Source organism: Vigna umbellata, chromosome 9, assembly GCF_029865625.1.
Source record: "Vigna umbellata cultivar VRB3 chromosome 9, Vumbellata_1.0, whole genome shotgun sequence".
NCBI classification, from domain to species: domain Eukaryota; kingdom Viridiplantae; phylum Streptophyta; class Magnoliopsida; order Fabales; family Fabaceae; genus Vigna; species Vigna umbellata.
Genome location: NC_142173.1, coordinates 19,549,660 through 19,660,444, shown reverse-complemented (window position 1 = coordinate 19,660,444; position 110,785 = coordinate 19,549,660). Strand labels below are relative to the sequence as shown.

The window sequence follows — 110,785 nt, the reverse complement described above, 5'->3', positions numbered from 1 at the left end:
TTTTTACTAATAGGAAAACTTATTTCTGATCTCATTGATAGTTTTAGTGGATAAATTTTTCTTTACTAGTTTGCAAAATTTACTTAAAATAAAGCTACATAAAACCCTTGTTTTTAAGACTTTTATGTTTATCCATTTTTAAAAAAAAAAAAAACTACTTGTTCTTTTGTTCCTAATATTAGGGTTTTATGTAAGATAAATTATTAAGTTTCACGTTTAATCCATAAAAACACATATCATATAAATATATATATATATATATATATATATATATATATATATATATATATATATATATATATATATATATCAACTCACGTAAAATATTCATTATGATACACAATAATTAGTTTTTATTTACCAAAATAATTAATTTTTTATATTTTTAACTAATATTATATTTGGCATGTTTATTAATTTACCGGACCATGTCCACTTTGTATAATTCTTTAGGAATTTATCATAAAGAAACATGGTTTCGAATAATTTCAATTTTTGATAGTTTTCGTTCATTCAAACAATTAACACACGGAAAATAGAATATTCGATTATTCTGGAACATTCATTTTTGCAAATTCATAAATTGTTCTATTTCACTCTTATATTCATTTGTTATGTGTGTTAAATTTATCCAACTCTGATCCATTATTATCGGTAAAAATCAACACCTTTGCTTTTAGGTGAAGCTAAGAAACAATTAAACATGCAGTCCAATTTGTGAACTTAACCCTACTACCAGACCACAACATAAACAATTAATCAATGGATTTAGTTCAATACGCTCACTTCAAAGTATTTAAGAGACTAATATCTCATTCCTAAACAATCCTATTAATTAAGACTCATACCGATGTCCATTTTTCTTTTGCCTATAATTTATTTGGTGATTTTGATCACCACTAAAAATCCACCACCTCACTGTTTTGTCATTCTAACATAGAATGGTAACCACATTAATTGAATGCAATAACATAAACACATAAAACTCCAACAAATGGAGAATCTCACAATATCGAATTTTCCTTGCAAAAAATGTAATGTAACAGTAAATACCAACAAACTCAACATCCTCAACAATAAAACAGGTAAGTATTGATCGAAATTTATCTATCATGATAGCAAAACCCAAAAAACCATGATAAAAAAACACCACGAGCAATAGGACAGCCTAAGCGCAACGGAAGGAGTGCAACCCACCATACAACGGGAGCTTCAACGCGTAAGATTGTGACCCACCACACTGCGACAACCCTACAATCGTAAGCTACAACGACACACTATAGCACCGCCAACGATGGAGGAAGGATGGAGTGCACGACCCATCCCACAACAAAAGCTTCAACGTGTAGAAGAAGCGTGACCCACCACATCACGACACCCCTGCAACCATAAGCTCCAACGACGCACTTCAACACCACTAATGACGAAGGAAGGAAGGAATGGCGAGAACAACTACGAGCACTAGAACACTACTACAGAAACCAACGACCAGTGTAGAGAAAGCTCCGAGAAGCAGTGAAGCAACAAAGCAACAAAGCAACAAAGGAAACACAATGAAGCAACTAAACAGGCAATGAAGGAAACACAAACTATAGGAAGAAACTAACAAGAATAAGAAGCATAGAGAAAACTCAAAGATTTCACAAACGTGAAACACAAAAGGAAGAAAGATATGAATATTAAACATTATACACCAGTTATAGTGACTAACGAGTATAGAAAATGTTCTCCAATATTACATTTTTTCCATTACGTCACTTTCTATATTGATTCTAGGTCTAACTGGTATAAAAAAATAATTTTCTATATCAATTATGAGTGCAATTGATATAGAAAGTTTTGTAATTTATTACAATTTTACTATTATGCCACTTTCTATATCGATTCTATGTCTAACCGATATAGAAAAAATATCTCTTATTTACTATACTGCCACCATATAATTTTCTATACCTAGTAGATTTCAATGTCGTTATAAAAAACCTATTTTGCACTAATAATAGGTTAAAATTGGATGAAAAAACTTCTAGTTAGATTTTTTTCATCTAACGGTAATCTATTTATGTTAAAAAAAATATTTTTTTAAGCCTATACGCTATGCATAGTAGCATATTATGTACTATTGTAGTCTATTTCCCACATTTTTGTTACTATGACTTGATATACTATGATTCATTAATCGTAGTTTAATATTAATATATTAAAAAAATAAAGTAAATTCTAAAATTAATTTAACCATATTTGTAGATAATAATAGATATTTATACATGTAAAAGTAATTTAATTATCTCAATTTGAAGTATTATTATTTATTTTAATTAGTATTTTGAACTTTCAATACTAACTAACTCTAATTAAGGAGTTAAAAACGAAAACTAAAATGACGTAGTGTGACCGAACTAATACGTTTCTTTACGACAATGAAAACGGAATATAGCTAATTTTACCAAGTCTTTTATTATTTGTAAGTTCCTTTCATAAGGAAGAAACACAAGACCTAATTTATTTATATGCAATATTTAAAGTTTGCATTTTGTAATTTTACGGGGCATTTATACATACAATTCTCGTGTTTAACTTTAAAAACAAAAACAAAAAACAAATGAAGTGGGTCAGTGAAAATCACAAAAAACAGAAATTATATTAGAAATTTTCTGTACTTACATCAGAACAAAAATTTAAAATTTAATTAAAAGTTTGTCTATTATTAATTGCAACATTAATGATGATGAAAGACGACTGTTAGAGGAGGAGTTTAGGTTGGTTAGTTATGCATAATACAATAAATTATTATAAAAACTTCTTAGTTTCAAACTTGGGGAGCAATCAGAGGTGAATAGCCTCCTTTAATTAGAAGTTAAATAGAAGAAGATAGTGACATAAACAAAAAAATATAAAAGAATATTATAAAGAAAATGACATAAGTTTTCAGAAAATTTGATTTTCATATGCTATATCTATCATATCTTTTTTTGCCTTTGTCTTCATGTAAATTTATATTTTGTCAAATCTTTGACAACAATAATGACTACCTATGATCTTGATGGATCGATCACCATAAATCCACAAAAATTGTTCAGGTGGGAAATTGTTTTATTTTTTATTCTCATAAGTGTTATTGAGTATAATTTGTGGATTTATTGAGTTTGGTGTTGAATTGAGAGGTTTTTTAGTGCATTTTTACTAGTTAATTATTTTTGTAATATAAATTATCTTTTCTTTATCTACATTTAGTTTTAAACTTTATCTTTTAAATAATTATTTTTTTCGAGTGATTTTTTTTAAATTTAATTCTTTTTCTTTGATTTTACCTCATTTTTCAATTTATAATAAGCTCTATGTTTTTCAATCTTATATAAATCCATTCATTGTTTTGTATTTTCTTCTAGTTTTTGAGTAAAAAGTAAGTTAAAACATATATTCATTGTTCCTATTAATTTACCATATGTTTTTTTATTTGTAAAGAAAAAAATTTAAATATGTCTTGCCTCATTTATATGATAATGACTTTTTACTATTTGTTGTGTAATTTGTTTTTCATTTGTTTTCTTATTTGTCACAAATTTATTTTCTTTTGACATATTTCTCCTTTGATAATTATGTTTCTTAGAAATAGGCAAGACTAGTTACAATGATAATATATATAAAATTTGAATCATAATATATATAAAATTTGAATATATTATTTTGACTCTTCTCCAAGGCCATTTGTGAGGGTAATGTTTTTTGTTGTATATCTTGATATTTCATCCCTTTTTTTTCCTATGAATAAATACATTCCTGTAATTTTGATTAAATATTCCAACAAATGTTTAATGAATAACATAAAAAAATGTCATTGAAAATATTATTTAATATAAACAAATAGTTGTCATGTCGTGTTGTCTACATCAGTTTTCACATGGAAACTTAACTTAGTATATGCCATAAATATAATAAAACAATATAAATTTAATAGATTCTAAATAATTAACATTAAATGACATTTCACAAATACATTACTTGAATAAACAACATACTATAATGTCATACTAAATCAAAATTTGTCTATTTCTATCTCATGGTTATAATTATTAAACTAAAACTAAAAACTTTTGGTCACGTTAAGACATCCAAATATCTAACAAATTGAACAATTAGGATCTAATGTTTCTTTAAATTTCTAATTTATAATCAGAGTTGAACATATGAAATTAAATTATTACCGAAATTTCTTAGTTTCAAACTCTCAAAGCAATCAATAGAAGAATATTACATCCGTTGAACTTAAATACAATGAGACAAAGACAGAAATAAGAAAATAAAACCAAAATGACATATGTTCTCTAAATATCACACTATAGAATATCATATCTAATCCTTTGCATGATTTGGTTTCGTGCAAATTTACAAATTGTAGAATCTTTAGAATAGTTCCATTCCACTTAAAGGATTGTTCTAATGAGACTTCACAATAACACCACGTGATCAAGTTTGATGGATTGACCAACGTAAATTATTCTATATAAAAATACTATGTTATGCCTCATTGTTAATATTGACATTTTAAGCAAGTTGGCATTCAAATATTTATCAGCAATATTGGGATAATAGATAGATTAGGTTTAGCATACCACTAATTTAGTATCATGAGTTGGCATTTTGAGTTTATTTGTCTCGATTAGTACATTGGTTGTTTTTTTTAATTGAAATAAAAAAGATTAATTTTTTATTTTATTTTATTATATGTAAAATGCAAATATATAATTATATTATAACTTAGATCATTAATATTTATATTAAATTCTAATTATTATTTATAATAAAATAATTTAACATAGATATGATTATCTTTTTAATTTATTACATTAGAAACATTAATTATTAAAGACTTACAAAATATTTAATGATTAAGTGCCCATTCACTTTGGTAGTAGTAAATATTTGTAGATTTTTTTGGACCTCTAGAAAGGAAATTAATAATAAAAAAAACTGAAGAAGAAAGAGACACCATTGAAATAAAGCATAAAGGATAAAATGGGTATTTTAAAACAATTAGGTGCAGGAAGTAATAATGGGTGGAAACATGAGCCCAAGCACGAAGCCCAACTAAATAAAGCAGTATTATTTCTCCCTCCATGATCTGGCTTCTTTGTTGGCTTCAATTTCAAGTTCCAGTTGCGGCGTCTCTCCGAGAACTACAGTTCCAAGGTTCGATTTTCGCTTCTTCTAATCAGAACTCACTTTTATGTGGCACCATTAATATGATTACCAACAGTGTTAATATTGAAATGCATACATGAATTAGCGACGAAAGCCAATAATTTAGTGACAGATAATTCAAAAATCGTGTTTTCATGGTGGAAATAATGTATACTGTGCATATGATCTCGTATGAATGGCTAGAAAAGGGTTTGATTTTGTTTTTGGAAATTTCGAATGGATGCGTGAAATAATGTAATGTTCATAGGTTAGGGCCTTCTTCACATAAATTTCTCCATAAACTATTGTAGGAAACGAAAAATAATGTGAAATAAATTGAACTCTCTTTGTTAGGTTAAGTCAGTTTGTGCATCAGAGTTTTTAGAGAAGTTAAAGTCAAGGGCATAACTTGATTTTAGTTTAGGGGACAAGCTCGATTCATTTTTATTTTCTTATTTTCTTCTACTGCTGGTGGAGAAGTTTGTGGAGTTTCTAAGAGTAAGATTAAGGGTCTTCATAAATGTTTATGGAAGAAAATAAAAAGATGAAGTGAAAATAAACTTCTCTCTAATTTAATGTTATATTATTATCCAATTTGAAATGATGAATGGATAAGTTTATAAGGTGGTGTAATGGTAAAGTTAGAAGGAAAGGGGAGATAGGTTGTGGTCCTTCATTAACAAAACATTAACAACTAATATTTGTTGAAAAAAAAAAAAAACTTTTCAATCTCGTTTTTGTTATTATTGTCCTCATAACTATGTGATTTGTATAGCTTATTCAATTTGCTTCTGGCGTTACAAGTTCATTACCTGTGTTGATCATTTTTTTTATCTTTGGCAGAACCTTTCCAGCCTAGAAAACTCCATGTTGCATTGAAAGCACATTTTGTTCTGAGTAGTTCTGTCTCTTTCATCGAGTCAAAGATGGCTCTTTTGTTCCAGAAATTTCAAGAGGTATATTATTATATTTGTAACGCAATAATTTTGGTGTATCAGATTGATTTACTTTCTTTTAGAAGGAAACTGTTTCTCTTACTATTTACTTAGATTATTGCAGAATATGTGCAAATTAATGTTTATTTATGGAACAAAACAAGAAATGGAGAAAAGACACAAAAATAAATAATATGGCTTTGTCTCTCAATTGACCCGATGAAGAACAATACTGTCTAACTCATTTAGAGCATAATATTCTTTGCTTTCTAGCCAGTAGATAATGATCCATTACACAAGAATACACCCATGCTCATGACGAGTTTTTCCATAACCCTAGAAAGAATGAAGTAGAACTGTAGAAGGAAAGTTCAACTCTTTATATTATTCATCTTCTGTAGTTTTCCTCCTATTTTGTGTTGTTTCATATTTGTTTACTAAATTACTATAACTTTTATGTCAACATTATATGGATTCTGATTAAACCAATGATCAAAAGGAGGAGCTCCATGATTGATGGAAGTATGATATCCTAATTCTTTCAGAGATTAGTGTTTTACAATTCTTCAGAGTTTTGGGCTATTCAAAGCTGTAGCTAGCTGTTACCTATTGTGGGTCATCAATCATATGAAACTTATGACAATAATGAATAACCAATCTCGGACTGAATTTGTTTTCAGGGTGTGAGAAGCCTGGTAAAGCGCCCTGCTTTTTCTAGGGATCCTAGACAACTACAATTTGAAGCTGACATTAACCGGTTGTTCCTTTATTTAAGGTCAGTGTACAATTCCTTGAGACTTCAAGATATTTAGATCTTTGATTTATGCCAGATGAGTCGTTGTGTATGTGATACTTCTTCTTAACATATCGGCATATTTTGCTCATGCAAAGACTTAAATATCCAGCTATAATCGTCTAGGAAAGAATGCTGATGAAGCACGTGCGGAAGAGATTATTGAAATGGCTGGTAAAGCCTCGTTTACTGATCAACAAATGCAAGTACAAGAAAATGTTCACTCACAAATTAAAACATTTTGCACCTTCATGGATGAAATTCTACTTCCAAAAGAAAAGATGGTAAATGAACATGAACCAGAAAGCACGGTGCTTCACCGAAGTGGCCTTAGTTTTGCTGTGGGTAGGAGTAATCCAGCCCAGAATAAACTCGGTGAGTTTGACCCGCACCTCCTTTCCTTTCTGCATACTTATGCAATCTTGGTGAGCATTAGGAAAAGAAATTAACACTTCAGCACTAAAGTGTCATCATATTTCCATGTTTTACTGATCAGAATGTCCGCATCCTTGATGTGATTTGTGTTTTAAGATCCATCATAGCATGACAGAGCATACTCGTTTACTCTCTTTTTTGTGGGTCACAGTTTCTTGTAGGCTCTATGAATACGAAGCCATGGATGTGTGCAGCTGAGATTTGTTTCTACCTAATAATTAAATGTATGTAAATGTAGATATCATTGATCTGTATGAGAAATGCTCATATTTTTTGTTCATGAACCTGACATGTAAAGTAATTTAAAGTTTCAACACTGACCTCTAAATTGTTGCATAACCGTTTTATGCTGTTTGTCTTCCTTCAGACAAAAAAGGGTACAAAAAATATCCTATTTTAGTGATAATTTACCTTTAGTTATTCATTTATACTTTCGTATATTATTGGGATATTTTCTCCTTTTTACTTGTTCACTGTAGCCACTTGCTTTTGGAGCAGCTGCCCCCAAGACAATACCATTAAGCCGAGCTGAAGTTTCTCAAAATTTAAAAAATCAACTTGGCTACACTGTTAATGTCAAACCTTCTCAGATACCTCACAAGGATGCTGGCCAAGGTCTTTTCTTAGATGGCACAGTAGATGTTGGTGCTGTGGTGGCCTTTTATCCGGGCATAGTCTACTCTCCAGCTTATTACCGTTATATTCCAGGGTACCCGAAGGTTGATGCACTGAACCCTTATTTGATTACAAGATATGATGGGAATGTCATCAATGGTCAACCTTGGGGTTGTGGAGGTGACAACCGAGAACTATGGAATGGTTGGAAATCTGGAGAAATCAAACCTGATGTGAAAGGAGCTGAGCCTGAGAGAGGTTCAGAAAGGTTTTGGAAACTACTTAGTAAGCCTTTGGAAGGCTACAAAGGAGATAACGCTGAAGTGATTGAGCGTAGAAACCCATTAGCCTTAGCTCATTTTGCCAATCACCCTCCAAAAGGGGTGCAACCAAATGTCATGATTTGCCCCTATGACTTTCCATTGACTGAAAGCGACATGAGAGTCTACGTTCCAAATTTGTTGTTTGGAAATGCAGAGGTAAATATGAGGAGATTTGGCAGCTTTTGGTTCAAGGGAGGGTCAAAAATTAGTGGATCACATGTTCCATTACTGAAAACTCTTGTTCTGGTTGCTACTAGGCCTCTTCAAGATGAGGAACTCCTTCTCAATTACAGGCTGAGCAACACCAAGCGGAGACCAGAATGGTATATTCCAGTGGATGAAGAAGAGGACAGGAGAAGATGGAGTTAGTCAATCATCCAAACATCCGAACAACTTCGTAATTCAGAATTCCCTTGTTTCTGTCTCGGCAAGGATGCTGAGCAACACTTATACAAACTTGTTCTTGTAATCCTTATTCGGATGTTATTTGTGTTGACTCAGCAAGGATGGTGAAATTTTTTCGAGATTGATTTTGTTGCTATGTTTTCTAGAAGACAAAATTGAATTGAAGGTGATGTCCAAAATTTCAGGTTCAATTAAACTGAATAATGAATAAATGACTCATCACATCATCCATCATCCTCTTACAACCTGGTACGGGAAACCCCAAAGTCTAGCATGTTTCTATGGCTTCTGATTTCTCTCACTTGTGCTGCCTGTTACATCTTTAGTGAACCTTGGCATAGTTTTTCTGAACATCTTTCTCTCTTACATCCAACACCTTTTTATTTTTATTGAGGGGTTGTTTATTTGAAGAACTAGCATACATGTATATTTCCTTCATCAATTATGACTAACTTTAGCAAAACTGAACAGTTACATTAATATTAGTTGGATGTTGAAAATTTAGCTTCAAAATTACGAAGTTAGTTTACTAAAGTATAAGTGTTTCATAAAATTATTAGCTGTGTCGTAATAAATACACAAAATCTTAGCATAATGTTTCATATAAACTTTAATTTTATTTTGAGGATAAACATGTATGTTTAGAGTATTTATAATTGTATTTTTAATTAGTGTTAAACTTTTTGTAATTTTTATTTATAGATAAATCATTTTAGGGGAACCTTTAGTGTTAAATATTCTTTTTTCCATTATTCATTAGTGTCTTCAAATATTTCTAATCAAATTTAAAATAAAGTAAAATATCACTATTTTATGAAGGTATCATGTGTCCATTATGTTAATTAATATGTATTGGTTAAAAAATTAATATAATATAAAAAGGTTTAGTTAGTTATTTGGTTTTTGTTTTCATTAAAAAAATGTCAAATTGATTTTCTAGTTTTTTAAAGTCTTAATTTGGTTTTAATTTATAAAAGTTGATGCAGTTTGATCTTTTCTGTTCAATTTCTTGAAAAAGATTAAGGATTTTTTTTATCAATATTGACATTAGGATTATGTTAATTATACTAACAATATAGATTATAATGTTAAGAGTTTCATTCATTGCATCATTTTTTCATAAACTAAGACCAAATTTAAAGAAAAGACCGCGTCAATATTTTACAATCGGAACCAAATTGGTACTAAAAGAAACTGGAGAACCAACTTAACATTTTTAAGCGAAAACAAACCAAATAACTAATTAAACCTATAAAAAACATATGATAGTGATTTGAGATGGGTAAGTATACTTGTTCATATTAACAAATTCTCCTGCTCTTCTAATTTTTTTAATACAATTTTTCCCTTTGTCCTTTTTGTGTTTTTCTTAGTTGGTAACTAGTTTTAAACCCATGCCTACACATGGGTTGATGTTTGCTCGTGTGTTTAAAACTAAAAGAGGTTCATAGATTAAGAAAAGAGATAATAAAAATTTCTAAGTTTATAATTAAGTTTTTAATACAATTAACTTGAAAAATGATTTATAGGTCTAGAAAATCAATATGTCTAAATAATAGATTTTGCAAAAGTACAAAAGATAAAACATGTGCAAAATTAGAGTAGATTCTCTAAAAATATAAAGGATATACAAAAATATGTAGAGTAGATTAACTAAAAATATAAATCAATGTATGAAAAAACTGATATAATGTGTATTGTTAAACTCATTTAATTTGTGTATTGATAAATTGGTCTAATATGTATTGTAAAACTTGTCTGACTAGTATATAAACAAATTTGTCTAATGTGTATTGCAAGACTCATCTAATCAGAGAACTAATAGAGTTGTGTAATGTGTATTAATAAACTCATATAATATGTGTCTTAACAAACTCATTTATGGTATATTCTTGGACTCATCTAATTAATTTATGGAATAACTCATCTAATGTTTCTCTTATACTTATCTAATCAATATATGGACATATTTGTCTAATGTATATTGCTAAACTCGTCTAGTGTGTATCACTATATTTATCTAATCAATGTATGAATAAACTCGTCTAATTTGTATTACAAGATTAATCTAATCAGTTAATAAATAAACTTGTCTAATGTGTATTAATAGGCTCGTCTAATTTTTGTGTTGAAAGACTTGTCGATTTAATTATGAATAAGTCTTTAGATAATATATTATATTTTAATATTTTTACTCTAATTAATTATGATAAATCTATCAACAATATATATTATTATTATTATCTAACCATAATATCTAATTATATATAATATCTCAATGTATCTTTTAATTAACTATATAATAATATTTAAAAATATCTTTTAGAATATCTAACAATATCTAATAATATCATTTTATATCTCTTTTAATCTTAAGATTATATCTTCTATTTTCTTTCAACTACTTTTTAAAATAACAATAACTAAATCTTCAAAAGGATTTATATAATAATATCTTTTTATTAAATTTCAAGATTATTTAATTTACATATTTTTCCTTTCTACACCTCCTTATTTTAATATCTTCCACCTAATTACTAAAGGTAAAAGTTTATTATTTTTTCTGAGCCAAAATATAAATAAAATAATATAACAATTATGTTCTAACAAGGGTGTACACTCAATAACACTAATTTCCAAACAAAAATACCAAAATTAAAAGACTATCTTATTTCTAAGACACTTATTTTTTCCGAATCTTACAAAACTAAATAGTTAATATAAAATGAATCAAGTCTATATTAATAGAACTAATTTAAGCATACAATTTAATTAAAACTAAATCCAATTATATAAATTTCAAAATTTAATTCAAACAAACAACAATTTTTAACAAATGAACTCACAATACTATGTCTCTCAACTAGGAATTAACTTCAAGTATTAGAATGTGAAAGCCAATTATAAATATTTGTTCTCAATTTGTGAAATAATTGTTGGATTTTTTGAGAAGAGATTTTATATCACGGAGTAATAAACCAAACAAGAGACCACAATATTATTTTCAACTCAAAATTTTAAAATAATAAATTTATGAATTTTTTACTTATATATGGTTTATCTTACTATTTTTACTAAATATATAATTTTCAATTTAGCTTGAATTCTAACTGTACATACTATAATTAAAAAGTTAATATATATATATATATATATTATTGATTAAATTTCTGATGAATAGTTGTATTTATTACTTTTTTTTTCTCAAGTGAATCTCTCTTGTTTATAAAAAAGACAAATTGATGAATTATGTGTATTGTAGTTTTATGTATTACAACCTGGCATGATGATAGGAGGCTTAATGCAAGAAGAGTTTGATTTGATAGTAAGTTGTGTGAAGATCCACATAATAAAGGAAAATGCAAAGATGTTTGAAAATCATGGATCTTTCATAACTTATCATGAATGCTAACATGAGACAGACCATTTCATATCTTATCTCACAAACCAATTGTAAGATCATTTGTGTCCATACGATGTCTTTGTGGATTGCTGGTTTCTTCTTTAACTTTCTCTTTTCTCTTTTCTCTCCCCATGGAAATGACAACTCAGATTTTAACATCTTAGGTTCATTTTTGTCTCCCTTTTTCCACTTGCAACAAATCCTTTACAACATTCTAATTTCGCCACGCACCCCTTTTTCTTCTTGCTCAAACACCACCCAATTATACTAAATATCATCACCAATAATCTCTATAGCATAAATCCATACAAAAAAATTACACTCACTTATATATTATAAATTAATACACAAAATGAAAAATTACAATCACTTATATATTATATAAATTAATATACGAAAAACAAAAACATATACAATACGAATCCAATTATATATAATCAGCATTCACATATTTCCAATTTTGAACAGTTCATTTACTTGTACATATTCTTTTTTCCGCACAAACAAATTGATCATGCACAGTGAATTTTAATGCGAGATTCAATTAAGAATCTTTATATCTCTACAACAAAATGAAAGATGGAAAAAGATAAAATAAAAAATAAATATTCATTATTTTGACTGGGGACAAATTGCTTTGGCCCCACTTTCTTAACATGTTGTGAATTGATGATTCTCCATAAGTCTAAGTTTGCAACTTCACGTAAATATCTTTCTCCTTGGGATTATCTTCACTGGTAATCCATGTTTTGGCACAGGAAATGGACCGTATTGTATTCCATCCTCTTTCCCCACAACTTCCCACCTATATCAACCATCAAAATAACAACAAAATCTCTTTCACAACTTCACAGTTTTCCCATTAAAAAACTATCTTTATAACTTCAACATATACTGATATAATATGAGTGTTAACATCTGCATTGTCCAATACCAAAATATTGAATAATTATAATGTTTGGGTAGGACTGAGATCCCTTCCTCAAAACACTTAAAAGTTATTTGAAGACCGGATGAGTTTCTTAATAATTCTTTATTATCCAAGTTACGTTGATCGTTTGCTCTCTTTTTTGTTTAAGTTGAGTAAATCATTGATTTGAGTGTTAGAAGTTGTATCCACCCCATGCCAAGACAAGGAGAAGAGAAAACAAACCGCACAACTTGGATAACAGAGGATCGTTAGAAAGCTTATCCGGTCTTCAGAATAATTTTGAATGTTTTGAGTGAGGAATTTCAATCCTTACCCGAAACAAATAACATAAATGATCCGAAACAAATAACATAAACAAATAACATAAATCGACAATGCAACTTAGATAACAGAGGATCCTTAGAAAGCTTATCCGGTCTTCAGAATAACTTTGAATGTTTTGAGTAAGGGATTTCAATCCCTACCCGAAACAAATAACATAAATGATGGAAATCATGAAATTGACAAAGGCATGATGTGAAAAATTAATGTGCAGGCATATATAGTCCAGAGTGTAACATTCTCTAAATGGTTAGTATTTAGATATAGAATTTTTGGAAGGAAAGAGCAAAATGGTGAAGTGGGTGAGGGTCACATTCAAATGAATGAAAGAGGGTGATGAGGAGAAGATATGTGTAGGTGAAATATTAGATATGATGTGGTGTGTAATTGTGCAGAGACATGTGTGGTGTGAAGTAAAACTTGTTCCATTGAAATTTGACTGCATGCTAACATTATGGACTTTGTCTTTGTTTGTCAGACCTGCCACCAATAATATTCCACATGTGTTGTTCTCATTTCATCAACCCTAGCTAATTGCGTGGACTAATTTTATTTCCATTCATGCACATAATATATATATATATATCATTCACTGTGTGCTATGACTGTGAAGTTTTTAGTATATATCTATATCTATATATATATATATATATATATATATATATATATATATATATATATATATATATACACGAGTAATTCTGGACCAAGCTTGCTTCAGAAACTAAAGGACAATTAATCCTGATTGGTCCAGATAAATAAAGATCAATGTGAAGTCACGTTCATTGATTAAGTGGATATGAAAAAGGGGCTTTTCCTTTTTGAATAATTTTTTTATTCCTTTCATATTATAGTAGTTATTTTCATTCTTTAAAATATTTCAAAAAATCTAGTTTTTTTATAATATTAAATAGCATAAAAATCACCTATTTTGAAAGACTAAATTAATTTCATTTTAGATATACATATATATATATATATATATATATATATATATATATATATATATATATATGATGATGATATTTTAATATGATGATGATATATGTGATGTTAATTTACGATTCATGTTTGGTTGTGATTACCTTTTAGAGAAATAACTGTTTATTTGAAAAAAATCTCAAAAAAATAAAAAATAATTGATTATTTCTTCAAGAACATAATTAATATATATATATATATATATATATATATATATATATATATATATATATATTAAACTTATTTTGAATAAAGTATTACCTTTTATCATCTCTCCGAAAACATGAATTTTTGTCCTTTATTATTCCCTCAACATTTTTTGAGGGTATTATATGTATGCGAGATTTGTTCATAAATATGTGATGATTATCTTAATTTAAAAAATAAAAGGCGATCACAATACATAAATAAAACAATTTGTAATAGAAAAATAAGTATAATGCATAGCAATTTTTGTAGCTATACTTAGGAAGACCTTTCTTCAATATTCTGAATCTAGAAGATGACTCTGAGTTACATGTGCAAGAGTCTTACGAATACGTTTGGCAAGAATACCATGCATGTGTGCCACGTATACGTATGAAATACATGGCTACTGATGAGATCCCTAAGAATATATAAAATATTGATATCCTAAAAGAAACCCTTTTTTCTTTAAGAGGACCACTTCCACATATTAAGGAACATGCAGAAGCACTACATAATTAATTATAGGACCACCTTCCTCTATCAATCTTCCATGTAATGGTCGATCTCTATCATTGCTGACGAACTTGCTTAGCAAAAAGTTCGTTCAAAACTTGCTTCTAAAGAGTCTAGATTTTAAATTAAATAAAAAGTTAAACACTTTATAAAAAATTCCTTATTCCTTAATATATATTGGAGGAAACATTGAACCAACATGTCTTATATAAGTGAATAGGAATTTTGCTTTATAAATTAATTTTGTAAAATTAAACATAATTTTAAAATTTATTTTTTAACATAGTATTAAAATGGTGTAATAACGTGAAAATAGGGTGATAAGGTGAGTTTAGTACAATTATTTGTTAAGTTTATTATTTCTTTTGTTATGAAGTTTTTATTAAATCATTTTATTAATATTTAGGCACATGATAAATATATATCTCGATTAAAAAAATGTCTTAGACGTTTTACATTAATTAAAAATAAAACTTTTTTACAACACATAAATATATAAATGAATAAAAATCTGATTTTAAAAACTAATTTTGTAATAATAAGTTAGACACATTCTCTTTAAAGTTGAGTTAGGTTTAATTTGAGTTGTTAACAACAAATGTAAATATGGAAACATATTTGAAGGAGATAACCTAAAATTTGAGATGTTTAAGGTTGATGAGATGATGATGATGAATGTGCATATGATATTTATGGTTAGGAGGGAGAAACCTGTAAGAAAGTGTGAGATGATGGAGAAGGACAAGAAGTTCTAGCTTGGCCAGCTCACTGCCTGGACAAGAATGGACACCATTTCCAAAAGGCATGTATGTGTTTGGTCTCGGTGGTACCTGCATAAACTCAAACACCTCATCATCTTTCACCTACATATACATACATCCATGTATATATGTATATATACATACATCTGTCTCTCCTAGTACCATTTATGAATATATACATATGCATGCATGGATGTCTGGTGTTGAGCAAACAATGAAATTAATTATTGTGTTGAGCTATCCTACAAACTGATATCACGTGCCTCTGATACTCGCCAGATTGTCAAAACACAGAATCATTCACCTTAGAAGAGAGGAAGATTCAAATAGGTAATGAAAGGGACTTCACACCAGGATAATCTAACCATTCATAACCTTATGTTTCTCACATAAAGATAAAATATAAAGTTTACTGGAGAGACACATAATATTATATTATATGATAACGGATCAATTCGAATACGAAGAACAATCCAATCCGGAAAATAAAATTCACATTCGATCCACTATTCCTACGGATATCCGCTATCCGCTAAAAAATATCTGTATATATTTTAAAATTTACCGATATTCGTGATACTCACAAATATCTACAAATATTTAAAAATATATTTTTATAAATTATTAAAATAAAATTACAAAAAATATATTAAATATAATATAATACAAATTAAATATAAATTAAAATTTAATTTAAATTAAATCTAACTTAATAAAATATAAATTAATGTTAATTTAAATTAAATCTAACTTAATAAAATATAAATTAATGTTAATTTAAATTAAATCTAACTTAATAAAATATAAATTAATGTTAATTTAAATTAAATCTAACTTAATAAAATATAAATTAATGTTAATTTAAATTAAATCTAACTTAATAAAATATAAATTAATGTTAATTTAAATTAAATCTAACTTAATAAAATATAAATTAATGTTAATTTAAATTAAATCTAACTTAATAAAATATAAATTAATGTTAATTTAAATTAAATCTAACTTAATAAAATATAAATTAATGTTAATTTAAATTAAATCTAACTTAATAAAATATAAATTAATGTTAATTTAAATTAAATCTAACTTAATAAAATATAAATTAATGTTAATTTAAATTAAATCTTACGAGATCTTACGACTAGTATACGACTAGTATATATATATATATATATATATATATATATATATATATATATATATATATATATATATATATATATATATATATATATATATATATATATATATATATATATATATATATCCACATGTGATCTGTATATAAATAGATATTAAAATATCCGTTATCCACAAAAATATCATTGATATCCCTACATAATACCAATAAGACTTGAGTCTTTAATATCTGTTATCCACAAGAATATCATCGACATCCCTACATAATACCAATAAGACTTGAGTCTAATTACAGAAGAAATTGACACTACTTTTTATCAAAAACAAAAAAGTCTTTACTTTCTATCAAAAATCAGAAAGCCTTAAAATAATTTATTAATGAATTTTTCACTTTTATATAATATTTTACTATATCATATTTCTATCCATCAGATTTGAACTATTGAATTCTCAACGTATTCTTACATATATAGATATTTTGTTCTACTTCTTCGATGCATCTTCTTAAAAAAGACAGAACACTAATATTATTCTTAAAATCAAACAACAACAAACATGTTTACAAATAATAAGAAATTTTGTGCATATATATTACCTCGAATCTTGAAGGGTCGAACTTCTCTGGGTGAGGGAAGAAGTGAGCAGAATGATGAATGCTTCTGAAGAGTGGAAGGACCTTCCAACCTTTCGGAATTGTGTAACCTTCCAACTCCACATCTGTCACTGCTTCTCTGAATGTGAATGACAAAATGCTTGCACTTCTCAATGTTTCTTGAATTACCTGAATTTTTCACTTGCTTCAATGCATCTTATAACTATTTAACACCCTTTATGATGTTTTAATTACAAAATTAATCATGCATGACTCAGATTTAAATTTTCCCATTTTACCACAAAAAAAAATACTTCTACTTGTGTTAATTAAATGTAATTATTCAAAATATATCCACTATACATTGTTTTTCTTTCATTTATAGCAAATATATAGAGTGTTACACTTTTAAATGAAAATACTAGTTATAAGTATGTATAGAAGTATAAAGGAAAAAGACCTTTTAAAAAATTATTGAAGTGAAAAAATGGAATCAATGTCATATCTAATATTTTCTACTTATGGTAACATTAAATTACTTATAAAAAAAATTATAAAGAAAACAGTAACATCAACTTTGTCAATGTCAATTAATGTCTTCCAAGTGATTTTAAGTGGACAAAATCGATGACATTTTTTTTTCATTTAAAAAATAATTTGATGCTGACCAAACCAACTCATTTTTTTTCCAGAAAAGAAAGGAAAATTATATTACTGATTAATAAAAAAAAAGAAACAATCATAGATACCCGATTTGTGAATGGCATTTGCCTGGTATCATCCCACGAAAGTCCACGATTTTCCATAGCTAGTTTGCTTCTTATTCCTTCTTGTTCTCTCTGCAAAGTTAAAATTTACAGAGAAAATAATGGAAATCAGCCACTCTAATCAGTAAATTGTGTATCCAAAAATATTAATAATGCAAAGAATCTTCTTTCGGTCATAAGTAATTATTAAAATAAATTTATTGGTTCTTATAATATTATATTTAGCAGTTTTTTCTCTCAAATTACCTTTAAACTTTTAAAATATTTACTTTTTCCTTGACAAACATATTTTATTTCTGTAATTTCTGAAAAAAAGACAGTTTTTAGTGTACCCAAATGAAAATAATTATCTGAAAATTGGTTTTTTAAGTAAGCTTATCTGAATGAAAATAAAAGTGATTGATTATATATTAACACTTGAAAAATCATTTTTTGTTACTTTAAAAAATAACTATGTTATCGTGATAGTTTTGTCTGTTTGCATTCATCATGTACGAAATACCAAAACACACATGTTCTAAAGACATCAATTTTAACACCGATTAATTTTTAATGTATCAAAAACTTATTTAATCTAAATTTTCGCAATTTACACTCAAAGGTTATGGAAATTAAAATACTATAGAAGATTCAACAAAAGGGTTGACTGAAAATATTCTTTTCGTACACAATTATACAGCTAATAAATAAAAAAAAATTGTGTTTCGTTATAAAAGTTATGTAATTTTTTTTTTAATAAGAAGTATGCGAAGATTATATATATTAGAGTAAATAATGGAATTATCACGTAATTATTAAAAACAATAATTTTAGACGACATTTATAAAATAAAAAAGTTAAATTCTTTATAATTTAGTTTAAAAATGAAATAGTTTAATATATATATATATATATATATATATATATATATATATATATATATATATATATTGAGATATTACAAGTGTATGACATGTGTGAGATTGAAAAAAATTATAAAAGAAAAAAGAATAGAATAGTAATGTGACCGTCACAGCTTCCAACAGATTGGAGTTGTCATGAAGGTACTTGAGGACCCATGTTAGGGCACTTGCTGTGGTGTCATGTGCAGCAAATAGCACACCAATCAGATTATCTGCTACTTGAGAATCACTCAGTTCCATGAACACCTTCTTCTCCTCACCACATGATGAAGATCTCGAAGATGTTGATCTTGATCTCGATGGTGAAGATCTTGCTTGCAATAGAACTCCCAATAGTCCTCCTCCATACTTTGAACTCTCCACTTTTCTTCTCTCGATTATTCTTCTTATGCTCTCATTCAAATGCTTCCTTGCCTTCAAACACACACACATAGATTTTCTCTTTTCAATATTATGAACAAACATCATGGTAATTACGTATAAAAGATGGAACTTTAAGATAATAGAAATGTTTTACTAAAGGTTTTAATGATGAAGATGAAGATGGTGGGTTTTGTTTTGTCCCACTTTTAACTTATTCCTTAACTACATAAAATACTCCCACGTTGTCTCATAATGATTCGTACGGAAAATATCTCTCGTAATCAATTCGTATCAAAATTATTCGTACTATATATCTAACAATCTTAAATAATAATAATAATAATTATTATTATTATTACAATAATGATTATTATTATTATAATAATGATTATTATTATTATTATAATGATTATTATTATTATTATAATTGACTTTGATACCTTCATTGCTTTCCAATAGGAAGTTCCAGGAAGATGTAATGGATAAGAATTGTAGCCTTTCTCCAAGCAACGATATAACTCTCTGATTTCTTCCATTTCCAACTCCTTTATCTCACCGAAGGCTGAGATTGCTGCTACTTCAAAAGCATACTAATTCAAAAAAAAAATAATAATAATAATTTAGATTCTTGGTCCACGTGATCAAGTAAGTAATTCTTTTTCAAATATTTTTTTTATCGCATTTTTTTTCCTTATTTTTTCCCATCCGACCAAAATCAAACGAAGAAAATGTTTATCATGATTCCCTGCTCTTCAGAAATGATAATGTTTGTGTCCTCAAAACAAAAAGTCTTCTTTTTTTTTCTCTCAAATATACTCCTGTATAATTAAAAGTATGCAGGACCACTTATTTTGACAAAAAAAAAAATGTAAAATGTATGCAGAACCACTTATATTGTTAAAGAAAGACAAAAAAGTGGTTAACCAACTAAAGATATTTTTAACTATCTATTTGTATTAACTACTATTATTGATTTACATAAATAATAATAATAATAATTGTTATTATTATTATTTGTGTAACCATAAACAATGTTGGTGTCAATACTAGAGTTAGAGAAACCTATATTTGTATTAATTGAAAATGTCACCAATTTTAAAGAAAATAAATAATCCTAGTCATCTTAACGAAAATATCGATAGGAGATGTTGTTGTCAGTTCGTGTATTATAAAAATAGTAAATTTAAATCTAATTTAATTCCAGAAAATTAATTAAATAAGTAAAATTTTATAAAATTAGATTAATAAAATGAATATTCATTAATATGAAGAATAGAATAGATACCTTTTTCATCTCTTGCAAGGTGTTGATGGTTTTGTTAGTCCAAGAAGGAACCATTTTGATAACAATTTGTTCAACATGAGAGACAGAGTGTTTGATTGTGGAGGGCAGAAAGGAGGCCTGAACGAGCTTCTTGAGCATGGAATGATAGGCACCTTGCTGAAAGAAGACAGCCTCTGGTCCTATGAGCTTCTCTTTGCTGGGAGGGTATGTTGGTTTGAAGAGATGTGCCTGAGTCACAAGGACTGTCCTAGCTGCCTCAGGGCTCGATATCATCACACATGGACATCCTAATATGTTTGTCTTGAATATATCGCCATACCTTCACCACACAAAATCATCATAAATGCACTTTCACACGTTCTATAAATAGTATATGTTGTTAAAGACATAAGGACATACATGTTTTGACATGCACCGCCCAACTCACACAAACATTCTCGTATATTTACAAAAACATTAACACACAGATGTTTATATGTATATAGATGTACCTATTTTGGCGGTTAGAGAAGAAGGAATTTGGGTTTTGAGTGTAGAGTTTGAGGGTTTCTCCGAGGTAGGGCCAACCCATGGAGCCAGGGGGGAGTTTTTTGTGGTTATGGTGGTGCCACCATTGGAGGAAGGGGAGGAGGAGGAGGAAGAAGAAGAAGGAGGTGAAAAGGAGGAAGGTGTAATCTTGGAAAAAGTTGGTGAGAGGTTGCATGGTGGAGGAAGAGATTTTGGAGAGAGAGAAAGAGTTTGGAGGCATAGATAGATAGATAGATAGGTGAAGAAGAGAAGATAGTGATATGTATAGTTTTTGTGAAACTGAAAAGAGTTGTGTGAAGGGGTGTCGGTTGGGAGGAAAAGGTTTTATAGAGTGGCAGGTTGGGGTTGGGACATGCGTCACAACCATAATGGCAACACTTCAACTTCATTCACCCTTCACAAATTCCACACTATAACTATTCAAAATAAATTCATCTAGAATTTCCTCATCTCATCTCTTCTCTTCTTCAACCAATGCACACATATATGGTATAGCTAGAACAAATATTCATTTTATTTCTACATAAATCTATGTATATTTGGTTTTTAAATTAGGTAATTTTCTTTCAAGTTTACTTTAGATAGATAATTAAAATAATAATACGGATCTCGTCTGAATCTATTTTAGTATAAAATTTTATATTTGGTCACAGATTGAAACAGATTAATTCGGATAAGATGTATGACCGAATATATAGTATTATCTTGTATAATTATAGGTTTATAAGTACAAAAATTAGTATATTGACTGAGTCTTTAGGTTAACTTACTTATTTTGCTCCGATTCTAACAATAATGTTAAAATAGATTTTCTTCATTAATAATAGTAAAAATATAAATGTAATTACACTTTTTTATGTCAGTAAACATCATTAATATCAACAACCTTTAACACATTATCATTACCATATAATCACCATAAGTGTAAGATGTGAAAAACTTCTTCATAGTGTAACATGCATTATATCACCAATATTATCCACATGCTTTTATTTGATACAAGACTATCATATTCATAATAACAAAGAAGAACAAGATCACCATAAGTAGTAGTAGTGGTATTATAATTATCATCATGATCATTCTCTTTTTGCTTGCTCTTGCCTTTGTTCCTTTTTTTCCGCTTAAAACAATATATTGGTTGCAACAATAATGACACTTTGTATTTTGACTTGGACTTACTCTTATTCTTTTCTCAACCACTTTTGAGTTCTTTTCTCTAACATCTCTTCCTTCTTTTTTTTGTGACAAATACCTAAAATTAAGATGGAGAACCATGTGTCTTCCTTCTCGTATATTCTTTAAGAGTATCACTCTTTGTTATTTAGAAAGAAGCAATGCCATTAAGGATTGAGTTTGTAATTGAAACTTGAAATATCTTCCAAGACTCTAGTGAAATTAGCCATAGTTCCAAAAATTCATCTTCAAAATTTACACCCATTTTTTACAGTTGATCTAAGACCAATTAATAAATGTCATTCAAGTTATTTGACATGGAAGAACTCTTTATGTACCTTAAATTCTACAAGAAATTCAACAAATGCAATTTAGTATTGCTAGACTTAAAATCATACAAGGATTTAATATTCTCTCACACTTCTAGCATGTGTCTCGTTAACGATTTTATTATAAACATTGTATTCTACATATTATTTAATAAAACCACACATGTTGGTGCTCAAAGTTTCACTCTTCATCAAACATTGAATCCAACTTTTATACATCACCTAAATGGTTCATACTCTTTCAATGAATCCTAAATTAATATACAAATCCTCACACAAGTATTTGAAGATACAAAATGACAACATTGGTACAAACACTTTGCAATTTTAGAAATAAATTGCAGCTTGTACAAAACTCATAAAATTATTTTCTTATATTGAAATTAAATATAATTGAATCTAGAACATAATGCAAAAAGGAATCAACCAAATTGAGTAAGTATAGAAAAAGGTATGCACCAAACAAGTAGCAAAGGTCAAAGTTGTCAACAACCTAATCTACGGAAACCTTACTAGAAAAATTTCTCAAACTACAAACCTCTAATTCAATATTTGACTGGTTAAAGAGAATACTCATATATTTAGGACCTGCTGTAAAAATTTCAGCTCATTTCGACGCTTAGTGAAGCAAAAATCTCAAGTTTCCCAACATTACTTCGGTCTATAAACAGGATCCTGGTGATACAAAAGTGACACTGATCGCCAATGGGTCAGTGAGTTCACTATCTTGGTTGTGTTCAGTGGTACTAAGTATTGTTCAATTTTGGCTAAGTTAGTGCCTTTTATCCAACTTGCACCCAACGACACTACAATGACACCCAGTGTTGTACTAGAACACCAAATTCTCTCTTTTGAGTTTTAAATTGAGTAGTTTGAAGCTTCATTAATGTAAAAAGCTCATTTAACTTCGCCCAATATGCATTAATTTTCATTGTACGTCAATTGGAATTGAAGTTGGGCAATAAGTAGCACATGTTCATACTTAAAATGGACTTGCACAATCATTAATAAAACTTCTAGAACTTGTTAGAAGACCATTACTTATGAAAGCTAATCTTCCAATGGCTACTTGGGGATATGCAATTTTGCATGCTATAGTATTGATTCGCATTAAGCCAACAAGCTAACTACTGTGAGAATCCTCCTAACTCTTGTAGTTTCAGAAAATTGGCACTTACATCAACTTGACATGGATAATGCATTTTTAATGGGGAACTTGATGTAGAAGTCTACATGAATCCTCCACTGAACCTTCCTAAGCAAGGGCAAGTTTTTCACCTAACTAAATCTTTATACGGGATCAAACAAGCAAATCGTCAGTGGTTTGCAAAGTTGTCTTGCTTTCTTATAAACCTTGGCTTTGTCTTCCTAGCACATTTGGTATTTTACTCATGTATATAGATGATGTGATATTGACTAGAGATTCTATGGGTGTCATTACCAAAACTAAGAGTATGCTACTCTAGACTTTCAGAATTAAGGACCTTGGGAGACTGAAGTACTTTATGGGCTTTGAAGTGGCTATGACTAAAAAGGGTATTAAATTGTGTCAAAGAAAATGTGTTGGATATCTTGAATGAGAGTGAAATTCTTAACAACAAACCATGTCAAACTCCTCTCATGAACAACATAAAGGCACTTTTTTATGTCAACGAACCTACACACAACACATACTCTTACCGGTATTTAATAAGAAAGCTTCTTTATCTTACTAATCTAGACTTGACATCAAATTTTCTATTCACTTAGCCAATTTGTTCAAGGTCCAACTATACATCATCATAAAGCCATTCAACATATTCTCAAATACATAAAGGTTAATTTTGGGCATGGTCTTTTCTTTCCAACTAACATCGATCGACATCCAAATTAAGGGTTTTAGTGACTCGGACTAAACTATCTGCCTTGAAACTAGACATAGTGTTATTAGGTACTACATTTTCCTTAGTTTCATGGAAATCCTAGAAATAGAATATAGTCTAAGTCCTCCTTAGAAGTTGAGTACATGAACTAGTTACCCTCTTCACAATCTACAAGTTCAAGACCTTCCATATGTTCTCTATTACATCAAGTGCTAAAAGTTTTTCTTGTGTTGGTTCTATTTCTATTATTTATAGATAGATTTATATATGTTTATTTTAAAAGATAAATAATTAAAATAAAATTAATTAATTTAAATTTTGATAATTTATTTTAATATACTTATTACAAAATATTTTTTATTAAAGTTTTATAATATTTTAATTTTAATTTTAAATTTATTTTAACTTTAATTTAAAATTTATTTTAACTTTAATTTAATTTCAAGAAAAATTATTCTTTTTAATTCAAATTTTTAAAATTATTTCATAAATTATTTTTTTATATATTAATATTACAATCAAATTATTTTCATAATATGAAGGTTTAATCATACATATGGTCTATATTTCTGGTGACTTTTTTTAAATAGGTCCTTCACTTTTTTTTTTGTCAATTAAGTCCCTATTTTTGAAAAATTGAAGCAATTAGGTTTTATCAGTTTCGTACTAACACCATTAAATAGGGTGTCATGTGTCAGTTTGTGATTTTTTTTTTAAATTTTTTTTTAAAAATTTAAAAAAAGAAGTTGTCATATGTCAAGTTGACACTATGCCACATGGCAAGATTGTGTAACGTGACACTAATTAATAGTGTCACGTGTCATTGTGAGGCCATATGTAATTGCATTAGTCTCAATTTTGTCCCTCACTTTTTATTGTCTCTAGTTCTAATTTTTTTAAAAATTAAACAATTTTATCCTTTTTCAAATTCAAACAAAATCTAATTTTTATAAAAATATTATAAAAATATTTTTATTAAAATTGATATTTTTATTAAATATTTTTAACAAGATTAAATTTATTTATATTTATATTTAATTAATGATACAAATATTAATTATGTTATTTAAAGTGAATAAATTAATCACATGAATAAATCAAATGTATTATCAATCAAAAGTCACCAAATTAAATCTAATATCAATCAAATGTATTATGGAATTTCTTCTAACTTTTTACCTTTTTTCTTTATATAAACAAGGCTTAATACCCTATTTTGTCCCCAGTTTTGATCGAAAATGTCAAATTAGTCCATCCTTTAAAAAATGCCTCTATTACGTCCTCACTTAATAAAATTTGCATCAATGAAATCCCTTCCGTTAAATCCGTACAAACGGTGTTAATTATTTTTCTCTCTTATTAAGTAACGCCGTTTGTACGGATTTAACGGAAGGGATTTCATTGATGCAAATTTTATTAAGTGAGGACGTAATTGACTCATTTTTTAAAGGATGAACTAATTTGACATTTTCGAGCGAAACTGGGGACAAAATAGGGTATTAAGCCTATAAACAATTTTACTTTTCACTTTCCTCTCTTTTCTTTTGCTTATTATTCTCTTGTTTCCTTTTCTTTTCTTTTTTTCCTCTTATCTTTCTCAACCTCCCCTTAATATTGAATTTCCCCTTATAATTTAGAATAAAATCAAGAGTTTTATGGCATAATAAAACATATATAAGAATTGAATGCATTGCTTTTATTCTTAGTACAAACTGCACAAGAATTGCCAGTCTTCAACTATATTGCAGATTCAGAATTTGTTATTTGAAGATAAGTGAAAGAATAGGTGTGAAAAATCTAATTAAGTAATTGAAAGAATGTGTCTAACTAAAGGGTTGAAAAAACTAAGTTTCCTATTTGGTAAGAATGTTAAGCAGCAAGACCCTTGTGTGGATCAAACGTCTGAACATGCACTCAAGCTCCACCTCAAGATCTTCTATGGCCATCCTAACACCTGCTAATCTTTTGTTTGCACTTTGAATCACCATGGCATCATAGCTCATCTCATCATCTGAACAATGAACATTCACACGCACAAACCTTGATGTGAAGGACCTTTTCCCTGACTTTGAATCCAACCAGGGTGAAGAAACAAGGGACAAGAGTGATTCAACAATGGAAATGCTTGTCACCCTTACTTCTCTCAGCACATCAACCACCAACACCAGTTTTTGTTCATTCATTGGACTCACTTCTCTCTCACTCTTCATGCCCTTCTTCAACCACTTCAAACACTTCAACGTTTCCTTCTTCACCTTCTTCCTGTACCTGTTGCATGCTGAGATTTTTTCCTCAATTCCTTCATCACCAATGCTTGCTCTGCGCAGGGTGAACTGAAGTTCTTGGAGGTGTTCCTTCACTAGCAAGAGAAGATCTTTTGAGATGCCACACACCTCCAACATCCTCAGTGATGACTCTGACACATCATCGACCCATTTTTCTTCTCTTTCACGCACAAAAGCTTCTCGAACCAATGGAGAGTGAAGAAGGCTATTTGCTGAATTGTGCAAGTCCTTTAGGGCAACAAAATCAAGGGCTGCCATAACTAGAGAGGAAGAGATAAAGGGTGTGTCAGAAAATCAAAAGCTGCAGAAAACTTGTTCTTTTTCTTATCGAGTCAAGGCTATGGTATATAGGTTCTCATAGGGTGCTTCAAGAGGTATTATATATATACACAGTTGAAAACCTTAAAAGTTTGACTCTAATTTCATCTAAGATTCAGACGAGGAAGCAAAAGTGAAGGTACGGAATTGGGATGGTGGAAACAGCTGAGGTACTAGTTTGTCGAAAGGAAGGTTCCATTTGTGTGGATATGTCAGAGGTTATAGGATAGTGTTGTTGTTGAATATTGAAGCAAAATGATGAACTCGTGCATGCGTGAAGCATGGGATGCTGACAACTGTGTTTTGTCTTTGTTTTGTAAATGAAGGACATGGGATCTGAATGCTATCATCCACTTTTGCTCTCAGATTCTGAGAAACTTCCCTGGTTTTAGAAAGGACAAAAAAGTTGCCTTGTCTCATTCAGTCTGAAGGATTAATATCATATATTGTTGTGGGAAAACATAGCATCCATTTCTCGTGTAAAGTTGGTCTTATTTTTTAAATTCTCATACAGAAATAAGATGAATTTATATTATATAGATAAATGTAAATTATAAATCGATTTTATAGAATTAAGTTAAGTTTAAATTTAATTATTAACATGGATGAAAGCAAATTTAATCAAGGTAAATATAGAATTAATATAAATGAGAAAAAAATTAAGCACAATTATCGTGGAGTCTTATAGTATGATTAAATTAAATTCCACCTTGGATCATATTGTGAGGGCAGCTTCTTTCTACATATCAGTACATTTCAAATATGAAGTGCATGAAGAATCATGCCTATAGTGAGTAATTGTGCCACTAGATTTGAGCCCAGACAATAGCCCATTGAGCCTAATATGTACAAATATAATTGAAAAAAAAAAGCTAGACGGGCTGTTTGCGTACTGGGCCAGATATCAACAAAAGTTAAAAAGCTAACGCCCACCGTGGGGCTCGAACCCACGACCACAAGGTTAAGAGCCTTGCGCTCTACCAACTGAGCTAGACGGGCTTTCGCTATTAAGTCTAGACATTAAAATATTCACTAATATAACCAAAAAATAAATTTTCACCGAAATTCAATAACCTTGTATGTCTCATTCAGAAAATAAATTCAGTAATCTTATGACATATTTTAATAATTTTAAAAAATTGAAAATTAAAATACATAACATTTAAATTACTTGTAATTAAATTATTTTTGTGTTTTTTAAAAATAGGTTTAATAGCTTATTTTGTCCTTAGTTTCAGTTACGTACGTCAAATTAGTTAATCATTTATAAAATGTGTCAATTACGTCCTCACTTGATAAAATTTCTTTCAATGAAATCTCTTCCGTTAAATACATACAAACGACGTTAAACTTTTTTTTCTTTATACTATTTTTTTTGTGTAACGCATGTTTTTGCATGCTTTTTTAGGTTTTTCTCTATCTTATACTTTAAGAAAATATTTTTTATTTAGTTATTGAAGCACTGTCATTGGGGCGTGCGCCACACGATGTTCCAAATTGCAAGCACTGAAATTAAAAGTTTCAGTTCTTTCTCGTCTACGTCTAGAACGACCACCCGTCGCTCCGATATCTAGAGGTATCTGTCAAAGACCTCCCGAAGCATCAGTTCATGCGGTGGGAGAAGAAGATGGACCTTCTGGACTGGCTCCGCTTGCTGTTCGAGTTCCAAATAGACAACTCGAAACCAGAGGAAGCACCTAGTTCTCTGTAACACTTCTACCCAACACAACCCTACCCTTCAACACAACACACATAACCTTAAGAATAATCTTCTCTTTCCTATCTTCTGTACACTTTACTCAACCCAAACTCCTCTTCTAGTTCAAAACACAATCCATATCACACCACCCAAGGCTCTCCTCATAACCACAACCAACATCTATTGCCTCTCCAAAGGCAAACACATATAAAGAATCAAAGTTGTGTTTCCAAGTTTTAAACATGTTTTCCAAACAATTACAAGTATTAGGATACCAATTTAGTCATTTGGAAATGACTTGATACACATATATCAAGAATTAAAGTTGTTGATTTTCTGGTACGGTGCTGAAGGGCTTGGAGTGGCGTTGAGAAGGCCATTGGACTACAAAATGTTGAGTGTTGCAAAAATAGTGAGCTCTTTGTGTTATGAACGCTGGGGTACTCTGAGTTGTTGAGCATTGTGTTGTTTGTTTGGGGACGTTGAGTGGTAAGAAGTAGTGTTGAGCGTCACTTCTGTGTTGCAGGTCTGGGCTTTTGTTTCTCTTATTTCGCTGGGCGGGTGACTTGCTCGCTAGGCCTGAGTCTAGTATAGGGAAGTTTTGGGTTTTTCTTTAAGTTTTATGTATGTTTGTTTAGAATGTTTTATATAGATTAATCATATTGTTGTGGATATTGTATATGTTAATGGTTGATGAATATGGTGATGTGTATGATGATATTTCAAGTATGATATAAAATAATAATGAAATATGGTTGTTGGTATGGTATCAATGTTTGGCTTAATTCCTTGGACCTCATGGTGAGACTCTATGGTGGTGTTTAGTAGTGTGTTGTATTGAAGTAAAGACTCAGTCTTGAAAGTTATCCTGAGACTCCATTAATCATCCTATCTCAAGTAAAGAATGAGGGTTATGTGGTAAGGAGTAGTAGAAGGTCCTAGTCTATGGTTTGATTCTTTGCCATAAGTGGTAAACAGACTAACCTTGTGTGGTAACTTTGGGAAGCCGACTATTCCACAACTACAAGTGTATAACTTACCATAGTTTGACTTTAGTATACACATCTAGATGGTTAGGTCTAAATGTTATGAATTTGGTTAAGTTTTGTTTTGGATTAAGAATGAAATTATTATGTATGGTTGAATTAAATTGTGATTGTTTCCTTATAAAAGTTAGTTTACCCATCTATTTTTTTTATGTTCACTTGTAGTTCTTTTTTGTAATAACTACCTGATTGATGTGAGCAAATGATGATGTTTCAATGGAGCACGTACTAGGTGGCGTTATAAATAATAAGATTAGTTCTTATGTATATTTGAAGTTTTGAAAAAATAATTCGAAAAGTTTATTTTATTTATAGGTATTTTTGGTTTTCAAAACTCGTTATATATAAAAATTGGTTTTGTGGTTATGTTTGAATAATTGTAATGTTCTTGTTTATTAAATATGTGATTATTTTATAATAGGAAAATGACACTTGAACAACCATTTTTGACAACATTTAGACACGCGCACACGTGTCAAAATCTGAGTGGTCCATTTTCATTTAATTTTTCCAACTGGACCACTCAGATTTTGACACGTGTGCGCGTGTCTAAATGTTGTCAAAAATGGTTGTTCAAGTATTATTTTCCTTTATAATAATGTTAAAATTATTAAAATATTCAGAGAATTTTCTTTTTTAAATTAAATTTTTAATTTAAAAATATGTATTTTAAAATTTAAATTTACTAAAAGAAATAGTAGTCAAATTTAAGTATTCAAATAATATTTAGATGTATATAATATGTATGAAGAAAAATAATTAATTTTTTTATTTGTTTAAATAAATTTTAAATGTTTTTACTTTAATTATTTAAAATACCTTTTAAAATTTTTTAAATTTTAATTTATTCATTCAAATAACTCCTTTTATCTCAAAAAAAAGAAAAATTAAATTTACTAAATAAATAAATTACTTTCATGAAAATGATTATAATAGGATTTGATTATTTTTAGAATAATTTAATCAGTGCAGCGGGAAATTCAGAAGAACCCTTGCGTGAAATCCAAATTCAGAGTGAAATTCGGAAGAAACCTTGGTGAATTCAGAAGAAATCCCAATCTAATGACTCCTCGCGTCGACGATTTCGGCAATCTCTCCTCCACCGATGATGACGACGATGACGACGGCTTCAAGGACGATATGGCCGCGCTCTCCCGAGCCTGCAGGATTGTTGTCCCAGGCGCCAAAGATAATTCTGCCGCCGAAGACGGAGTTTCGTCGGAGGACCCGCCCATTGACGCCAGCACCGCCACTGTTTCGGTTGCCACCGACTCGGACTCAGACGGCCAGGACGACCTTGAATGTCTCAAGAGAGTGCAGAGCCTCTACCAGCCTCTATCCGTTCTTCCGCCGCTTGCGCCGTTGGCCTTGTCTGACGATGACGACGACTTGGATGACCTCGAGACGGTGCGCGCCATCATGAGAAGGTTTGGCGACTACAACGAAGGTATTTGAGCTTCCTATGTGCGTTCTCGCTGTTGAATTTTGATTCCGAATACGGTAGTAGTTCTTGTGGGATTCCAGTATGAGAGAGATCCCAAATTCAATCCATCCATGTTTCCCTCTGTTGCAATGCAAACTTTATAATAACTAATTCATCATATAAAATCTCTCATCATTGAATTCGGTTTTGTTACATAGTTTAGATGACTTAGGATTAAACTTTCTGAGATTATGGGCCTAACTTAACTCATTGTTCAAAACCCTTGTATTTAGCGTTATAAGCACTTATCAGGCACTATTTCTAGTTTCTAATCAATGCCGGACCTCAGTTTTCCCTAATAAGGACATACTACTTCTAGTCAACTGGGACTTGGTGTTTTACCTTATAATGTTTGTATATTCTCTTAATTGTCTTGTTACCAGTTCTACTTTAGCTTTTGTAACAAACTTGGCATGGTAACAATATCAGGTTTGCATGAAGATGGAAAGAAAGTGTTGGTTGAGGAGGATCAGACCTCCAGCATGGGCTGTGAGGGTGACGTTGCTAATGGCTCAACACATAACGAATCAGATGGTGGTAAATTATATCCTATTTCTCAAGATCCTAAAGAGGCTGCCACAGAGGAGTTGATTGAAAACATTGAAATGCAGCTTAGTGAATTTGTTGAGAGTTCTGAACCCGATGCAGGGGAGTCATCTAGATTACCACAGAAAAGATTGAGCTTTCCTCCTGTTGTTCAGTGCTTTATTGATGCCATTAAGAAAAATAGGGATTTGCAGAGATTTCTTAGAGGTAAGTTAATTGAGCTTGAGGCTAAAATTGAGGAAAACAAAAAGATAAGGAATAGAATCAAAATTCTTAAGGACTTCCAGGCTTCGTGCAATAGAAGAACAGGGAATGTGTTATCACTGAAAAAAGATCCACGTGTTCAATTAATATCTGCAAAAAAGTCTTCTGTTCCAAAGAAATATAAGGTTAGTTGTGTGATGCTTTTACAGTTTACTGAAGTCTGAATTATTATTTATACTATTTCATTATGAAATAATGGTACCAGTCATTTATAAGTGGATACTGTTCAAGATTCTCTTTCACCTGAAACTTAATTTTTTAATTACGAGAACTATAGATGTTATCTGTTTCATACAGTTTAATGAGTTTGAATGGTAATATGAAGTAGGTATGGAGACATAGGGTTCTCTCCTGTGAAAACCTAGATACTTGAAAACATGGGTAATATAAAAATGGAATGGAGAGGAAAGGTTCTTAAAAGTTCAAGATATGGTACAGCTTATAAATGCTAACATGAATTAAAAGAAAAAAAAAACTACATCATGGTTACCAATCTCAAGTAGTAGCATGTGGCAGTCATTTTTGAAGATACTATAGTGGGAAACAGGGATAACACAGACTAAATAATTTATAGTACACATATACTAAAGAAATACACAAATAAAGGAATTCATGGTAAAAAAAACATTGGTGGCCTTCAAAAAATGAAAACTGGTGGTGAAATTTGTTGAAAAAAACATTGAAAATTAGAGAAAAAAATAGCAAAATTTGAACTGGAAAGTCCAATAGAAGAATGGAGTACAGGAAAAAAAAGATAATCCTGTAACATTTGAAGGAACATAGGTTAAAACAGAGGTAGTTCTTTTGTGGAATGGTTAAAAATCCTTGTGTTTCTGGAGAAAAAAATGCTTTAGAAAATTAGCGAGAAATCACAATTTTACTCCCAAAACCCTAAACAAAAGTTTCAGTGTAAAGCTTGGTTTCAAAAGCATGTAGGTAGTTTAGTTGTAATCTATTTAGTGGCTGGTATCATAGCATTTGTGAGCTTAGTATGTCAGAGTGTCAATTGTCACTGATTAATTTTAATATCGGCAATCCTTGATTTAACTCTTTCCTGGCAGAAGCAAAAAAGGGTACCTGCAATGTGTTATGGCCCAGAAGAAAATTCTCATGCCGCTAATTATAGAATGGTATTGGAAAGATTTCCACTTTCATTAGATCGGAAAAAATGGTCCAAGGTAGAAAGGGACAATCTTTTGAAGGGAATTAAGCAACAGTTCCAAGAAATGGTGCTTCAACTCTCACTTTCAATTGATAGAACTAGGTAATATCAATTCTATTTTGTCCTATGTTACTGAATCACTAACTGCTGCTGGACCAATGTGACCCTTCCCCTGTTGTGTTTTGAATTTTCCCTTGATGCACCTCCTCCTTTACAGTTCAGAGGAATTGCTTCGGGAGGCAGATGACATGGATAATATAATTGCATCTGTTAAAGATCTTGAAGTCACACCAGAGAGGATTAGAAAATTTTTACCTAAAGTTAATTGGGATATGATAGCTTCCATGTATGTTGGTGGCCGTACTGGTGCTGAATGTGAATCAAGGTATATAATTTGTAATTCGTGACCTTTTCATTTATGTTTTCGTGTGCATGAAAAGTTTGATCTTTTCTATGATAAAGTATTTTATGTTTCTGATATTGGTGAACTGGTGCTGAATTTTAATCAAAGTATAATTTTACTAATTGGTGAAGTTTTCTTGTGTGTTTGTATGCATGAAAAGGTGGTTCTTGCTTATTATAAAGTGTTTTATTTTACTGTTATTGTGCTATACTCGTGCTTCATATTTGTTCTAGCTATCTACATTGGTACTGCTTTATTGATACATTGTGGATTGAACGTTTTCAAATTATTTCTATGAACATATATAAGAGCTGCTAACATTGATCTTTAATGAAGTAGGTGAAAGAATAGATTAAGGTAGTATTATGATTTAGTAGAATCATGTTTTGGTGGGTTTGGGGACAACAAATTGACAAAGCGCAATCCCTTTAAATAGGGTCAGCTTGTGATGAAATTATGTAGCTTCCGTATACAACTTGTTTCTTCGGGTTGGGTATTAAAATGCTCTATCAATAATAATTTATCACTGGGGGGATGATCAACTTCTCTCTTAGTTGCATTGTAGATTTGATTAGCTGCTTAATTATAACCTGTGCTGTATCCTTAGTCTTGTCCATACAGTTCTTTGACTACTGTTTCACGTTTATTGCCTTTCCATGAAGAATATTTTTCCACTACATTGCAGACACCTATGACTATCACCATCAGAGTCAGTTTGACATTTTTGGCTTTCAGTAGGAGTTCAAGATCAACACATCATGTAGGTGGGGTTGTACATGGAATGATGTTAACATGGTTGTTCTTAATATGTCTGTGATGGTTGTCACTATCACAGATGTCTGTTATGTAGACCATAGAATAATTTCTATATGTATGAATGGTTGGATTCCATACTTTTGATTCACTGTATTTTAATGGTTTGCAACCACAGGTGGTTGAATTATGAAGATCCTTTGATCAACCAAGGTGCGTGGACTAAGGAAGAGGACAAGTCCCTTTTACTTATTGTACAAGATACAGGTATCAGGAATTGGTTCGAAATTGCTGCATCATTGGGCACAAGCAGGACTCCATTTCAATGCTTGTCACGATTCCAAAGGAGCTTAAATCCTTCCATGCTAAATAGTGAATGGACTGAGGAAGAAGATGCTCAACTCTATTCTGCTGTGACGTATTTTGGTGATGGCAATTGGCAGTATGTGGCTTCTGTTTTAGAACGGCGGACAGGAACCCAATGCTCAAATAGGTTGGTTAGCTATTTAAATTTTGTTCTATATTTGTAATTTAATTTGTGTATGGTTGCAAGACCATTATCGAAATCAAATAATCTTTGACGGTAGGCTTTCACCCTACTTAAGAAAATAAGGTACATTTTATGTGTAGTTCACAGTTTGCTTTGGAATCATCTTTTAAGCTGTTATCATGTGGCCTTGATGATCTGTGGTGATTGTCAAATTCAATTATTTTATTTCAGTTCAGTATAGTTCGAACCATTATAGCTAATTTGTTTATGCAGTATTGTTGAAAAGTGGAAGGTTGAGAAAGGAAGTATTTATTCTTCTGTAGGGTGAGGTAAGATTGGGCATTTGTTTAGTGACATAAAACAATAATACCCTACCCTGTTGTTTTAGTCAGTACTAGGTAATTTACAACAACCCTATTTCAACTGGGAGAGAATTCCCAGTTACATCTTTAGGATTGTGATATTTTATGTATGTCTGGAGGTTGAATTATATAGAAATGCAAATGATGGCATCCTCATATTTAACCTTTGAAGAAGTGCGTTACTTTCGTACCTTGTTTCTCACAATTCATCATAGGTCCCCATCTAAATTTGCTAAGTGATTTGCTTTGATATCTTCATCACAGGAAAACAAGAATATATCTATTCAGAATAGTTCGAGACTCTGTTTATTTATTTCCTTTGTTTCTCTTACCGGTTGCTTTATGTTAAAAACAAAAAGAAACATAATATTGAAAATGAAATGACACTGTTTCAAGAAAATATGGTCATTGATATTAAAAGGTTAAATATGTGCAATTGTGTCTGGTCAATAAATTAACATCAAGTTAAGTTTATTGGAGAACTAGAGTTTATTGGTGGCTGCATTTTGTATGTGATGCAGATGGAAAAAATCCCTTTGTCCTGAAAAGAAAGGGAGCTTTACACAAGAGGAGGATATGCGCTTAACAGTAGCAGTCATGCTTTTTGGACGGAAATGGAATCAAATAGCTAAATATGTTCCTGGCCGGATCCAATCTCAGTGTAGGGACAGGTAATATGCATTTTGTTTAACAATTTTGGGGACGTAGTTTTTTATGGTCTTAGTTTGTTGAAGTTCTTGAACTTTCTTATGACAGATACCTCAATAGTCTGGATCCTTCTTTGAAATGGGGTGGATGGACTGAGGAGGAGGATTTAAGACTAGAAGCTGCAATTGCCAAGCATGGATATTGTTGGTCTAAGATTGCTGAAGAAGTGCCTCCCCGTACTGATTCACAGTGCCGAAAGTATGAGTTGAAATTAAGTTCAATGATTAAAATCTAAAAATCTCAATTTCTATAGTCTTACACCTATTCTTTTCATTGAACAGGAGATGGAAGGTGTTATGTCCTGAACAAGTTCCTTTGCTTCAAGAAGCAAGAAAGAAGCAAAGGTCTATCATTAGTTGTAACTTCGTTGATCGAGAATCTGAACGGCCAACCATTACACTTGATGACTTTATGCCTTTAATTGCGTTAGCTCCAAAATCCGATATTGGTGCTTCAAAACTTCCCAAGAAGCGCAAGTCAAGGTACTCCCCTCTATCCTTTCATTTTCCCCTTGTTTCTTTACATTTTACACCTGTGATGCCACCATTCTTGGGATTACTATTTCAGTATAATATGCTGGTCGTATAATTTGAAATTTAATATTGATTCTGGTATACCTTTGTTTTCTAATTCTTGATCATTGCATGCAGCAATGTTTCCAAGAAAACAAGCTCTAAGAAACGTGCAAAAAGAACTCGACGTTGTGCCAAAGAAGTACAAGATACAGAAGTATACAACGATGATGAGTTCTACGCAGAATCTGCATGCAGCGATCTTCCCAAGAAGAACACGAGATCCAAAAGGCACGCAAAAAGAAGTAAAATTTGTCCCCAGGAATTAGTGGATATATCTTGTAGTGACAAGGTCGAGACTTGCATTGAGGGTTCAGAAAACCAATCTACCTGTATTGCGAATTCGGAAAATCAAGATTGGGACAGCATGACCCTTTCGTCTTTTATACGCAACAAATCAAATGAGATATTATCTAGATTTACCAAAAAATTGAGTCAGACTTCCTTCTCCTCTAGGATTACAGATGTTCCTGAGCAGGTTGAAAGTCAAAATCCATCTCATGACCAAAGCGGCTCGTCCGAGTCATGTGATACTGTTGGAACTATAAATTTGTTTGTGCCGCCGAATATTGTTTCTGATGGACGAGTTAGAAACCGAGAGGATACAAATGCTTTGACTGGTGATGATAACGACGACCATATGACCCTTGCATCCTTTCTAGGAAACAAACCAAAGAAAAAGTGTCAACCTAAAGGACATCACGTATGCTCTTCCAAATTGAAAACAGGATCTGCATTACTAAATGAAGAACATTGTGCAAGCAAGCCAACCATCATATCTGATGACAGTGGGTCAATGTCATATCATGTTGAAGCGATGGAGACTGTTTTACATGTTTGTGTTGATAAACCAATGGATACCATTGTGGAAGAAAAGGATGATGAGCTTTTTACTTCCCACGTGCAAAACCGGCCAAGGAGGGAACGAAAACGTCCCAGTAGATTTTTGTAGGCAGGTAAACTTTATTGTTTCCCAATACTAGATATGAATAGAAGACATTTGACAAAATGTTGTACCAAATGATATTAGGTAGTGGCTAATCTATATACAAAAGTTGGAGTAAATGAAAGCCCACTTTATCATGATCATAAGTAGTGAGTTTCGTTTTTGCTTAGTTTTGGGCCTATATACAGATTTTCCGCCTGGAGCATTTTTGTAAATTGATCTCTTCCCATTTTGTATTTTGGTTCTATTCTCTCTAGCATCAACTGTAAAACGGTCGATTCTTTTATTGATTTTGATCCGTTGTAAAAGTCAATGGTATGGAAAACACAGTGAATTGGATTAAGCAATCTGCTGTCTAGTTTGTTTAAAATCGATACCGGTATGAACTTTTACTTTTTCAATTTTAAAATTTGTGTAGCTAATTTTCTATTTCTTTTTAAGGTTTATTTGTAAATACTGGTAATAAGGTTTTTATATTACAAATCAAATGAAAGGTTTTACTTCCTTGAAATTAAAAGTCAATCATTATAAAAGAAAAAATAAATAAAAATATTAAAAATGAGTAAAAATAATTAAATATGAGATATAAAGATTGTTTTGTTTATTATAATTAATGCGGTCACGATTAGAACTTAAGGTATAATAAGTAATTAGTTTAATGAATAACTGTTTCAAATAACTTTTGATTATAATCAGAAATTGAGTTTATGATTCGTTTCGAATTTTAATTATTTTGAAAGTCTATAACAACAAGCATATAAAGAAAAAAAAAAGTTGTTATTTAATAAAGTAAAACCTTAAATAAACAAGTCCTAAATTTTATGAACATTAAAAGTTTTTGTCAGCTAAACGAAATTGGATGACCTTGCAATGATAGTTGGGCTCATCAATTTGCTTTCTGCACCTATCAGTTCAAGCCCAACGTACCCACCTACTATGAAGGAATAAAAATTACAGTCCCAACCAAAACCAACCACTGTTGCATTTGAGTCGAAAGCTGAGAGTGATTCTCAAATTAGGGTTCCAAGAAATCAAGAAGAAGAAGAAGATGTCGTATCTGTTGCCTCACTTGCACTCCGGCTGGGCCGTCGATCAAGCAATCCTCGCCGAAGAAGAGCGTCTCGTCATTATCCGATTCGGTCACGATTGGGACGAAACTTGCATGCAGGTAATTCTCAATTTCAATTTCAATTTCATGTCGTGAGTTTGAGTTTCGTGCTTTAAATAATGAATTTCATGTTTTGAATTGTGAATTTCAAACTGATTAAACTGCATATTGTGAACTGTGCTGGTTTCGATTTGAATTGCAATTATTTGTGATAAAATTGGGAGAATAGATGGATGAGGTGTTGGCGTCGGTGGCGGAGACGATAAAGAACTTCGCGGTGATATACCTGGTGGACATAACGGAGGTGCCGGATTTCAACACCATGTACGAGCTCTACGATCCTTCAACGGTCATGTTCTTCTTCAGGAACAAGCACATCATGATCGATCTTGGCACTGGCAACAACAACAAGATCAATTGGGCTCTCAAGGACAAGCAGGAGTTCATCGACATCGTCGAGACCGTTTACCGCGGCGCGAGGAAGGGTCGTGGTCTTGTCATCGCTCCCAAAGATTACTCCACCAAATACCGCTACTGATTCACGCGGATCTGTAAAGTAAACAAACGAATTACTCTGCCATGTTACTTATATGTGGTGGTTGTGTGATTGATCGTTCTGATATGCACTCTAAACCCTGTTAAACAAATATTTCTAATTTAAAGTAAAAGTAAATTTGTCTGCTTTAAATCTGTTTTTTTAATTAAGTAAATCACCCACTACCACTCTCTTTCATTTACATTTTGTTTCTATAACAATGTCATGTACATTTTAGTATTTTTTTTTTCTTGTGGCTGCTATGTACTTATAAATGATCGTTGCAGAAAACCAAAATACACAATATAGTTCACAATTTGCATTTATCTTATAAAAAATATTATGTTCCTAAAATATTGGAGCATTGGTGTTCATGGGTATGGAAATCTGTCTCTGCACAAGATTGTTTCAGCAAAAAGAACATTATGTTGTTTTAAAGCGCATTATAAAGAAAGTTCATTGCGCCCTTCATCCTAGGCTACTATAAACTCTTTCCTTCCATTATATTTATTTTTATGTTGGTAATTATAAACATTGTTTGTGTTTTAATTCTAATGAAAAATATCACTGTTCAGAGTTACTAGTCTCTACTTTTCTATTATTAGACTTTTATCTAACAAACCCAATTCTTTTGTCTGGCTTGGCTAACATGTCATTTGATTGAACTTCCACCTTAATGATGTGAGATTACTCTTGTCATTTTCTAAATAGTGTTGTTTCAATAGTTATTTGGTTTTGCATTAGTGAGTGTTTGTTTTCACATTGAATTATCTAGAATAACGTTTTTTAGGTGCTTAGTTTTCTGTAGAGGAATTGATTCTGAATTTAGATTGGATATAGTTTTTGCATTCTATAGTTTAATCAGGGTTGTTGATATGTTGAATTCAACTTTTGGGCTTATAATAGGCACACGAGGAAGTGTGCAGAAAGCCTACAATTATAGCAACTAGAAGTCAAGTGGTATTTGGTTTACATCCCTGGATTTTGAAAACCAATTGAAACACAATCCAATTATAAGCAAAACTACAGGCTTGGATCTGGAAAAATGGGAACTTTAGCTTGCAAACTGTAACAATAAACTTTTCATCGAGTAATAATTGACTTTTTCCCCCAAACACAATATACTTTTATATGTCAGTGTTAAGGGTAGATGACACCAGAAGTTGATAAATGTCTGTCCAATGTCACTCACAGTGTTTAGTTATGTACTCGCCTCTGCCCCTACTTGAAAAATAGTGAAGGACCTGTAATGAAATTCATCTCCCAATCGCATTTGTCAATATTGGGACCCTGTGAATGCAATTTCTATAGCAGCTTTATCTTTAGTCTTGAGGGTCTGTGAATTGTATGCAACAGCAATTGCAGTTTTGTCCTAGGTTTTCCACAATATCAATTATTTCCATGGGCTTTTTGTCAAGAATGAAATCTTAGTAGAATTATCCGTGGGAACTAACAAGGATGAATTCAGATGGTATTCCCAAATCATATCAATTGATAGTACACAATTTGATCTGGAATAAAATACTATTTTATTTCTCTTGTCGTCTTTTTATCACATTCTATTCATTTCGGCTTATTTGTGAACACCATGTTAAACTTTAAACACTGGGAAATCGTATTCGTCTTTTGTCTTTCGCCAAACACTAGTGTCGTTTGAATAACTCATTTTCAATTTTCATACATGCCATTTGGTTAACACTCAAACAATGATTTTTAAGCAGGCCGAAAGGGTTTAATTCTTCTAATTATGATTCTTTAACAATTTAAATTTTGAACTGGCTGTCTATTATAAATATGTATTGACAATTTAATTCTTTTTGATATTTTTTTCTACTATATACAATTGAATGAAGAACAGTTCAATTGTTTCAAAATTTTAATAAATAATTTTAATATGCGAGACAGTTATTAATTTTAATTTAAACAAAAAGTACACCATTGCATTGACTTTGAACTAATGAAAACACAGTATTTACATTTTTTATTCTATTACAATAATATATGTACTTAAATCTTTTTATTTACTAAAATTGTAAAATTGCTCAACTAAAAATATGATATATCCTTTAACATCGTGAGATAAATAAGAGACCGTAATAGTTTTAATTTATTATTGTGAATAAAAGTCATAGTAAATTAAATACTGCGTTTATGGCCATTTTGAAGAAACAATATTTTCTTCCGTTATTACTCAAGATTTGTTTGGAAAAGAAAAGAATCCAGAATGAAAGTAAAATGGTTCAAAATAGTGCGGTAGTAGTGAAGTTCTTGCAAGTTGATCAAGGATAATCTATAGAAATCTTTTAAAAAAGTAGTAAATGTTGTACTAGAATTTTAAAATAGCATAACAATTTTTCTTCGAAAATACATAACAGAGTGAAAGAAAATGGGATAGCATTTCCTAATTCTTGTGCTGAACAGAGTGAGAGATTGTTATACATAATCTACTGTGATTCATGTGCAATTTTATATACCTTACACCTTATTACTTGTATCTATATCTTTGCTACTAAACTTTAAAGTACCTAATATGTACTTCTATCTATTTTTACTTCCAATTAAGACCAAAAGTTCTGTAATTGCCATTCCAATCATGTACCATGTAGCTGCTGCCAGCATGCCCTGCAACCAAGAGCTATTAACAATATCCAGAGCAAGAGAACCACCCACATGTTCTTGCAACTCATGTGTTGACCCAAGTGTCTGTACATGAACTGTAACCACTGCAGTCAATGCAGTAACCATTGGTAGTCCCCATCTAATAGGGCTATTTTGATTCTCATATGATTCATGATCACTTTCCTTTGTGTTTTTCTGTCCTTTAGTGGTAACTGAAGGCTTCTTAGGTGGGGTTGGAGTAGCAGTAGTTGTAGTTGAAGAAGGAAGAACATGAGTTGAAGGAGTCCAATAATCCTCTGGATGAATACTATTTAATGGGGCTTGATGTTTGGTCCTTGTCCTTTCTCTGACTTTCTTCCTTGCAGCTGCGTCTCTGAGCTTGCTGATATCTGGTTCAGGCAATTTATAGACAACTCTTGTCATGCTTTTTTCAGATTTTGATGAGCCACTTGTTGAGCTAGGTGTTTGCCAGTATAACCAATTGGAAATTGATCTTATTGCTTGAATTGCTGACATTCTTGATTCTCTTTGGAGGTCTGTTTCCTGTGAGAAATGTACTCAAGTTAATCCACAAAATGGAGAATGAATACTGAGTTAAGAATGCAAGTATGGAAGTTTTAGCATAATGAAAACAATTTTGTTATGTCTTCTCTTGCTCTCTCATTTCAAACTAACCTTAGAATACTTAGAAGCTTTTTCCTTTGATTCCTGGAATCTAGTCTGAAACTTCTCCACGTCTACAAATATGTTAGCAACACGAGCTCCTGCTGTATGAGCTGCACCTACTCTTACATTGCCACGTGGTTGCTTGGACATCAAGAACTCCAAAGCTGCAAGGTTGGACCTCTCAACAACTCTATAAAGCAGAAGAATGATTAGTCACATGTAAAATGGAAAAGGGAGAATCATGATTTAAAAACTCCTGACCAAGATACTTTCCATATTAACAACAAAACAACAAAAGCCTTTTCCTAATAATTGAGATTGACTACGTGAATTTGTTGAAAATCCAAGTGAGTCTAAGTCCAACATTGGATAGAAATGAGAAAGTAAAGCATTATATAAGGATGAAAGATCCATTAACCCATTGTCTTAAAGTTTTGGGTAGAGAGTGATGTCAATCCTTTATATGGTTGGATCTCATTGGTGTTTGTATCTTTTCAGTGAACCCCCTTCTCGATAGATCTAACAGTGATATCAGAGCTGATGGTTTGTCTTGGTGACCGAAGTAGAATACTATATAAAATTCCCAAAATATGAAGCCAAATATAGAATAGTACATACAGACTTACGAAATGCAATTGACAGGGCAAGATTCTATTGCCTCATCAATTTTTTGTGGGGAATCAGCCCACTGAGCAACAACTCTTGCTCTTCCATAAACTGATTCAACAGCAAAAGTCTTTTCAGCTAACAGTGCACATTTCAGGCAACCAACACATTTGATCTCGTCTACAAATATTGCTCGCTGCTCACTTTCTGATCCACACCAAACCGAGTATATGGGTCTGCCAGTGAAGCCTTTGAATTCTGAACTCTTTGCTTGCTCCTGCACCACATGAACACTTTCTTGAATAAACAACCAACCCAAACAAATTGAAACACTATCCAAAAACATGGACTCACTGACACATTCTGTCAGTTCAAACGCAGTATTTCATGATTTTCTGCTTTTCTTTGTCTCATGAGACAAGCAGTGTATCCATCTCCCGACCCAAATACTATTTTATAATCAAAGACCAGAAATGGAGTAAGCCCCAATTTTGATAAACTCCTGAACAAACACTTCAAAGGAAAAAAACACCAGACAAAATGAGTCAAATTTCTGGTGTATGTTCAGATTAACAGACAACCATAAGAGTTTAATTTCCTTTGACTCAAACTATTAATCAATCAAAATTATGACTTTTGTGATAATTGTTGTAAAAATCAACAAGCTCCTTAGCTTTCTCGAAAAATATCTTCTAACTTTTGTCTATAAAAACCACAAAATTATGACTTTTATGATAATTGTTGTAAAAATCAACAACCTTTGCTCATCCAAACTGCTCCTAAAACTTGAATTGGATAGAAGAAAAGATCAATTAGTCATAGAAACACAAGTGATGAATTGACAGGAACGTCATAACACGAGATGAGTAATGAAAGATTTGGCTTTATTGAATTCCCTCAAAGAAGAAATCCTAGAATTTGAGGGAATTGAAGCTAGGAGGATGTTCGTGCGGAACTATGTCCTTACCCAGTTCGAAATTTCGATTGAACAGTTTGTGAATCTAAACTTGGACTCAATTGTAGAAGACGGATCAAATTGATTTATTGACACAATATATTAACCTCAACATGAACTGTAGAAGAGAAAAAACCTTATCATAGGCATGGCGTGCATTTGGGTCAGAGAGAATGGAATAAGCTTCATTAAGTATGATGGCCATGTCATGACCAGAAGGGCCAGCAATGTCAGGGTGGCAGCGCTTCTGAAGATTGCGATATGCCACTTTCACCTCTGACTGATCACACGAGCTGTCTATGCCCAGAAGCTCATACAAGTCAAAGTCTATCACCGATGATGATGATGATGATGATGATGATGATGAAGCCTTGCATGTGAGGGTGGAGGTGGATGCATTAGACTTGGCAAAAGACTTGTGGAGGCTTGAAGATCCCAGTGGTTTTTTGATGATGTGTGAAGGAAAGCATAGAGATGCAGATGCAGATGAAGCAGTCGCCATGTTCATGGCGATGTTGGTGTTGAGGGAAGAATGAGTGTGAGAAGAACAAGGCAAGGAAAGAGGATAAGACATCATCGTATCATATCGTAGAGTTTGAAAACTTTGGTACTGTAATATAAGAACATGACCCACGACAGCGAACCATGCAAGATATTTTGCATTCTCAAGTAACTTTTCCTGAAAAGGATGTAAGATACTTATATTTCAACATAAAGTAGATCTTTTAAGATTTCATTTTCTAAATTTGTTTTAAATATTAAATATGTTTTTGTCTTTTAATATTAAATCTAAACTTTTAAAGTATTAATGTAATTTGGTCATTTGTTAGTAATGTAGTAATAATATTATATATGTCATGTGTCATTTTTGTTTTATATTTTTTATTTTGTAATTTAAAAACATTATTCACGTGTCAGTTAATAATTTTGTGTAATATGATAATAGTAATATCACGTATTAGTATCGAAATTAAGTTTCATTCTCATATATTCAATTCAGTATATATATTTATTATATTGTTTAATTTTTTAAATAAAATAATTCTGTTTTTTTAAATTAAAATCAAATTTAATTTTATACAAATGTTATAATGATATTTATAATAAATATTTTTAAAATTATTTTTAAACTAACTCTAACTTTATTATTAAAAATATAATTATTTGATTTAAGATTGAATCTTTTATATGTAATTTTTCATTTTGTTACTCTACTTATTATCAACGAATCTAGTTATAAAAAGAGCTAATAAAATATTTTAAAAAATTAAGTTTATTTAATTTATATTTTACATTAAATTTTTTTAATTTTAAATTTATTTGTATTGATATTTTATTACACCATACTTTAATATTATTTTTTATTTGAATTCATATTCCAAATAATAGTATATAAATTTATAAAATAAATTAGCAGTATAACATTTAATAATTTCTATGAATTGATTTAAAAATAATTCCAGAAATATTTAATAAAAATGTAGATGTTAATAAAACAGTTATTATAACATTTATATACAAATTAAATTTGATTTTAATTTAAAAAGGGACAAAATTGTTCTATTTTAAAAAAAAACTTAATTGAACCAAAATAATAAATATAAAAACTAAAATGAATATAAGATAATAAAAGATACCATTGACACGTGACACTGTCACTACGACATTACACTATCACAATCATGGTGACGATTTAAATTTGTGACGATTTAAAAAAATTTAAAGAGAAACAGAAAGAAACAAGAATTAAAACATGACATATATGTAATTTTATTGCAATACTTAAGAAAATTATCAATTTACATTAATTTTTTAAATTGAGATCCAAATGAGTAAAAATAAAACTGGGAAACCAACTTGAAAATCTCTAGTTTGACATTTTGTAAACATTAAACTGATATTCTATTAGTTAAAAAGCAAAAAAGCAGACCAAGTGTATTAGATGAATTGTTATAATGTTACAAATACACGAGTTTTGTATAATATCACAAAATCAAAGATATATTTGTATTATCAATCTACATTCTTGATGAATGAAATGAGTGAATGATGAGTTAGAAAAGGATGAGTATGAAAGAACAAAGATAGATAAAAGTTGAGAAAGAAAAAAAAAAGTTTATTGGTGAAGAAGAATGTTATATTGAAGTTGAATCAAGGGCACTTTGGTTTTCCATTTTTGGATTTCCAGTTGTTATAACATGGACATTCTTTCTTGTTACCGTAAGTTCCAGACGGAACACATAAACATTTTTTACAACACAAATTACAGTAGGTGAGACACCTCTTCTTAACCCAAGTCTTTGAACAACGATAGTCACATTTTCCTGGACATTCTGAAATAATTCATGTAACACATTTCAATTCATAATATTCAATTTAAATCCTAATTTATCATTGGAAAATTTCATCAAAATAAATACCTTTTGGTGTAAGAGATCCTTCGCTACCACCCTACAAGAGAAAAAAATTTATAAGCAACACTTTGATATGTTGTACCAATACTCTTAAAAGACTTAGAAATATAAGTATATGTTAAGAAATGAACTTTTAACCATAAATCAATCTCATAAAATATGAAATTTGCATATACTTTATATTGTTAATTGGCTTTGTTTCTAAAAGTATAAAAAGAAACATAAACATGACTCACATAAGCGATGTGCATGGCAAAAGTCATGACCAAAAAGAAAATAAAGACGTATATAAATTTAGTCATAATGCTTGAGTAGAGAGATCTTATAAGAGAATGAATAGTCAAAAGACTATGGAGGTGGATGAGTTATATAAGCCTAGACCCTCCTAATTCAATTTGATAATTATGCATTTTGTCTCTATTCACATTAATATATTAGTGTCATCTCATTAATGGATAGTTAAATAGATATTCAATGTTTTACCTTCTTTATTAAGTATACCTCTTCGTATCCTATTTTATAACTTTTTAATCCAAGTCAATGATCTTATAACGCAAATAGTTAATTAATATTTTGTTGTTGTTCATATAAATATATATTTTCAAGATATTTTTTTTTCAAAATAACTCATTAACACTCTAATGCACGTTAAGGTGTCATTGGGAGGAAAGGTAAAAATTCATAAATCCATCACAACTAGTATAAATAAAGGTCTCAGGTATGACTTCGGACCTGATTGCACACACTTCATATTATTCATTACCTGCATCTATTGTTATGCATCTATTGTTATAACCGTTCGGTCATTTTATTGACTTGAGCGTCGGAGGGAGGGAGAGCGAACTACGTCCGACAAGTCTTCAACACCTGTCCGCCACAAGAATCGTTCGTCCGCTTCAACGTTCGTCCAACTCCTAACATCTGCCCGCTTAAAGCTACGTCTGACAAGTCTTCGACACCTGTCCGCTACAAGAATCGCCCGTCCGCTTCAACGTTCATCCAAAGCCCAACGTCCGTCCGCTTGGAGCTACGTCTGACAAGTCTTCGACATCCGTCCGCTACAAGAATCGCCCGTCCGCTTCAACGTTCATCCAGCTCCCAACGTCCGTCCGGTTGGAGCTACGTCCGACAAGTCTTCGGCATCCGTCCGCTACAAGAACCGCCCGTCCGCTTCAATGTTCGTCCAGCTCCTAACGTCCGTCCGCTTGGAGCAACGTCCGCCTGGTCTTCAACTTGAAATGCTTCAAACAACGTTTGTCTGTCTAGTCTTTAACGTCCACCCAGTCTTCAATACAACCAGGAGTGTTTTAGGAGGGGACCTCCAAACCCTACCGGAACACACTATTTTAAATTTTGTTCCTACGCTAATGTCACTGGAAAAATATTATAATATTCTAAGTCTTGAAATAATGATAAATATGAGTATTAATCTAAAATAATTATAGGAGTTCATGAAGAAAAGCGAAGGGTGTTTCTCCTGCACCTTCCAATCTTTCTTGCTGTACCTCCAATTTTCTTAAAAATGCAAATTTGTCCTCTAGTGAATGCTTTTTACCTTAGATAAAAAGTTTGAAAAATTCAAACTTCCAATTTGACAGAGATTCCCTTTGACTAAGATTCTCTTTGATTGAGATTCTCTTTGACTAAACCTAAAAAAACCCTAACCTCTCTCTGCACTCACTCTTACTTTGCTCTCAAAAGTCGCAACACTCCCCTCAGCTTCATCCTATTTCTATCTTCCACCTCCTTCCCCTGCGTCCTATTTCTTTCTTCTTTCTCTTTACTCGATCTACATCTAGTGAAAGGTTCCTTCAGTGGTTGAAGTTGTTCGGGTTCTTGATTGGTTTGCATTAAAAGTTGATCCTGGAGTGGTTAGAATACTCAATAATCAAGAATGGATAAACTCGAATTAAATAGCGTCTAGGATTAGACTCTAAGAAACTAAACTTGTTTTAGTCATGTTAACTAGAAAACTAGAAATAGTATTAATACTCATTGTACCATAAGTAATACTAATACTCGTTACAACTAGAAATGGTGAAAATACTCGATTAAGTCTTAAAGAAGCTAAATTGGAACTAGATATGTTGTCTAGAAGATCAGGAGTGGTGTAAGAATACATAATTAAAAGTGAGTAAACTCCATTTAGACAATAGTCTATGAATATTTATTTAGTTTACTTAGATGAGTTTGCATGAATATATTAATTTGAATAGATACAAAAATCATAATTATCAAATTGAAATAGAGTGAGGATATTTGTCTATATAACTCCTCTGTTTATGTGGCTTTTGACTCACTTAAATTTTGTTTCATTTTGGAAAAATATTTCTTAAGTCAAATTATATGACTAACTTTGTGTGCATCTTTATTTTTCTTTTCGCCATGGCTTTTGTCACTCAAGTAGCTTATGTAAGTCATATTTTTATGTTTCTTTTTATATTATTTTGAGAGTTTCATATTTATTAAAAAGTCAATTCAAACTATATAAATAGGTATGAATTTTATTTTATAATTTAATTTTATAAAATTGAGTTATACTTAAACTTTATTTCTTAATATATATCTATATTTCAAAGTCTCTTAAGATTATTGGTATATAGGAAAATGTTGCTTATAAAGTTTCTCTATTGTACATGGACAGTGTGGTGGCAAAGGATCCGTTACACTAAAAGGTATTTGTTTTGATGAAATTTTTGACAAATGATAAATTACAATTTAAATTGAATCTTATGAATTGAAATTTGTTATATGAATTATTTCAGAATGTTCGAGAAAATGCGATTATCGTTGTTGAAAGAGTGCAGCTCAGAAGATGTGTCTCAACTACTGTAATTTGTGTTGTAAAAAATGTTTATGTGTTCCGTCTGGAACCTATGGTAACAAGGAAGAATGTTCATGTTATAACAACAAGAAAACCAAGAATGGAACACCTAAGTGTCCCTAATTCAACTTCAATATAATATTCTTATTCACCAACAATTTCTTTTGTTCTTTCATCCTCATCTTCTTTTAATTATTTCACACATTCCGTTCACCAAGAGTATAAATCGATAACACAGATATACGTTTGATTTCGCGAGATTATACAAAAACTCATGTCTATAAAGTTACAACAATTCATCTAATACATTTGGTTAGCTTTGTTTAACTAATACATTGTCAGTTTAATGTTTACAAAATCTCAAACTAATATATATTCAAGGAGATAATAAAAGTTAGTGAAAAAATATAAAAATTCAAAAAGTTATTTTATATAGTCTCACGAAATTGATAATATGTATTTAATTGAAAAATGGAATTTTTTTATTTATTTTGTTTTTATATTTATTTTGTGTTCTTTTTCAATTAGTAATTAATAATATCTTTTTTATATGTTATCTTTCTTTTTACCTCCTCCTTGTTTGACCTTTCATAACATGGAATCAAAGCTTTGTCATATTGATCATGGATTTCATGTTAAGACAAGATCGTCTATAAGACTGAATTGTCTAAACGTCTTTATATGTTTTAAAGTTTAATAAACAACAATAAAAGAAATGAGCATATGACAAAGTGTTATCATTAGAAAAGCAATATAGCTAAAATATAAGTGGTTTTTGAAAAAACTTTGCAAAATTTAAATACCTTGAGGAAAACTTCAATAAACACAACAATACTTGAACAAGCACACCACTAAATAGTTTCCTTATTTAATGCGTCAATGAGAGTCTTGTTGAATGCAACTCGTGTTATACATTGCTAAGCGATGATCAAACAAACTTTCAATATATCTTGATAGATGAAAGTGTAAAAAGATTTTTGGAATCTACACTAAAATTCTTAAACGATGTTCTAAAAACTTGTGTTCAAAGGTACATTACTAAACGTGTTTTGAACGAAACAGAAATAACTTAAAGAAACGTTTATAGGTTAGACGATACCATATGCCAAACGATCTCCTTCATCAACTGCTTGGTATCTTACTGAAGAACTTAAATGACAAAATCCTACCTTAAAGATAGAAAACATGAAAAGCGTTTTATTGTTCTGAACATGCTTTAAATGCCATTAAATGCTTAACATTTAAAAACAACAAAAGTGTAAGAGAAAAGACATATATGTTGCATACATATCTACTCTACTTTGTGCAGATTACCTATTACATGCATTCACCTGCTTCATCCTATACAAATCAAAAGTGATCGTTAGAGACAAACAAGACATTCATAGAATGTTCACTCTATCAAAAGTCGCGCTAAAAAGTTTGTACAACCTACTTTTGATAAAGAACTGAAAAAACATGTTTGTTCTAACAAGTTGAGTTTAACCAACGACTGTTACCTACAACAAGGCTAAGAAGATCTGAAGATCAAAGCAAAGTACTATCTAACGGACATTTTCTTGAAGCCTATATATTGAAAAATGTCAAAGAAAAGAGCAAGAGAATAAGCACACAAATACGAAAGAAAATATCTATGAGGAAAAGAAAAGCTCGAAAGAGAAAGGAAATACTCTCAAGCTTCATTGAATTATAAGCTTACATTTGTAAGAAGAAAGAAAATTTATGAGAGTCTGTTAAATTGAATTGTATTGTATACATATTCTCTCTACGAGAGTAACAGTCTAAGGACTTGTACAAAATATGATTGATTATAAATTCTGAAGAGAATTCAAACGCTTTACGTTTATCTTTGGATTAAACAATAGCTAGACGAGTTCGTCTAGTGAAAATCAAGAGTGGGTAAAACTCAACTAGACAATGCATCATAAAAATGTCGAGAGTGTCTAGGGATAGTGGTGAAAAATATTGTGCAACCAAGAGTGAGTGAAACTCGGTTCTAGTAAGAGTAACGAGGGCTACTTGTGTTTGTGTACTGTTTGTATGTGCTTGTTATTCATTTGTGGCGATAATCATCTGGTGGGTGTGAGTAGAGGGCGATAAGGTTTGAGTTGAGTAGGTTCTCGGTGAAGATATCCATGATGTTAAGATATAGTAGTAGCTTTATTCGTACTAGCTTTGTTTTGTTTTGTTTTGTGGTTGAGATTACCACTCTTGTGTATAGTTTTGACATAACTATATTATATATAAAGTTTTAAATTTATAGTTATTTTTTATGACTATAAATCTTACTTTATAATCTTTCTTTGATCTATTATATTAAATCTGTGATGACTATTATATAGTTTAATGTTATATTTTAGAATGTTACAATAATTATTGAAATAAAAATATTATAAAATTGTGTTATATGTATTATTTTTATTGTTTATAGATGAATTTGTTTTTGTGGAGTTTGAAAAAATAGTACCTAACTAGGAAAAAATTGAAAGAATTTGAGTACAGGAAAAGAGTAGTTAAAAGGAAACTCCTTTAATAATGTTATGGGTATATTTATACAATTATGTCATTGACTTTTTTTATTTTATAAGCGGATGATTATTCAAAACTTGATTTTATAGGTATAAGATATATTCAAAAACAAAACAAAATTTACATTAGAAAATAGCAAAGATGGACATAACAAAATTTGGAAATTCCAAATCAATTATGTAATAATCAGGTCCTACATTTAGAAAAGATGTATGAGTGTAAGAGAATATAGTCTGTAACATATTTGGGGTATTTTTTTTTCTAACAATTCAATATTCTTTTTTTAAGTTAATTCTTTTGTATATTCACTTTGTAACTATTAAGTATTAGTAAATGTTGAGAGTAATTTTTTATATTTAAACTAGTAAAAACTCATGCCCACAATGTGTATTTACTTTTTTTATAACAAAATAATAAAATTATAATTATAAAATTAAATATAAATAATTTTTACAATTTAATTATAAATAATTTTTATTTATTTTGTAAATTAATTTTATTTACTTAATTTAAAAAATAGTTAAATTTAAAAAATGATTAAATTTAAAAAATAAGTTAAATTTAAACAAAATGATACTAGTGAAAAAAAAAAGTGAACAACACAATAGAAACATTTATACATAGGTATAGATGATTGTGTTAGTAAATTTTTGAAAGTTAACAAATAACATGGACAAAAAAGATAAAGAAGTTATCACACAGACAGTTACAACAGGTTTTGAAACACTACAAACTATACTATTGTTGTTAACTGTTAACGTTTTAGTTTCCAGAAACTTGTTCCGCCGTATATCTACTATTGTATCCACATTAACACAGAATCTTCATTCTACCATTTTGGTTTTTGCATAACACATGAACAAGAAAAAGGGAACAAATGTAAAAATCTGTCATCTGTCATCTGTCATCCATGCATACAAAGATACTTGTAGATTATCATTAGGTTTACAACCATGTGTCACCATATTTGGCTATTCATAATAGTGTATAAATTATGATACGATTGTTATTTAATCCTGATTAATATTCTTATTTGCTTATTAGGATGATGATGATGATATCATGTATCAGTTTACCAGTTTTGGATTAGTAAGTTGAAAATATATATTCACTGGTGGGAAGTTACTTAGTATTGTATTGGTTTTAACTCACTAAGAACTTGAAGATGATCTAATATTTTTTTTGAAGCACTGAGGTTTATTGTCATGTATTGTACCCAACATATGACAGAAAATCATACAAGATTTGTTTGTACTTAAGAACATTGATTTACATTCAGCCTGTTCTAGAGGAAAATATTAATGAATAATTTTATTCTATTTAGTCATAATAAAGATTAGTCTTTCTTCTTTTTATAACCCCTCTCATCAATTCTTCTTTGTATCATTGAATAAGGCAAGCATCAACCATTAAAAGCCTGTTTTGAATGCCAGATTTCTACAAGATTTTCAAGATTATTTTGATTTTCTGGTGTGATGTTATAACTCACCTTTTAAGGGGAAAGGGTGTTTGAATTAGTAAATTAAATGAGCTTTTACACCTGGTATCATGGACATTTTGAAGAAACAATCTTATATTTTATACCATTATTACTGAAGAATTGTTTGAAAAGGAATCCAGAATTAAAGTAAAATGTTTCAAAATACTGCAGTAGTTGTGAAGTTGTTGGAAATTGATTAAGGGAACTCTTTTTTCACATCCACTATATGCAGATAATCTCATGAAATCTTTCTATAATAAACAAAGTTAATTTCTCCGATTTTGTCATGTTTGCTTCACTGTTACAATCAAGTGAACTTTATAGTGCTTAATGTCAAATTTACCTAATAATTGTATATTATATTTTAGGCTGGAGAAAAGGCCTGCAATGAAGAAGAATTAGATGCTAGTAATCTTTGATATGTAAAAAGACCAAATAAAATGGGTGCACCAAAATGTGGAAGAAGAGGAAGAACAATGACTAGTAAAAGTTCAATTACTCAGCCAACAACCAGACATGGAACCAACAAACCGACCAAATACGATTTAGCTGATCTAGAATGGACCAAAAGGATTCCAGATTGTCCAACATACTACCCATCAGAGCATGAGTTTGACCATCCTTTAGTTTTTCTGCAGAAAATAGCTCCTGAGGCTTCTAAATATGGTATGTGATAGTAGGTTATGGATCTTTTTCTTTCAGTTTATAGTGTTTATAGAGTAAGGCTTCATCTTTAATTGAAAAGTTTACAGGTTTAAACCAAAGTTATTTTTTCAAGCAGTTCAGAAATATCTAAATATAGCAGTTACTTTCTGCTTTTCCTTTGTCTTCTGATTTTACTTGCAAGATTATTGTTTCATTGTCATATTTCAGGTATATGCAAGATTGTTTCTCCAATTGCAGCCTCTAACCCAGCTGCTTTTGTCTTAATGAAAGAGAAAAAGGATTTCAAGTTTGAAACAAACTTACAGCCTCTTCGTCTGTCTAAATGGAATGAGAAGGAAACAATAACCTTTTCTATGAGTGGCAGGTGAAATAATATCATGCTTTTAAGCTTTTGTGCTGCTTAATTTATGCAAAATAGAATAAGTGTTTGTTGTTACTGTTTCAACCAGAAAATATACATATCATGAATTTGAGGCTCTTGCAAACAAGACATTTTTCAGTAGATTTCACTGTTCTGGAGGTCTTTCTTCTTCATGTGTGGAAAAGGAGTTCTGGCATGAGATGATGCATGGAGAGAAGGGAACAGTTGAGTATGGAGTCAATGTTGAAGGTAGTGCCTTTTCATGTGATCCTGATGACAGGCTTGGAATAAGCAAATGGAATTTGAAGGTAGTTTTTCTGACTTACACCATTTCTTTGTAGTGTTCTCTTTTAACATCTCCATCCTGAAACAGATTTTTGATTGTCATTGCTTCTCAAAAATTAGAGTCTGCTGATGTTAATGTATTAATTGTTGATTGCAGTAACATTTTTCATGCATGTATTTTTCTTTTATAACATTTTGCATTTGATTTCAGAATTTCTCACGGCTGCTGCAGTCATCCTTACGTTTAGTTGACAAGGAAATTCCCGTAAGAAAGCAATCTTGGAAACCAAAAATGAACTCAAAAGTTAAAATTTCTTCTTTCTAATTCCAATTCTAAATTTTAGGGAATAACTGATCCTATGCTTTACATTGGAATGTTGTTCAGTATGTTTGCATGGCATGTAGAAGATCATTATTTGTACAGGTACATCTAAGCATTGTCTCCTTTTCCACTTCCCTATCCATTGATCATTGTTTAACTTTAACCTGCCTGAGATATTGACACATATATGTATACATATTTCTGTCTTCTTCACAGCATAAATTATCATCACTCAGGTGCAAGTAAAACTTGGTATGGAGTGCCTGGCTATGCAGCCCCTCATTTTGAAAAGACCGTATTAAAACACGTGTATTGCAATAAGATCTTAACAAAACATGGAGAGGATGGAGCTTTCTGGTTTCTTGCACAAAAAACAACCATGTTCCCACCAAATGTTATGTTACAACATGATGTGGATGTTTACAAGGCTGTACAGAAACCAGGAGAGTTTATCATCACCTTTCCTAGAGCATATCATGCTGGATTTAGTCATGGTAATCTTTCAATCTCTTTGTATGTGTGAATTTGACTACACATGACATGGATTAGAGTTTGATTTTCAGGCATGATGAGGTAAAGATTTTATGTTCTTATTAATCAGAGATAGTTTTAAGTATACCTTCTAAAGTAACTTCTATAAAAGTACACAATCTCACCATGCATGAGAAAGACTGTCTAAATTCTATTGATTATTTGCTTCTTTTTGTTGATCATAGGTTTTAACTGTGGAGAAGCAGTAAATTTTGCCACTGATGACTGGTTTCCATTTGGGGCAGCAGCCAGCAGGCGTTATGCACTTCTCAGAATGATGCCTTTAATTCCATATGAGGAACTTCTTTGTAAAGAGGCAATGTTAGTTTACAAGTCCTCCTCAAGAGTCAGAAGTTCCAAGAACAAGCCAGAAGACACAGCACCTTATAAAGCTATAGTGCAGCCTTTCTTGCATCTTATGCAATTTTATATGACATCCCTTTTGCGACTGAAGAGTTCAAGAAACTTGCAAAGTTATTCAAATACATCAGGTTTGCTGATATGCCGCATATGCCACAGGGATTGTTATGTGGCTTACCTGCTATGCAAGTACTGCTTTTCTCATCCAATTTGTCTTTTCCATGGTAAGACATCATCAATATATTCATTTTGAGAATTGTTACTTCAGTGACATCTTAGATGTATAGACTTCATGATGCTTTGATATGTGTTAACTTTCAGTTTGTTATGAACAAGATGATCTGATTCCTAATGACATGTTTCTTTTTTTGGATCTGTTTATTATGGCATGTAGACATTGCACCACACGCTTGTATGTGTGGAAGATTTTATTCTGTTTTCATAAGGAATGACATTTTGGAACTGGAAGAAGCTGCCAAAAGTTTTCAACAGAAAAAAAAATGCTGCACTGAATCATTCTCTGTATCAAGTTTACTCTCCTGTAACAGAAATGAATGCATCAAACATCTTGAGGTATGAGGAAAAATTGGTAAAGGCATTTTGATGGATTGGCATTGACACTTCAAAATCTTAAAGGGGTCTAATTCATTTCCATTTTTTAAAAAATTAAAACTGAAAGCAGGGTGATCCTTGGCAGCAAGAAAACAGTGTGAGAGGAACTGCTAATTCTCAATGTGCAGCATCTAAACCGAAAACACAAGTAGCTGACTGCATTAAGCAATGTGTTGAAAACAAGACAAGAATGCTGCATTGGAGAAACAATGTGCTTCCATCTGTGAAGGGTACCAATAGGCCAGAAATCATTTATAACTTGAGAAAACGGAAATCAAATTGATCCTATGAATTCCTGCAACAAACCTTCTTAGTGAATTCGCAGGGATAGCCACTATTGATGCAGGTTTCTCCTGATTCGTTTGTTGAAACATACATTATTTGAAATTTGCATACTATGTATCAGTTTAGCCCTTTCATTTCTTCTATATAGTATTATTTCTAAAATTTGTTAGCAGCAGGATGCACTGAATGTTGAGAAGATTGTCATTGTTCTCAAACATTGTTGATGTTGTAACTCGACCAAGGAATTATAGTCTTTGTTCTTTTAACTTTGTTTAGCATAAAATGTTTATCAGTTTTAACTCTAGTGTTATTTCCTTAAATAATTTTTGTTTCCACGTCGATTAAAAATAAAGTGAATTTATATATTATAAGTAACTGCGACTTTAAGTTAGGCTTAAAAGTTGACATCTATCCTTACTTAAAGTTTCAGAATATTTTAAAGAAATATATTTAGAATTTTAAATAATATCAAGAATGTATAATTTGAAATTAAATTTGAACTAATTTGAACGTGTCATTCTATAACACTCTATATACTAAAATTTTTTTATTACTAAGAATATTTTTAAAATAATTTAAAATATATTTCAAAATATTCATACCAAGTAAAATTGAAAACTTTTGCAGTATTTTATCCAAAAAATGTTTTTCAAGATCTTGGGGAAAGCTTGATACATAAGAAGCTTTTGAGGTTTTAAAAAACATTGCCGTTAAAATATTTTAAAAGATTCTAAATCAAAAGATATTTTAAGTTATTCGAAAATAGATATTTTAAACCGTTTCAAAAAAATTATTTTATTTTATCGTAAGAATTTTTATTATGGGATATTGTAGAGGTATCAATCTAAAATAATTGAAAACTAATTTCACATAATGCAATTTTAATACTATCTGAAATCTTTATTTTGAACTATATTATTTTAAAATGGTTCCGGAAAGTGTGAATGTTAAAAGGAAGCTACTTTCTTCTGTCATCTCATTATTAAAAATATATTTATATTTTACTTTATTTTTTTTCCCTTTTGTGTCAATACAAAACAAGATATGATAATATATTTTAATTTTCTTTATCTAAAACACTGCTGGAACAGAGTTAGGAAATTATAAATTAATAATCTAAAATATATTTCAGACAAATTTTTATTACTTTCAAAAATATTCAGAAATAATCTAATATAATATAAATATTAATTATTTAATACCTTTAAAATATATAATATCTTATATGGTAATATAAAATCTTATAATATAATAACTAATTATTAAAGATATCAAATAATAAGATCTATTTAATTACACTTCTCCACCACATAATGCTCGCTCAATTCTCACGCTTAATCAAAAATCATTCTTCTCACTTAATCACGTACGCCTTGCTGCCGTCCTGCTGTTGTGTCACCGTTGCCGTCACCTGATTCGTCGTTTGCAGCGGCTCCACCGGCCTTGGGTCTTCCCGTCGTCCACGTATCGTGGTTCGTCCTCTTTCTCTCTCTCTTTTTTTTTTCATGTTGCTCTTGGTGTGGTATGCTTTGATTTTGATTTTGAATTTGAATTTATATGCTTGTCTTTTATTATTTTTGCATTTCATTTGCATTTTTTTTGGTTGGTTATGCTTCCGCCATAACCCGTCTTGGCTTCGCAAATATTTTGAGAAGGATTTTTGCTACCTAGCTTGCAGCTGTGCCCTAATTGCAGTTTCTGTTGATTACTTTCACCTTATACTGTATTTGAATTAGTGGTTGCCACATAATTAATTGATATATCATGGGAATAGAATTGAACACTTAACCTAGATTTTCGTAGCACGAGTCTTAGTGTTCTGAAGAGAAAATTTGTATGCAGTAGATAGGTTGGGTGCATGCGATTTCATCTTGGAAAATCATTAGCTAGGCTCACTGTACGTTATGAGCAGTTTACTCTCTTAGGCGTTTCTTCTATTCTGGTTGAGAATAGGCTAAAAGAAAAATAAAAAGTCCACTTGGCTAAAGATTTGCATGTAGTAGATCTGTGGATAGTGGTTGTGAGCACTGACTTTGATAATTTGCAGTGGAAATGAAATTTCTTTTAGCCTAATCCTAACTCTTTCTATTTAACTCACCCTAGTTTTTTATTGCTCTGTCTATCAGTGAACATACAGAAAATGGCAATTGCACCTGCACAAATTCCTACTAGCTTTGGCCATGAGTTGAGGGCATGTCTTCGTTGCCGCCTTGTCAAAACCTATGATCAGGTCTTTTACCATTTTAACATTTTTTGTTTCACTTTTGTTTTTCTTTTATTTGTTTATAATTTCTGCTGTTGTTTCACAGTTCCGAGAGTCAGGCTGTGAGAACTGCCAGTTCTTTAAGATGGAAGAAGATCATGAGCGTGTTGTTGAATGCACTACTCCTAATTTTAATGGGTTAGTTGGTGCCCATTGTTTTTCGTCCAAACTCCTCCACTTTTTTTTTTTGGGTACTCATTTTGATTTTCTTCTTCCATTTAATTATGCAACAGGATCATTTCTGTTATGGATCCCTCTCGCAGCTGGGCTGCCCGATGGTTGCGCATTGGTATGTTCATTCATCTCTGGTTGCAATGATCACAATTTTTCCTTGCCGTACCTTTCAGTTTTCTTTTTCGTTAGACTAAATATATTTTCGGTCCCTTGTCTTTTTGATCCTTTGACTTTTAAAAGATTCTTTTTGGTCCTTTTATATCATTTTTTGAGTTGATGTCTTCTGGGAACAGCAATCACTTGATTTTGAGGACAAATTTTGAACTATTTTTTTATTTTCACTTTTAAAATATTTTTTTATTGATTCCAAAGGGCTATAAACAAGGTGAAAATCGGGTGAAAAAGATATAATTTCATATTCTTTTAAAAGACAAACGATCTTTGAAAGACAAATAATCAAAACGAATGTAATGGAAAGACAAAGGGATAAAAAAAACATTTTTTCTCTTAGCAACAGTATGATGAGATGGGAGTAGTTCTTTGGAATATGCATCATGACATTTTTTTATTAAGTTTTTCATTTTATTTCACATTCTTTAACTTTATAATCATATTTTCAAGATCTAAGACATAATTTGAAAACCCATGAACTTGTATTTGAATAGGAACAAATATAATGATGGAGGGTGTTCTCTACATTGTTGTTTGCTTGATACTAAATTTCTATCTAAATTGAAAACTTGTATTGCCGTTAAGTGGTAAAATTTGGGTTGCAGGAAAATTCGCTTCTGGTGTTTATACTCTTGCAGTCTCAGAGGCACTCCCAGAAGAAATGCAGGTTTGCATATTTTTATTTCTAATACTTGTGATAGATTTCAAAATATATTATGATATGCTTTTAAAGGGGATTCATAGTTATTCTTTTCTAGTACAGTATTAGGCAATGATTGACTATGTCAATTCATCCCTTCACCATATATATGCTAGACCTTGATCGACTTTGTCAATTCATCCAGTCACAATATATATCCTATATATATATCCTAGACCTTGCTTCCAAGTTTTGGTAGAATAAAGTTCAAGTGTTGGAACAGAGGAGGGTGTAGTTTCAAATAAAATGAATGCTAATGGATAAAAGATAACAAATTAAAAAACTCCATCATGCATTTCTTGCTAGGGGTTTCATCAAACCTTCTCTCCAAGCAAGATTCACTATATACACTTCATCATTTGAACTCATTCAAATAGTTAGTTACTTCTCCATCATGCATGTCTTGCTAGGTGTTTCATTTCAACCATATTTTAACTCTACCTTTTTTTGTAGACTGTGTACTTAGCTATTGCACATAGTGGGGTGTTATAAGATATGGCGATTTAATGCTTTGTTAGCTGAAAATCTCATCTTTTAAATCCAAAATATTGGAAGGGAAACTCTGACTTGAGTTGGGTTATGTTCAATACAGTTTCCTGGGGAGTTGGGATTTTGATCAAGTTCTTTGGTATAGATTGAGGCCATTTAAGTAATGAATTACTTGTTACATTATGTAATGATAAGTTTATTTATAAATTTTATTTATTTATTTACAGGCTATATGCGAGGACGAGCGTGTGCAGTATGTTCCTCCCAAACGTCTGTGAAACATGTTAATATTGGCTGACATCCTTTAACTTAGATAGAGACCATGTTTGATTTGAATTCTGAGCACTATTACGTTTTTTTTTTTCAATGATACTGTAAAAATTGGAGATATTTATTGGAATTAAAATGGTACTACATTGAAAACAATATCCAAGTAAAATAAATAAAAGAATGTGGAAAATCTCACGATGCCAAAGGTAACAATAACAACAATGAAGACGTCAATAGTGAATAATAAATATGTATGGGAAAATATCAATATGACGAAGAAATTTTTTGTTCATTTGGATGGAAAGCTCATGAAAGAGCTCCGAAATTTAATTGAGAATATAGCTTAAGTAGATCCGTCAATTTGGTCTTCTAAAATTGTTTGCTTCTTATCCACATGATGAGTTGAAGCCAGAAAACAGGAACAAAAAGCTTCTCATAACTATAAAAATAAGGATCAATATATGGGTCTTTTTCAAAAAATAGTGTTATAATTGCTGAAAATGATCAAATTACATTTGAAAAACCAAAATTATTGCCAAAAATATTTATACAAGTTTTTTAAAAATAAAAAACTAACTATTTTTATAAAATACTTAATTCATTGTTACATAAATCAGTTTAACAATTATTTTTCTGAAACTATATTTCAATTTAAGAAAGTTGAATTCTACCTTGTTCGACTTTTGTTTTTTAAATGTTCAAAAACCATTTTTGAAAAATATCGTTTATTAAAAATGTTATTTATTTATTAAATATATTAGAAAAAAATAACAATAACTCACTTAGACCCTCCTTAAAAAAATATTAACAACAGTGATTAATAAATAATTAAAACAATAATCAAATTATTGTTATAAATATTAAGAAATTTAAAAGAAAAGAACAAAACCTTAAAATTCAGTAAATGTTTCGTATATTTCCAATTATAGGCTTAATAATAAGGGCGGTAAGTTATTTATAATTCATCAAAAAGCTATTATTAATTTTTTATAATAATAATAACAAATAACAATAACGTTGTTTAAATTTATTTCTTCATTCTTTAAGAAAAAGTCCGTTTATTCTTCTATAATCGCACATCCCTTTTTGTTAATTTAGTTATTCCTCTAAATTCAATGTTTTTTTTTTTGTTTTTTTCATTTTGTGTCCTATGAAATTGAGGTGCAGAGCAGTTAATTCAAATTACCATATTATGAAATCCGAGCTTGTGAGTTTAAATTGTCTTGCATGATGCTTTAGCTGTTTAAGTTTCGGCATTAGATGATTTGTGTTATGTTTTGTTGGTTGGTTTATGAAGAAATTAATTTTAAACAAAAGAAATTAAATCTTAAATGAATTTTATAGATTTCATTCGAGAAAACATAAATGGAGAAAAAAGAAAAAGAAAGTGAAAAAAAAGACTTAGCAGAAATCATATCAATCACCCAATAAAATAGTTAATATTGATTTAATGGAAGAGATTGAATTTACTCAATTTAAAAAATATTGAGACCATATTTAATCTAAAAAGAGATTGAGAGAAAACATTAAATAATTATTACAAATAGGGAGAATAAAAGAATAATTAATCATATTTCTAATTTAAAATTTTAATACATATTAACATATTATTAAATTGAGTTTTGAAGTGGTTATATTTTATTTAAAGGATATTAAAGTATTATTTTCTTAATTATAATGATATAAAGAATTTGATTTTTGAGTAACTAAATTATGAATTTGTGAAAAGTAAGTAGGTTTGAAAATTAAAGAAGACATAAGTTTATTTGTATAGCTAAACTCGTTTTAACTCTAATCTTAACCTATTTGAAAGATGGTTTCCGGGATTGGGACATATTTTTTTACCCAACTTGAAATGCTTCCAAAAGAGTGTTTTACCCTTTTCACTTTCACCTCCACAATCTCACACCTCCAACTATTCCACTTTTAATTTTCATAAATGTTTTTTGATTTTTTATTTTTCTTCTTAAAATTACTATGCATCTCCTTTAGTATGGATTTCAAAATCTGATTCATAATTTTTTTAAATTACATTTTTAAATTTAAAACCAATCTAATCTAATTTAAAATTTAATATTATTTAATATACATTTATATCTTAATAATTATTTAATATACATTTTTAAAAATGTTATTAAATATACATTTAATATCTTAAAAATATTGAATTTAAATAATTATTCAGTTTAAAAAATATTTACTCTTTTATATTTTAATAAGTATTTTTTAAAATTTAAATAATTTTTCATAATAATAAAATTATTTACACATTATTACTTGTAATATTTTTTATTGTAATAACTAAAATTAAGAGAATAAGACGTGTCACAACCATTAATATTGACTTCATACATAAACAATTCTTTTAAAAAATAAAATCACAAACTCTACGAGATCTTTAATATTACTGATAAAAAAAATGACAAAATTACATCAATTTTTCAAAAATTAAAAACTAATTAAGAAAATAAAAATCGAGAAACTATTATAATGTATCAACTAAACATTGAGAACCTATAAATGTATGTTCATACATTGATGCAAATAGATGGTCGTAAATCAATGTTACAAGTTTTCTCATCCCTGAAAAATGATGTATTTTTCATCAAGAAAGATTTATGTTGCATTTAAAACAAATTCGTACTTTGCATTTATTTATTTATTTCAGATTTCACAAAGAATTACATACTTCTTATCTCAACCTCGACATTGTAGCACTGCATTTGAAATTAAAAACGAAGCAATCATCCTCATTTCTGATCAATTCTTGGAAGAGAACATTCCTTTGCAAGATTCGTTTTGGAGGAACCTCTTCTTTGCTTGCCAGTAATCACAAATCATGTGTATTTACTGACCCATTATTTGAACCACTAACTCTGTGGACCCATTTGAACATACTACTAAAGTTCCACATTAACTAATAAATCATCACGTGGCATTTCCCGGTCCTTCTTCATTTTTGTATGTAAATCATCAAGTAAATGTCCCAAAAGCTCATATTGAAAATGTGATTTATCACCAACTACAAATACTTGCACTGAATTGCCAACTTCAATCCAACTACAACCTGGCTGCTTCTTTAATCCCTTGTCCTTCATTTTCGTTCTGACATTGGCAGCTTCTTTCCATTTCCCTGCTGAAGCATACATATTTGAAAGTAATGAATAGGTGCCAGCATTCTGTGGATCAATTTTCAAAATTTTTTCTGCTACAAGCTTCCCAATATCAGCATTTCCATGTACATTACATCCAGCAAGGAGCGCTCCCCAAACAGTCAATGAAGCCTCCTCCCCAAGCCCCTCAATGATATTGAAAGCTTCTTTCAGCCTACCTGCCCGACCACAAAGATCAATCAAACATGCATAGTGATTTTCTCTAAGTTGTATGGATCTGTTTTTCAGGATTTCATCAAAGTATTTAAGTCCTTCCTCAACTAAACCAGTGTGACTACAAGCAGTGAGAAGTCCAACAAAGGTGACATCATTGGCAGGGACACCTAATTCTTGCATTTCCTTAAACAAATTAATTGCCTCCTTGCCATACCCATGATGTGCATAGGCAGCAATCATACCGTTCCAAGATATCAAGTCCCTTTGCCTCAATAGCCCATCGTCAAACATCTTCCTAGCCATACGCAACTCACCACATTTTGAGTACATATTTATCAGCGCTGATACAACACATGTGCTATCCTGAAAATTTGTTTTACTTATCATTTGATGAATTTGTTGTCCCTCAGTAAGACCAGCTAAATCACTACAAGCTCCTAAAACGGTCACAAAAGTTCCAGTGTTGGGTTTTAACCCATCAGCAGCCAGCATTTTGCCTAAATGCCTTCAATGCTTCTTCACTTAACCCATGTTGCACATACCCAGTCATCATTGCGGTCCAAGTAACGACATTCTTCACAGGCATTTCAAAAAACAGCTTCTCTGCTCGATTTAACTCCCCATTCTGAATGAAACCCGTGATCATGGTATTCCAAGAAGGCATATTCCTCTCAGGCATTCTCTGAAACAAATCCAGAGCCTCATCCAACCTCCCATTTTGCGCATAGCCTGTGATCATCGCATTCCAAGAAACCACATTCCTATCAGGCATCCGATCAAAGAGTGCTCGAGCATCTTCAACCCTCCCATTTTTTGAGAAACCCGCAACCATGGTAGTCCATGAAACCACATCCCTTTCCTTCATCTGATCAAAAAGCCTCTGTGCATCATCAACTCTCCCACATTGCACCAAAGTCGTAATGAGTGTATTCCAAGAAACCACATTCCTCTCCGGCATTCTCCCGAACAAGTCCAAAGCCTGTTGGGTGAGGCCATTCCTTGCATACCCATCAATCATTGTGTTCCAAGACACAACATTCCTCACCGGCATCTCATAAAACAACCTCTCAGCTTCCTTAATTTGGTATGCCTGATGTACCCATTAACCATGGCTGTCCAAGTGACCACATTCTTTTTGGCATCCAGTCTATCAAACAGCTTCCTGGCTTCCCTGATCATGCCACACTTCAAGTACCCACTTATCATTGTGGTCCACAGACCACTGTCCCTTTCAGGAATTTCATCGAACACTTTGCGTGCATTGTTGATTTTGCCATTTTGGCAGAGTCTAGAGATTAGGAGATTGCAGCGCTTTATTTCCGAGTGGATAGCAACCGTGGATATTAACCTAATAACATTGCTGCTTGGTGATTTGGGATGGGGCAACAAAGTGAATGGTAAATGATATAACTCCTTCTTCATGTTTCAATGATAACTTAGATTATTGTAACAAACGATGTTTTTATCTATTTAACCATTAATAACACCTTCAATTTCTGGAAACATGTTAACAAAAATCGGTTGACCAAACTATCCTAGCCAAAGAGGAGCATTGATTTGGGCTTCGATTGCAGAGGGGATAGAGAAAGACAACTTGGTGATTATGGTGTTTCATGAAAACAAGAATTGGATTGTTTTGGAGATTATTTTCCAATTCTTCAGTAGTTGCTACCAACATTTTCTTGAAAATACATTTTACTCGGAACTTTCTCTTCTGCTTTTTATATCCATTCTTAGCCTTTTAAGAAAATCTAATATGAGACCGTACGCAAGATTTTTTTGTTTTTTAAGTAATATAATTATTATGTATAAATTTAAGATATGTATATTTAACATTATGATTATATACCTATAACTATTATAAATATATATATATATATATATATATATATATATATATATATATATATATATATATATATATATAAAGAATACAATTTTTCTTGTCTTTTTTTACTTTTTAAATTTTACTCTCTTAATTATTGCTTTTTAAATTTAAATAATTATTCATATAAAAAATATTTACTCTTTTATATTTTAGTAATTTTTTTTTAAAATTTAAATAATTATTCATAATAAAAAATTATTTACACATTATTACTTATAATATTTTTTATTTCAATAACTAAAATTTAGACAATAAGACGTGGCACAACAATTAAAATTTACTTAATATATAAAAAATTTTTTAAAAAAATAAAAATATCACAAACTCTAAGAGATCTTTAATTTGTATCAATTTTTAAAAATTGTATCAATTTTTAAAAAATTAGAAACTAATTAAGAAAATAAAAATTGAGAAACTATTGAGATTCTCTAAAAACCGTATTTAAACATACAATTTGAAAAAGAGGTGTCTAATAGAATCTTTTAGATGTAAAACTATTATAAGGTATCAACTAAACATTCAAAACCTATAAATATATCTTCATACATTGATGCGAATAGATGGTCGTAAATCAATGTTACAAGTTTTCTCATCCCTGAAAAATGTTGTATTTTTCATCAAGAAAGATTTATGTTGCATTTTCTAAAATCCGACAAAATGTATAAATTTAAAACAAATTCGTACTTTGCATTTTTATTTATTTATTTCAGATTTCACAAAAAATTACATCTTAACTCAACCTCTACATTGTAGCTATGCATTTGAAATTAAAAACTACGCAATCATCCTCATTTCTGATCAATACTTGGAAGAGAACATTCCTTTGCAAGATTGTTTTGGAGGAACCTCTTCATTGCTTGTCGGTCGGTAATCACAAATCATGAGTATTTACTGACCATTTGAACCACTAACTCTGGACGTATGTGAGCTCACGTTCTATTGGTTACACCAATTGGTAGGGCCATCAGCTCTGCAAAACCTGGGGTTTCCCCGGATCAGTTCACGGGATATAGAAAAATTTAAGCTTCAAACTAAACATGAGAAGTTTAATACGTTTCCCAGATTAGCATATTTTTTTCTGGTCTGTACTCTAGGCAATTTACAATCAATTGATTTCTCTGGCTTAAAGTAGCATTACTCTACAACAATAAAAACAGATAAGAATCTCTACTCATGCCATAGATCATTCAAATAACCAATTAAATTTGTCCCCATCCCTCATTATCACCAATTGGACTAAACTCAACTCATCCATGTCTTTCTTCATTCACTACTTTCATCAACAGAATCGCCTGAATCAACCGGCTCTAATGAAACAACTACTCACTCTGGATCTGCTACTGGAAGATATGAATATAGGCATAGGTAAAGGTATGGTCAAAGGCAATCGCAGTGGTTGTTTCACCCAGAGCCGGAGTAGATTCAATCATAGCAGAACCTGATATACATCTTAAGATTAGAAAATGAATCTCTCCAAGCTGAACTTTGATCTTAAAGAGACTCCGACGAGCTTGAAGTCTTATTCATATTACAACCTACAAATTTCATGCTCTAATATCAGTCACAAGATCCATAGCACTTCACACAATATTAGTATATCAAATCAAATATAACATGAGATCAACCAAAAACAAATTATTACACTGAATCTGTAGAAGAACACATGCACACACTCCTAACTTGAAACCCATACTACCAAGTAGCAAACCCATTTCAGTAAACAAGACCCAAAACTGAATCATTTTATAATTTTCTCCTATATTGTTGCCACCTTGAGCTTCGAAACTTATTTTCTCAAGGGTTAAAATTTTATTACTCTTAACTTTAGTTCAACATGTTCACTGATCTGAATCATCAAACAGAGTTACTATTTCCTTAAATCTTTGACTCAAGCATAAATGATGCTTGCCGGCTAGCTATATGAAAAGCTTTTTATCGTTGAAGAGCTTATTCATAAGGTTGATAGCAAAACTTAAAGAAATAAAATACTAAACACAATATATAAAATAAATTTGGATTCTAGACGAGAAAATAACATCAAAAGCCATGTAAGCACCAGTTTGAACTCGACAAAGATTTTGTATAAGCACTTAATATTGATATAAAAGAAGGAGAAGAAAACTAGTAAAAACAAACAATTCTGCTAGCATTTCATCACAATAATCAAACAATGATTCAACATACCCGAGAACCCACTAAGGTTCTCTTCACTGATCAGTCACAATATAAATAACTAACTGCAACTGACACAAATGATGCTTGTACTGCAGCTTTTAAAGATTAAGATAAATCAAACCCGAAGTAGATAGAGTTCATCAGAATTGTGTAAAATACAAGAAGATGCCACACCTTTTTACATGTCAGGAGTCTCACATCCTAGCTCAATTCCTGGAATGCGACTTACAATATGTTGGACAACTGGTTTAAAATGAAATCTGACATTACAAAAGGTATTATTGCAATGTAACCAAAGCAAATAGACTAATATTATTACAAAAGCTATCTTGTATTCATACGGTACTATATCAATCAATATGTGAAATGAAAGACAATAATCCGAACTAAAAGTTTTAACTTTAAATGGATGGTCATCCTCTTTAAATTGTCACGGGGTATTAAAGAAGAAGAAAATAAAAAATTCCAAAGATGCATACTTGCAAATCAGTTGATCTCAATGAAAACAGCCATATGCGGAATCAGATGCAACAGAATCAATGTCCCAACAAGCTTGGGTCCCCTATATACTCCGCAATTTGTTCAAGCTTCACATCTAGCAGCTCATGGGTATCAGCATCCCTAACAATGGCCATTTCCCGGTCCAAATCCCTCTCCACCAGACTCCCAAATACACCCTTGTATTTACCAGCCAACACAAGCACAGGTCCCCCTCGTTTCGGAATTGCCGTCTCCAGAAAATCTTGGGACACCCCTTGAACAATCTCCCTGCTCTCATCCATAGATACATCACAAGTGGTAGGTCCAACGACATCCAAAATCTCCCCCTTCTTCAAATACAACCGCCCTCCTTTCAAATCCCTGCTAATCACCCTCACCCGAATGTGACTAGTAAGCCAAGAAACCTTCCTCTGATCCACCACTCTCCTCTCTTCTCTCCTACCACCATCCACTCTCTTCTCCTCAACCACATCCCTACGACCCACCCCTTTCCTCTCCTCTCTCTGACTAACATCCACTCTATTCTCCACCTCATCCCTGTCGCGCTTCCTTTTTGGCCCTCTATCCTCACGCTGAATCTTCGACTCCTTCAATTTCCTCAAATACCTCTCTTCATCCTTAGAACCCAATTCAGCAACATCCCCCACCTTCACTTTCACCTTCTCTTCACTTCTGGATAGCTCCAAAACAAGATAATCATCACCAATACTAGACACAACAGTACCCTTTCTCCCAGCATCTCTTCCCCAACAATCCTAACAACTTTCTCCTTCTCATTCTGCTTTTTGTCTTTCTTGTCCTTGTCATTGCTACTCCTAACCAGCGCAGCAGGAGCATCACCAACAAAACCCAATCCTTCCTTGGCAGTTCTCCGCTTGATCTCCCTAACCTTCACGTCGTCCTTCGCGTTCTTTCCAATCCCCATCCCTTCCTTCCACCCGTACCCGGCCAGCAGCGCGGCGCCAAAACCCTCGACTGGAACATCCTTGAATTCGTCGAACCCCTGATCCTCCGGTAGCCTCTCCATGTCGTCCTTCAGCTTCTGCAGCATCGTGCCCTCCACCGGAACGCGGCGCGGCGGCGGCGGAAGTGCGGTGCCGTTGTTTTGCTCAGTCTTTTTGTCGGTGCGGAGGTTGAGGCCATAGGAGACGTCGGAGTCGGGTTGGCCGTCGACGGCGTGGACTTCGAATGTAAGGGGTTCGGATTCAGGGTCGGCGGTGGGGAGGTGGAGGTTCTTCATCTTCTTAAAGGGTTTCCATTCGTTTTGGACTGGCGGAATTAGGATTTTGGGGGCGAGGGGGACCGGGTTTGGAAGGATCGAATTCGGTGATGAGGTGTTTGGATCCGTCAGCATCGTTTTGGGCGGTGGAAGTGTCGTCGAAGGTATTGACGGGTTTGGGCTTCGATTGGGATTTCGATGAGGGGACGGAAAACGATAGCTTCATTGTTTCACTTCTTCTTTCACGAATCTGATTGAATCGAGAAGAAGAAGATGGTGATAGACCTGCACCAATTAGGGTTCTTCCAAGGTCAATTGTGGCAGTTAAGATACGTGAAAAATTTACCGATTAGAAATAAGGGAATACTCTTTATTTGATAAATAATATTTTTGAATATATATTTTTGTTAAAATAATTGTTATGTTATTTTTTTATTTTACCTTTACGTTTTTTAAGAATAAAAGAATCTTTTATTTTTTTTATTAAATGTAAAAATTAAAATATGAGTGTAGAAAGATAAAACATGTAAAATTATTAATTATATGAATCTTTTAAATAACTTAATAGTCGTCAACTTAAAATTTTGTTGAAAAAAAAATAGGAGATATAATTTTAGTTGGTACAGATATTAAAATTATATGATTAGATGTTTTCAAAGATATATTGAGATATATTATTTAAAGATTTATCAGAATTAATTAAATTAAACTAAATTATTTTATCTTATTATATCTTTTATTTTAGTTAGTTGTAATTACTTTTTATGGACTTTTATTATAAATGGAATCTCTTATGTTTAATATTTCACTCAAAGAAAATTAATCTCATTATATGTATTAACTATATTGGATACTCTTATAAAAATTTGACCATTAAAAAAATGAAACATAAACTTTGAAGGTGAGAATATTATTGTTTAGGATCATGTTTGACTTTCGATTGAGGATGGAGCATTATTGACTGTTGGTTGTACCTGAACGTGTGGTTGATGAACATAAGAGTGAAAGATATGTCTACTTGTTATACCGAGTAATCTTGAGTCTATCTATCGTGCGATACGGGACAACGACTTCTTTAAGCCTTGTGTGTGAAAAGGAAATGGTGTTCGAACCTTCCTTGTGTAGGGGAATGGTGTTTTACTTAGTCCTTGTATGACAGGTTCTTTAGCCGCGAAGGCGGGACAACTTGAGCGAGTTTGTATGGGGAAGCTATAGGTGTGGTAAAGTAAGGTACAAGAGCATGGCGAATTCGTTCATGATGGAGGTCATGGAGTGGAGATGCTCATGGGGTGACCATGATAGGAATATTCATGATGATGGATTCGTGATGGGGATATTCATGATGGAGGTACAAGTAGTGATGATCATGATAACCATGATGCTCCAAAGGATATTACGTTGTTAGTGACTGGGTTATGATTGTGGTATAGTTAGCGTAGAATTGTTTGAATTAGTAGTTTATGTGCATGTTTGAATTTCGTTGATCTGGAACACGAGCATTTAAAATTCGCGAGGCCTTCGTCGGTATTCGAAATCTAGTTAATGTTTCGCCACCTTTCGAAAGTCAATGAAGGCTTAAACGGATTCGAATGTCGATTAAACCTATATCGGATTTTGAAATTCGTTTAAACCTGGAAGGTTTTCGAATTCTAGTTATATTTTTTTGTTATTTTGTTTTTTTTATATGTATGTGTTTCAAATTTCTTTTAGGTTTATTAATTTTTTTGTTATATTTTGTTTTTTTTAAAATTCTTTTTTATTATATTTAATTGGTTTTATATATTTCTTAAAATATTTGAATATTGTATTATTTTTGTTGTTGTATATTTGATTTTTTAATATATTTTTGTTTGTATATTTTGGTTGTCACAAAGTAGGAACACGAAGTGCATTTACTTATTATGGTGAGAGTTCAACACAAGGTGATCAACTCGTAGATGATGGACTCAAGAAATTGATGTTGATGTTCACAAGGAGCATGATGTTACTCAAGAATAGGAGCGTGTTGTTAAGCAGAAGGATGCTACTTAATAACAAGAGGAAGTAGGTGGATTTACAGGAGGTTCACAGAACATATCACTCTTGACGGTGCATGTTGCACATGCCTTATGGCAGGACAGGGTTAGTACAAAACATGAATTTTAATTGGTAATGAGTAGTTTCAATTATTTTCTATATATTTTGTTGTTGTGTAGGATGAAGGGAAATCAACTTGATCTCTCACGAGAAAAATTAAATAAATTTAGACCATGTCATAAGACAATTTAATTTTTGTGTTGAATTTTGGTCTAATGCCCCTAGTTGGTATTTCGTACGACTACGCTGACAAAGGATTGATATTGTATTTGCTGAGAAATAACATTTTGAGACAAATAATTTCCATATCCTGATGGGTGAGATGACTGTCACATTAGATGATGTGTTGTCACTGCTTCACCTACCTATTATGGAGCAATTTTGTAAGATTGAGCCGTTGGTTTTAGAGAAGCTCGGAATGTTATTATAGACTTTTAAGGTGTAGACTGCGTTAGGGTTGGAGCTAAGATGACATAAGCATGTAGTCATAGAGTTAGGTTGAGTTAGTTAAAGGATGTCTATAATGAGTGTTGTGAGATGCAACACTAGGAGTGTGTGACATTAGCATACTTGTTGCATCTAATTGGATGCACTATTTTCACAAATAAAAATGACACCCTCATATGTGTATCATACTTGATGATGTTCAGAGACTTGCACGCATGTGACATATGCTTGGGGCGTTGTTGTAATTGTTCCATATGTGCAAGTAGCTTAGGATGACAACTTTACATAGATGAAGCAAATGGTTGGATATTCAACTCTTTTATAGGTACATATTTCTCTTGCATTTTGATTTCATATATTTTTCCAATGTATACAAAACTTTAAGTAATTTTCCGTAGAGTTGTATTTATGAACACTTCCTAGGATGGGAAGGTGGCATGTGCTGCTCACTTACGATGAAAACAATCCTCGTGTAGCACGCTGGATGACAAGGAGCAGGCTTGGAGTCTATTTGAGAACATGTCATATTTGGATGAACTGACGTATGATGGGATCATCTAGTTCCCATACTAGTCATATAGGGAGACTCGTCCATTTACGGTGATTGTATAACTTTTGAACGAGCCCCTTCAAATATTTTTTTCTTCAAGTAGTTTATGACTTAATTATTATTTTCACAAATCATATTTAGTTTAATTAGGCTTAGTTAAGTATTATTTGAATAATAATCACTTTAGATTAATAATGATAATGAGTATTCTTTATCAAAGAGCTCCTTTATTAGTGATAAAAAATCACATAGTTGCTTACTTGAGAAAAACATTTTCTATTGACGAATAATAATTTGTATATTGTATTTTAGTTTATTACATGAACATAAACCATGTTCTCTATTAAGCTTTTGAGAATGAAAAAAAAAACTAAATAGAGTTTTGCACTATACAATATAGTCTCTCTCCTTGAATTGTTTTATATACTTCTATTTTGGGTTGTTGAGGACCTTCAACTCTTTTAAATGTCGTTGCATCTATTAAATATATTTTATGCAGCATTAAATGTTATTTTCATTTTTACTTAACATCCAAATAGTTGAATTTAGACAATATGTCTTTCTTAAAATTTGTCTATAAAGTATATTGTCATACTAAGTAAATAATCTTTCCAAAATTAACAATGAAACAAGTATTACCATAATTAACTATTCTTCTACTAAGGTTCAAATAATAGAATTTGTATTTTTTAGACTTCTTAGGACAGTCAGTGAAGAAAATCTTCTTATCATGTACATTATAGACTTTTACTTCTATACATGGAACAAAAAAGGACTAAGATTGACATTTTTTAATTCAACAACTTTAACATATGAAACTTTCAATTATGTATGTTAGTGCAGATACATAAGTGTATTAATCAGATTAACTTGTTTAGTTCCCATCAATATCAAATTGAGAATGTTAGGTAGGCCAACATGTGCTTCTGATGAATGTTTCACTATAGAGCTTTTCACACACACATTGACTCTTACACTTCTTAAACATATGTTGAACATGAGGAAGGAAAGTGACCTGACACCTATTCTTGACCAAATACTTTCTATATACTATCATCCTAAAGTAGCATTCTCTTCGGCTCTCAGGCTCAGAGATGACAACTTGGAATCAGAATACAACCAACAACACATGATTCAAATAATCAAATAAAGTTGTCTCCATCCCCAGTTTCACCAAAAATGAACCTGAACCTGATAAAGAGTTTCAAGATTAGGAAATGAATCAGGAAGCTGGAGTTTGAGTTCCCTCCTGTGGATTGAAGAGACTCCCACCAGCTTGAAGTCTCGTACAAATTAGATTCAAAAGACACCCTTCAAAATACATGCTTTAATATCAGTGTTGCATCCACATGTCCATGGCAACATTTGGCACTGGCAAGTGGCAAACTCAATTCAGTAAACAAAACACAATGCAATACAAAACAATATTACACCATTCCTCACTACCACAATGCACCCGGGTTTACCAAATCATGCCAACCAATTTGATCCTTGATGGAACTAGCAAGATCGGAGTAGGATCCGTACTTTCAACTCAACATACAAGTAATGGGATAAGTATATTAATCAAACAAAAAAGTAGCAAAACATATTCACTCAACAAATAAATACATCATTAATATCTATTCCTGTGCTATCTGATACTTCACATTTTAGACACATCAAATGTACAAGACTAAAGCTGAAACTAGAAAGGAGCAAATAATATTCACCAGACCGAGAAATAACCATAAAGCAGAACAATAACAAGATAGGCTACACGCATCTTATCTCTTGATACATAGGCTAGAATGAATTTGCGCTTTCTTCCCTCTCTAACCTGCAGAAGTGGTTTAAAACTATCATAAAACATAGATATGCTTGACTGCTGAAAGCTTCTGAATTGTGAAGGATACTGAAATAAAGTTTTCAGGGAAATTGGAACACTACACCACAAAAGCTTAATAAAACTTACATGTTTCACAAAAATTATGCATTGTTTGCTATTTGATCACCTCACTCCTTTAATACTTGTGAACCATGGAAATATAATTTTGTCAATGAACTTAATTAATACTCATTGTCTGAATAGTCTTCATAAAGCAATCAACTATGACAGTATAGTTTTGACATTTGATACTTTTGAACCATGGCAATTTAGAAAGAAATCACCGCAAGAAAAAATAATAATAATGACGAAAAGGTGGAGATGAAAAGAATGTTAAGTGGTCAATTTGTGCCTTCAAAGGCTTAGGAATTGATTGTCAGATGAGTGAAACAGATGCATGGTAAATGAATATAACACCACAGCCAGTATATTGCTACCGATCTGAAGTCAAATTCCATTTTCCAAAACATAAGAAAAGCCAAATCATACATACATTGAAATGGAACATTATATTTTACTCAAAATATAAAATCATCATGAATTTGATTGTATTCTATGTAACAAAATTTTGGTGAAGCTACAAATAAATAAACTCACAATGAAAAATTGTTCCTAACGGTACAGTACATGAAGTATGAGTTACACATATTCCACAACTAGATATTCTCGTAACAGCTAAGGAGACAACTGTAATGAGATGCCTCAGACTTTCGAGCCAGTGTCCTCTGCTTGGTTCCATGCTGCACAACCTTTTCCTCCACAGGAAGGCCCTTGCGACGCCTGACGGCATCAATTAACTTTCTTGCGGTGTTTGGAAGAACACTAGAACCATCTCCAAACTCTTCAATTTCCTCTTCTGTTTTAGGTACAAAGAAAGGATCCTCAGAAAGTGCTTCCCAGTGGCTAAGGACAAGAAGTGCACTTGCAGCACCAGAAGTCCACCTTCTAAGCTCATCCGCAAAACCAAAGCTCTCAGAAACAGGAACATATGCATGGACAGTGAAGAAAGGGGAACCTTCTTGCATCTCTTCCTTCAAAATTCGGGCCCTTCTCCGGGAAAGTACAGCATACATAGGACCCAAATATTCAGTAGGTGTATTCAATTCACAGAAGTACATTGCTTCTACAAGCCGTGGCTTATTCTGAAGCACAGCTGCTCTACATGCATCTTTGACAGTTGCTATTACCTGCCCTGCAAAGATGCCATACTGCTCAGATTGCTGGGGCGTTTCAGATTCATCACCATGCCCTGAAAATGGAGATATGCGAGCCTCAACAACAAATGCCAAACCCCACATAGGTTCCTCGCACAAGGGTCCGGCTGAAGTGGCCAGCTGGAACCCAGATATACACTACTCTCAAGATGTTCAGCGTCCATGTATAGAGCTTGGTTTGCAGTTGAAGGCCTCTCGGCAACAGAGTCACTGGTACTAGAATCGGCCACAAAACCCAACCTCTCTGATACATGAGAACAACCACGTATTAAGACAGAGTTATCGGTACTCTCTGCTTTGCTATCAGGAGTGAATAGTAGGTTAGGACCAATCTGCCTTGGTCCAAGTGCCCATATCCTCCTCAAAACCTTTAGCCACTTCAGTTTACATTTCTCTGCATGGTCCTTGTCATCTTCATTCCTGCTCAAAATATCACCCTCCACTGCATCCAATATGCGTTTTCTTAGCACTTCAACTGGGTTTTCATTTTCAAGAATACTTGGTCTCTGGGTTTCCAAACTTTTTAATGTATGCCCAGAGTTTACTCCAATGATATCTGCAAGTAAATCAGAGCTTTCATCGAGCACCTTTGTCAGAGAAGGTAGAAGTTTCATCACCTGCACCCGAACAACACATCTTCCATTGGGTGTTGTTTTTTCAACATAATCTGATCTCCTGCTAAGAACTTTCAAATTTTCCATCACGTTCAATACCTCTCCCTCGATGGTTTCTTTGTAGGACACAAGAGGTGGAGAAACCTCCAAGCTTACCTTGGCAAACCTATCCTTCAAATCCTTTACACCTCTCAAGATGAACTTCTCCAGCAGCAGCAAGAACATGCTCTCCCTAGAAGACACTGTGACCTCAACAAACGGATCTGCTCGATTGAGAAGCCTCAAGCCCCTGAGCAACGCACCCACATCAGCAGGGTCGGACGGCTCAATCGCTACTCTCAAAGTCGGGGCAACTTGGAATGCCATACTCGAAAAAGGCCAACAATTCCTAGTGGAAGAAAGAGTAGCACTCTTCAATATATGCTGCCCAAGACCTCCAATGGCAACAATATTTCCTGCCTTGGCAGATGTCACAACTTTCAACCCTTGACCCATCATCAAATACAACGATTTCAACTCAGCCTCCTGTATATGCTTCTGCATCGATTCTCCTTTCAACGGATCATACAATGGAGAAAGCACAAAAACTCTCTGCCCCGCATACAAAACCCCACTTTAAAAAAAAAAAAAAAAAAAAAAAAAAAAAAAATCCTAGCAAAGCAAGAAAAACTCATCGGAATCACCCTCCCTCGTCCATAGCCATTGCCAACCTCCCCCTCTGTCCGGGCACCATCTTAACCGGCAAAGCAAACATCTTCGACACGAAAGCCACACAAGGAACCTCATCCCCACAGTCACACCCTTCCACTGCCTTCCTCACCATCTCCGCCTCCTCCACCACGCGCTCCTCCACCACATCCCCAACAACCTCCCTTTTCGGTAATCAACCTCGATATCCGAACGCCTGTGCCGCAACGGGTCCGGCAGACACCTAACCACCATCGACAAAACCGCGTCCGACAGCGGAAGCCACCGGCTCATAACAGCCTGCAGCACGACCTTCACATCCTTATTCTGCAGCTCGCGCGGTGGCACCGAAAACTAAACGATCTAATAACCTTCTCCACCAGCCCCTTGTCCCCTTCCAACGCCCCCTGATAAACCTGCCACAAGGGTTCCAACACAAACTGAACAAACATAGGTTTCTTATTAGCACCAGCACCTTTCTTCCCCACAATCATCTTCGTCTTAGGGTTAAAATACCTAGGTCCCCACAACGCTCTCAACAACGCATTCACACTTGCACCAAGCTTGGACGCGTATACTCCGCAAACTCACGAATCCCAAATCCCCAACCGTCTAAGGCGCAAGCGAATATAACATTCCCCTTCTGCGGCTGAAAAACGTCCTCGTTATCGTCGTAATCCTCCAGAGTCTCACCAGTGCTGCCGTGGTTCCGGTGCCGGCGAGTAGAGAATCGACGTCCGAGAGGTATTTTTCTGATTTGTAAGCGCTGACTATTCCGTTGACCTCGTGCACGATTCGCAATAGGCGCGTGTAAGCTCGGAGGGAGTGAGTTTGAGTTCGGTGATCAAGCGATCGAGCTTGTTGAGAACAAGGCATGGGGTGAGGCGCTCGATCCAGCACTGGCGGAGGACGGCGTGTGTCTGGATGTGGACGCCCTCCACGGCGTCGACCAGGAGGAGCGCACCGTCGCTGAGGCGAGCCGCCGTGGAGACCTCGCTGCAGAAGTCGATGTGACCAGGGGAGTCGATGAGGTTCACCGCGTTGCCGCGGTAGCGTAGGAGGATGGAGGAGCTCTTCATGGTGATGGCGCGCCGCTGCTCCTCGTCAAGGTAGTCCATGAAGCGGACGCGCCCGGCGAGCTTCGGTGAACGACGCCGCCGCCCGCAGCCGCAATTAGGTGGTCGGCGAGGGTGGTCTTGCCATGGTCGACGTGGGCGAGGATGCAGATGTTGCGGATTCGATCGCGGTCGCAATTGCCATCGGAACTTCCCTCCTCCATTTTCGAATCTGAAGAAGCACTTCAAGAAAAAAAAAAAAACTGGTAAAAGGACGCAGAAGTTAGAGACAGCGGCTTCGGTATAACGCGCGTTTGCCGTAAAACGACGTCAATCCAAACATGCCGCCAATATCTGATAAACCCTAAAAAGCAATTTCAAGACAAAGAAGAAGGACTACATATCTTTATTCAAACATAAACTATTATATCTTCATACAACAGATTATCAAACTGGATTTTGTGCTTATTTTTTCGGTTATATAAATTAGATTTAATTATGGTTTTAATAATTTAAATTCGAAAATATTTTTATCTAAATTTGGGGACTTAAATAGTTTTAAGTTAGGATAGGGAATCTCTTATATTATAATTATACAAAATTAATAATTAATAATAATATTTGATTGTTGATTTTAATAGCACATTAAAGACAAGACTATGGCATAAATGTTCTATAATCAAAAAGTTGATTTTGAGAGAAAATATCTCATTTATTATGATTACAAATTATAATAAAAAACACAAAAAGTATTTTTATTCTAATTTTTTACTCTAATATGGCATGCATGTCTTTCCTATATTGTTCAATGCCTTGTCCAAGGATAAAGATAACACTACAGGGACAACAGAGTCCTTTTTATACTTATTTTTAATTATAAATCAAAACTTATTATAAATTATGAAATAGAATATAATTAAAATTATAATATTTTTAAGTAAAAGTAAGTAGCATAAAATATCTGAAGTACTTCTATAAAAAAAAACTAATAAATAAATGATATAAAAATAATATTATATTAATTCAAATAATAAATTATTTTTTCAAGAAATAAATAAATAAAAAATAAAAAACAATTACTTCTAATTCAAAAAATAGTAATATTTTTTGTCAAATAAATAAAATTAATAAAAAATATATAAGAAAATAATATATTAATTTAAATACTGACTATTTCTTTAAAAAGAAAGAAAGAAATCCAATGTTTAGCAAATCAACCATAATCTATTCTATAATATTAAAGAAAAAATTATCAAATATTATATATATATATATATATATATATATATATATATATATATATATAATTTCTAGTCTTTTTTTTCTCTCTGTATCTATATATAATGATTGATTATGAGTAAAATTAGTAGATAGTTTTTCTGAACATAGTTTTTCTCTATACCAAAAATTACAATCAATTTTAATATACTTGAGCTTTTAATCAAATATTGAAGTAGATGTAATATGAGATGGCAATATATTATTATTAATACATTAAAATATATATAGAGAGAGTTATTTTCGTAGAGATTATAAAAACATACAAATACATTATTTAAGATGTATGAATTGTCTAAAAACTAATAGTAGTGAGAGTTTTAATTTTTTTAAAAATTATGAATTTCACAATTATAATACATTTTAGATGATTGTGAGGTTAAATTTTCACTTTCCTGCTTTCATTTCATTTTCCTTTTCTTCTTTGTTTCTTTAACATTTCAGCTTTCTTCTCATCTCTCCCTTTTAACGTTTTCAAATTTTTTTCTTATCTAATGACTTCAAAAACCTAAACGTAAGGAGCTTAGCATATGTATAAAGTAGCTCAGCCCCGCCGATCACAAAAGTGGTGAGTTGTTTAGGTCAACATTGGACAAGACGAGGGAGTTGTGAACCTAAGAGGCGAGTATGAGATGGTTTTGCTCTATGCTGGAGATGTCGATGTTTCCTCAATGGTAGGAGGAGAGAAGGCTTTATGGATGATAGAGGTTATGAAGGGCATGTACTAGTACCAAAGGTCGAGGCAGTTGGTGAAGATGCATACTAGGTACAATCAAATTTGAATGTTCCTGCTTGACGCAGAGGAAACAACCTTTATAACGAAAGAGGCCAACTTTTACTACAAGGTCATGCTTTCAGTTTGAAGAACGCTAGGACAATGTACCAACGTTGATGGGCAAGGTGTTCACTGACCTCATGGGAAATATAACGAAGGTCTACATGAGTGATATGGTAGTCAATCTGCTAGCAATCAACCATTTGACACACCACAAGCTGTCTTAGACAAGGTACGCCACCATAGCATGAGGCTAAACCCGAAAAATTGTTTCTTTGGTGTAGGAGACGACAATTTCTAAGTTTCACGAGGGATTGGGGCTAGCCTAGACAAATGCAAAGTTATTCTTAGCATGAGAAGCCTAGCTAATCTGAAAGAGGTCTAGAGTTTAAAAGACAACTTGTCTCTCTAGCTTGCTTCTTACCATGCCTAACACAAAAAACGAAACCCCTTTTTAGGATCTTAAAAGGAGTTTAGACCTACAGTTGTCCTAATTATGATCTTTTCAACCTGACGACTACGCTACTACTTTTACAACTTCAACATTTGTGTTCGCATAAACTATCACATCAAGCATATTCTATAGAAACCCGAGCTAGCAGTGCGCATGACAACATGGTCATAGAGCTTTCCTAGTTTTGGCTAACCTACCAAAGTAGGGACCAATGAAATCATAATTCCTCGCAGATTTCCTAACTAAGCTCCAAACTAAAGGGAAACAACTTGTGTGGTGGTCCCTCAACATCGACGGTCTCTTTAACAATAAAGGTAGTGACATAAACATCATCTTGGAGGACCCGATGACTCTATCCTAAAATAGGTCATCTATTCTAACTTCAACGACTTCAACAATCAGGTTGAGTATGAAGCCTTTATTGCTGGATTACGACTTGCTCATGAGCTAGGAGTAAAAAATTTGCACTGCTACATCTGAAACACAAGAAAACACTAGAAAAGGGGGAGGGTGGTGAGGGGTGAATAGTGTTTTAAAAACTTTTGCAAAATAATGTTTAATAACTTTTGTAGGGGTTAGACAGTCTGCAACAGATGTTAGACGCTTGTATGTTTAAAAGAGCGTTTAGAAAAATGTTTAAGGCAAAGCAAAACACATATTTTATACTGATTTGTTCCAACCTGAGTTACGTCTAGTTCTCGTCTAGTTCTCCCTTAAAACCTCTAAGGGGTTCCACTAATCTTTAACAAAGATTACACGAGTTTCACTACTCTTGGTTTACAACGAGTATCAACTACTCCTGATTTCAACACTAGTCAACTCACTATATATAAAAGTAAAATCTCATCTTGGCTCCTAGATAATCCAATATGAATGCCCTAAGTAGGTCTTTTAATGACTAAGTTGTCATTTGTCTAAACAAGATAAGCATAATTGAGTCTTTTGTGTGCTTATTGCGTAGCATTCTTACTAAGACTAGACTATCTTACAATATGGATTGGTCGTCTACCTACCACACAGTTCAATTGAACATTTAAGGATCCTTTTCGCTTGTCCACATGTGTCTATTCGATCCTTACAGGGTTGATTACCTGCAAAAGCACAATGCTCAAGTTATGTGGAATTTAAGAAGATAATAAATGTTGCTCTAATTTAACTCTATAAACTACTAGGTTGCCTTATTTATAGTGTTTCTTGTGGGCTTTTACCTTATCATGAGCCTGTATTTGGCCTAATTGTTGTTGGCCTAACTTACCCTTGTCCTAACTTGGATTAATACCTTAATCTTGTTTAATTATCTTAGTAATTGCTTTGTTTTTTATGCATGGAATTTATGATGTGCTGAGAGTTTGAGGCTTCGAATCCAAATATTGTCATGTGTACCATAATGAAAACATTCCTAATCCGCACTGTCTTGACCAAATAGCCAAATATTACTCAACTTAGTCGATCATTTTCGTGTGTAAAGGATTGACCAATTGAACGTGTACATAAAATTTGTTAGAATTTAGAAGTTAACATAAGATATCTGAACACATAATAATAAAAAGTATATCATGCAATCTCATTTTTGATATATAATTAGGTCGTACTTTTCAAAAAAGTGACACTTTTCACAACTGATCCACTATAACTAAAACAAAATTATGTTCTTCACAAAATGGAGACCGTAACAAAGTTCATAACCACATTATCTCATTTTCATTTCCATTATGACACTTCCAACGATAGCAACAAATCACTTTTTCTCCAATATTCCACCTTAGTTTTCTTATAAATGAAATATAGTTCTACAAATTATATCTCTCTTCAAATTAGCCTACAAAACACGATTCTTTAAATTTTGATACACCTTTTGTGTTTGGATGCAAAAAACAGGTTCAAACAGTTTATTCTAAAAATAAAGAGATTGGAAGAAATTGTAAACACTTCTAGAAAAAAGAGAAACAGTTTTACAAACTAAATTAACTTATATAAACAAATTAAAATAAAAGTTTTAAAAACCATGTGAAAATTTCTTTCAAGTCAAATTGTACGTACAAAAAGTTTAGTTCACGTTAAAAAGTAAGAACATTTTCCTTTATTTTATTCTTTCTCTCCAATGTTTGAAGAACATGGTTGACATAAAAAGGAAGTAACACCTTTACTCTTTCTTTTCAACTCATTTGAAAAAGAAAAATGTGAACAGAGAGAAAAAGTGTATTCTGAGTACTAACGGGTGATGTATTTTGGATTCTTCTTCAAATGAAACTAAACTCACCTCTCGTCTGCACAAAATGAATAACGTTATATGTCTACATCCAGACCAGCTAGATGACTGTTCAATAATTATTTTATTTATTAAATTAGAGTATATAAATATCTGAATATTGCTAAAAGTTTAAATTAAGTTAAACATGATCTGTTTTCCTCGATACAATACTAGTAATTCGAGTTTCTAATTTGAAAGATTTACGATATAATATCTTTCTTATAGAATAATTATATATATATATATATATATATATATATATATATATATATATAAATTGGTTCTAGTTGATATAAGATTTCTAATCTATTTCTCGAGGAATATATATCTCAAATGTGAAACTAACTATAATAGATGGTTAGACAATAATTTAATAATAGGTGAAATAATATATTCAATAAACAACGTTAGAATACATTTTAACATGGTTCTTATACATGAAATTAAACCAAGAAAAGCGGAGAAGGGTAATTATTGGATAAATATATACAGTTGTGCTGTAATAATAATGCTTTTCTAACATCTAAACAGTTGCATATACATAACAATAATTTGATAAACAAGGCACAACATATATTAACCATTGAAAGAGTGATGCAGAAAAAAAAACATTTATATATATACAGATATAGATGCACATATTCTGAAAATTATTTTGATTTTCAAAGGTGGTTGGTGTCTTGTGGGCACAGAGTAAGAGGCTCTTAATACTGGCACATGTGGCAATGAAGGTTGTGCACAGAAATTGTGATTCTTTGTCTTTTCTAATTTAGTCTTCAACCATTTATAGAAACCTTAATATTCTCACTTTTTTCCTATTGTGGCAAACTTCAGACTTCACTTTAGACCCAGGAATGATAGTGGTTTAGTTTGCAACAACTCCTTCTGTCCACACTCATGAAATGACACCACAAACCCTAATCTTTTGAGAGTATTACCACAAGACCCTTCAAAAGAACACTCCATTATTCATCTTCTGCTTGGACCTGCTTCATGCAATTTAAGAAATAAATTTAGATGAATGAGGTATGCCTCTAAAATCTCATGTGCACCAGCAAAATTTTCATACACACCACAGAAATTCAAACTTATGTTCTTAGCAAGAAGATTGATGAACACTTGTTAGTAAAAGTTGCATGAGTATATGTACGCACATATGTGTGCCTTATTGCTACTACACATTCATTATATCACCAACACAAAATGACAATACTACCCTTGCCTCTCCTCTGCATTATCCTGTCATATGCAAAATTGCATTGTGGCAGTTTGGACATCCATGGTTGGCTCTCAGAAATTTCCTTCACATTTGGTAGTATATATTAATAGCAAGCTAGTGTCATATTTCTCAAGCTCTAATTCCACAAGTAAAGAAAGCTTTCAGAGGTACGAAGTTGTTGATTTCAACACTTCTTCTACTTCATCTCTTTCTCACCTTATCAGCTTTTTCTTTAATGCCCCCTATCTTTTACTTTACAAGTAGCCCTTATAAAGAATTTTCTGCATTTTTCAATCATATAGCTGCTCACAGTATATTTATGCAGTCTAAATTACTAACTTGTTATTATAAGTAATACAGTCATCGTTTTTTTTTTCTGTCAAAATCCATGCTTGTTTGCTGTTGAAATTAGAAGGTAGAAGAACTCAAAGGGTTGGTTTACATAGACATATATATAAATTTTCTTTAACTTGTTTCTTTATGTGGTAATGTGTGTAGGGATTCAAGGAGAAACTAAGGGTAGAAGGAAATTGAGGTAGGGTTTCTGAGACATGGGACGTGGAAAGATTGAGATAAAGAGGATCGAGAACACCACCACAAGGCAAGTTACCTTTTCCAAAAGAAGAGGTGGCCTCATCAAGAAGACAAAGGAGCTTTCTGTGCTCTGTGATGCACAGATCGGGATCATCATCTTCTCCAGCACTGGGAAGATGTGGCAATGGTGCACTGAACCCTTCAGGTGCATGCCTACTACACCTTCATTTCCTTTTCTCTCAGATCCCTTGCTTTTGAACTTTGTTCAACTTCTGAAGTAGGACAAGGGTTTGTAAAATTTTGTACAAGTATGCATTTTTTATGAATGGCTTCCATTTGTGTTGGTTTTTAGCATTTTTCTGACTAAGTGATTCTTTTTCGCTACTAAACTCTTGATTCCATTTCTGAAGTATAATAAGGGTAAATTTGTGACTTGTTTCTACACACAGCTTTCAGTTGTTATATTCTTCCAAAATGACTTCCATTTCTGCTCTAGTTTTTAGCATTAATTCTGTTGATTTGTTTTCTTCTTAATTGCTTCTAAAACTTTCATTCTGTCCCTAAAGTAAAATAAGGATTTCTAGATATTTGTATCTATATATATGTAACAGTTTTCTTGTGTTAGTTCTTCCAAAATGGCTTCCGTATCTGTGGTAGTTTTCATCATCTTGTTGATTAATTTCTCTCTTCAAATGTATACTAATTCTGTGGTGTGTTAAGTGGCTTTGTGTTGTGTCTGTGTGTCATGTGAAAGGAGGTTTTAGGTCGATATCATCTTAATTTCATTCTCGAAAGTAAGGTTGACCCACTTGAGTGCCTTGGACTTGGAGTGCAGTTTCATGTCTGACATAGTGATTATAGATCTGATCAGTTCATGCAATGATGTGTTTTCTCAGTGTGGCATGTGCTGGGTTATAGATTTCGTTTTCAACCACAATATACTTGTGATCTTCTACATTAAACTCTCTCATCAAACCCTAACTTTTCATGTCTGAACTATGCATTCATTTTTCTGGCTAAAAACCTACCATATTAATCAAACTCGTCTCTTTTTCCTGCATCCATGTTCAATGTTACTCATCTTCAACTTACCAGCTAGTAGTTTACATTATTCTAGATATTAATAATTAAAACTGTCATATCAAACTCAGAGTTAACTAAAACTGTTTGATAATTTATAGTTTCTCACCTAAGTAGTCGAAAGTACCATACCATATTGACATTTTGCTGATTTTATTTTCTGTAAAATATGAAGCTTGATTCATCATGGATTTATTTTATGACTGTATTAAACATGAAAACTCCGTGATCAGGATGGAGCAGATCATAGAAAAGTACCAGAGAGCAACAGGAGCTCGCATTGCAGAATGTGACCATCCCCGTGTATGAGGCTCAAGTGTTAAATTTTCGTTCATATTCTGATAAAATCAAAGAAAAAAAAAAGTGATTTTGTTCTTTGTATTATGAATCAAAGAAAAGTTTCTATACATTTGCAAATAGGGTAAATTTTGGTACATAAAGCTAAACTCACATGTGTTTATTTAAAGTTTGAAAAGTAAATTTTTTGAATATACAAGAATAAAGGTGAATAATTGCTTAAAATATTATACTTTGCAGGAAGAATTTATCCATGACATGGCAATGCTGAGGCAAGAAACTCTCCGTCTTGAACTGGGAATTCAAAGGTATCTTGGAGAAGACATTGGTTGTTTGCAATTCGAAGATTTGACTAAACTTGAAGAAGAATTGGAGAATTCTGTGACAAAGGTTCGAAATCGTCAGGTATGTATGACTGTTCTGATACTTATTTAACTTAATTTCTTGTCTATTACATTTTCAACAGGTGTTAAAAATTTGAGGTAATAAGATTTTTGTGACTAAAAAGATGCATTTAATGGAATATGTTTAGTGCTTGTTACTATTTTAATATCAGTTGAGTATATGTTTTCTGCTGTTACTTTTAATTGAGGTCTATAACAGTTCTTCAAAGATGAGATCTTACCCTTAATTCGTTACAGTGAAAATGTTTGATGAAAATTATGAAAAGTATGCGATGTGTGTCAAATTAGACAAAATTACCTGATTCATTAAAAATCAAACTAGTTGTTTAGTTTTCTTGGTCATCAAAATTATTTCAAATGTCAGAACATGTTATTTCTGCGGAGTGTGTCAATAATTAAAGTGGCTAAGGTGTTCAAGGTCATGTAGATTAATTAGAGTCATGTTTTCTATGTGTAACTTCTTACACATTATTATACTCTCTTTTTTTTTATGTTACTCATTGATTTTAATAAAATTACACAGGTTTTATAAATTCCATGTTTCAAAATGAAGTTTTTTCACATATATATAGACAAATCCGAAAAATATATTACTACAATGGACAAATTTAAAAAATTTACTGAGAATAGAAAAGTGCTCCATACAATTTCATATAAAAAAAAGTCGTGCAACCCAAAACTTTGAAAAGTGAAAATATGCTACCAACTACTTTTAATCCTTGTAGTGTATTATAAAATACTTGTAATTGATTATTAATGCAATTGTAATCGATTAAAATCAATTACAGAGAACTTGTGAATAACACTATTAAAATCTACTGATAATAGTAATCGATTACATGATTAAAAGTCGTTGGACTTTCACTTTTCAAATTAAGTATAGCAAATATCATATTCAAATACATTACTTTTTAGATTAATTGTGTGAGAATTACATGACTTATTTATTTTTATAATTTTTTTTAAATTTAACAATTCTAGTAATATATGTTTCGAATTTGTCCTCAAAATGCACTTTAAGCAAAAAAGTTAAAACAATTGAAACATGAAGAAGAGTTCTTTGTAATATAGCCATTCACTTTTTCATGGTTCCATCTTTGTCACCAATTGCCTGACATTACTATATATCCATGCAGAATGAACTCTTACAACAACAAATGGAGAATCTGAGAAGGAAGGTAATCAATGGCCCTCTTTCACATCCATCATCTATACATTATACAAACCCTACCCATTAATTTTCTGTAGACACAAAACAACATTATCATTCATATTTATTAACTCTACCTTCTTAATTATAATTCAGGAAAGGATCTTGGAAGAGGAAAACAATAATTTGTCCAATTGGGTAAGAACATATGCTTACAAATCGAATATATATTATAAATGTTTGCAAAGAGAAAAATAAAAAAAATAATACATTTTTTCATAAAATAAATACATATACAAGATAAAACTAAAAATTTTAAAAAGTTGCACAAAAAAAGTTTCTATAAATTAACATAAACATAATTAATTTTAACTTTGAGAAAACTCATCCCTATTTTTCTCTTGTTGACATGTTTACTGAAAAAGCTGTCCAAACTTACTTTTATCGACATGATTAAGAAACTAGTAATATTACTGTAATGTTTGTGTGTTGTTAACAAAAAAGTTGGGAAGATTCAGGAACACAGAGCAGTGTTGGAGTTTGAGAAGGCTACATTGGAAGCAAGCAAACCAATGCATATGATGGATCAGTTTCCATTCTTTGAAGAACAATCTGCTGGTAGCATCCTTCAACTTGCTTCTCCTGTGCTTCCACACTTTCACCCTTATCTTCAGCTTGCACAACCCAATATCAAGCCTCAGTGAAGGTCAAAAAGCGTAGCAATATATGGTATATATATCTCTCTCTCTCTTTATGTTCTTATTTTATCAGTTACAAAGAATAGATATATATCAGAAAATATTTGAAGTGTTTCTTGCTAGGATACTCCTTAAGGCTTCTTCCTGATAATCTACATTCTGAAAAGACTTTCTTTTCCTTCTTTTGTGTGTTAAAGAGTCTACTGTTTATGACAACAAATGTCTAATCTAAACCTGCGTAAACATGTTTATGTATTTTGTCTACAGAACACTAAAAAGATATGCTTGCTTGCATATGTATTTTGTTGTTATAACAGCTTCAAAACATGAGAATTAGGTTTTTCTAGCTGAGTAAGTTTATAGAAAGTATATGAACTTTTGGAGTGTTTGTTTATAGTTTTTACATAACTATTTTGGAAAATGTGAGTTTCAGAGTGTAACATTCTCATGGTTAGTATAAGACATAAGAAAAATATTCTCATGAATATAACTTATTTTTATGAATCTACATCACTCGTGTTTTCTTATCTTTACCGATTGAAAGAGTAAGAATCTTGTAGTTGTATTGTAACTGTGTTAATGGAAGCTTTTTCTTCTCATCTTTACCTTATTCTATCTATTTTTTTTTATCTTTTAAAGATATTTTAGTTTTGAATTGAAATAAATTGAAGAATATTCTTAAGAAATGATAATGTTATACCAAAATTAATCTGAATCAATTCTCAATCACAGTGTTTTCAGAAATATCATTCCTCCATGCATATATGGTTTAATCCACACAAATGAAGTTCAATTAATATGAATAATTTTTTTAATTTCTGCTTTTTCTTCTTCTTCTCTTTCTTAGTATAGATTACATTAGTTATAGATGCCGAAGAATATGATATGTGTGGCTTGTGATGAATTGCAGAGTAATGAAAGATGGAGTAATTTCTTGAGGGAAGGAAGAAGCTAATTAATGGTATCCTTGTAATAATAGATAGATTTCAAGCCTCTTTCATCAGGAATCATCATGGCTTGGAAATAACTTGTTTTTTTTAATTAATTAAGTATGTAGATCAAATTTAATTTTAGTTGTTCTGAGGGTATGTGTTTATGGTACAACAGAGATACTAGATAGAAATGTATGGAAGAAAGTGCTTTTTTTAGAGCTCCTAATATAATATAAGAAATGTTAAAAAACATATAAACTATTCAAACAATAAAAAAACTTAATGTTATGATTCATATATATTATTTTATTATTTAATATTTCATAAAGAGTAGGAAAATCAGCAAGAAAGAATTTTTAATTAATTAATATTTTTATAGTTTTATTGAATTTATATTTTGAAATACCTTTATGTTGGTTATTGATACTATGATTTAAAATATATTATTTTATCATTTAATACTTAACAAATAGAAAATCATTAAAAAAAATTAATGAATGTCAAGTACTTTTTATTGATGTTTTGATACGTTAATTAAAGCGTTTCTTTTCAATGTACATTCAGATATTTAACTTAATATTTGTACACTACATAAGGTATTTAAGTGGTATGATACAAATTTGAAATATGATTATTAATTAATTTTAATTGAAATATATATATATATATATATAATAATAAAATATATATTAAAATAGTTAATTTATTTATATTAAAAAATTTAATATTAAAATAATTAAGTCTCATATTTATTATATACGTCTTCCTATATATATTATACATATTATACGTCAAATCGATTAGTAAGTTTGTGAATATCTTCATTTTATTAAATAATAATTATATTAAAAAAATAAAAATAAGATTATTTTTCTAAAGTATGTAGATTAATATTATAATTTATATAAATTAATATTTTAAATCATTATATTTAAAAGTAAAATTAATTTCATTAATGTGATTTAAATTTTAAATATACACTTGTATTATTTAATTTTTTTAAAGAGTAAAAAAAACTTATTATGTTAATTATAACGATCATTATATAAATTTTCAATTATTTTATATTGTTTGAATTACTTTTAACATTTTCTTATAAGATTTACAATAATTAAAAGTTTTATAAGATTCATATTTTAATTAACGTTTTTGCATTGGCACAAAAATATACTTATAGAAGGAAATATATTATTTGATTTTGGCTTCCTAACCTAACTCATGCATCCTTCTTACCCTATACATGATGTTGTACTAATAACCTATACCTTTTCCAATTAAAAGTAGAACATAATTAATTTGAATATTACAATATGTAAAAGAAAAAAAAAAAACTTTTTAAGGTAAAAACAAGTTGTTGCAAGTCATTTTCCTTCTTTACTTTCTATGTCTATAAAAGTTAGAAAATTATCATGGTTAAAAGTCATGTCTTAGATGCAAAGACAGCATTTACTAAGTTATTTACTAATCATCCATCAATAAGATTCTCATATCCAAAATAGAATTTTACCTCTTTTGTTATGTAGATATTAATATGACCCTTATCAATTGAGCTATACCTTAGTATATAATACGCATTCATTAAACTGAATTTGAAGAAATCGAGATAATTTTAAATTTGGTTGGATTATTTGAATCAATAAAATTAAATAATTATGATTAAATGTAATGGATATCTAATTTATCTCAAATTTACGTTTTAATATTGATAATTTATTTTTGGTATTATATTTTTTATTAAAATTTAATAATAAATTATATAAAATCATAACTCATTATAACGATCATTACTAAAATTATACATGTTATTTTTTAGTTTAAGATTCATCATAGTTATTTCATTGCAATTTGAATAACCTGATTGAATTAACTTATAACTTGAACAATTTATATTTAATTAACTCGATAAATTAGATGATCCAATATAGATTTTGGAATATTAAATTCATGTTATACTAAATTAGTGAAATTGGATTCGAATTCAATCTAATTTTACCGCGTCTAATTGGACCAACTTTTATTGGATTAGAGCAAGTGAAGGAATCTATTTATTTATTTTTATTTCAATCATACTATAAATTAAACTTTGAATTAAAAATTGGACCAACTTTTATTGGATTAGAGCTAGTGAAGTAATTTATTTATTTATTTTCATTTCAATCATACTATAAATTAAACTTTGAAATAAGAAAAATAAGGATTGAATTTTAAGATCTAACTTGAGGGTGTGAAATGTACAAGAAAAAAGAACTAAATGAAGAAAAAGAAAGGACTCGATTTGCACATGATTGCAAGAGCATCTTATGCAACATCATGTAATTTACAACAAAGCTAAACTATTGATTGGCTTCTCAAAATCCATGTAGTTTTTCACAATTGCTTTTGTCTTCATATTGTTTCCAATGATGATGACATCAATCTAAATTTTTCTGCTAAACAAGCCATTGAGTAAATTTGATTGCATGCCTCTTTGACGACATGAAGGAAAATCAAAAGAAATATGCCTCCAAAAGCAGCAACTCTCAACACTACTCTTTCTGGTGGTGAGTTCAGTGTTAGGTAAACACAATCCACAGTGATCAAGATCCAGCAAAACCTTTCCATCAACTCTTTGATGAACAGCAATTTTGCTGCATAATTTTCTGCTGAGATTTTGCATACAATCCTCAAACACAACACCCCCACAACAAAAAAGTGGTCATTGACCAACCCTGTACCTCACCAGTTTCCCTCCCACAACCAAGGTCTCTTTCCTGCACACACAAGATGCACACTCACCTGAAAATGTTGAGGACACAAGTGCATCAAAACCTGTGTAATAAGGCAGCACAACAGAATCAAGATACAAGCTTGCATGCAAAATTCCAGACACTGTTGATGCCACAAAGAAAGTGTACTTGAAGTCCTTATCAGCTGCACTGTCAAAGGACAATGCAGAAATGAGAACCATCAGAAGAATTGCAGGACCAAGGCAAGAGAGTGGGAATACTGTGTTGATTTGAGGACCCTTTGCAAAGGCCAGGATTATAATCGGAAGGGACACTGGCCCAGATGGCAAAAGGAATCTTTTTGACTGACTCAAAAAGATTCTCCCTCTTCCAGAACTCATGTCCATTATCACTGTGACAAGAGTCACAATGTAAGAGGCTGCTGTGAAGAGAAGCACCAAGATATCAACAAGAAGAGGGTAGTTTGAAGGGTGTGTTTTGTCACAGAAATAGTGGTAAGGGCAGTTGACAGTGTCCAAGGTTTCCTCCACTTGCCAACTGATGCACTTGAAGAATGTGGCATGAAGTTGTTCTTGGTCCCATCCAGGCTGGAATGTTGGGTATGCTGGGAGCCAGAGCAACATGTTCATTATATGGTTCTGTTGGTAAATTAAAATCTGATCTTATAAATAAGAACCTTTGGATAATTCTTTTGGTTGGTTGGGATACTCAACTTCAAGGTGAAGTGGATGAAGAAAGACCAACTAATCAAAATTCCATCTTGCAGTGAATAATGAATTTGGTAGAGCATTAAAACAACCCTGTGGCCTCATTTATTCACTTTCATTTTGCAATTTCCTCTGTCAATTGCCTTTCAGAGAGGAATTCAGTTCCTATCTGATGCATACCAAGTGTTTGTGAGGGTGTTGTTGAATTTTTAAGTGAAGAAATTGGTGTTAAGATTAAAGCAACGTGACTCCAAAGGGAAAGTGATTTTGTTTGGTGAGTGATGAACATTTTGTTGATTGCATGATGTGCTGCCAAACTGATGGTATCTGCTATGTACAAACAAAAACTGGTATACCAACAGCATTATGCAGAAGTTGTACCTGGTGATTATGTTCATGTTTCTTTGTTAGTTGTGTGAAACGCATTAAAGTTAATGATGAAATTTAGTATTTTTACTTATCTTAGAATAATGCACTTTGGTACCTAATCGGTTCCGAAGATCATTGCCAGAAGAATCCCATGTCAATTAATGCTTTCACCTTCTCTTTAAGACAAGGTTAACTTGTCCTTTTCATTGCAAAAGTTAAATTAGAAAGATCTTCACCAATAGAAGAAAGAGTTTAATAATGCACTTATGCAACTTTTGTACACTCAAGTAAATCATTTTTCATCACCTTAAGGGCTTGTTTGGTTTTGAGAAGGGAATGTAGATTAGTAGAGTAGCTCATACTACTTTTATTGTACTCCAATGTGATGTTTTAAAAAGAGTATTTTTACTCTAAATTTGTCTTTATCTTTTTTATTGACATACATCTTTAATATACTAAATATTAATAAGTAATTTAATAATATATAACACGATAAGTGTAACAAACTTTAAATTTTATTATAATAAATTTTAAATAAATATGAAAATATGTTAAAAAATAAAATTAATTTAATTTTACAAAATTAGTTTATGAAATAAAATTATATGTCTAATTATGTTATGTAATTTTTTATTTTATTTTTAGTTAACATGAAATATCTTAAGTAAAGTAGTGTAAAATATGATATATTTTTGTTCACAGGAAAATTGAGATATTTGAATATTTTTATTTGCATGAATATACCTCACAGTGATACTTGAGCAATTCTTTAGGTGACGGGCTTAAACTCAATATTATCTTATAATTTATACTGATTGAGCAATAGACTTAAGGTTGCACCACAAGTTGAACCTCAAGCTAAACTTGTTGGAACTGGACTTTAAGTCTAACTCAACCCCACAAAATCAGCTTGTAGGGTGAGGTTTGCACCCACTTATAAATTATGAATTGGTCTTATCTTTAGTCGACGGAGACTTCCAACAAAGCTAGTGGTTGCATTATAAGCTCCACCACAGGCTTCACCATTCGCTCTGCCATAAACTTCAGCATAAGTTGAACCTCAGGTTGGATCAATGGCTACACCACAAACTCCACCATAGACTCTAACAAACTTTACCATAGGGTGCACTATAGGCTCTATCACACGTTACACCATTTAAATAGATTTTGTCACAAGAACCGAATCTTGAGAAGTAATAGTGTCACTCTTAGATTGATAATGTTGTTTTATTTTTGTACCAAATGTTTTTTGCAAAATTAGCTTTGACATCTTGTTGTAATATTCTACAATTAGATAAATCATACCAATCATTTTACAATTTGAACAAAATAGAGACAATTTCTCACACTTCACACCAACAACAAACGTAGAGATATTTCCACCAAAATTTTGTTAGGTAATTCAAATAACAAATCAACATCAACTAAAACATGGCCAAAAATCCACGAGACTTATTCATGGTGTAATCATCCAAAAATAAAAATATGACAATTTCAATGTGTAATAAAAAAATTGCTTTGGATTACAAATATTATAAAAAGAAATATATTATACGAACTCAACATTAAGTTTGACAAACTCTTCTTTAAAAATATAGATGTTATTACAAGGCATATATTATTCTTCTTATGACCGTAATTAGGATATCTAGTTTTCCAACATGGAATATTTCTATAAAACTTAGGTCTTTTTCTCAACTAACTTTATGCCTAAGACTTCGTCACATTGTAAATTTAGTCACACTCATCAATATAATTTATTTATTATATCTCCTATAATTTTAACATAAAGTTTATACATACAAATAAATATGCACATTTCTTATTTATATTATAAATTTTACATTTTTCAATCAGTTTTCAGCAAAAGATTCATTTTCGGCTACCTTTTCGTCAACGACGATCAAGAAAAGAACATTTTGTTATTTATTCCTTTCACATATGCAAAGAGAAGAGAAAGAATAGATGTGCTAATATTTTTAGTATATCACTTCAGAATTTTACTTTGTAGAAGCATATATTGTAAGTCATGAATTATATATTTTGTTTGGCTATTTTTTTATATAGTTTTTATGATGTGATGCAAATAAAGAATAAATATTAATAACTTCATTACAATTGTTTATTAGCCTCTTTTCCTTTAAGGGGTCAAAATATTAATATTAATTTTAACTGTACAACTCTACACATTTTCCTAAAGAATAAAATTCACTTATGGTATTTTTTTAACGGATAGAATGGTGCACTTTTAATCTTTTGATAAAATTAAAACTAATGTTATTGAGGAAAGATTCTGATAGCTAATCATTTATGCTACATGTCTAAAGTTATAAATTTTGACATGTAGGGAATAATTTAGTTAATATTATAAATGGAAAATGGAAAAGCGATATCTAATAAAACATTCCATTCGACGATTTTTACAACATTTTATATTTATTTCTCTCTACCATCATCATACCATATAATAATCTTGAGTGACATAATAATTTGTACAAATTATTATATGAATGTTTATTTACAAATAACATTTCTCTACAAAAATAATATTCTCACTTTCACTTAATTTTTGAGAAAAATATGTTTTAAAATCTCTTATCAAGCATAAAAGGACGATTTTTTCCATTCATACTAATTAAATTGACGAGTTGAATTGTATTCATTATGTAAAAACGTATATTTACGTTTACGTTTATTCTTATTTCAATATTTGTAAATACTTTTGTTTCAAAAATTAAAAATAAAAATAAACAACACATGATATTATAAATACTTTTTTTTTCTCTTTTGTAATTCAAGAAATTTTTAAGTGTGTAAGTATTTGATATGTTTAAGTTGATGTATAATGAGCCATAGTACATTATATCTCTTTCTTTTAAATTATGAATAAAGTTGTCTTTGTTGTTAGATTTATGTTTAATTCATTTTCATAAAATTGGTCAACAGAAAATATGAAGTCTATACTCTTATAATTTTATTTTATTTAGAATGGATAATGTTTTAACATAATGAGAATTTATTAGTTTAATATTAAAACATTTTAGTAGAGAAAGTTTTATAAATGATTTTTATTATTTTAAAATACACTATTTTTTAGAATGTTTTTAGAGTTTCTTCTTTTCTTTTTTTATTTATTTAACTCTTTGTTTATCTTTTTTAAGATTTGAGATTGTATGAGTGATCTTCATGACAAGTTCTTTAGATTCAATCTATCAATCAGGATTCTTATGACTGTGTGAGAGACTAATCTTATATGTGATGGTTCAGTAAAACAATGTATTAGCACCACAAGTGTATGGATTCGCAAATGCACATATTTAGATGAATTCAGTCTAGATGAATTTTTTGATGCATGTTATCTATTGTGATATTCTTTGTGAATAAGTTATATATTTATAAAATTATTGTACATTATGTTTATTTTGTAAATTGGTTATTCTCTTATTTTTGTTGCATTTTGTTGTGTGTTTGGACTTTTCTTTTTCAATGATCACCCATATCGATGTGTGTAAAGAAAAATACAGGTGTTAAGACACCTATAGAGGATGAGGAGGTAGTTGTATAAACTATTAAGATATATAAATCTTCTTCTGTATAGTTTTGAAATTGAACCATAACTGAGTAGTTTGAGATGTATACATAATATAGTATTGTAGTCTTATCATTTGGATGACTATATTAATATACAATACATTATAAATTGTCTATTGTTTTATTAAAATAGATTTTAGATGTTTTTAATACTTTATTAAAAAAATAATATTTTTCTTATTTTCTTTAATAATAAACAAAATACTAAAGAAGTAAGTGTATGAAAATAGAAAATTAGATTCTAAAGGGATACAGAGAGAGTCATGTCTATCTCTTTTTTCTAATAATGTTTGGACAATTTGTAAAGTTATTGGGTAACAGGCATTCCAAAAGAGTGGTTTTGTGATTGAGAGTGGAAGAAATAAACGAAAGTGAGTTAAGCATGAGAAGCTAATTCTGATTGATAGTAATAAAAATAATAAAAGTAAAATGAGATGCTGAGCACTTTATTCCAGTGATTCAGAAGCAGCATAAAATCACATCACAGTTATATAAAAGGGAAAAAGAATCAATAGCATTCAAACATTTACCCTAAAAGTATGAATGGCAAAACCTTCTTTTCAATGAATTCTGTGGTTGAAACAATATATGTTGTAGGTTCTTGACCATTTTTTTTCTCTTTTTTTTCAATTTTTCCATTTTCATGAAACAATTGTTCATCTTTCTTTTCAATAGATTCCAGATTTAGAAGGTGAAAAAGTATAAATTATATCTGATTAATCATAAATTTGAATTAATGAGTTTTTTAGAAAAAAATCTCATAAATTTAAATTTTATGAAAAGTAATTTGATTACTTAAAATTAAAGAATTTTAAATTTCACATAGGTATATCTTAATAATATACTCTAAATATATTTTTAAGTTGAAAAAGAAACAACGGGTGAAATAGAAATGTCCAAGAAACAAGAAATATAGTTAATAAATTCTGATATATTCTTTCAAAAAATATTAATCCATTGAAATTACACACTAAATGGCATGACAAGAATGAGAAGACATGAGTGGCCATGCTTTTGAAATTTGATTAATGTATTTACAAATCAATGTTTGTTCCCACTAATGAAAAGTTTGAGAAGGTGATGTCATTAAACATGGCTGATTATGACATGAAAATTCCCACCAAACAAATTAAAATGGAAAAGAATATTGGAATGGAATATATGATATCTTTTGATTTGTTCTTCTCTTCTTAGGGTTAATTCATCTCTCTCTATATATGGAATAAGATATCATTGTTCAAAAGCTAAACATACAATTAAGTGTAATTAAGAGAGTAAAAGAAGCAAAAATGATGAAGGCTGTTTTGGTGATGATTATTGTTAACCTAGCTTTGGCTTTTGTGAATATATTTCTTAAGAAAGTGCTTAATGAAGGAATGGATTACTTCACCATCTTAACATACCGACAAGCTATTTCAGCCATTTTCTTAGCACCTATTGCTTGCTTCTATGAAAGGTACCATTTACTTCAATCAATTCTTACTTTTTCTGCTCTTGCTTGGTATATGCTTGTTAAGAATTTTTCAATTTATTTCATCATAAATAATCTAAAAAAAAAAAGAAATGTGAAATTTCTTCTATTATAAGTTCTTAATACGGAGTTGTTTAAAGAATTTTAAATATGGACATTTTCTTCCTATAGTATGTTTTTTTCTATCTCTAAAAATATCTTTTTTACTTAGTTCTTTCAGATTATATAATTTAAAAATTAAAAATAACCTTCAAATTATTATTTTCTTGAAAACTATTTTCAGATTGTCCAATGTGGAAGTCAAAAACGACTTCTTGTTTGAACAATACGAAAACTAAAAAAACTTTAAGAAATTGAAGAGGCTTGAGAAAAAAAATGGTTTCTAGATGGCATAATCCGAAAGTCATTTGATTTTCAGATTAGACATTCTAAAAGTTAATTTTGATTTCTAAATTACATAATCTAATTTTTTTTTTGTTCAATTTAGATTGATTACTAATTTATTGTCATTAATTTTGTTTGTTAATTTAATTTTACAGGGAAAGGAAGCTGGAGGGTCACATAATATGTCTGCTTTTCATAAGTGCTCTTGTGGGGTAAGAATTCTATAAAAATTGCTAGTTTTGGAAAGAAATTTGATAATATTATTTTTTTTAATACATCCTTTTACTAAAAATGTGAGTTTTAAGTTATTTTTAATAAATATACGTGAGCTTTATTCCTTATTTGAGAGAATTTATTTTAAATCAATGAACCCCATTTAAATTTTTATACAAGACAGTGAGTTTGGAAAATACAGATTTGAGATTATATATAGTATATATATTTGAAAACATTTCTCTATAAAAACTTGTAAGAATGAGAAGTTTATTTATTTAATTTTTCCACTAAAAGTGATAATGGAAGAAGCTAAACCATTACAGTGTTTGACTTATTTGCAGGGTTACCTTTACACAATACCTGTTTCTTATGGGACTGGAATATACATCTGCAACTTTCTCATGTGCATTTCTAAATATGGTGCCTGTATTTACCTTTATCATGGCACTGCCACTCGGGTAAGTCAAACAAAATCATGGATACAGATGAATATATATATATATATATATATATATATATATAAGTACATTTTTAGTTTTCAAATTATACAATCTGAAAAACGTTTTTTAAAAAACAATAACTTCTAAAGATTGAAATCACAGGAAATGTCTTGTGAAAGTTTTATGCAGCAAATTTTGTGACATTATAGATCAGTGGATGCTACAGTGATTGTGACCCTTTTATCTTGAAATTGTAAGGATAGAGAAGGTAAACATGAGAAAAGTGAGTGCTAAGGCTAAGGTTTTGGGAACTTTTGTGTGTATTGGTGGAGCTTTGATGTTGATCCTTTACAAAGGAATGCCCTTGATCAAGCAAGAACAAGATCACATTGCAGAAAAAGGCACAACAACAGCATCAGCTTCCAATATAAAGAAATGGATAATAGGTTCACTGCTTCTGACTGCAGGATGTGGCTTGTGGTCTTCATGGTTTCTCATACAAGCAAGGATTAGCAGAAAGTATCCATTTCAATACTCTAGCACAGCCCTTTTGTCCTTTTTTGCTGCCATTCAATCAGCAATTTTAACTTTGCTCATAGACAGAAGTAAGACCAAATGGATTCTCAGAGGAAAGTTAGAGATTCTCACTGTTGTATATTCTGTAAGTATCCATATCCTTTATCCAAAAACTCAACATTTAGAAATGGTTGTGGAAGTTTCTTGTCATGTCACCATGATTTAAATACAATAGTGAGCCATTGTTTCAATCCTTGAAAGTCCCGTTAGTGTCTAAAATTGAAGAATTCATAAAATAAGTTTTTAGAAGTATAACTGTCAATTATATTAGTTTTAGAGTTTAGTTTGATGCATTTTGAGGGAATAAACTAGTAGTTTAGTCCCAAATTTGAATTTCAATTCACTCACTTTAAGCAACAAATTTATAGTATTAAAATGGATACAAACTTTTGCTTACAAATAGACTTTTTTAAGATTAAATTAGACTTAAAGTTAAGTTTAAGACATTTTGTACAAGATCCAAACAAGCCAAGCCAGCATCATTTATACAAAATTTTGCATTAAAAGTTAGCTGTGTGTGGAGACAGGGACTGGTTGGATCAGGGTTGTGCTATGTGGCAATGTCATGGTGTGTGAAACAAAGGGGTCCAGTTTTCACTTCAGCATTCACCCCTCTTCTGCAGATGTTTGTGGCAGTGCTTGATTTCTCTATATTACAAGAGGAGATTTATTTGGGAAGGTTGGATTTGGTTATGATCATTCTGTTTTCTTTTTCTTTTCATTTTTTCACCTTTTTTTACAGTGCATTGCCTCTGATGCATCCCTGCATACAATGAGCAGTGTTGCAGGATCAGTGTTGGTTATTTCTGGCACTTATATTTTACTTTGGGGTAAAAGTAAAGAGGAAGAACAAAATGCCATGAAGGATAGTCAAGAAGATGAACAATGTATGAACAATTTTGAGGACAATCCAAAATATAGCCTCTAAGCTAAGGCTTAAAGGGGAACAAGGATTATCTGAATTACAAGTGAAGCAGTTGTCCATTGAAGTAACTAGAAGCTGATAAAATTCTCAAGACTTTCATGCAGGAGAGAATATTAAGAAATTTAGCTTCAGTACCAATTTTTCAATTACTCGTGTGCATAATGGCAAAGCTTTCATATGCATTCATGTAATGTACTGGTTGATTTGCACATGTAAAACCTAACTTGTAATTTCACAGTGATAGATATTTTATGAATATCCATTGAGTCTTATTTCCATTGTAGTTTTCATTGCAACTTTCATTTTTATGGAGTCATCACGTCCTTAAATGTGCTCTCATCTTTAGTAATGTAATGGTCATTACATTTTCTTGGTGTTAATTTTTGTTGGAACAATTTTCTTTTCACATGACCAAATTTCTTATAATTTTTAACATGGTAGTTTTTCACAATTCTAATTGTCTTTCTTCCAGTAATTTGTTTCCTTGCATACATACACCACATAGATAATGTCTCAGAAAAAATTGTAGAGTTCTCTTTATAAAAAAATTCACCATTTTTCTTTTCTCTACGTTCTTTATTTGTAGTTCGCAATTTGAACTTGAAAGAAATTTTCGATGGAATCTTGATTGTGTATCTTTACTCATGATTAAAGTAAATTCATTCATTTTGACACCAATAAAGTAGAATCATTTTATTTTCTTTATATCTCAGAAAAATAGTCTTTTATGATTGCAAACTCTTACATTTTTATTAACTTAAACTCGCTTATTAAATTTGAATTATAACGACACAAACAAAAGTACTTTCTTGAAATTCCTATGGAAGGATAGTGTTAGCTACTGACTATTTTAAAATAAATAAAACTTTTGTATTTTTTTTTCTTATTTTCCTTCAGTTAATTTTTCTTAGCTGCATAAGAGTTGAAGTATAAACAAAAACAAAGTGTTTTTTAATAGGGTCCCGTATACTTTAGAAGAAAAAAGCCTTCTTTATTATCTTTAAACCTCAATTTTCATGGGTGAAAGTGGGATAGGAATAGATAACGGTATTACTGTTAGTCATAAATTAAGAAAAAAAATATAAATAAAAGTATATAGTAGGGTTTCTTTTTGAAATAATTGGGTAAATATCTACATTTAGCTTATGATCTAACATACTATGATGGCACTGTTATAGTAAGGGTAGTATTTAGTCGATTAATTGAGGTGATGTGAGCAAATGCTGATATAGAGAAATAGCTAAAAAACAGCTTCAGTGACAATAATGGAGTAGTAGATTTCCTGAGAAGTGGTTTTGGGAAAGTTCCATTTTATTGATTACAATAGATTCAACAGTACTTTTTTTTTCAAGTTATAGGACTCGTAATTGTAGATACTCCCTGTATATTAGAGATAAATAATCCCTTTATTCTACAAATTTTTAGCATCCATACACTAAGCTTTTTTACTCAGTTCTAGAATATTCAACAAATTTGATGAAGCAGCAGGGATCAGGAAAGCTCATGATCCCAATCTCCCTCTGGAAAGTGTTGTCTTTCTTATTTGCAACTTATGGCATTGGTCGCATCCCAATTTATAGGGATGACCAAGTTATGCACACCATCTTGCAACTTGGGTTAAGAGAAACTCAGAAATAACAAACATTGCCAGATTCTAGTCCTTGTTAACAGAGGAAGAACAATATCTGGTGAAGGGATACAAGAAAACAAAAACGAATAATGTATGAATAATTCTGAGAACACTCCGAAACTGCCCTTTAAACTGGGGTCTAATGGGGAACAAGGACTCTCTTAAATGCTATGGTAACTACAGTAGACAAACTTTTCAATACTTAGGTGCATAACAAATGATCAACAAATTTGGGTTGAGAAGTAATTCATCAATTACTCAGGCAAGCGGAGCATGCCAATTCTTTAATCACAGTTTTTTATCTACATATATATGTAATGTACTTGCTAATTTTCACATGTAAAGCACAACAATTCCAATTTCTTAGGGAGAGATGATACAGCATACACTAATAAATATCTACACTACCAGAATAAAAGAAGTATTTGATTCCATCCTTTTCAAATCAAGTAAGAAAAGAAAGGAAAGAATATTGCTTGAGCCAACGCTCCTTACTAGGTTTCGACCACAGGTTCGCAGGCATAGGAAGTTAAATCAATCTGGACAAGAAAAACACTTGTATAAACAAAAGATAGCACATTGCTCATTTGGATAAGAAAGCATATAGAAAATAATAATAATAATAATAACAATAATAATAAAACAAGTAGAGAGTGAAACTGAGGATAGTACTTGGATTGCTATGAAATTTGCAAGGCTCTGACCCGAGCAGTCAGTTCCCTGACTTGGCTTCTTAATCGGTCAGGATTGCAGAAGAAATCAACAAAGACTCGTCTTTGAAGTCCAATTTCTTGTGAATGATGTTTTACAATCTGGATGCCAGTACAAAGTTTCAGTCATCACAATAATTTCAGAATCTTTGAAATGCATGTGGAATATATACACATTCATGTAAAACTTAACAATAGAGGCGTGGTACAATATGATGGTGACGAGATGGAAATGAAAGATTGAAAGAAGCTAAGTTTTATCAAGAAAAAACATCAGAATATGTCAAGAGTGACTACATCGATTTGAACTTAAAAACTATTATTATTAATATACTTTACTTTTTCAGTGTTAGATATATTATTTTTATCTTTTATTTTTAGTTAATTTATTATTATTTTTTATTTGTATTTTGGACTTAACCCATATTTCTTTTATTATAAATATAATACCCTATATATATATTTAACACAAATAGAAATTAATCTCATACATATTTTTATTATATTCATCATTCAGTAAGGCCAAGGTCAAGGCTCAATTTTCAGGATTAATGAACTATTGTCCTCACATTTTAAGTTTTCAGATTCAATTGTATGAAAAAAACTATACCAAAGAAGTATTTTCATGAAAGTTATTAGTGAAAGGAAATACTAAGAGAAGTGTTAGGTAAGAACAGTAGAAAACTCAGGTCAAGAGTATCAAAAAGATTATTAGGTCTTTTTCTTGAGGGTAGAAGCGGGTGGAAATTAAAGAATTCCAGCATTTTTATCATGCTTATGCTGTCGTTTGCGTTTCACTGCACTGAGTAAATACTTCAGAAAACATTAACTCTCCTCAACGACAAGCAGGGAATGGAACGACTTAAGTAATCAAATAGCAGTAGACTTAATAATAGGGAAAAAAACAATCTAGTTAATTGGATTATGTTAATATGAAAAAAATTTAGCATAAACATGCATATTGAAACTCTTAACAATTGAATTTACTTTAATGCAATATTGAAATTCTTAACAATTGAAACTCTTAATAATTGAATTTACTTTAATGCAATACAGTTGGCCTAGATAAAATTCAACAAACTATTCCCCAGATTCCAACCAACCAATTAGAAGATGCCCAATAAAAGGGTTTCTTCAAAGAAATCAATGACTTGGGGAAATTACTAACCAGATGACATGATAAAAGGTTCAGATCCATGTACCTCATTCTTCTTGACATGCTCGTGTGTCACCTCTTCAACCGCAGCAGACAGCTTTGCGTTAATCTTTTCCATTTCATCAAGCTCTTTCATTAATGGCTAAATAATATTGGATGGAACAAGGCAAAATGTCAAAACAAAATATAAACAAAAAGGTAAAAAACTGAAATGCCCATTTGGATAAAACTTAGATTCAGATATGTAATCAAAATGTAGTTACTTTTTTTTCACAAAGGTCCACATCACAACTACATCAGAAACTAATCCATTCCCTTAAAACCCTGACAATGGAACAACGGTTTTGATTTTATTCTTTACAGAGGACATGACAAATACTCTACCTTTTAGGAAAAGGCTTTGGTTGTAATTAATGGACATGAAAAGTATAGTTAATATTTGTTAATAAAAAAATACAAAAAGCACTGCTACAATTATGTCTTACAAATTAAAACCAAGCCACAGTATAGATCTAGAAGTCATACCCGAGGGGTCAGTATTGGTTGTGCTGTGGTTGAAGATGCAAAGAGCAGTTGCTGCAGGCTTTGAATAAGGTTGCACCTATAGATTAAAAAATTGACATGAACAATTGCAGTAAATGAGGAACAAAACAACACTCCAAACTAGAGAATAAGTAAAAGAAAAACCCATTGCTATCTGATGCTTTAAGAAAACTAGAAACTATCAGACACGAAACTCACACTCTAACACAAAAGATTAATTGCCTCTTTATTTCTGGTAACACAACAATGTGCGTAAGCATACAAGGAAGCCTGTCTCCGTCCACAGGATGCAATGTTCCTGTCCCAACTACTCAACAAAACAATGTGTCCCTTCAAGACACTTATTCCCCCCTATATAGCTATTTCCTAAAATAAACTCCCAAACATAACTGCCTAACCAACTTCCCCCTCCATCCCACCTTATGTCCTGTTTTTGTCCCCTTTTTCCTGACATAAACCCTTAAGACCCTATCACTATCTCACTAAACAATTGCAGAAACTTTATACCGCTGCAAATGTAAAACTGTATGGACATGGACCCTAAATATTGACAATGCAAATAGAATGTCACAAACAAAAATATTTTACAGTCAAGCCTACAGCACAGATGATGTATTTATATATTAAGAAAATCGAATCAATAAAATAAATAGAAGAGATTTGATATTCTCTAATAATAAGGCTATGACACAGAGAATAAAAACAACTTATATATATATATATATATATATACATATATATATATATATATATATATATATATATATATATATATATATATATATATATATATATATATTTGTATTCTTGATTATATAGGATCTACTCTTTATTTCTATAATTATAACAGGATGCATAAGCATGTCTGTCTAAAAATTTCATATTCGCTAAATTCACAAAAATAGCAGCCTCCAATGATTTTATAGATTAAGGGTATTTTTCAACAAATTTTAGCATTTCTAAGAGAAAATAAAAAGTTTAATGTTCTTCTTGAGCTAAAATCACCTTATGCATTCCTAAACTAATTTTAGCTTAAGGAGAAACTTAATTTTGTTTTCCTTAATTTTCTCTCTTGTAAGTGTTTATGGAGAATCCAAACGAACTCTAAATCAAATGACACCAATCCAAAACTTGACACACTCATCAATCAATGCCCCTATATAGAAAATTATTTTGATTAAACCACCATTGATATGTTATTATGCAGAACCATGTCATATTTAGAAAACAAAAATTAATGACAAATGATCTGATGAAGTTCAAGCATTGTACTTTTGTTTTAAGATAATTCAATGTTGTAGAAAAAAAAACTTAACAAGAAATTTTATGAGCTTGATGTTTATGATGCAAACTATTAGAAATATTAAACGATATTATCTCATAATACTTTACAGTATCTTTAGATGATCTCTGAGGATTTATTTTTCTTTAATATTTTATGATTTCTTTCCTTATTTAATTATGGTCTTTATAATTATGAACACATTTTATCATAATCAAATTTATTAGGATATGATTTATAAGCATATCAGATCATATATATAGGAATAAAATCTCTAATAGCTTTGTATTTTTCGTAATCAGCTCATATAACATGGACTGTGTTGTGTAGTCCATACACACATTTTTCAGCATATATTGCATCTATTTTCCTCTTTCAACACAGACTTTCCATTCAATAGAGAGTTTTGTGAGAAATTCATTAAGTAAAACAGTTAAGGATTGGCGTTAAATTAACTTTGATTTACTCCACGGTATATATCCTAACCTAACCCTATGATTGCCATAGAAGGAATATATTGGTGACATCCAAAAGAGCGTTAATTAAATAAGGTCAGTGAAGCATAAGCGTTCATAATTTTACAGCATTTCATAAATTATAGTACATTGATTTAATCACAATACTTACAGTTCATTAATACACCTATTTCTGTCTTCGGGAAGAGAATTCTCAAGGTCGGACTGAAGGCTCGTCAAATCCGAATGAAGAGCTGATATCTGCTTGACAATGCCAGGAGCTGATACATATGTCGACAGTGAAGCTTGTGTATCTGGGAAGAAAATGTAGAGCACCGTACAGGATAGCATATCAGAAGGATAACAGGAACACTCTAACTTGAATAAATCATAATATTCTGATGAATAAATACTCACTTGAATATATTTTTAGCAGGTCTCTGATAGCATGCAAAAAATGATCACTGTCATGTACTCCTCCTTGTTCTTGAACATCAGAGGCAGCTTGGATCAGGGCCAAGCAATGACCCTGCAAACCATAAAGGGAAGTTCAAAAGATAAAAGTAGAGGTGTGATGCAAAACTGGACTTTGGCCCTAAAGTTTAGAAGGAAAATATAAAGAAGGTATTCAATGGTCTTCTAGAGGGGGATTTGACTCCTCAAAGGTGAGAGGAGAACACTTGATAGGATTGTGATAAAATCAATGATGCTTAATTGAAGGAGCCAAATACATTCAACAATTGTGAGTTCACTTTGTTCTCTAAAGTGCACCTACTAACTTTAAAGGAGCGAAATCCCTTAGTGGCAGAGGACAAAAGGGAGAATTTATATAAGAAACTCTACTTAGCGTGACTCTAATAAAAGCACATTGCATCTATTTCATGTTAATCACCAATATTTCTTAAGTGCAACCAACAAGTCATGAATGATAAGACCTAACGTTGTATCGTATGCCTTCACTCTCAGATTGGATTAAACAAATGAAAAATACTTGGGTGTATAATTTCATAAACATTTTAATAGAGTAATTCTATCTGTTTGTATGATTTCATTATACTACTATGAAAGAAGAAACGAGAACAGGAGAAGAAGCTCCTCATGATCAAAGATCACTCAATGACCCCGTTTCCATATGACAACACTTGTTTTCTCTCCTCAACTAACTATTCCCCATCCCATCTCACTACTCACCTAAAAGAAAGTTAAGGGGGTCTAAGATAACCAATCACACCATGTGTAAGAAAAGAAAATCAGACACTTTAAATTGGAAGTGGTAAATGGGAATTTTGAAATAAGAAATATACCACTACAAGTCAAAGCAATGAAAATAAATAATCACACAATTAAAGAATAAGTGCAATGCCAAAATTCTAAGGATACATACCACCCGTCCCTCAGTTGCAGACAAGTATGCTTGAAGCTCAGACTCAATAACCTTGAGCAACGAAAATGCTCCAAGCATGTGCTTCTTTTCCAATTGGCAGGCTATCTTTAAGAACTGATGCCTGGCAAGGAGATTGATGAGATGGTTTATGAACTGCCAAAAGAATGGAGAGGTTTGTTATCAGTAGAAGTACTTGATCAATTTAAGACAAATCCAAACAGCCTGATAGAATATGTAAAATTCATTGACTTTAAAGAAAGAGATAAGTAGTGTGAACTGTTTCATTATTATTTGATTTGATTGGAGAAGTAATTTATAGAATAAGTAATTTATAGAATACAGATATAGAGTCCTAGGTCTGACTAACTGAAAGCTGTCACTACTAACTCAACAGCTGTCATCACTGACAGAGGCAGCTCTAAGCTATTCACTGGTGTATATTACTTGCAGTGTAACCTATACACTATCAGAAGAGAAGATAAGAAACTGCAACTCAATTTAAAAGTTAGCTATGACCGAGAACAGAAACTTGGAGAACCAATCTAAAATTCGAGGATGCGCACAAAAATCTAACCAGCATAGCCCAACACATAGGAAATATTTATAAATAACAATCATAGTACAAAAAGATGGCTAAACTTACTGCTTTCTGCCTATTAATGTAGTACTCTTGTCGCATGACCTTCAAATCATAATCACCTATAGGATAAAGAATGCAAAATTAATGAAATAAAATTGAATTTCTTCTCAATAGTTGTGTTAAGAAAATACCTTGTAAAATGTACGTATCTTGGAGTTGAGCTAGCTCCCAGCACAAATCTGAAATAGTCTGAAAAGGGAAGAAAATGATAAGGCATTGGACCACACACAGACCAATTATTTAGAAATTGTATTATAGGACTTAGTTTTAATAATAATAACTGTCCTTTAAAAGCTTCTATAGAGAATAATTAAGTACTTCCGTTCATATTGGTGTAGGAGTTAAGGAAAATTAAGTCATGTGTTTTCTGGACAGAGATAACATTTCTAGGAGCTTCGAAGTCTGGGAGAGCAAGACTGATGTAATATCCGCAATCTGGTGATTTAATAATATTATTATCTTTTTGAAATTGGTGATCTATTATTATTTTGGACCGACCTACCAGATCAAGATGGACATCCTGTAACTAGCAAAGCATATTATCATGATTCATGACACCTGTCAGAGAAGGCTGGATGATTTGTCATGGAAATTAGAAGGGATGGAAGCCAGAATTGAGACTCAGGAGGATGCTGGCATATTCTGATAAGATTTTATTTACTCAATAATGAAGTGTTGTTTTCTCTAATTCCCTCATTGCCAATTTTTTTTCATTTTTTCCAAAGTTTATGAAAACTTGGGATCTCAATGTGAAACGCCATGATGAATGAATTGCATAATTGAACTAAGTCAAAGTTAGAAGAACATTCTTTTATCCTTGTTCCACAGCTGAAGCGTTATGGTCAAATAGCTCAGTGTCCAAGTGAAACAATCATTTCTCTGTATGCAAGGTGTTATTTGGCCCCAGATAAAATGAACATATAAAAGGAGAAATCAGGACCAAGTAGCGGAGGGGGTTTCAGAGGGAAAGAAAGTTGGGGTATCAGTGGGGAAATCAATTTGTTGGGGATTAGTGGGGACAATCAGTTGTTGGGGATGGATTAACTGTTAGAGGAGAAGATAGCAGAGTGGGTTTTGGAGAAACATCAAAATCTAAAGTCTAGACTTATTTTCCTTTTCTTTGCATACAAATCACAATATTCTCGAGCTTATTTCCAATCAGAATTACTGTCTTTCTTAGAAAAGTACTTCTAGGTCCACCTTACAAAACCCCACTTGAAAGTTGAAATTTACAGCTACTTGTAGAATAGCCTGACTCACTTCATATTGGAAATATCAATTGTACCACGCATGTTTTCCTTCTCTTCATTATTTGATGAACTGAATGAAGGTCGTTGAATTTTTGAAATACATACAACTTAAAGTCACTAACACTCCATCTACAGGAGTAATAGGCATAAGTAATGCCCCCTTTCTGAAAGTGTAATTACTTTGGATCTGAATAGAAGAGTGGGCAGTAGAATAAGATTTCATAATGGACTAGGCTACAAAACGTACCAACTTACCAAAATATCAGACAAAAGATAGAGTGAACTATGAAAATATTGAAGAATGTAAATTGCAATGCCTTGAAGATTCACATAGCATAAAAATCAAATCCATAAATGCTACATTGGTAATTAGATGATCCTTTAGACAGGGAAGTCCAGGCATTTTCAATGGAAAAATAAATTGATACAACAATTCTAGAATAAAAACAATCTAGTAACAAACCTCTGATAGCAGCTTCTCTTCATGGTTATAAAGATTTGAAAGTTCTCCTTTCAATTCAGAATGCTTTCTCCTGTACTCACAGGCAGCAATATCACGTACGAAAAAGTGTAATTTAATAAAAAGCATTTATGGTCAAAAGAAATTGAAGTTAACATTGCCTTCAGAATGCAACAGATAACCA

At 31.3% G+C, this 110,785-nt stretch overlaps 13 protein-coding genes, 1 non-coding gene and 4 pseudogenes across 17 annotated transcripts; 8 read left to right on the top strand and 10 right to left on the bottom strand.

Annotated features, from left to right (window-relative positions):
- The first annotated feature begins 5,123 nt into the window (after window positions 1-5,123).
- On the top strand, window positions 5,124-9,150 carry LOC148192841 (uncharacterized). 3 transcript variants are annotated; one of them, XM_088098136.1, is made up of 5 exons: window positions 5,124-5,190; window positions 6,025-6,137; window positions 6,797-6,891; window positions 7,022-7,284; window positions 7,843-9,150. In XM_088098136.1, the coding sequence occupies exons 2-5, from the start codon at window positions 6,108-6,110 to the stop codon at window positions 8,649-8,651; spliced, it is 1,197 nt and encodes a 398-aa protein (XP_087954262.1). In that variant the 5' UTR covers window positions 5,124-5,190; window positions 6,025-6,107; the 3' UTR covers window positions 8,652-9,150. The 3 variants fall into 3 exon arrangements, with proteins under 3 accessions (XP_087954262.1, XP_087954263.1, XP_087954264.1); XM_088098137.1 differs by lacking the exon at window positions 5,124-5,190 and having other exon boundaries at window positions 6,094-6,137; window positions 7,036-7,284; XM_088098138.1 differs by lacking the exon at window positions 5,124-5,190 and having other exon boundaries at window positions 6,122-6,137; window positions 7,008-7,284.
- A 3,349-nt stretch (window positions 9,151-12,499) lies between these two features.
- LOC148192840 (abscisic acid 8'-hydroxylase 2-like) lies at window positions 12,500-21,745 on the bottom strand. The gene is made up of 8 exons (XM_088098159.1): window positions 21,327-21,745; window positions 20,836-21,154; window positions 19,991-20,140; window positions 19,293-19,601; window positions 18,268-18,357; window positions 17,522-17,707; window positions 15,737-15,855; window positions 12,500-12,895 (listed from the first exon to the last, which is right to left on the bottom strand). The coding sequence occupies exons 1-8, from the start codon at window positions 21,728-21,730 to the stop codon at window positions 12,790-12,792; spliced, it is 1,683 nt and encodes a 560-aa protein (XP_087954285.1). The 5' UTR covers window positions 21,731-21,745; the 3' UTR covers window positions 12,500-12,789.
- Window positions 21,746-26,583: 4,838 nt separating this feature from the next.
- LOC148192839 (uncharacterized) lies at window positions 26,584-27,273 on the bottom strand. The gene has a single exon (XM_088098369.1). It carries the CDS (start codon window positions 27,271-27,273, stop codon window positions 26,584-26,586), a length of 690 nt encoding a protein of 229 aa, XP_087954495.1.
- A 986-nt stretch (window positions 27,274-28,259) lies between these two features.
- Window positions 28,260-28,332, bottom strand: TRNAK-CUU (transfer RNA lysine (anticodon CUU)). Its single transcript has one exon. It is a non-coding gene; the product is annotated as a tRNA-Lys (tRNA).
- Window positions 28,333-31,041: 2,709 nt separating this feature from the next.
- LOC148192837 (uncharacterized) lies at window positions 31,042-38,014 on the top strand. Its single transcript, XM_088099054.1, has 9 exons — window positions 31,042-31,525; window positions 31,991-32,496; window positions 33,433-33,635; window positions 33,751-33,918; window positions 34,868-35,182; window positions 36,063-36,212; window positions 36,298-36,447; window positions 36,531-36,731; window positions 36,900-38,014. The coding sequence occupies exons 1-9, from the start codon at window positions 31,141-31,143 to the stop codon at window positions 37,771-37,773; spliced, it is 2,952 nt and encodes a 983-aa protein (XP_087955180.1). The 5' UTR covers window positions 31,042-31,140; the 3' UTR covers window positions 37,774-38,014.
- A 713-nt stretch (window positions 38,015-38,727) lies between these two features.
- On the top strand, window positions 38,728-39,563 carry LOC148192836 (thioredoxin-like protein YLS8). The gene is made up of 2 exons (XM_088098206.1): window positions 38,728-38,935; window positions 39,105-39,563. Exons 1-2 carry the CDS (start codon window positions 38,816-38,818, stop codon window positions 39,411-39,413), a joined length of 429 nt encoding a protein of 142 aa, XP_087954332.1. The 5' UTR covers window positions 38,728-38,815; the 3' UTR covers window positions 39,414-39,563.
- A 2,224-nt stretch (window positions 39,564-41,787) lies between these two features.
- LOC124821908 (chaperone protein dnaJ C76, chloroplastic-like) lies at window positions 41,788-44,848 on the bottom strand. The gene is made up of 4 exons (XM_047293852.2): window positions 44,393-44,848; window positions 43,322-43,578; window positions 42,705-42,885; window positions 41,788-42,572 (listed from the first exon to the last, which is right to left on the bottom strand). Exons 1-4 carry the CDS (start codon window positions 44,831-44,833, stop codon window positions 41,949-41,951), a joined length of 1,503 nt encoding a protein of 500 aa, XP_047149808.1. The 5' UTR covers window positions 44,834-44,848; the 3' UTR covers window positions 41,788-41,948.
- Window positions 44,849-46,357: 1,509 nt separating this feature from the next.
- LOC148192835 (peamaclein-like) lies at window positions 46,358-47,002 on the bottom strand. Its single transcript, XM_088098942.1, has 3 exons — window positions 46,907-47,002; window positions 46,677-46,707; window positions 46,358-46,589 (listed from the first exon to the last, which is right to left on the bottom strand). Exons 1-3 carry the CDS (start codon window positions 46,970-46,972, stop codon window positions 46,408-46,410), a joined length of 279 nt encoding a protein of 92 aa, XP_087955068.1. The 5' UTR covers window positions 46,973-47,002; the 3' UTR covers window positions 46,358-46,407.
- Window positions 47,003-49,016: 2,014 nt separating this feature from the next.
- On the top strand, window positions 49,017-49,617 carry LOC148192834 (gibberellin-regulated protein 12-like). The gene is made up of 3 exons (XM_088099843.1): window positions 49,017-49,082; window positions 49,315-49,345; window positions 49,436-49,617. The coding sequence occupies exon 3, from the start codon at window positions 49,486-49,488 to the stop codon at window positions 49,615-49,617; it is 132 nt and encodes a 43-aa protein (XP_087955969.1). The 5' UTR covers window positions 49,017-49,082; window positions 49,315-49,345; window positions 49,436-49,485.
- Window positions 49,618-53,979: 4,362 nt separating this feature from the next.
- On the top strand, window positions 53,980-56,958 carry LOC124843430 (lysine-specific demethylase JMJ13-like). Its single transcript, XM_088097957.1, has 9 exons — window positions 53,980-54,169; window positions 54,377-54,533; window positions 54,619-54,838; window positions 55,027-55,080; window positions 55,160-55,239; window positions 55,354-55,631; window positions 55,854-56,252; window positions 56,423-56,601; window positions 56,711-56,958. The coding sequence occupies exons 1-9, from the start codon at window positions 53,980-53,982 to the stop codon at window positions 56,921-56,923; spliced, it is 1,770 nt and encodes a 589-aa protein (XP_087954083.1). The 3' UTR covers window positions 56,924-56,958.
- Window positions 56,959-58,236: 1,278 nt separating this feature from the next.
- Window positions 58,237-61,148, top strand: LOC148192833 (transcription elongation factor SPT4 homolog 2-like). Its single transcript, XM_088098302.1, has 6 exons — window positions 58,237-58,397; window positions 59,052-59,155; window positions 59,235-59,326; window positions 59,422-59,477; window positions 60,139-60,200; window positions 60,950-61,148. The coding sequence occupies exons 2-6, from the start codon at window positions 59,066-59,068 to the stop codon at window positions 60,998-61,000; spliced, it is 351 nt and encodes a 116-aa protein (XP_087954428.1). The 5' UTR covers window positions 58,237-58,397; window positions 59,052-59,065; the 3' UTR covers window positions 61,001-61,148.
- A 2,303-nt stretch (window positions 61,149-63,451) lies between these two features.
- LOC148192832 (uncharacterized) lies at window positions 63,452-65,998 on the bottom strand (annotated as a pseudogene).
- A 1,358-nt stretch (window positions 65,999-67,356) lies between these two features.
- On the bottom strand, window positions 67,357-70,466 carry LOC148192831 (protein MOS2 pseudogene; annotated as a pseudogene). Its single transcript, XR_015781824.1, has 3 exons — window positions 68,864-70,466; window positions 68,559-68,644; window positions 67,357-67,744 (listed from the first exon to the last, which is right to left on the bottom strand). The product of XR_015781824.1 is annotated as a protein MOS2 pseudogene (transcript).
- A 5,072-nt stretch (window positions 70,467-75,538) lies between these two features.
- On the bottom strand, window positions 75,539-79,013 carry LOC124825625 (uncharacterized; annotated as a pseudogene).
- A 6,080-nt stretch (window positions 79,014-85,093) lies between these two features.
- On the top strand, window positions 85,094-89,775 carry LOC148192830 (protein TRANSPARENT TESTA 16-like). The gene is made up of 7 exons (XM_088099829.1): window positions 85,094-85,330; window positions 86,439-86,508; window positions 86,743-86,907; window positions 88,043-88,084; window positions 88,213-88,254; window positions 88,575-88,785; window positions 89,665-89,775. The coding sequence occupies exons 1-6, from the start codon at window positions 85,143-85,145 to the stop codon at window positions 88,758-88,760; spliced, it is 693 nt and encodes a 230-aa protein (XP_087955955.1). The 5' UTR covers window positions 85,094-85,142; the 3' UTR covers window positions 88,761-88,785; window positions 89,665-89,775.
- A 2,072-nt stretch (window positions 89,776-91,847) lies between these two features.
- Window positions 91,848-93,041, bottom strand: LOC148192829 (uncharacterized). The gene is given in 3 exon segments (XM_088099760.1): window positions 91,848-92,379; window positions 92,382-92,396; window positions 92,399-93,041. Coding segments are annotated over 3 exon segments (966 nt in total). The 3' UTR covers window positions 91,848-92,071.
- A 5,309-nt stretch (window positions 93,042-98,350) lies between these two features.
- On the top strand, window positions 98,351-101,321 carry LOC148192828 (WAT1-related protein At3g30340-like; annotated as a pseudogene).
- A 1,609-nt stretch (window positions 101,322-102,930) lies between these two features.
- LOC148192827 (AUGMIN subunit 3-like) lies at window positions 102,931-110,756 on the bottom strand. Its single transcript, XM_088098359.1, has 10 exons — window positions 110,605-110,756; window positions 109,023-109,080; window positions 108,895-108,950; window positions 108,252-108,404; window positions 107,285-107,396; window positions 107,040-107,181; window positions 105,113-105,188; window positions 104,634-104,729; window positions 103,394-103,533; window positions 102,931-103,260 (listed from the first exon to the last, which is right to left on the bottom strand). The coding sequence occupies exons 1-9, from the start codon at window positions 110,728-110,730 to the stop codon at window positions 103,402-103,404; spliced, it is 951 nt and encodes a 316-aa protein (XP_087954485.1). The 5' UTR covers window positions 110,731-110,756; the 3' UTR covers window positions 102,931-103,260; window positions 103,394-103,401.
- Between the last annotated feature and the right edge of the window lie 29 nt (window positions 110,757-110,785).

What these genes read in the sequence shown, in the direction of transcription:
- LOC148192830 (XM_088099829.1), top strand. Translation starts at nt 85,143, where the DNA reads ATGGGACGTGGAAAGATTGAGATAAAGAGGATCGAGAACACCACCACA. An exon ending in TGGTGCACTGAACCCTTCAG is followed by an intron (nt 85,331 to 86,438) that starts GTGCATGCCTAC and finishes CTCCGTGATCAG; the next exon opens with GATGGAGCAGATCATAGAAA. An exon ending in TGGAGAATCTGAGAAGGAAG is followed by an intron (nt 88,085 to 88,212) that starts GTAATCAATGGC and finishes ATTATAATTCAG; the next exon opens with GAAAGGATCTTGGAAGAGGA.
- LOC148192836 (XM_088098206.1), top strand. Translation starts at nt 38,816, where the DNA reads ATGTCGTATCTGTTGCCTCACTTGCACTCCGGCTGGGCCGTCGATCAA. An exon ending in GGGACGAAACTTGCATGCAG is followed by an intron (nt 38,936 to 39,104) that starts GTAATTCTCAAT and finishes TTGGGAGAATAG; the next exon opens with ATGGATGAGGTGTTGGCGTC.
- LOC148192827 (XM_088098359.1), bottom strand. Translation starts at nt 110,730, where the DNA reads ATGCTTTTTATTAAATTACACTTTTTCGTACGTGATATTGCTGCCTGT. An exon ending in ACATTAATAGGCAGAAAGCA is followed by an intron (nt 108,405 to 108,894) that starts GTAAGTTTAGCC and finishes TTCTTTTGGCAG; the next exon opens with TTCATAAACCATCTCATCAA. An exon ending in CCTGCTAAAAATATATTCAA is followed by an intron (nt 107,182 to 107,284) that starts GTGAGTATTTAT and finishes TTTTCTTCCCAG; the next exon opens with ATACACAAGCTTCACTGTCG.
- LOC148192834 (XM_088099843.1), top strand. Translation starts at nt 49,486, where the DNA reads ATGTGTCTCAACTACTGTAATTTGTGTTGTAAAAAATGTTTATGTGTT.
- LOC124821908 (XM_047293852.2), bottom strand. Translation starts at nt 44,833, where the DNA reads ATGATGTCTTATCCTCTTTCCTTGCCTTGTTCTTCTCACACTCATTCT. An exon ending in TGCCCTGTCAATTGCATTTC is followed by an intron (nt 42,886 to 43,321) that starts GTAAGTCTGTAT and finishes TCTGCTTTATAG; the next exon opens with AGTTGTTGAGAGGTCCAACC. An exon ending in AAGCTTCTAAGTATTCTAAG is followed by an intron (nt 42,573 to 42,704) that starts GTTAGTTTGAAA and finishes CATTTCTCACAG; the next exon opens with GAAACAGACCTCCAAAGAGA.
- LOC148192841 (XM_088098136.1), top strand. Translation starts at nt 6,108, where the DNA reads ATGGCTCTTTTGTTCCAGAAATTTCAAGAG. An exon ending in TGTTCCAGAAATTTCAAGAG is followed by an intron (nt 6,138 to 6,796) that starts GTATATTATTAT and finishes ATTTGTTTTCAG; the next exon opens with GGTGTGAGAAGCCTGGTAAA. An exon ending in TCCAGCCCAGAATAAACTCG is followed by an intron (nt 7,285 to 7,842) that starts GTGAGTTTGACC and finishes CTTTTGGAGCAG; the next exon opens with CTGCCCCCAAGACAATACCA.
- LOC148192835 (XM_088098942.1), bottom strand. Translation starts at nt 46,972, where the DNA reads ATGACTAAATTTATATACGTCTTTATTTTCTTTTTGGTCATGACTTTT. An exon ending in TTGCCATGCACATCGCTTAT is followed by an intron (nt 46,708 to 46,906) that starts GTGAGTCATGTT and finishes TTTCTCTTGTAG; the next exon opens with GGTGGTAGCGAAGGATCTCT. An exon ending in AGGATCTCTTACACCAAAAG is followed by an intron (nt 46,590 to 46,676) that starts GTATTTATTTTG and finishes GAATTATTTCAG; the next exon opens with AATGTCCAGGAAAATGTGAC.
- LOC148192840 (XM_088098159.1), bottom strand. Translation starts at nt 21,730, where the DNA reads ATGGTTGTGACGCATGTCCCAACCCCAACCTGCCACTCTATAAAACCT. An exon ending in AAATGCCATTCACAAATCGG is followed by an intron (nt 17,708 to 18,267) that starts GTATCTATGATT and finishes TGAAAAATTCAG; the next exon opens with GTAATTCAAGAAACATTGAG. An exon ending in TCGACCCTTCAAGATTCGAG is followed by an intron (nt 15,856 to 17,521) that starts GTAATATATATG and finishes GAGTTTATGCAG; the next exon opens with GTACCACCGAGACCAAACAC.
- LOC124843430 (XM_088097957.1), top strand. Translation starts at nt 53,980, where the DNA reads ATGACTAGTAAAAGTTCAATTACTCAGCCAACAACCAGACATGGAACC. An exon ending in TCATGCTGGATTTAGTCATG is followed by an intron (nt 55,632 to 55,853) that starts GTAATCTTTCAA and finishes TGTTGATCATAG; the next exon opens with GTTTTAACTGTGGAGAAGCA. An exon ending in TCCAATTTGTCTTTTCCATG is followed by an intron (nt 56,253 to 56,422) that starts GTAAGACATCAT and finishes TATGGCATGTAG; the next exon opens with ACATTGCACCACACGCTTGT.
- LOC148192839 (XM_088098369.1), bottom strand. Translation starts at nt 27,273, where the DNA reads ATGGCAGCCCTTGATTTTGTTGCCCTAAAGGACTTGCACAATTCAGCA.
- LOC148192833 (XM_088098302.1), top strand. Translation starts at nt 59,066, where the DNA reads ATGGCAATTGCACCTGCACAAATTCCTACTAGCTTTGGCCATGAGTTG. An exon ending in ACTACTCCTAATTTTAATGG is followed by an intron (nt 59,327 to 59,421) that starts GTTAGTTGGTGC and finishes ATTATGCAACAG; the next exon opens with GATCATTTCTGTTATGGATC. An exon ending in CACTCCCAGAAGAAATGCAG is followed by an intron (nt 60,201 to 60,949) that starts GTTTGCATATTT and finishes ATTTATTTACAG; the next exon opens with GCTATATGCGAGGACGAGCG.
- LOC148192837 (XM_088099054.1), top strand. Translation starts at nt 31,141, where the DNA reads ATGACTCCTCGCGTCGACGATTTCGGCAATCTCTCCTCCACCGATGAT. An exon ending in CTGTTCCAAAGAAATATAAG is followed by an intron (nt 32,497 to 33,432) that starts GTTAGTTGTGTG and finishes CTTTCCTGGCAG; the next exon opens with AAGCAAAAAAGGGTACCTGC. An exon ending in GGTGCTGAATGTGAATCAAG is followed by an intron (nt 33,919 to 34,867) that starts GTATATAATTTG and finishes TTGCAACCACAG; the next exon opens with GTGGTTGAATTATGAAGATC.